The sequence below is a fragment of the Aedes albopictus genome, chromosome 2 (genome assembly GCF_035046485.1).
Source record: "Aedes albopictus strain Foshan chromosome 2, AalbF5, whole genome shotgun sequence".
In the NCBI taxonomy this organism is placed as follows: Eukaryota; Metazoa; Arthropoda; class Insecta; order Diptera; family Culicidae; genus Aedes; species Aedes albopictus.
This window is the reverse complement of record NC_085137.1, coordinates 92,297,589-92,441,767: the sequence shown is the minus strand read 5'-3', so window position 1 is coordinate 92,441,767 and position 144,179 is coordinate 92,297,589. Positions and strand designations below refer to the sequence as shown.

At 41.0% G+C, this 144,179-nt stretch overlaps 1 protein-coding gene across 1 annotated transcript; it reads right to left on the bottom strand.

The window, feature by feature from the left end:
• Nucleotides 1-138,129: 138,129 nt before the first annotated feature.
• On the bottom strand, nucleotides 138,130-139,553 carry LOC134288984 (uncharacterized). Its single transcript, XM_062854939.1, has 2 exons — nucleotides 138,303-139,553; nucleotides 138,130-138,227 (listed from the first exon to the last, which is right to left on the bottom strand). The coding sequence occupies exon 1, from the start codon at nucleotides 139,469-139,471 to the stop codon at nucleotides 138,362-138,364; it is 1,110 nt and encodes a 369-aa protein (XP_062710923.1). The 5' UTR covers nucleotides 139,472-139,553; the 3' UTR covers nucleotides 138,130-138,227; nucleotides 138,303-138,361.
• Between the last annotated feature and the right edge of the window lie 4,626 nt (nucleotides 139,554-144,179).

Here is a 144,179-nt window from a genome sequence, read left to right as displayed (position 1 = left end):
CCAAAACTAGGCATGCGACGGCTCTATCGTCATGATTTTTCATAACCATCATCTTAGTAACCATGAAAATAACCAGTGACCTCCCTGGCTAACCCGTGGCCACCGGAATGTGTCCTGGAGGAACCTGTTTCGAGGACATTTTGACCATGACACCAAAACTAGGCATGCGACAGCTCTATCGTCATGATTTTTCATAACCATCATCTTAGTAACCATGATAATGACCAGTGACCTCCCTGGCTGTGACGGCTCTATTTTCATGATTTGCCATATCCATTATTTTAGTAACCATGAAAATGACCAGTGACCTCCCTGGCCAACCCCTGGCCACCGGAATGTGCCCTGGAGGAACCTGTTTCGAGGACATTTTGACCATGACACCAAAACTAGGCTTGCGACGGCTCTATCTTCATGATTTTCCGTATCTATTATTTTAGTAACCATGAAAATGACCAGTGACCTCCCTGGCAAACCCGTGGCCACCGGAATGTGCCCTGGAGGAACCTTTTCCGAGGACATTTTGACCATGACACCAAAACTAGGCATGCGACGACTCTATCTTCATGATTTTCCATATCCATTATTTTAGTAACCATGAAAATGACCAGTGACCTCCCTGGCCAACCCGTGGCCACCGGAATGTGCCCTGGAGGAACCTGTTTCGAGGACATTTTGACTATGACACCAAAACTAGGCTTGCGACGACTCTATCTTCATGATTTTTCATATCCATCATATTAGTAACCATGAAAATGACCAGTGACCTCCCTGACTTTTTGACCATGAAATGGCGTGCAGTATAATTATTCCTTGCCTAATTTGATGCTGTTTGAGCAAAACTATGGATAACTATGTTGTTTATGTTGCAAGAAATGGAGAAAACAACACTGTTGCCCAAATTTTTGCTCAAACAGCATCAAATTAGGCAAATATTAATAGAACCCACGCTTTTTGCACCATTTTATTGCAGAAAGGGAGAATTGAACTTCTCACCATACAAAAATTCAACTCGTTACTACAAATCTAGTACTCCACCGATCTGTCCTATTTCTCCAAAAGTTCTCGATATGATGCCTCCAGGAATTTCCCCTGTGGCTTCTCTAGGATTCCCCATGGGATTCCAGAGATTTTTGCAATGATTCATTCTGCCATTCCCTTTAAAATTTCTACTGGGATTCTCCCAGTCATACCTGCAATGCTCTAATACCTCAACTATTCCTGCTCAATAAGTATTTGCTGAGATTCACCCAGTAATTCCTGCTGGAACTTATTCTGCACATTTTGAACTCTTTTCTAATTTTTTTTTCAGGGATTTCACCGGTAGTTCTTCCGAAAGCTCATTCTAGGATATCGGCAAAATCCACCAGGAATTTCTTCAGAGATCCAATCAAAGATTGCTGGTTCCAGGAACCCTGTTGAATTACTCCAGGGATGCCTCATTTTCTTTCAACACATTTCTTTTAATGATTCCTTCAGGAATTTCCCCTTTTCCATAGATTTTCGCAGTGATTCCTCTAGAAGTTTGCTTTGAATCCCTCCAGAAATTTCTTCTGGTACTTCACGTGGCATTTCTACATAAATTCTTCATGTGATTATTCCATGAATTCCTTTAGGAATTATACTAAGAATACCTTTGGAATATTTCCACCGAAATAATTCGCCTGAAATTTATTAAGAAATTTCTCTAGAGATTTATCAGAGAATTTCTTGAGCGATTTTCTGCAGGGTTCTTCTTAGACTAGGCGGACTTGCCCCGTCGTTATAACTCGCAGTATTGCATGAAACCGAATTTGCTTCCACTGCTGTCTACTGTCATGTCTTTTGGAGTTGGAAGGTTATGTTTCAGTAGGAATGATATGTCGAGAATAAGTACGGTAGACGTTCGGTCGGTGCAAACGGTTTAACTGCAATGCTTTTTTCCTGTAAGTCCTGTAAGTTCAACAAATTTGGAGTTATCGCACCGCCAAACGTCAAAATGATGTGCCATGTTTGCCCTAATAGGCTGGAGGAATTAAATGAGTGTGGATGAATTAAACGAAGAGAAAAAGCAGGATCTTTATATAACAAAATGCAGAAGTAACTGATGCTTCATCCTCATTCACGCTAGGTGAATAAGTCCCTCTGGCCTATGAACAGTCGCATGAAGTTCACGTTCATTTTACGTTAATTGATGGCTTTATAACATCTGTCAGGCGTTGCAGTTACTCAATTTCATTCGTAAAGTGAAACGTAAACATGTTGCAGTTAGCAGCTAAACAAAATTTCTGACACTGAAAACTATCATATAACTGCGAAACGTATAACGCTAAACTGGTTAGCAGACTTGGTTCCAGGAGGAGCGTAATATCATCAAGACTAGGACTATTCCGTGAATCACGCTTATTATTCAAATAGCAAAACATTGGAACCATAAAAAAGTTACGTTATATCGAGGTAAAAGTAACCTTATACTGAGTTACGTAATATCGAGGCTACGTTATACCGAGGTATGACTGTATACAAATCAGTTGGTAACCAAAATCACAAAACAAAAAAATTTCAGCTCCGTGAAGCAAAAAAAAACTATTTTTTATTTCTTTCTATTCGAAAATTACAAAACTAGATTGGACATATTTTCATACAATACAATAAACGCTTTTGGGAGGCAAATATGTATCAAATTAACGGATTCATCATGCTATAAGCGAACATTATATGCATGACCGCCCTCATACAGAGTAGGAACCGTGAGCGCTGGTCTTTTTCACGGTTAGTTAGGGTAAATCGCCAATTATTGCACACCTTGCGAACTCGCTAATTGTTGCACACTCCATGCTCTTCTTATGAGGTGTGCAATAACTGGCGAGTTTTTAAGGTGTGTAACAATTGGCGATTTACCCTAGATGATGGATATGGAAAATCATGAAGATAGAGCCGTCGCATGCCTAGTTTTGGCGTCAAAGCCAAAATGTCCACGAAAAAAGTTCCCTCAGGGCACATTCCGGTGGCTACGGGTTTGTTATTGAGGTCACTGGTCATTTTCATGGTTACTAAAATAATGGATATGGAAAATCATGAAGATAGAGCCGTCGCATGCCTAGTTTTGGCGTCAAAGCCAAAATGTTCTCGAAACAGGTTCCTCCACGGCACATTCCGGTGGCTACGGGTTGGCCAGGGAGGTCACTGGTCATATTCATGGTTACTAAGATGATGGATATGGAAAATCATGAAGATAGAGCCGTCGCACGCCTAGTTTTGGCGTCAAAGCCGAAATGTCCACGAATCAGGTTCCTCCAGGGCATATTCTGGTGGCCACGGGTTAGTCAGGGAGGTCACTGGTCATTTTCATGGTTACTAATATGATGGATATGGAAAATCATGAAGATAGAGCCGTCGCAAGCCTAGTTTTGGTGTCATGGTCAAAATGTCCTCGAAACAGGTTCCTCCAGGGCACATTCCGGTGGCCACGGGTTGACCAGGGAGGTCACTGGTCATTTTCTTCTTCTTATGTGTCTACGTCCCCACTGGGACTTGGCCTGCCTCGCTTCAACTTAGTGTTCTTTGAGCACTTCCACAGTTATTAATTGAAGGGCTTTTTTTGCCTACCATTGCATGAATTTGTATATTGTGAGGCAAGTACAATGATACACTATGCCCAGGGAGTCGAGAAAATGGGTTACGTACAAAAGGCTGAATCACATAAGGCTGAATGATCAAAAGGCTGAAACACATAAGGCTGAATGATCAAAAGGCTGAAAGCATCAAAAGGCTGAAATATATCAAAAGGCTGAAAGATATCAACATGTTGAAAAGTTTTGAAAGTTGTAGAGAATCGAATGAAATGACATTTTGGACATTTATGGCTAATCTATTGGTCTTTGATAAACATTTGACTCGACTTGAAAATTATCATAGGAAACAAAAGAATCTTTGCTCGAAAGTACATTTGGTCAAACGGTCATTTGGTCAAAACCCATTTTACGGAAGAGGAAGTATATGACATTCAATCGATTTGACTATTCATCGAATGGACATCTGGTTACGTGAGCTAACTCTAACTGATGAAAAGAACATAATGTTATGCACTTCGGTATCATAATGTCTACGTTATTTTACTTTCTTCAGTATCATATCGGCCAATACCCCTATACCAATACTAAACTATTTTAGCTCAAATTGACAAAGGATTTCGCCAACAATTTATTTCCACTCGTTTGAAGTATTATGTGTGTCAACTCGGAAACTAGGTTGAATGAGTCTTAGATGTAAACAAATGTTCGGGTAATTCGGGTAATAAGCGGTAGTTGAAGCAAAAACTATTGTACCTAACTGTTGCTCAAAAATGTTTGAACTTTGTTCAGTTCTAAATTTATAACGCGTGCGAGCTCTAAATTGAACACTAGCGAACTCCGCGATACTGAAATGGCCATACCTCCCGCTCATTAGATTCAGAAATTCTTCTGCTATTGGAACCATATCTGAGCGTACCAGTCCGGTCAACATGGGTTTTGGAAAATCCGGATTTCCAATCATATGATTTAATACAATACAGTAACGGAGTTATTGGCATGAATTATCGAAAATCATAAAATTGCCTAAACCAATAGAGTCTGATCGTCGGTTCATCAGTTGGCCATTTTTGATTAAGTTTCTCAAGGAACTCCGGGTGACTAAACAGGTTTATTAGCATCACATATCGACAGAAACTGTTTCCCCCAATGTTGTGCGCATAAGAATTCAGAACCGAATTGCAGCACTGCAGTGTGAACGCGTTCAATTTGCATTGAAGTTCATACTCGGCACACTGCGATCAAATATATTTGAACATGCAAATTGAACGCGTCATGAACTGGAAAGGACTGAACCCGTAGCATGCTGACTAACATGTTACCCTGGTATCTGTGATACTAAAATGGTCATATTTGCGCCATTTCAATTTTGGCAATCTTGTGGGTTAATTCAATCTCCAAGTCCGACCATCGCATCGTGTGTTTCGAAAAATCTAAATTCCTGGAGCTGTATTTCAATATCCGAGAACACAATGTCGTACCAAAGGATCTATGATGCATTTCCCTGTGTCATAGCATAATAACGCCCAAACATGTAGATGCGGCACAAGGTTCTAGTCCTAGGAAAGAAGACACATAGGATTTAATGATGAAGATAAGCGCATGTGAACTCAGAGTCGAATGGGAACCGAGCGGGCGCTCTTAAGCAGCAAAAGCTCTGACAGGCAAGTTCAATGCTTTGTCGACCAAAAAATTTAAAGTGTACAGTTCATTTTTGGCTCACGTTCTGTTCGAATACAATACTGCTTGAAAGAATAGCCTATTTTATAAGAAGGAGAAACATCTGGTAAAAAGTAAGCAGATTCAACACCTGAACTTAAATTATGGTTCTTCCAATATTTTAAAAGAAGGAAAACCTTTTATAAAAAAAGATGCAGCTATAACATTCAAACACAGTAAGAACAGCCTATGTTCAAAAGAAGGGGAAATCTCCGATGAATCGTTTTTAAGGAATATGCGCACGCAGAAGCTCGCTGCATTTTACACATTGGTAAGAATGCCAACACTGAATATATGCAAATACCTCAAAAGAACAGCCTTTTTTAAAAAGAAGGAAACATCACTCACGGGTGAGTTATTAGTATGCAGATATTATCATCAAACCTTTCCGCTTGTCGTTATACTGTACTATTTGCGGCCACAATACTTACTCTTCCATTAGAGATTTTTCCCGCTTTTTTAGAAAGGCTGTTCTTTCGAGGTAAATGCATAGATCATAATTTAACCATTCTACTAGGCTGCCTAGTAAACCTCCTTTGCATTAAAATCATTATAACCCATTCGCCTTAGTGGCATTTGAGGCCTGATATCCTTCGGCATAATGACACAGCACCAACGGGAACGACATTTCGGCAAATGCCACTCTGGGGAATAGCATTCCGGAAAATATAATACCTTGTGTAATACCATCTTTTAAATCATTAAACTCTCAGCTCAGATTCTATAGAGTTCATTATTATGCATATTTCAAGTTTTGGAATTTGCCATGTTTTCAGCCTTTTGTTATTTCAGCCTTTTGTAATTTCAGCCTTTTGTAATTTCAGCCTTTTGTTACATATCCATAGTTTCAGCCTTTTGTATTCAGCCTTATGTGCATTCAGCCTTTTGAAATTCAGCCTTATGTTACCATCCCGAGAAAATTTTCCCGACTGGAAAAGGAATCCAACCCGCCGTCTCCGGATTGGCGATCCATAGCCTCAACCACTAGGCTAACTGGAGACCCCATTTACATGGTTACTAAGATGATGGTTATGAAAAATCATGACGATAGAGCCGTCGCATGCCTAGTTTTGGTGTCATGGTCAAAATGTCCTCGAAACAGGTTCCTCCAGGGCACATTCCGGTGGCCACGGGTTGGCCAGGGAGGTCACTGGTCATCTACATGGTTACTAAGATGATGGTTATGAAAAATCATGACGATAGAGCCGTCGCATGCCTAGTTTTGGTGTCATGGTCAAAATGTCCTCGAAACAGGTTCCTCCAGGGCACATTCCAGTGACCACGGGTTGGCCAGGGAGGTCACTGGTCATTTTCATGGTTACTAAAATAACGGATATGGAAAATCATGAAGATAGAGCCGTCGCATGCCTAGTTTTGGTGCCATAACTGAAATGTCCTCAAAACAGGTTCCCGCGAGGGCCATTCCGACACCCGGGACAGGACAAGATCGTGTTGACCGGTTACACATGTCCACTATCAGACGCGCATAATCCAGTTGGGCATTTTTGCTGAAGACACCAACATTGTATCTAGTAAAGCATATAAACCATAATTGAAAGCGTATGTCGTGTACTGAGTACACGACGCGACCGCTCGTGTAACTTTTTTTTATGCGACTGATGGAGGGTTAACAAGGATACTGCTTCGTTAAGAAACACCTAGCCAAAGTCTACGCTCTATACAAATTTCAAAACTTTTGTATGGATGAAAATTTTCAAGGTGGAAGGGGGAAGGGTCTGAGATGGCCCAAATTTGATCTACGTGATTTATGAACAGTCCTGATTGCATGATTTACTTCTGTAATCCCAGTCGAAATTCTTCCAGGCATTCCTGTAGAAATTCATTCAGAAATTACTTCAGGAATCCTTGCGAGCATTTCTACACACGCAGAAAAATGAATTGTAACAACAATTAAATTCTAGTTCAAATCAACCAATTTTAAAGTTTACTATAGCGGCAAACTTATTTCTGGAGTGTACGACCACCGCTCGATGTGAACAGACGCGTTCACTCGACTGCTCGCTTTCGGTGCTATTTTTCGTTGTGCGCAGTGTTTATACGCAGACGGTCGAAATGTCTGGTGAAGTAGTAGTGCGAAATACCCTGGCTTTTCAATTTCCTGATGATGCCGTTCAACCAACTCAGGTTGATATGGTCCGGTTTATTAAATCGCTGAAAAGCGATCAGCGTTCAATGGATACAGCCTACAAAGTATCCGACGAAAAGGCAGTTTTTATCCGTTTTAAAAACGAGAAGGCAATGAAATTCACGTTAGAGAACAACGAAAAGTTACTACCGTTCCATTACAACAATGGAAAAAAGGTTATGGTTAATATGTCCATAGCTGGAAACACCCGCTATGTACGGATATTCGATTTGCCTCCTGAAATACCTGATTCCGACTTGTGTTCAGTGATGACACGGTTTGGAAAAGTGAAACGCATTGTTCGTGAACGATTTCCGGCTGAATATCAGCTTGATATGTTCAACGGAATCCGAGGCCTGCACATGGAGGTGGAAAAAGAGATTCCGAAAGTTCTCTATTTTCGTAATCACAAGGGCACGATTCATTACGACGGAATAAAATTGCGGTGTTTTACGTGCAAGTCTGACACGCATCTCAAGAAGGCTTGTCCGATCGTTCGCGATCGACAATGTGAAACCAAAAAGCAACAAATGACATTGGATGACCTTGAGGACAGCATACCCGAAATCGACATAGAAGAAAAAGAAGAAGCCGTTGGAATGGCTGCTGCTGAATCCGACCGTAGCAAACAAAAGCGAATGAAATCAACACAGCCGCCGGACACGAAGCAGCGACCACCACCGGATTCTGCTGCCGAGCCATCACACAAAGAGAAAGCCATCAGCGCTCAGCCGAGCGAAAGCGGAATCGTTCCTGTTTCTCTCTCCAGCAAGGTAAGGTGCAGAGTTGCATCGTATTACTGGATCGACGATGAAAACGAGCGGCGATTACTGATAGCAGAGGATAAAGAGAGGATAGCGAAAGCGATGAATACTTCGATGGACAAAATAGATTTTTTTATGGATTCATTGTAATTTTTTATTTTTATTTTTATTTTTATTATTATTATTATTATTATTATGTACAAAACTGAAACTCGGCTCCGTAAAGTGCTAGACACGCCTTAGCCTTAAAATAAACGGTTTGAAGAAAAAAAAAACTTATTTCTTGTTTAAACTGAACTGCTCCATTGTTTGATAATACAAATATTTTAAATTGTCGAAATTCTTTGACAGTTTGTTAGAAAAAAATGGGGTTGTCAACATAAAATAATGGTTTGTTTTAAACAACTGCACTTTTGCCACTTTTAACTAAGCTGGAGTGTGATTGTATTGGTGACGGCAGCACCTCGGAAATCTATTTATAAACCTTCGGCAAGCGCATGGAAATGACAGTCAATAAAAAAAGAAATCGCGAAACCAATCATTTTTTGTGGATGCTATCTTGTGTATCTGCGCACTATCCATTACGGCCAAAACTGCACTTGAAAGTTGGGGTGATGTAGCAAACCTTTCACATTGCGGCGATGTTGGGGTAAGAACTATAAGAATGTGAGAGTGCTTTTGGACCCTGATGGTGGTCCCCATTTTGTAGAAAGTTTCAAATGCTGTATGAAATGATGGTAATTGATTGCTTTCATCGATATACTCTTAGTAAAACAAAGAAACTTTTCTATGAAATAAATATATTCTGAGTTAAAAATTCAACCATTTGTTTTATTGTCTTAAACAAGCATCATTTTTCTGTGTCTTTTCGGATTTTTTGCAGATTTTTTTTTAGAAAATTCTCCAGGAGTTTTATTGAGAGATTTATCTAAAATTTACTGTCAAAATGTCTAAAGCAGTGGTGCTCAGACTGGAGGATACCGCGGGCCAAATTTGAAATTCGGGATCGACCTGCGGGCCGCATAAAACATCGATGCACAAAAACAACAAATAGAACAATTCTAAAGCATATTTATTAAAAATCTGAACTGTTCTATTTAGATTCATAAGTTTGGTTGAGAAAAACGTTTGAGCTTCAATTGAAATTAAAACAAACAATTTAGAATTTGCCCCTAGAATTGCCTTGAAGCCACTTCAAGAACTTGTCAAGAAGCTTTTACAAGAATTTCTTTTGAATCGCTCCAAAAAGGTTGGCTGGATTTTCTCAAGAAATTTCTTGTGGAGTTGTTCCAGAAGGTTTTCGAGAAATTTCTTGAAGTTTCTTTTAGTTTTTCTAGAATTCTGTAGGAACATCTCCAAGAACTTCTCTGAGATTTGCCTTTGGAACTGCCCTGAAGTTACTTCAGAAATTCCTCATTATTCATTTCCAAGAATTTCTCCTAGAATAGCTTCCGGATTTCCCCGAAAATTTTGCAGGAGTTTTTTGAAGATTTTAGTAAATTCTTTCCATAAGTCTCTTCTAAAGTTGATGCAATACTTCATCATTTAATTTCTTCAAAAATTAGATTTTTAACAATTGTTTCAGGTAGTTTCTTCAACATTATCTTCTAAAGTTGCTGCATAAGTTGCTTCAAATTTTCCTCAGGCATTCTAACCATCTTTTGTGTCTTGATGCAGTTGGTTCTGGAATCTTGTTTGTAGTTACTCCTGAAAATTCTCTTTTTGTTGCTCGAGGAATTTATTCTTAAGTTGTTAAAGAAATTTCTGTTAGAGTGGCACCCAAGGTTGCGACCATTCATTTGCAAAGATTTACATTCATTTGCTATTTTCTCAGTTCAGAAGCATGCTATAGAAAAACAATGTATGGATGAATTTAGCCTTGTAACTTTATCTGAAAGTTTGCCGAATAACATTGGGGTCGCAAACGTATACCAAAGTCGTGAGCGCGCTGTGAAGGCAACTCTCCACGCGGTGAATGTAAATTACAGTGACCCCACAATTTATGAATCGGCAAAAATGACCACAGTTTATGGATCACTCCATTTGATCAACATGGTGATTCATAAATAGTGTACAAAATTTAAGGTGATTCATCGGTGTGGGGTCACTGTACATTCATGCTGTGGAAAGTTGCCTTCACAGTAAATGTATGAAGCCATAGTTACTTGAACTGTTCACAACGTTCACATGTAAATCAGGTTTAGAACGTTTGTGACATAATTGCCATATAGAAGTGACAGTTCAGATGAAATGCTATTTCCCAAAAACTCATTAAAACGCCACTTCCAGAAAATACTGGGTTTTGAACCCAGCACTGTATTGAGATAAAATGCAAATGCAGAGCTGGTAGCTTCCAGAAAGGTTAACCTAGTTCCATAGGTTAGTGAGTTTGTATCAGTCCGCTAACAGCAGCTTTTTACAGCAGGCTACACAAGTATTTACTTTCAGTCCTGGGCACGCATAGTGGTGCAGATGGCCGTAATAACAGATTTCCATCCTGGGCAATCGCCAGCCATTGCCTCGACCTGTAGCCAGATCAAATTTCTATCTACTTGTTTGATTTCGTTGTTGAGGCTGCGCTGCCATAAGCCTTTGAGTCTGCCACTGCTAACGCTTGTTCGCAGATTTCGTTTCCGCCCCTGCGAAGAGTGTGGCCGACCCTCCTCCACTTTCGCTCTCGAATTTCTGTCGCTATCGGCTTTTGATGACATTGACGATGGAGCTCCACGTTGGAGATCCAATTGTGAGGCCACTATTTATTTATTTATTTTTATTTATTTATTTATTGTTTCTCTTCATCTGATCTACTTGGATCTCAATGAAGTGTGGCTGGGAAAAGCCTTAATCAGGCATAAAAACCCGCATATTTTGAAGTAGTACATGACAAACCATTACAATTAATTACATATACGGCACAACTTATCTAACTAATGCTAACATTATAAAAGAACAAAAAAAAATCTAACGAAACACATCAATGAAAGTCGAACTGTTCAAATACATTGTTAAAATTTAAAATCATAAACCTAATGGGATCATGTTGTCCGTATCGACTATTACGTGGATCCAAATGCAGGAAATTGCGGCGCCGTAGTGGTCGTTCTGGAACATATATTCGGAGCTCTGACAGTAAAGAAGGAGCATCAATCTCACCGTTCAAAAGTTTCCCAATGAAATTGGATTGCATTGACGACCTCCTACTCGCTAAAGTTTCCAAGCCTAACAGCATACACCGGTGCTCATACGGCGGAAGATGAACAGCGTCACGCCAGGGTAGACTCCGAAGCGCTAATCGCACAAATTTTCGTTGCACAGCCTCGAAACGGTCGATCCAATTCTGACTATATGGGCACCAAACTACTACTGCTGATTCCAGAATGGAACGAACTAAAGCGCAGTATAGCGATTTAAGGCATAAAGGATCCCGAAAGCCATCAGCGATCTTAAACATGAAGCCCAGCTGTTTATTTGCTCTAGAAAGCACATCATCGTAGTGAGGCCTGAAAGTCATCTCCGTATCCAGAATCACTCCAAGATCCTTAATTTCATTTCTACGTTCCAGCGTTTCACCTGATAAGGAGTAGTCAAATAGAATTGGATTCCTTTTTCTGCAAAACGTTATAGCAATGCATTTTCCCACGCAGAGTTCTAAACCATTACGCCTGCTCCAGCATTCAAAAGAGCTTAACGCTGCCTGTAATGCCACACAGTCTTCAATGCAGGTGATCACGATGAAAATCTTCACGTCGTCCGCATAGAAAATGCGTTCGCCACGGGGCAGTACATATGCTACGTCGTTGATGAACAGCGAAAATAAAAGCGGTCCGAGGTTGCTCCCCTGTGGTACTCCAGAGGGAATGGTAATAGACTCCGAATGATTCAAGCCGATACGCACTTTCATAGACCGACCAGACAGATACGAGTTAAACCATCGGACAAAACCATCTGACATTCCAAGTTTTCTGAGCTTGCTGAGCAGTATGCAATGGTTCACACGATCAAACGCTGATTTGAAATCTGTATATATCACGTCCACTTGTTTTCCAGCATCCATTGAACGAATACAGAGTGAAGTGAATTCGACGAGATTAGTAGCCACTGATCGTTTCGGGAAAAAGCCATGTTGAGCCGTGGAAATGTAGTTCTTGCAAGATTCGAAAAGCAAGTTTTTCACGATAATCTCAAATACTTTCGAGCATGCAGTTAAAGATGTTATCCCTCTATAGTTGGCTATATTCCGCTTGTCGCCCTTCTTGAAGACAGGTGAAAGGAAGGAAGTCTTCCAACTGGTCGGAAAGATTCCTTGCTGTAGTGAGCGGTTGAACAACTTCATCAGCGGCGTTAAAAAGGCAGCGGAACACCTTTTCAATAAAGATGACGGGATGCCATCAGGTCCGGGTGATGTAGAGTATTTCAGCTTTCGGATAGCCCCGATAACGTGTTCGTCATTAACATCAAATACACCGAAATCGATTACGTCCGATGGAGTATCACGAATTGCTTCAGCGACCAGTGCAGAGATAACATCGACACTCGAGAAGGCAGCCTTGAAGTGTTGCGCAAAGAGGTTACATTTCTCAGCAGCAGTCTCCACAGAAGAATCCCCATAGTGCATTACAGTCGGTAGTCCATCTTCCTTGCGCTTAGACTTCACAAAGGACCAAAAACGTTTCGGGTGTAGTCGGAGATTCCTCTGAACGCGGTCAACATATCGAGCGTATGAAAGACGATTGTAGCTAGTGTACTTGTTACTGGCAACCACGAAGCAACGTTTCAGCTGTGTAGAACGGTTACGCCTATATTTCCGAAGTGCTGACCTTCTTCGCCGCTTCAACTTACGAAGATATCGGTTTGTCCAGGGTGGCTTCAACGGAGGACGCTGAAGTGGAACACGCCACTCAATAATCCGACGAACTTCATTGCTGAACAATTCCACCATGTCATCCAGGTCAAGTTCCGAGTCCAAAAAGCGCCAATCAATAGATAAGAGGTCGTTGGTGAGTATTTCATAATCAGCACGACGGAAATCGAAAGACGCACCGTCAGAAACTTGCTCGTACTCCACCGGTAGAGACATCGCAACATCAATTTCTATCGCTGGGTGCGCGGTATCGGTTACAACGAGCGATTCGACAGCTTTGGAAAGGAGACAGACTGGCAGCGCCGTGTCGTTCACCAGAACCAAATCAAGAATACCACCGTTTGCATTTTTTATCGAATTAATTTGCGTCAAGTTATGGAAGCAAAAACCATCGTACAGCACACTACCAGCGCTCGTGAGATTCGAGCTTCTGGTATCAATTTTGAGACCGCCATCCTCAGAGGGTAACCAAAGCATCTCGGAATGATTGTAGTCACCACAGAGCAGGGCGAAATCGTTTTGGCTTAATCCGGACATAACAGATTCGATTGAATCCATGTGCTGCTGAAGTAGGGATACATCGTTTTTGAGATCAGGAGGTAAATAAAGTACTCCAACACTGACAGCAAACCCACGAAGAAGGACCTTCACCCAAAGCTGCTCCAAACAACTACTAACCGGCGAAGGGTTGCACGAATTATGTAACGCAGGCATCTATTGATGAAGACCTGCAGCCGTTGAGTGTTTTTCGCTGATACACACCAAGTTTCACTGGCATACAGCAGCACACATTTCACGTTCGAGTTAAAAATTCGGATTTTGGTGCTTCGACTAATCTGATTGTTTTTCCATACATTTCTCAAACTCGCAAAAGCAACCATCGCCTTCTTGATCCGTGCACCTATGTCGATCTTAATGCCACCACCGGCCGCCATTTGGCTACCAAGATATTGCAAGCTTTCAACATTCTCCACTGCTTACCCAGCTACCGTAAAGCTGGAAGGGTTGACCGTGTTTACATCCAACGATTTGGTCTTGTTGACGTTGATGGTGAGACCTGCTCGGCAAGATAATCGAGTTTACACTGCATATCAGAGCGCCGCTGAACTAAGAGAGCAACGTCATCAGCCAGTTCGAAGTGATTGAACTGCTACATAGTATTGGGTTCCGCAGCGACCCATGATTTAGTTCATGATCAATCGCATCTACCAGGATCTCATCTATTACGATGAGGAACAGTAGCGGTGAGAGTTCCCATCCTTGCCTAACTTCAGTAAAGACGTGGATGAGATTTGACTAGACATCGTTGTGCAGTACTTTGCACGAAAATCCCTGTACTGTTCTTCAATGAGGCCGATGATTTTCTCAGGGAGACCCTTGCGCCTGAGGGCTTCCCACATTTTTTTTTGTGGTAAAGACTGTCTAAAGCTTTTTCGTAATCGATGAACACCAGGTAGAGAGATTCTTGGAATTCATTGATATGCTTCAGAATAATACGGAGCGTGACAATATGGTCCACACAGGATCGTCCGGCACGGATCCAGCTTGCTGTCGTCGGAGAATTGCGTCAATCTTCTCCTGTATCCGATTGAGGATCATTTTGCAGAGGGCTTTGAGAACGATACACAGTAACATGATGCCCCGCCAATTATCTGATACAGTCTGAATGTCTGAATGTCCTTCTTTCATCCAGTCGGCCGGAAACGTCACGGTTACTTGTTGCAGAATAGTTGATTCAGCAGTTGTGCAGACAGTACGGGGTCGGCTTTGAGCATCTCAGCTGATATGTGATCGACCCCTGGAGCCCTATTCGATTTCATGCCACGGATGGCTGTTTCTATCTTGGCGGATCATGCTGAGGTGTTGGTGGCGTGGCCGATACTTACCAGCGTTTCACCTGGTTTACTGGGTCGGTCCAGACGTGTCTTTCACGGGCATCGTACCATTAATCTTATCCTCACTAAGGTGACGTGAGACATCGTAGAGGAGACGAATGTCGCCGGTATTTGCGGCTTTCTCGCCTTCGTCAGCTAGGGAGTCCGTCCATGCTCTTTTGTCCTGCCTGAGCGCTTTACTTCCTTCTCGAGAACCGAATAGCGCTGATGGGCTACGGCTTTGGCTCCTCGTGTTTTCGCTCGCTCTATTGCGGTTTTGACATATTTCTATCGTTGTGTTGAAATTACATCATATAAACTTCTATAAAACTAAAACTTGCGCTGCTGAAACCTGCGTGCTGCTTGGGTTTCCAGTCGGCGTGTTTTAAACCGGCGCCTGATTTTCTCCTGCTGTCGATGGATCATCGCAATGCGCAGTCGGATCTCGCCGATTAGGAGATGATGGCCGGACGCAATGTCGGCGCTACGTTTGTTCCGCACTTCAAGAAGGCACATCTTTATTCCCGGATGATGCAGATGTGGTCGATTTTATTTTCCGTGATGCCACGAGAAACCCATGTCACTTTGTGCACTGGTCAATGGGGAAAGAGCGATCCTACAATCACTATGTCATTATTGCCAGAAAACTCTTTGTCCTGCAGTTCGGCAGCATCGGTTGGCGCGTAACATTGGATCATGGTATACCATACTTATAAGGTTTCGGACCCGTGTTCTGAATCTACACAAGTAGTGTAGTGATAAGATAAAAAGAGAAGATTACACATCAGATCAAATGACAACGAGTACAACTGCTACTCAAGCCACAACGTCAAGATCATCATAGGAGTTCTTATTGCTCAGGTACACCAGCAGACGGAATTCAGATCGACGGTACCAAGGAAAACTCAGCGCCAATCAACTGACAAATGAGAACGACCTACGACTCGTTGATTTATCCTAGATCGTAACACCTGGAGATCAGACGGAATCGTAAATCCACCACGACCGGATTGATGGATGGCTCTTCTACAAAAAAATATCGTAGTTAGTACATAACGTGCTAGCTTATCAACTGCGATCACTACCTGGTGATGGACAAACTACACCCAAAACCCTCACAACTGCCATGGTAAGACCTGCTGGAGTACAGTCGAAGCAATCATCAACAACGCAGCCCTGAATACCATCGTGCTCGTGAAACAACATTGACGGAATGGTTAGTGTTGCTGTTACGAGGACTGCATGGATATTATAGAGAAACAATGAAACGCGGGTGTTAATGCTGCAGCATTGAGCCCGACATAACTGGAAAACAAGATTCTACTGGGCAGTTTTGTATGATAGACGGCGATGCAGGAGAACGGTGTGAAGCGGCAATGAACAGGCTCGCTGTACTCTACGACGCACTCAGCTTTCAGAAGGTAGGATGCGGTGAGCTCTGTTGCAAGAATGCCAAAACAAAAAGGTGCGAATTTGATGATTATTCGTTATCGTGAACGTGAAATGCATCAACAAAAATGTAATGTGGAAAACCACTTTTTAAAATTGTTGCTACATAAAAGTGTAAGACAATAAAGCACAAACGAAATGGTACATGCAGCAAAATGCGATACAAACTCATCATCATATTTCATAAAAGTCATTTCGTTTGCACAAAACCAGACCAACTCGGGTGTCTTCCACATAGCAGAAAGCAGAAAAAACCTAGCACTACTTTCCTCGACGGAGTAATTGAATTCTGCTGTAAATGAAGGAAACTTGGGATAAAATAATTCCAACTTCTCCTGGAAGGCTCTCAACCCCCTCTGGCCGAGAGACGACGACGCGACGTCAACCTGCCCGGGTGCTTTCCTTCATCCTACGCGCCATGTTTCGTTGATTTTCCATTCGTTGACGTAGTAGACACACATCCCTTCTCACCCCGTTCTCCACAGTAGATGAGCCGGGCAGCGCAGCGCAGCATTTCCACCAATGGGCACATCCCGCGTTGGTTGGATGAAGCATGAGGTTCCTCCACCCCAAAAAAGGCAAGGTTCCACTGAGTCGGTAAGCATCAGGAGCATTCGTCTCCACCATTATCACCACCACCGCACCCCAGAGAGGAGCGAAAGTAGCAGCCAAGCCAGCAGCAGTGATTCACACCATTTCCGCGCGCAGAGCCAAAGAAACACACAATCATCCTCGGGACGACAGAGGTTGTCGACGAATACGACTCTACGAAGTCTGGCAAAACATTCGGCACAACCAGCATTGTAGCCCAGCAGCACTACACTACTGCTACCAGGATAGGAGATGGGATATAATTTATGTATTTTGTTATATTTTAATTTGCAAATTGAAATCGTTAATGTTGTTTCGAGCACACTGGCAGGCAGCCCCGGCTGCTTTTTTGTCAATCAAATAAAAACTCAAAACCCGGTTGGCGATGGAACAAAATGGATTGCTCACTCGGTGATGAAGAATTGCAACTGGATTATTTTTTTTCGACTTTGGAATACAACGTTTTTTCTCGTTGGTCTCTTTTTCTCACAGCTTCACTGCCTGGGTTTTGCTGCGGGCAGAGACAATCGAGCTCGATACAAATTCATTTTTCACAGCACAGAATCAACATTATGTCTCTGGCAACTCATTAGGCTAACAAGTTTTTAACTTGATTGGAAAATTATCGCTCGCACGGACCGGAGCTGTCTGGATGACGAATGGATTCGACAATTACGAGCAATTAGTCTATAAATGTAAGATCTGGACTGATGACCAGTTTTTTAATGTTGAATAATCGATGACGATGTCACTTTACCATCGAAGAATATAAGCAGATAATACCTAAATAAAATAAATGAAGACTCAGATATTCCTTTATATCATCATCTCTAAAACTCAAGAGATTCATCAAAATCGAAATTTGTAGTAAGAAGGCACAGTGTGTTGACAAGACTCGCAGAAAAACTTGAAAAAAAAATCGCGTCCTGTTGTGATTCGAATCCATGACTCTGTTTTCGCTTGACCAGCGCTTCTACCAACTAAGCCACAGTAGCCGGTAGTCTACACGCCGTATGTGAACCGAAAAAAAAAATATCTAATGCTATATTCTGATTTCTTTTACTTTTTTAAGTATTACTAGAAAATATAATGGAAGCGGTATGTATTGAAAAATGAAATCTCTTTGCGGTTCTAAATATCAAATGATTTTGAGTAATTCGACGGTGTCACAAGTTAGGTTCAACTTCAACTATCTATGCCATTACTGGGTGGCAAAGATTAACATATTCTTCCATTCAACAACAAACCAACCAGGACCATCATCCATGGTAGCTTCTGTCAAATTTCCATACAAAGTAAAAATCGTGTATGGATGAGAAGCTGTGTGTCGTCTGCTGAATAGCATTTGAATGTTTTCTGATGCGCGCTCTGGTTGCCACAGCTCGACTGTGGATAAGTCTCCTCTCTTCGTTTATTATACATGCCAGCTGAAAGAAAATTGCAAACTTTTCACATTCAACTTCCGAGCCGAGCCAGAAATCGAGTGTGTGTGTGTGTATGTGATGTGATGGCTCTTTTAGCGAGCTTCTTGATGGCACCACTTTTGGAGGGTCTACCTATTGTACCTCGTCAGGAAAGCGGTTCTCCCCCGCTGCAAGTGATTCCGCGCCGTTTTACTTATTGAAGTGTACAAATAAGGCCAGGCTGCGGCAGTCAAACGTGACAACGGCCGGCTTCAACGCTGGAGACAATCCATGAAAAACGTACGTACTATGCATATATCTTTGATTTTCTTCATGTATTTTTATGACTATTTACCACCGGTGTGATGCTGCAAAGAATGAATTTCGCTATAATACTGAGGGAGGCTAAAGCATTAGTAAAACAACACAGATCGCGGTCGGTGTCCGAATCCCATTATCCCGGCATCGACAACTGGTGACATGGAAAAGGTACTTTACAGATGTTAGAAGAAATGCAAATTGTTCTCTGATTTAGGAGGAACTCATGCTCTTTTGTACCGTATTCTGGTATCAGTAAAAATGATTAACTTAGGGTAGATTGTTTTTTCTTGGCTTGACATTCTCGCTGGGACAAACCCTGCTTCACAGCTTAATGTCTTTGAGCCATGCTACAGTTAATATCTGAGATCAGCTTCTGTCAATGACTATTTTGCTTGTGTGTCAGAACCAAAAATATTTTATGCCCAAGGAAGACTACCCAAGTAACAATTTTGATTCTATTTGGTTTTATTTGTTTTTATGACAGTTTTATCGGAACATTACATATTCTAGTTGATCTTATCGAAGTTTCAGCTGAGCATAACTATTCTTCATCAATTTGTGGTTTTAAGAACACCTCCAAGAATACTTGAGATTCAATCCATAAAACCATAAACACTACAAGAACTGTTGAACTTATTTTCAGTTTTATAAGGCTCTAGTAGTTATCTTCAATCAACCAATCTTGAGCAAGTGCAACTGTTCTCGCATAAGAACAGTTTGATACATGAAAAATATAAAAAAAACTCAAGCATCCGTTTTTTATTTTCATCGTTCCATTGGCAGCGATTATCAATCAAGAACACCTATCCGGAAATCCTCAACGCGGTGCAGTACCAAATTCCTCCGGTTGCAGCATCCGAAATAAGGTCGTTCGGTCATCCAGGACGTTGATGCCCGTGCAGTCGGGGGTCAAATTATCGACCTGCAAAATCAACAAACTACTTACCCGTTGGAAATGCTGACCAGAGGAATGAGGCGCTGCGCCGCCTTGAGGCCGGTTCTCGGAGAAGGCCTACCTGGTTAGAAATGGTACCGGGGATGATAAAATTAAACGGGCAGCTCAGAAAATCCACCGCGGTGCGATAATTTATTGTTTGTTTACAACTTGGCATACTCGATTTATAACGTTCTCGGCGGAGTTTGTATAAACCTACATCAAGAACGTTATAAACCTAAGTACTCTGGAGTAATACTTCTTACCCTGGTTTAAGTTGGAATAAATTTAAGACGTTCTTGATGGAGGCCAATCAGGCTGCATTGAGAACGTTATAAATCCAGGTATTCTTGAGTTATGCTTGTAACTCTGGCATGAGTTGAAAGAAATTTAAGACGATCTTATGGTGATGTTGATTAAAACCATCGATAATGGACCGACCACCGGCCCATATTTCAATGGAAGCCATGTTGAGAAAACTCATGAACAATGTTCTCACGACCAGGAATAATATTTTTGAATATTTTATTAGTGCATTATAATGGAAGCGCGTTGCAATTTTTGGAAGTATCTTGCAACATATATACGATGAATTTTGCTTGGCATTTGGCATCCTTGTTACACCACGGAAATATTTCCAATTTGTGTAATAAATTAATCCCGATTACAATAATGTATCATTTTCATTGTGTGTTTTTTTTTGTCAATTTAATTCACCAAACTTTTCTGTCGACATAAAAGCTGCAACAGCAACAACACTGACAAATTTATTATCGTTTTATCGTGCACTTGAAGAGTTCTACAAGGAGAGATCAATTCGCCTTGAGGACAACTTGGGAAGTACAACAAGTTTTAAGAGAAATTTAAAAACAACTCTTCAAGAGCATCTTAGGATGGGCCCCTTTGGTCTTATGGCGGGTTTATGATTGAGTTGATGTCGTTTTGCAGAGCAATTTGGTTTATGCATGGTTTTAAAGAATAGGTGTTGAAGAATACTTCAAAAGCATTATAAAAATAATTTTGTTACTTGGGTAGGAAATGTCCTCCTCGAGCATAGTCCATGTCTCGTGCGAGTAGAGAAACACAGATATGATTAGCGTTTTGTACATGGTACTTGTGGTGCGAGGGTGAATCTTTTTCGTTCGCAGGTTCTTGTGGACCCCATAGTTAGCCCGACTTTCACTGATCACGGCTAACATCGTTCCAAATGTTTCTGCAATAATATCCGTGCCTTCCGCAAATCAGAGAAATTAGCCGGATTTAGTGAAAATCGAGTCTCGGCTGTAAAGCCCGGCTCGTCGCATAGCACCTTTCCGGGTCATGTTGAGTTAAACAGCAGACATGAGAGTTCATTACGTTATTGTAGTCCCTGGTGAGATTCTAACGAACTAGACAGATAGCCCGAAAACCTTATGCAGTTTCTTACTCCGTCCATTGTCGCTTTGATAAATTTAATAAGCTTCTCGGATAAGCCGTTGTCGTCCATGATTTTCTATAGCTCTCTCCGATCGATACTGTCGTACGCCGCCTTGAATTAGATGATCAAGTGGTGCGTTGGGATCTGGTATTTGCGACATTTTTGGAGGATTTGCCGCACGGTGAAGATTTGGTCCGTTGTCGATCGGCCGTCAACGAAGCCGGCTTGATAACTTCTCACAAACTCAACAAACTTTGGGTAAAATACGACAGAAGATGATCTGGGATATCACTTTATAGGTGGCATTCAGAATTGTGATCGCTCAGCAGTTCTCACACTCCAACTTGTCGTCTTTCATGTAGATGAGGCAAATGACCCTTTCCTTCCACTCCTCCGCTATCTGTTCGGTTTCGAAGATCCGGACTACTAGCAGGTGCAGGCAGGTGGCCAACTTTACCAGGCCCATTTTAATGAGTTTAGTTGCGATACCATTCTTACCAGCTGACTTATTGTTCATGAGCAGCTAGATAGCTTCCTTAACTTCCCTCAGCGTGCAAGCTAGTTGTTGCTTCCGGCAACACTGACGTAGTCATGTCTCCCGCTGCCTTGATCCTCCATGTTTGCATTTGTCGTAGTGCTGCTTCCACCTTTCGATCACCTCACGATCGTCAACGAAGGATGCCCTCGTCTTTATCCCTGCACATTTCGGCTCGCGGCACGGTGGCCTTTGCGACACGCGTTGAGCTTCTGATAGAACTTCCGTGTTTCTTGTGAACGGCACATCATTTCCATCTTTTCACATTCCACTTCTTCCAGGCGGTGCTTTTTCTCCCGGGTGAGACGGGTCTGCTATTTCCCCGTTCTTCTATATCGCTCCACGTTCTGCTGGGTTCACTGCTGCAGCATGGCCGACCATTTTTTTTTCGTCCATACAAAATGATCATTGGCCGAACCCCCCCCCCCCCCCCCCCCCCTCATGACCACGTGGTTTATGGACAGCCCCTCTACACTCATAGTCGAATCAATCGTTCCTTCGGCTCCGTTCCACATATTCAACGTTGGTCTCAGCTGCGTTGTTGATGGCCGCTTTTATCGTACTCCAGCAGTCCTCTAGAGGGTCTTCATTGAACTCGTCCTCGTCCGGCAACGCTGCCTCGAGATTCTGCGCATATGCGGTGGCGACATCCGGTTGCTTCAGTCGCTCTAGATTATACCGAGGCGGCCGTCGGAACCGTACGTTGTTGATCACGGAGAGTTTTTGGCGCATTTCTACCACCACGAGGTAGTGGTCAGAGTCGCTGTTAGCGCCACGATAGGTCCTGACGTCGATACCCAAGTAACAAAATTAATTTTATAATGCTTTTGAAGTATTCTTCAACACCTGTTCTTTAAAACCATGCATAAACCAAATTGCTCTACAACACGACATCAACTCAACCATAAACCCGCCATAAGATCAAAGAGGCCCATCCTAAGATGCTCTTGGAGAGTTGTTTTTAAATTTCTCTTAAAACTTGTTGTACTTCCCAAGTTGTCCTCAAGGCGAATTGCTCTCTCCTTGTAGAATTCTTCAAGTGCACGATAAAACGATAATAAATTTGTCAGTGTTGTTGTTGATGCAGCTTTTATGTCGACAGAAAAGTTTGGTGAATTAAATTGAAATTAAAACACAATAAAAATGACACATTATTGTAATCGGGATTAATTTATCACACAAATTAGAAATATTTCTTGGATGTAGCAAGGATGCCAAATGCCAAGCAAAATTCATCGTATATATGTTGCAAGATACTTCCAAAAATTGTAACGCGCTTCCATTATAACGCACTAATAAAATATTTAAAAATATTATTCCTTGTCATGCGAACATTGCTCATGAGTTTTCTCAACATGGCTTCCATTGAAATCTAGGCCGGTGGCCAGTCCATCATCGATGGTTTTAATCATCATCACCATAAGATAACACAAGAATACTAGGATTTATAATGTTCTCAGTGCAGCCTGGTTGTTCTCCATCAAGAACGTCTTAAATTTATTTCATCTTATGCAAGGGTAAGAAGTATTATTCAAGAGTACTCAGGTTTATAACGTTCTTGATGTAGGTTTATGCAAACTCCGCCGAGAACGTCATTAATCATGTGCGCCAAATTGTAAACAAACAATAAATTATCGCACCGCGGTGGATTTTGTGAACTTCGTGCGATAAATTTAATCATCCCCGGTACCGTTGCCAACCAGGCAGACCTTTTTTCGGGAACCGCCCTTGATGTGGTGCAGCGCCTTATTCCTCCGGTCAGCATTTCCAACAGGTAAGTGATTTTGCAGGTCGATTATTTGACTCCCAATTACAAGGGAATCGACGTCCTGGATGACCAAATCAACCTCATTTCGGATGCTGCAACCGGAGGAACTTGGCACTGCACCGCGTCGCGGTTGGGTTTCCGGGTAAGTGTTCTTGATTGGCAGCAATAATGGAACGGTGAGAATCAAAATCTGATGCTTGAGTTTTTTCTTGCATTTTTCATGTACCAAACAGTTGCTCTTGATCAAGAACGGATGATTGAAGATAACTACAAGAACCTTATAAAACTGAAAATAAGTTCAACAGTTCTTGTTGTGTTTATGGTTTTATGAACTGAACCTCAAGTATTCTTGGAGGTGTTTTTAAAACCACATATTGATGAAGAATAGTTATGCTCAGCTGAAACTCCGATAAGATCAACTAGAATATGCAATGTTCCGATAAAACTATCATAAAAACAAATAAAACCAAATAGAATTAGGATTGTTACTTGGGTAATGTCGGAGAAGTGTCGTCCACCAATAGGACGTGGTCGATTTAGGATTCCGTCTGCTGCGGTGATCTCCAGGTGTAACGATAAGGGAGGCTGTGCTGGAAGGAGGTGCTACGTATGGCCATGTTATTTGTGACGGGGAAATCAATTAGTGGTAGGCCGTTTTCGTTTGTTAGCTGGCGGACGCTGAACTTTTCAATTGTCAGTCTAAACTCCGCCTCCTGGTCAACCTAAGCTAAGCGTTTAAGTCTCCTGAGATGATCTTGACATCGTGTTATTATGGCAGCTTTCGTACTTCGTATTGTTTCCGGAGTGTGGGCCATTCTCGGTCACACCACACGTGTTACATGCCCTGCCCACCGTGTCCTTCCGGCTTTAGCAACTCTCTGGGTGCTGGGTTCACCGTAGAATGCAGCGAGTTCGTGATTCATCCTTCCTCGCCACACACAATTCTCCCGCATATTGCCGAAGATCTCAACTCAATTATTGGGAGGAAGCAACGATGCTGGTTATGAATTGTGAGCTTCGTGGCCGCGCGGTTAGGGACGTCAATCATCTAGGCGTATCGTAAGCCTCGGAGTGTGGGTTCGATTCCCGTTCCAGTCGGTGAAAACTTTTCGTCTAACGAAAAATTCATCACTGAGCCACTGGGTGTTCTGTGTGTTGTCCGTCACGAACTGTAAATGCAACGTTTCTCATACTGTAGATGACCATTAAAAATTGTCATTTAACCATTTTTCGAACTGTCGGAGATAACAGTAAGCTAACCATACCACGTACAGATTTGCCTGTTTCACAAATGGTAATCCGCCAAATCACAGTATGTAGAATAGGCGGTTAAGATAGGTTACCATAAAAAATCGCTCGTTTTGTCGAACAAATTTTTCGCGAAACAGTAAAGGATATGGTCAATTTATTATCTATTTTTTCAGACAGTTCACTGCATGGCAAATGATTTGAAAACAGTAAAATAGTAAACCTTGAAAGAAAACGAACAATGTATATGGTATTTTTGACTTATGGTTATTAATGGCATATTAAACTCATGGTATATGATTCTGATATATTCAAACCACTAAAATAATAAGTCTGTTATGCGTTTATCGGACATTTTTTTTATTCAATTTAATCTCTAAGGAGCATTACTTTTATCACGCATCCCGAGCAGAGGAAAAAAGCTCAATAATAGCATATTTTGATATGGAGAACAAAAAGTGATATTTGTTTGTTTGAGATAAGAGGTAAAAGTACTGAAAAAAATATCTGAATTTTACTCCTGGAACATCATCATCATAGCGCATTTAGCTCTTGGTAAGATCTAACCAATAGCAGTGAGCTATTTGATTGATCTTCAAATATCATATTTTGCTATTGGTTAGATGGTTCAAGAACAAGTTTTTGCTATTATTTTCAGTACTTTTACCTCTTATCTCAAACAAACCAATATCACATTTTGATCGTCAGTACTTGAACTCTGCCCGGGATTATACTGCTGGAATTATCCGACTTTCGAGGCATGCAATTTAGGATCCGAGAGCACCTACGCCGATTCCGGGGCCTTCTTCCGGATGGGAGCGGATTCCATAACATTTTCAGCACACACCAAGAGGGGTCCTTCTAGCCTCCCTTTTGCGGAATCCTTCGCAGCCGCACAGAGTCAGGCGGAATGAGTCTCTTGTTGTTGAAGAAAGTTCACGAATTCTGCAATATAATTAATATCCGATGAGTCATACCACCAAAAAGAAAATAATCATGCAAAACTTACCTCTTCTAATCCAGCCTGCTCCAAACACTCCAACTCGCAGCAACTTTTTAGTTGGGGTTTTCACTCTCGCGAAAGGTCTCGTTTTTTTTTCTAGAAGACTGCAAACTGAAATGTTTTGTCTTCACAAATACCGATATGTGCAACCATTTGGCAGACTGTTGAATTTAAGTGGCATATCGTGATATGCACATGTATAAGTGTGTTGCGCAAATATAATCACAAACCATTTGAGAAGTGGCTATAGCATATTAACACCATGCCTCACAAGTTTTCATCGCTATAATATTTGACAATTCCTGTACTGTATAACTTACTGTTACAAATTGGTATGCGTTACTTACAACGTTTCTGATAGTTGAATGCTTCAATTTTCATAGTTTTCAACAGAATAGTACCTGATTGTGGTACAGTAACATTAAAAGAAAGAGGAGACATACTGTTTGGAGCTTATTACAAATTGTATTTCTCTATGTGGGTTGTCTAATGTATGTAATGAGTTTAGTCTGAGCAGCCTCTGGTTGAAGACGGTGTGAATTAACTTTTCTATAAGCGGTGTGGAGCAAAAACGATTTTTTGAACCACTTAATTACAAAGGTTAGGAAAAATCTAAGACCCATAACATTCACGATTGTGCCTCACTCGAGATTTCATAATAAATTATGAACATTTTGAACGTAAAACATGGCCAAGCAATCAAGAATCACATTAAAAAAAAACCCAGGTTAATCCACCTAGTGGTGATAGTGCCTTTCTCGTCGAATATGTACTCAACATTTTTTCCGGCCATAAGCCGAAGTGTTCCTGAATCCTGAGAATACTCTAGAACGGAATAAATCTCATTTTCTTCTTTTGTCACAGTGCTCGTTGACTCGTCATTGAGGGGTGGAGTTGATAAATAATAAATGTATTTGACGAAAAAATTCTTAAAAAAATAAGCAAAACCGCTTAAGGCGAAACTGGAAGCATTTCCTATTTTTTTTGGTTTTTGATATTTTTATAAAATAACGAAGCAATATTTTCAAAATCGGTTTTCGTGCACATGTTGAGGGTATATTCTGATTTGGTTACGCGGCATAAAATGTTTTTCGTTTTTGCAGAAACCATTTTTTGTGAAATTTTGTTCAAACATGGTTTCTGCAAAAACGAAAAACATTTTATACCGCGTAAAAAAATCAGAAGATACCCTGATCCACACTCTACATGTGCACGAAAACCGATTTTGAAAATATTGCCTCGTTATTTAATAGTACATCAAAAACCAAAAAATGAGGAAAGGCTTCCAGTTTCGCCTGAACTCATCGGTTTTGATTAAAAAAAACTTCTGGAAGACTCTAATTTCACTTTAAAATTTATAAATCTATTGGTTTATTTATTTGTGCACTTCTTCAAGATATTGAATTCCGACCAAAATTTCCAAGGGGGGACCCCTCTGGACTTAAGAGAAAATCAAAATTTGTGTCAGCCTTATTCAGAAAAGCAAGAATTTTATCAAAGCCATAATTGAATTTGGAAACTTATTGATGGCTCATATCCCGACGCTATGTTAAACGTATAGGCCGAGCTGAAAAATATCAAATCTCTCAGTTGACTGCTTGACCACCTTCACTAGCACTGGATGCCGATCATTATCAAGACATTTCGGCAATTTTTTTTCTGCGAACTTTAGCCTATATTTTATTATCATTAGTTATAAGATTCATGTATAATTTGACAAAAAAAAAGTGCAAGCAAGTGAAATTTCCCCAATTAAAGCCCATTCAAATTTCTACCGTGTTACAGAGCGCGAGGACTCAACCAGTTGCATCAAAATTGTTCGCAGTAATTTTAGACGCAGAAGGGGATTGGTGCTATAAAATTTAAATTTTTCCATACAACGTTGATCCATCCTACTGTAAAATGACGCCTCAGGAATCTAAAATGATGTAATTGGACAAGATCGCTTAAATTTTTATCATGATTTTGTTCTTTTACACATATTAATCACTTGCATCGATTTTGTTCACCTGCGTAATTTCAGCAATGGATCCAACCCTGATTCTGCAACACTGCCGGTAATCTTAAGTGTGGTCAGAGACTATTTTCTTGCTGCCCGTGTAACTGGTTAACGAACATTTTTGATGATTTGATGTTTCGCATGCATGGGTTTGGTTTTGTTTTTTAATTGGTCACTTCCGACGGGACACCTGGAACCGGTTCCGGAACACAACCGGTTTAGATACGGTATGAAACTGTTTTCTTGCTTACCGTTCATCTGGTTATCGAAAAACCCCGCTCTTCCATGTGTCACATGCCTGGGTTTGGTTCACTTTTTTAATTGACCACTTCCGGCAGGATATCCGGAACCGGTTCCGGAACACTACCGGTTCAAACATGGTCTGAAACTATTTTCCTGCTTACCGTTCATCTGGTTATCGAAAAAGCCGCTCTTTGATGTGTCGCATGCCTGGGTTTGGTTCACTTTTTTAATTGGCCACTTCCGACAGGACATCCGGAACCGGTTCCGGAACACAATCGGTTCAAACATGGTCTGAAACTATTTTCCTGCTTATCGTTCATCTGGTTATCGAAAAAGCCGCTCTTTGATGTGTCGCATGCCTGGGTTTGGTTCACATTTTTAATTGGCCACTTCCTGTAGGACATCCGGAACCGGTTCCGGAATACTACCGGTTCAAACATGGTCTGAAACTATTTTCCTGCTTACCATTCAACTGGTTATCGAAAAATCCGCTATTTGACGTGTCGCATGCATGGGTTATGTTCACTTTCTTATTTGGCCACTTCCGGCGGGACACCCAGCGCCGGTTCCGGAACACTACCGGTTCAGATATAGTCAGAGACTATTTTCCTTCATCCCGTTCATCAGATAATTGAAAATGCCGTGGTTTGATGGGTCGCATGAATCGGTTTGTTGCATTTTCATATCTGGCCCCTTCCTGGGGTACCGGTCCGGAACACCTAAATGGCCATAACTCCGGAACGGCTGGACCGATCTGAACCATTTTCAATAGGAAACAATGGGACAATGTACCCCGTCGAATGAACCATCGATCGTTGAAATCGGTTCATATTTACTATCTAAAAATGAGGTGACCTTTTTGTACACACACACACATACACACGCACACACATACATACACACACACACATACATACACACAGACATCATCTCAACTCGTCGAGCTGAGTCGATTGGTATATAACACTTGACCCCTCCGGGGGCTCTATCAAATTTTCGTTTTTGGAGTGAACATATAGCCTTTCGGTACACCTTGGTGTACGAGAAAGGCAAAAACGGACAACGTCTTCAGCTTTCGGCTGTACAGACTGTTTTAAACTTAACATTAGACAACGGACATCGGAGCATGCACCAGTGGAAACGGGGAAGAAACTATTCTCACGAAACGTTTCAACGCCCAATGCGGGAATCGAACCCTCACCCCATAGCATGGTGCGATTATAAGCTTGGTGACCCTAACCGCACGGCTACGAGACTCCACATTTTCAACACAGTTTCAGCAGTTCATACTGATTAGTGATTTTCCACAAGACGACATCAACCGATCTAATCAGTATGCATGAAGACATTCCTATTCAACCGGAACACCGAGTATTCCTTTCTCCAATGTAGCTAGTTACGTAAAAAAGCTATCATCGGCCAGCCATATCAGCACCAGCAGCAGCAGTAGAGGAAAAAGCATATCTTCGAACACTTCGTCCACCGCCGCCCGATACAGTGTGCACTGTGGTGCAGTTGATGTCGATACAGGAAAAGTACGTCTAAAAATCCACTCAACTGTAATACAGTGCAGAAATCCTTGCTGAAAGGGCCAAGATTGCCGTTACCTACTACCGGATAATCACATACAACTCAACTCGGTACACAAATAGTCCGTTCGTTCCGACCGAGTGAGGAATCGCAAAGAATAAGAACCACCGCACCACCAATGTACACATCCTACGGATCGGAAAGCATGGTGAAGAAAACCATCGCATCGCCGCCACAACGAAGAAGATGTAATGATGCGATGCTTTATTGAAATCAAGTCGTCAAACTCAGGTGATCGGCCGGCAAAGGTACCACTATAGGTACGCTACCACCCAAGTTTTCCATTTGCGCCCTTTTGGCCCTCCGCCCGGATGACTTTCGATTCGATTGCAGGCAGGCGAGTCTACTGGAGAGAGTGCTGGCTGGTGGACCGGAGCTGAACCATCGAAGGCAAACGATGCTGCTGCCTGGCTGGCTGCTACTGATGCTGCTTCTCCGTACGGGTGGATTTCAATTACAATAATACAAAAGGGGTTATATCTTGACTAAGTTGGATGATATCTTTCTAGTGTCGGTTGGACGAGAGTGCTCGGTGGGAACAGTACCTGGTCAAATTATTGGGATTTGAATGTGGGTTGATGTGGTCTGTCATAAATTATATGTTTTGCACTGTATTATCTCAAGTGGTAGGATGAGTTTGCTTCTTAGAACATTTCTAACGAAATTTTAAAATCATATTTACAAAAAAAACATCATATTGGGTAATTTTCCTAATGAAAGTTTAACTAATGTTTTATTTTTTCATCAAAACTCTTTTCAGTTGAGTACAAATTTTGATGTGTAACTTGTTTCACAATCAAGCACCAATACTGATTTAATAGAAACAGAGTAATTCCATGTGAAATAAATAAATTCAATAATTAGTTTTGTTCACAAGAATCAGTTATAGCCAACTTAAATCTTCAAATGTTGCAGAATCCAAATTGCAATATCACACTATTTATAGTGCCTATTTATAACTGTGATAAAAGTGCATGTTTTTCTTGGAACATCCCGACATCTTCGGAGCACTTATTTCTTGTGAACCAAGATCCCACAATAATCGAAGTGTCCTTGTGGCAATAATTTGTTCCTGCTCGGGTTATGTCAAATTTCTAAAAAGGGAAAAAGGAGGGTCACAGGATTTTTTTAGAGGAGGGAGCAAGAGCTTTTGAGCGGGTAATACAAGTGCAATTGCAAGAAGACGCTCTTTAACATTACCGTTAACGGATCTCTGTTGCATGGATAATAGTTGAATTTTGGACCCCTTAGAGAACATTTGTTTGAATTTAAGATAATATCAAACAGATTTAGAAGGCATTACACGTAATAACATAGCGCAACATTGTTTTTTGTCTCAAGAGCAAACTTTTGTGTCTTTGACAGATTTTGGGCCGCTGAATCTGAATCCGGGCTCATATTAGCTCCAGCACGTCACAGTTTTGAGCTACCTTAATTTATATGGCAAAATATGAGATATTGACATATTTTTTTTTAAGCAATGAAAGGGTAGATTAGTCAATTAACCTCTAAATTTGCGACTCATCAAAAATTTCGTTTTACCAAATCAAATTTGATCGATTTAAACATTTTATGTTAGTAAGTAAACTTGCATGCAACTTTTGAAGAGTGACTTGTATGAGAAATATCGTACCTAACATAAATCGCTTAAAACTATTAAATTCGATTTGGTAAAATGAAATATTTTGCATGAGTCGTTAATTGCAATTTTCTCTCATCAAACCTCTCTGAACCCACCTTTTGAACGCTTTAAAACCTTCTAAGTTATATTTTGCCTCCTTTCCTTTAACACTCTGAGGTTCCTTTTTACCTCCATGGGACTCCCTTTTGTCGCCACTTATCTTCCACCCTCTGATCTTTCTTCAAAATCCACACCATGAGTCCCACCATGAGACTGCTTTTTTACTTCTTTTACCGCCTCCCAACCTTCCATGAAACGCTCCTTCCTAGGAATCATCTAACACCCCTACGAGCATAACCTATGCTCTCATAAACTTGGTCTTGTCTCGATTTGTGCACTAAATATCCTTTTTTAGAAAGCTACCTAAAGTTTCAGAGCAACCAACAATGAAGGGGGCGCAAGATTCATACTGAGGGCAAGCTGTAAATTTAAAAACTGATGGAAAAATGTGTGCGATGTGACGGGATCCTTTTGTTACAGCTTATAGTATGTAACATTTTTTAACTGTGTATGAAAGTTTTAGGTGTATTTTATAGGTATTTTCTTGAGAGGGGTATTAAAGAGTTTCAGAGAGGTTCCAAGAGCTTCCACGAGTGTTTAAATAGGAGGCGAGAGATTGGATGGTCAGAGGTGTCCTCCAAAACCTTCAGAAGGTCTCTTAAGCCCTCGGAGACCTCCTGAAACCCCCAGGAATGCCCTGCAAACTCCTTGACCACAAGCCGCCTCTGAGATTCCCTGAAATCTTCTAAATGCCTTTGAAACCTTTTGAAATCTCTCGAACTTGCTTTGAAACACTCCCTGAGACCCTCTAGCTCTAGTTCATCCATTCGCCTTCAGCAACACTTGGTTCATGACTGCAGTTCTGCTTTATCGGCTGCGTTCCACATTTGCCAGATCATTCTGCACACGGTCTATCCACCTTGCACGTTGCCCTCCAGCACTTCTAATACCATTCGAAGCTCTTGCTAACACCAGCTTTGCTTCTCTGTCGATCTCTCAGCTTCATTGGGAGCACCCGTATATTCGCCGATCTACTGAAGGACGGCGGGTTCGGCATCGTAGCGCTGCAGGAGGTGTTAGAACAGGATCCGTGGTGCGAACGTTTAGAGGTAATCATACCATCTACCAGAGTTGCGGCAACACACGCGAGCTGGGAACAGCTTTCATCGTGACGGTAATATATGTACAGGGGCGCGTTGATGGTTGGTGGCCGATCGACGAAAGAATGTGCAGGTTGAGGATCAAGGGTCGATTCTTCAACTTCAGCATAAGATTCGTGCACAGCGCTCACTCCGGATCCGGAAGCACTGATGAAGACAGACACATTTTACGTGCAGCTCGAACGCAAATATGACCGCAATCCAAGCCACGACGTCAAAATCATCATAGGTGTCCTAAACGCTCAGGTAGGCCAGGAGGAGGAATTCAGACCGGCGATTGGAAAGTACAGCTTCCACCAGCAGACGAACGGAAACGGTCTACGACTCATTGATTTCGCCGCTTCCAAAAACATGGCCATACGTAGCACCTTTTTCCAACACAGCCTCCCTTATCGTTACACCTGGAGATCACCACAGCAGACGGAATCTCAAATCGACCACGTTCTGATTGACGGACGGCACTTCTCCGACATTATCGACGTCAGGACCAATCGTGGCGCCAACATCGACTCCGACCACTATCTGGTGATGGTCAAACTGCGCCCAAAACTCTCCGTGCGCATACACGCGGAATCTCGAGGCCACGTTGCCAGACGAGGGCGAGTTCGATAAGGCCCCTCTAGAGGACTGCTGGACTGGAGTACAGTGAAAGCAGCCATCAACGACGCAGCCGAGAGCACCATCGGGTACGTGGAACGGAATCGACGGAACGAATGGTTCGACGAAGAGTGCAGAACGGTTTTGGAGGAGAAGAACGCAGCGTGGGCGGTAATGCTGCAACAATGGACCTGACAGAACGTGGAACGTTACAAACAGAAGTGGAACCAACAGATTCGGGGGAAAAAGCTCAGCCTGGAAGAAGCGGAGTGCGAGGAAATGGACTGCTATGCCGTTCCCATGAAACACGGAAGTTCTACGAGAAGCTCATCGTAGCCCGCAATGGCTTCGGGCCGCGAGCCGAAATATGAAGGTGATCAAAAGGTGGAAGCAGCACTTCGACGAGCATCTGAATGACATGGAGGACGTAGGCACAGGAGATCACGGCAACTGAGGGAATGATAACGTCAATGCAGCAGAGGACGAAAATGAGTGTGAAATTCACACGCTAAGGAAAGTTAAGGATGTCATTTACCAGCTCAAAACCAACAAAGCAGCTGGTAAGGATGGTATCGCAGCTGAACTCATCAAGATGGGCCCGGAAAAATTGACCATCTGTCTGCACAGGTTGATAGTCAGGATCTGGGAAACCGAACAGCTACCGGAGGAGTGGAAGGAAGGGGTAATCTGCCACCGCACTCACAAGAAAGGCGACCATTTGGAATGTGAGAACTTCAGAGCGTTCACCATTTTGAATGCTGTCTGCAAAGTGCTATCCCAGATCATCTCCCATCGCTTGTCACCTAAAATGGATGAATTCGTGGGAAGTTATCCAGCCGGCTTCATCGACGGCCGGTCGACAACGGACCAGATTTTCACCGTACGCAAATCCTCCAGAAACGCCGCGAATACCTGATCTCAACGCATCGACTTCAAAGCGGCATGCGACAGAATCGAACGCACAGAGCTGTGGAAAATCATGGACGAAAATGGCTTTCCTGGAAAGCTGACTAGACTGATTAAAAGAACGATATCCAGTTTGTTCGAATCTCGCCGGGGCAAATGACCCCTTCGAAGAGGGATCCTTCCACTCTTCCGTTAACTGTTCGTTCTCCCAGATCAGTTCGGTCGCCAACGTTGATGAGGCTCATCTTGATGAGTTCAGCTCCCGCTGCCTTGGCCTTTCATGTCTGACCTCCCCACATCATTTAGGTAGGTGTTGGTCGTAGTGCTGCGTCCACCTTTTATCCGTCCTCACGTCCGTCCGTCAAGATGCTCCCGTTTTCATCCCTGCGCATTTCGGCTTTGTGGAATAGGTTGAGCTTGAGCCTCTGGTACAGCTTCCGTGTTTCTTGTGAACGGCACAGCAGTTCCATTTGTTTGCATTTCGCTTCTTCCAGATGGTACTTTTTCTCCGGGAAGAGGCCGCCCGTCAACCAGAACGTTGTCGATTTGCACAGCAAAAAAAATCTTGTGATTTCACATCATTTTCGCTGCACATCAGTCGCGTCGTAAAAGTGATGTAAACAATTACATCATTTTCATGCAACAAATTAGCCGCCGCAGCTTGAAAGTGGATCTAGCAATCGCTAGAACCGGATCTATAGTTGAATCATATATAAGTAAAATATTGACATGGATTCGTACACTGATCCGTTGATTGTGAGACATATCCCTTACCTCTCGGCTATTTCACCGAGTTAGTAGGATGGTGATTAATATGATACTGCTTCTAGGTATCTGCTGGAATGGGTTTGTTGATACTTTCCGGTGCCAACCAGGGTGTGCATGGTGAGTGTGATAATTGTTGGAAAACGATGTAACCGAGTGAAATTACGTTCGAAATTGGATACGTCGCCAGAAATCACGCGCCTGGATATTACAAAATTATTTGCTGTGTGGGATTCCGTAGTTCAAGCGCTTTCGAAGTTTGGAAACACACAGCACGAGCGACGTCAATGTATGATCAGGTCGATTGTCGACAAAAAAATATCGATGTTTGTTAAAAATCGTTTACTTTGTCATCCATTGTAAATTTACAGATAATTGTTGTGTTCATTTGAATATGTTTTTATAATAATTTTCTTACTGCTTATAAAGCAATGTTGCGACATTACCAACGAAAATTACCCTACATTGAGTTTTTCGAAGACCTAAGAAAAGTCGACTTCTTTGGTCGCTTCTACTTGGAATGACCCATCTGCTTCTGCCACCAATAGACCGGCCACTCACATGTTGTTCGATGAACGGTGAAGAATGAATAAAAGAAATGGAAACCCTTTTTCCAGCAACGCGTCTTAGCCAGCAGATCTTTCATAAAGTGGAGTGTGGTGTGTGGCATATGCATGCAGTGCTAACCAGCACTAGGGTGACTGTACCAATTATGGCACTACCTAAGGAAAACTATTTGTACAAAAATAACAAGAAGACCAACGAATGCCACCAATATGTTAAAAGATAGTTTAGTGTCCATACTTTGCAGGAAAAATATAAAAACGGAGCCAAAACTACTTTTAGTATTTATTACAGCGTGTGCCAATGATAGGAACCCTGTACCAGTTATGGCTACATTTTTTAACTTCGGTTCCTTTTCGCACTATTAGCCGAAATTTTAAGGAAAATGATTTATTTCTACCATAATTTGAGCAAAATGTGTACTTCAAATGAGTGCAACCATGTTTTGTGAACGTGATCTGTTGTTCACATTTTTTTTATTGTTGATATATATCGTTAAAGGGTGAAAATCAACTATGGCGAAGAATTGGTACTATAGCCATAATTGGTACACTTACCCTACTCACCTACCTACCAGTGCAGTCAGTGGGGGTAAGTAGCAATCGGTTCGATTTCGATAAATTGCATCCTTTCTGCTGTCGATAGATTTCCGAACACAGAAGCCAGGCGGTCGGTCTGAAGACACGATGCAAGAATGAGAGCGAGCAGAATACGGGTCGGATCGGTTTGCTTCCGTCGTCGTCGGGTTGATTGTGGAAAATCGAAAACATTCTGATTATAATAAACATTCTTGACCGGTCTTATCAAACCGGTGAAGCGTGAGTAAAGCATTCACTTCTGCTGCTGCCGGGGTGATATCTTTTCCGAGCAATAAGCAGCAGCTTGCTGTAAGGTGGGTGTAGGTGGGAACGAGATTGCATTGAAGCGGTGCGATGGCGGCAATGCATTGGGAAAATGCTACCAACTGCAGGTCGTACAAGGAAACGGTATTACGACGACGATGAGGATTCCGTTTGATTTGGACCGCTTTCATGCACGTACTCGCACAGACGTGAGAGGAGATAATGAATTGAAGATTGAACTCTGTTTCGAATGTGTGGGATGTACTGTCATTTATTATTTTGTTGGAGCTTGAACTGAAAATTATTGGTTTTATTGTTTGATTTACATCTTATAATTAACGAAGTTTACTTCTGTACTCCAATATTTGATACTTTTTAGGCTTACCCGCACACGAATTTTAAACAATATATACTAAAATAGTATTAGCTTGAAACATATCTTTTTGGATAGACTTCTATGGAATGGATATCCCATGGAAGCACACAATCTGCTCAAAGACGTTCTAGGAACGGGTGATTCGACTAGGAGTTACGGACGGGAGCCCGATGCTGTTGTCGGGGACCCGGCTGAGCAGGGAGCGATATAGGGAAGCAAGAGTATGTAACCGAAAATGAATCCACTGTAAAAAGAAAAGATAGTATGGTTACTCAGGCGAAAAAGAGTATGGAACAGAATGATATGAGCAGATTTTACGAAACCGTCAATGGCGTGCGGAGGAAAACACGCCTTCTTTCATGATGTGCTACTTGCTGACAGATAAAACAATGGTGGCTGCCAGGAGGAGAGAGCACTGCGAGGTATTGCTGAGGAACAGGCTGTGCCACTTCCAACCAGTAGTGTTTGGAATTTTATCGCGAATTACAGTGTCGATTCGTTCGTTGGAGGCTCGTTAGCGAACGTACATAAATTACGTTACGCAAAAATTCGTCATTTTCGAAACCGCCACCCCCCCCCCCTATGTCGCACTTTTTGTATGAGACCTCTGCAATTTTTGTATGGATCATCATACTCTGCTGAAACCCCCCCCTCCCCCCTCTAAGCGTGACGTAATTTATGGACGTTCCTTAGATGGATTGTTTCGATGGTTGAATGTTCACTAGTTGGGGCAAAACCCAACTAAAAAGCACTGATGATGATTAACCTGGGCTTGTGAGGGGAATATCTGTAAGGAAAAAAAATCGGGTTAAGTACTGTTCCTTTGAATTCCACTAAGAATTTGCATCCTTTGACAGATACGTATTTCGACCTCAACTCCCAAGTAACATTTTCAGTTTTATGAAACTCTAGAAGATTATCATAAACCTTCCTCAATAAAACTCTTGTCAAGGCAACATTATCCGCATTGCTTCTATCATAACCTCAGGAAGATTAAAATCTTGCTAGTTGGCCCATCCTTGTGAAGGTTTTGAAGTGTATTCAGCAAAAGTAATCCAGCATTTGTAGTAACTATCTCTAGAGTACTCTACCTAGGTAAATGCTATCCCCACTAATAATGACATTCATCGTAACTATTCTGAATTAATAAATTATATTTCGTCTTGATAAATTCATCATGGAAGAAAAAACAAAATTGGCAGAGAAATAATGCAAATAATACGTTTAAAATTTGCAAATTTTGCACGGTGATTATTTATAGTATAAAGCCACCAAACCAATTGCCAGATGAAATTTCATGTGGAATATGCTATTAAAGATGCGAAAAAATAAGCGCCCCCTTCGAAACTGTTAATATAATATACAAATGTCACCTGAAAATTTGATTGAAAATCATCATCGAGGAAGAATAATTCAACAATCCAATATGTCGGCGCTGAAAATATCTATTTTTCTATCATTCCCACTTTGCTTTCATAAAAGCATCATTTAACGCATAATGCCTTGTAATTGCATTTGTAATGACAACCTGCATGCTAAATGGTTACGATAAAAGCTGATCTAAAGCCGTTTCGTTATTTTTTACTTATATGAAGACCAAACAGCAACCTGTTAAAAATTTGACAGCTGGAATGTGATGTTTACATTTGACCCATCCATTCGAGTGAAAGTATTTCATTGCAACTATTTTAAAAGATTTTATGAATTCTTATCAAAGTGATTATAAAGTTCAGCAGTTACCTTCGAACGATGGCTTTTCCCCATCGGCAGCTGAGTGGTAAGTAATCGAGTATTTAGACACAAGCGTGAGAGATGCTGGATGTGATCCTCCTGATGTGGCACAGGTGAGTGCTTCGTAAAGTGTTCCGTGTGTTATTCCGTCCGTGGTTCTGCTGTACTCCCATGGCCTGGAGTATGCTGTGATGAACTTCCATCCGTAGTTATTGTTTGTGCAGTTGAAAATCGAAGTTCTTGACAGGAGAAAATCGATTTTTCTCTCAAACCGTGCGTCGGGCAAAGTGCACTAGATAGAGGGCCAGATCCGCTACCCAGCGCAATACGTCCAACGTTAGGTTTCACGTATTGATTTGAAGAAAACTTGATTGTCGCGTGTGGGGAAACTTCGGGTTTCAACCGCGACTACAATTTTTTGGTTCGATACATTGATTATTGCTGGCCACGACAAGATTGCCTATACGGAATGTGAATTATGGGGCTAAAAGCAAAGATGGCGCTCGGTCAGCAGGCAGCCGCTGATCAGCTGGTTAAATGCCGTTTGATCTCATATAAAACCATTTGGCTTACTCGCGTCTTTTATAATAACAAAGTACATTTATAGAATAATATATCACAACATTCATAAGTTCATGTGTATAGTTTTAAATGAACGGTTATCTAGAGGAACAGAATGCTATAATAAACCTATTTTGAAAACCAAGTCATATTTGGTTTTAAATTTTGGCTACAGAAGGTTGTGAAAACAATTAAAAGTTTTTTTTTATCTGTGGTTATTTTGTATATTTAAATGCTTTCTGTAGATAACGCGGCATGTTTGCTGCTATAATAAAACCTTTATAAATTACCACGAAAGCTGAAAGGTTGTCAATTTGTTACTTGGGCTGTAAGGTCATCTTCAGTGTCTTATACTTGCTCGAGTCAAGCAGCTGCGTAACGTAGAAGTGGCTCAAGACTACGCGCAGCAGTTAGCAGTGGTTCTACCAACGGAAGAGCAGCTTGGCGCAGCTACACTTGAAGATGGCTGGAGGGACATCCGATCCGCCATAGGTAGTACCTCGGCTACAGCACTAGGCTTCGCGACTCCGAATCACAGAAACGACTGGTACGACGGCGAATGTGAACAGTTGAAAAACGAGAAGAATGCAGCATGGGCGAGAATGCTTCAACACCGTACGAGAGCGAATGAGGCACGCTGCAAACAGGCGCGAAACAGGCAGAACTCAGTCTTCCGGATGAAGATGCGCCAGCAGGAAGAACGAGATCGCGAAGCGATGGAAGAGCTGTACCCATTGGCGTTTCTAGGATTTTTTTCTAGGGGGTGCCTGGGGGTGCCAGTTTAGGTGGCTTCCAGGTTTTGTTTTTTTTTTTGTAAAGGGAAAAAGCGATCCACCCTCAATTTGTTAGTATTATGATATACTGCGTCGCGGAAAAAATTAGCCCGTAAATTTAAACGCGCTGTATTTTAAAGGACAGTTTTTTTTTTGGAAAATCCGAACCGTTGTACTGCTTTAACACTTTCTCCGCCATGTGAGGTTTGAAAACTTGATAACTTGATTGCGTATAACACATGGAGTTTGCATTTTCAGTTTGAACTTAACAATCATCGCGACAACCTCTTTATTTTGTGGATTGAAAACAATCAGGTTCGTAAGAATACATTTTCAGAGCAATTATTAGAAGTGTAAATCTCGGAAACTATAAAATACCCACAAATTTGCGTATAACTTGCATGCATCGTGACATCCTCTTTGTTTTATTGCATAATAACAACCCTTATAAAAATTGTTTTCATTAACAATTGTAAGAGTTATAAATACTTAAAATTGCAATATCAGAATGCATACAGTACTTTTTCGATTATATCACGAATGAAAAAAATAATCACGTGATATACTGGAGCGTGATAAAATTGAAACAATTTTTTTGAGAGTGTTTTTATTACTCAAAATACACCTAAATACAGAAAAGGAAAAAAAAATTGAACGGAACATCAAACCACGTAATGGAAATTGCAAATTTCAGGCAGCATTTTGAAAAATAAATTTAGCCAACCGTCAATAAAGATCAAGAGGTCATCTTAGACTGTATTTATGCTGCATTGTAGAGCAGTGTGAAGATATCCCCTCAACGCCTCAAGTCACTAGTGAAGACGAAATGGAGCCACATGAAATGGAAAGCATGAAGTCTGAAATGGCACCCAATAGTTTGACATAATTAAATTAATTAATTATCGATTTTTGCGGCTTAACCAGCCGAATGGAAGTTTTACTTTATTCCAAAAGCTAGACTTTACATATACTGGCGTGAGTGAGAAATGGACAAATTGAGGTGAAATTTGCGAAAAAGTTACTCGTCCTCTCGGTGAGACTCGAACTCACGACTCCTACTCACTAGACAGGCGCGTTGCCGCTACGCCACGAGAAGACTCGAAGACGTAGCTGCTAACCTGAATTCAAGTTCAACACAAAATTCCGAGGTTATCTTTTCCACAGATTGCACCCCTTTCGGATGGAATGAGATGTACATCCACACTACGCATATATTGTATATGTAAAGCCTAGGCGAGAGCGCATTGTTTTTGTGTGTTGGAAGTCCACACACCTCTCATCGACGACTGTGTCGAAGAGATCGCGCGGTGAGCGGAAAGCTTCCAATGGGTCGCGACGTTCTCAAACGACCGGTTACGGAACATGAGTCCGTTGCTCGATGACATAATTAAATTAATTAATTATCGATTTTTGCGGCTTAACCAGCCGAATGGAAGTTTTACTTTATTCCAAAAGCTAGACTTTACATATACTGGCGTGAGTGAGAAATGGACAAATTGAGGTGAAATTTGCGAAAAAGTTACGGAAAAGATAACCTCGGAATTTTGTGTTGAACTTGAATTCAGGTTAGCAGCTACGTCTTCGAGTCTTCTCGTGGCGTAGCGGCAACGCGCCTGTCTAGTGAGTAGGAGTCGTGAGTTCGAGTCTCACCGAGAGGACGAGTAACTTTTTCGCAAATTTCACCTCAATTTGTCCATTTCTCACTCACGCCAGTATATGTAAAGTCTAGCTTTTGGAATAACCCAATAGTTTGCTCGACTGAGCATGCAATGAGTAGCATTTTCACTCTTGAGTATTATTTAAGTATAAGTTATGACATCCATGCTATCGGTATTTGCATGGTAGCAATTGGTAAGGGTATGCGGTATACCGAAAAATTTCGCCAAATACACCTCGAAACGAAATTCCGCGGAATTCCACGGAATTCACCTAGGCGAAATTTATGATTTTGAATTTCGTTTCGTTTCGCCCAATTCTAAAAATTTCGCCTTCAAAAAATAGATTTTGACGAAATCAAACGGAATTCCGCGGAATGTCTAAAAAGTTTCGAAAACAAATAAATAGTGTCAATGTTCACATCATCTATCGAAGATCTTGATAATCTCAAGTTACTGAAAAGTGTTAAAAAAAATATCTCGAATAGCGAGAGACAATACACTTCTTCTTCTTCTTTTTTGTGGCTCAACATCCGCACTGGGACTTGGCATGCCTCGCTTCAACTTAGTGTTCTTTGAAGCACTTCCACAGTTATTAATTAAAGGGCTGCCATTGCATGATTTTGCACATTGTGAGGCAAGTACAATGATACACTATGCCGAGAAAATTTTCCTGACTGGAACGGGAATCGAACCCGCCGTCTCCAGATTGGCGACTCATAGCCTTAACCACTAAGCAAACTGGAGGCAATACACTCTCAGTTTCTATAATAAAAACACAAAAAATCTCGAATATATTTCTTATCTTGAACCTACCATCAAGATCTTGCTCGATAGGTATGCTTTCTACATTTGCGGTATGCTGGTTAAATTTTCTGATGGATCCAAATGCAGAAAAACTCGGGTTTTTTTAGCAGAATAATGGAGAATATTGGGGTAGAATGATTTAGAGCATGGTTTCCCAAACTGTGCGTCGCGACCCCCCAGGGGGGTCGCCAGCTTTCATCCAGGGGGTCGCGAGAGACAGTAAAATATTTTACTGTAACAGACAACAAATGAGGGAATTTTTATGGGGGGTCGCGAAAACTACGTCTGCTGGCAAAAGGGGGTCGCGCGACCTGAAAGTTTGGGAACCTATGATCTAGAGTGTAGCAAAAGTTCTAAGAAAACATGGAAGCTCTCCCAGGATATGTCCCTAGAATATAAATAATGAAAATCCCAGAAGAAATTGATTAAGACAAATTCGGTAGAAGGTTTAGAACGTGCAAATGTTTCTGGAGAAACCCTTTTCCAGGAAATTTCCAGTGGATGTCTTGAAAGAGTTTTTCCATCTGTATGACGAAGCGTTTTACACGGTTAAACAAACTCTTATTTATTTTGCTGATAAGAAATTTCATAAAATTCCATGTTCCTCCTTTTGTTTTTCATAAAGTTCTTCTTAAATGAGAAAGTTTGCAGACGCTAAAAGGAGTACTTTAGCGATATTTCGATGAATTTAAGAAAATACTGAATAATAATTTTTGGGGGAATCCTAAATCATGTTTTTTTAAATTGTTAATTCTAAAATATGTTCAGATGAAGACATCGATGTAGGAGTTTGTAGTGGAATTCTTCAAGTATGTCAAGTGGAAAGTAGGAATGCATACCAATATTTTTTGAAAATGTCAAAAGGTTTTTGCCCTGGGCTGAAAATCTCGTTAATAAAGATAATAATAATAAATGTCAAAAGGTTATATGAGCACTACAAACTCTAACATCGCTGTGTGCACATCCTACTTTTAAACTAAATTTCGGTAGAAAAGACGTTTGTTAGCTGCAGCATGCATTTCATCAGATTATTCATCAACATACTCTGGGCTGGTGGTATTACGTGGGACTTTGTTTTTCTTCAACTGCTGTAACAGAATGTTCAGCCCTAGGTTAGTTGATTTCGGAACCCATAGTCTCAAATCGAAAGACCTGAAGGTAAAATTCACATTTTACAAGTCTTTTGGGAGTGGTATTTGATCCCTGGTCCTCGGTGAAAAGGGCATGCACTTTAACCATCAAACCAGGTCCATTATAGTCCAGATCTATCTGGTAGAATTCTTGTCCATACCTGTACCTAGAGATGATTGTGTTATATTTTTCGAATTTCAAGTTTGCAGATGCCTTCATATTTGATGAGTATGCATACATTTCTTAAGTGTTAAATCATCTATCAATTTTGGGTTAAGATTTAAGGCTTTCTCCAGAAGGTACGCCATTCAACAAAACTTGAATGGTTAACATCGGGCTGACGTTTCCTTATCATTGCTACAGGTTTCTGATAAACAATCGGCATGAGAGCATCTTATAGCATAGTCACATTATTGATGTGCTCTTTTTAAGTCATTGGAGCAATCTTATTGGGTTAGGCCGTTACAAATATTTATTTCACTTTTTGTCCCACCACTCTTTGACTGGTCGAGGGGGGGGGGATAAAAATAATAAAGCATTTAATTTGAAACATATTTAAAAATCATCGAATTTGTTAAAGAGTTTTGAGCAAGACCCCAAATTTTGATAAATATTTTTTTACCTGCCCCCTCAAAATGCAAAATCCAGCCAAAAATTTTTGAAGGGGGGGGAGACAAAAAGTCAAAATAAAATTTGTATCGGCCTTATTGGTGTAATTATTCGAATTTTCAATATATGTCGCGAAAAATTGTTGAACAATGAATGACACTGTAGCAAAAGAAGCAAGGGGATGACAATATTTATGGAACTGCAATTCGCGCCACCGCAAACACGCAGTATCAATTCGCACAAAATTGATGCATCTGTAAAATTCCGCGGAATTTTTTCGAAAATTTCGCTTCGTTTCGAAAAATACCGAGTAAATTCGGATTTCGTATCGATCTCACGAAAAATTTTTGAATTTCGTTTCGTTCCGTACCGCATCGTATCAGAAATTTTATTTTTCGTTTCGTTTCGCTTCGCCTTAAAAAAATCCCATACCGCATACTCTTAGCAATTGGCGCACACTTATATGAAAAACAAAAATTTCGAAAAATGCCATGTCTTACCTCCTAATTCAGTTGTTTTGGACTCCCAGAAGCTACGTTTAAAATATGAGCAAAATCGATTGAGAAGGGGGCGCTCAAAACACTTCAAGTTTGTATGGGAAAACTTGGCCAAATGTATGCAGAAATTTTAAGTTTTCGAATTTTGTCGCTAGGTGGCGGTGTAAGCGTTCAATGATCAAATCCTTTGGTATAATTGTAGGCTATATTCCAAACAACTTTGTCGAAGAGCGCGAAGTGATCCGACGGCTGTGAAAAAAGTTATACCCTAGGCAAAGTGAGGCAAAGTATTAAGATTTCATTATTGATATTTCCTTTACATGTATTGGAAAAACAACAATAAAGTTTTTCCTCACTTTACCTAGGGTATAACTTTTTCACAGACGTTGGATCACTTTGCGGTCTTCGACAAAGTTGTTTGGCATATAGTCACCTACAATAATACCAAAGGGTTTGATTATTGAACGCTTACAGCGCCACCTAGCGGCAAAATTCGAAAACTTAAAATTTCTGCATACATTTGGCCAAGTTTTCCCACACAAACTTCAAGTGTTTTGAGCGTCTGCTTAGGCTCAATCGATTTTGCTCATACTTTAAACGTAGCTTCTGGGAGTCCAAAGCAAGTGATTTAGGAGGTAAGACTTGGCATTTTTCGAAATTTTTGTTTTTCATATAAGTGTGGGCCGGGTCTCCAGTTAGTCTAGTGGTTAAGGCTATGGATCGCCAATCCGGAGACGGCGGGTTCGATTCCCGTTCCGGTCGGGAAAATTTCTCGACTCCCTGGGCATAGAGTATCATTGTACTTGCCTCACAATGTACAAATTCATGCAATGGCAGGCAAAGAAAGCCCTTCAATTAATAACTGTGGAAGTGCTCAAAGAACACTAAGTTGAAGCGAGGCAGGCCAAATTCCAGTGGGGACGTAGAGCCAGAAAGAAGAAGAAGAAGAAGATAAGTGTGGGCCACCTTATTGATAATTGATAATTTCTTAACAGTCGTTTTAGTGATTTTAATGGTCTATTGTGATGAACAATTGCGAACGCAATTCCATTTTTAGCTTGAATTTTGACATTTTGTCAAATTAGCTTTGATTGAAATTAGTTAAAATTGCAGTTTTACACAGCTTTTCGTTTGTTAGGTAAATATTTGAGATGTGGTAGAATGCGATTCTAGATAATCGAGTTCAGTACCCGGTCTGTAATTCCTTATCACCTTTGTCACTGAAACCATTTGGGGTAGAAGCATCAGTTTTGGCCATAATCCAGATTGAAACCTTTTACATTGGCATATTGGTAGTTTTAATAGGTTAATTTGTATTTTTTTTAATGGTTTCCCTTAGATTGACCAAAACAGGTGCCCGAACCCTACTAATGTGCAAAAGTAACAATTCATTTGTCCTATTTAATGTGGAATATATACTTGAAAATATTTCTATCAATTATCATAGCGTGATTGAATTGAAAAAAATACCGTGCTAGAATCGAGAGTGATATAATGGAGCGTGATTAAATAGAACCGTGACAAAATCGAAAAACCACTGTATTTGCATTTTTGGTTTGACCACAACATTTATGGCAACGTTTTTGTTTAATTAGTTGAACACTACCACGTGGACGTGGACATGAACATACACACTATTTTTATTTCGCTGGAAACCAGCAATATTTTGCAGGTTTTTGACATGCTGTAAAACCAGTAATCCAACCAGCAAAAAATTCTTGCTGAGTTTTCGGAAATGCGTTTTGACAGCTTGTTTTGCTGATCATTCAGCAATTTTGTCCGAGGTGGAGTCCGGCCGGATTTTTTTTTTCTTTTTTCTTATCAATTGAAACAAACATTGATCAAATTTTTTTTTGTTTTAGCAATATTTATGGGTTTCTAGTGGTAGATAAACAGAAAGAAGGCTCATCGAAGAAGTGGCGCATTGAATTTTAATGGTAAATACGATGAAAATTATAATATTATTGGAGGAATTTTCAGGTCTTTCTGTTTGGCCAAGTGTTTCGGACAGAGGCGCGCAAAAAGTGTCCAGGAATATGTTAAGTGTTTGACAGCACTTTTGCTGGTGTTTCAGCAATGTCTAGTTTTGCTGGCTGTTCAGTTATCATTGCTGCATTTTCGGCAAACTATAGTTTGCTGATACCCTTCCAGCAATTTATTTTGCTGGATGGAAAAATCGAAATTTGGTGTGTACACAACAATTTTTTTTGAAATGCTTCCAGCACAAAAAAAAATCAGCAAAATAAATTGTTGAATTTCAGCAATTTTTTTGCTGAATTTCAGCACAACGTTGCTGATCAACTGTCAAAATTGCTGGATGGTTCAGCAAGTTGGAAAATTGTTGCTGATACTCAGTAAATTCTTATTGCTGAATGCAATCAGCACAAAAAAAATCAGCAAAGTTTGCTGAATAACAGCAAACAAGATTTGCAGTGTACTTTTACAGAGAAATTGTGAGTATGATTCTTAAAACTAAAAAATTTGGACTCGATTACCCTGAGTTCTGTTCTGAAGCTTCACGAACATATTGAATAGTTGAAACCTGGAATTTGGAGCGAGCGAACTTCGATTTTTCTCTTCGTGGTGAACGGAATGGTGTTTAAAGCTGAAATTTTGACTAACGTAAAACCAACATTGTAGTAATCAGTCAAATTTTCAGCTTCGTACATTTAGAATAATCGATTCTGGTTTATACGTATAATACAAGAAATTTGTGGTCTCGGCAAAACATTCTTTTGGTAATTCCTCAAGGAATATTCCCGGCAATTTATTTGGAAATTGTCTTGCAGTTAATTTTAATTGAGACTTCTTTTGGAAATCTTTCAGTAATTTCTTTGGATTTGGCAAATTTCTTCGGATTCCCTTTGGCATTTTCTTTGAGATTTTTTTTGGTAATCTGTTTGGAATTTGGTACTAAGCACCTTTCACGCATCCTTTGAAAATTTCATTGGCAATTCTGTTAGGAGTTTATTTGGCTTTTTTATTTCATTGGAAATGTTTTCTCGGGAGTTCCTCCGCCAATTTTTCAGTAGTGTTTCAAGCATTGTTTTGTGAATGTCAGCAATTCAATTGATATTTGCTTTTTAAAATTCTCCAATTACTCTTCAGACAATTCCTTTGGGAATACTTTTAGTGAAGCCTTTGGTAATTCATTCGACAATGACTCGGGGAACTCCCTCGCATTTTTTTTGGAATTGTCTTCGGCAAGTCATTCTACTTTGTTTTATGGATTTTCGTCGATTTTCATTATCTACTTTCATTATCTATGTTATTCAGTATTCTTTCGCCAATTCCTTCGAAAACTCCTTCGGAAATTATTTATAAATCGCTTCTATAATTTTAATGATAAATCTTTAGACAATTTCTTCAGTAATTATGTAATAAATTCCTGCAGTAGATCATTTCGGAAAATCTTCGACAATTTCGATGTTACTTGCATTGAAAAATTTATTTGAGAATTTCATCAGCAATTCCTATGGAAATTTTGGAAACTTCGATTATTACTTTGGAAACAGTTTCGGTAATTCCTTTGGAAATCGATTCGCCGAATTTCTTAGAGATTTCCTTCGGATTAAAAAAAAAATCTTTGGAGATTCTTTAAAAATTCTGTCACGGTGATTCTATGGCAATTACTTTTGAAGTTCTTCTAAATTTTCTTCGGAAAATTCTTTGAAAATTTTTTCAATTTTTTTGTGAATGTTTGTGGAAATTTTCATAGAATATATTTCGGTAATTTATTTTGAGATTGGATTTGGTCAATTTCTTTAAAAAGCCTTAATATTTTCTTCCGGAATTCCTCTGGTAATTCATACATGAATTCTTTTGGCAACTACTTAGAAAGTTCTAAGGTAATTTTGATGGATTTTTCCGGCAATTGCTTTGGGAATTTGTCAGGAAGGTTTTCGTGAATTTCATAGGATTTTCTTTGAGCAAGTCCAGTTGACTTTCTTCAGCAATTTTCGGAAGCAATATTTATAAATACAATTAAATTAAAGAGAATAACAAAAGTAATCACGATAAAATTGCCTGAGATAATTGCAAAATAACTGAAAAAGAAATTGCTTGAATAATTACAGAGGAATGAAATTATAGAAAAAATCCAAGGAAATTGCTGATTAAAAACTTCCACAGAAATTTTCAATAAAAAAAAACAACCATGCCGAAGGAATCCTCAAAGAAATGGCCATACTGTGGTCTAGCGAATATGGAGTCGTGGGTTCAAATCCAACCAGAAAGTCAAGAGGAGTTCCTGGAGGAATCCAATGAGAAATACTTGGAGAAATCCCAGGAAAAAACTCTTTGGGATTTCCAGGAGGAAACACCGAAGGTATTACGGGATGAATGACCCATAAAAGGTTAAAATCCCTGGTAATAAACAAACAAACAACCGAAGGTACTTCTGCAAGGCTTTCCTTGAAAAATCCCAGCAAGTTTTTAAAGGAAACCCTGGATAAATTCTTAGAAGAATCCCTAGAAGAATTCCGGGATGTATTATAGTAAGAATTTCTGGAGAAGTCCTAGCAGGAATTGCTGGAAGAATTACAGGAGAAATAGATGGAGAAATCCAGCTGAAATTCCTAGAGGTAGACAAGAGGAGTTCCTGGAGAAAATCCATGAAAAAATTATGAGGAAATTCCTGGAGGAATCAAAGGGGAGCTTCTGAAGAAATCACAGAAAAACCTCAGGAGGTATTCTGGGATGTATCATTGAAGAAATCTCAGCAAAAATCCTAGGCATCTGGAATGCCTGGGGGAATCTAAAGAAAACAAACCTTGGAATACATAGAGAAGTCCGTGCAATAACCGGTAGAGGTGTTCTGGAAAAATATATAAAGTTGGCCCTGAATTAATCACAAGGGGAATTTCTGAAGGAATCTCAGGAAGGTTTCCCGGAAGAATTCCAGCCATAATGCTAGGATAAATTCATATAGGAATCACTAGATGAATTTCTGGACATATCATAATAAGAACTTCTGGAGGAATTGCTGGTAGAACCGCAGGAGGAGTTGATTGAGGAATTCTTGGAGAAAGACCAAAGAAAGTGTCTGAAGGAATTCCATGAGGAATTTCTGGAGGAATCTTTGGATAAAATCTCTAGAAGAATTCCTGGATGAGTCCTTGGAGAAATTCCTGGTAGAATAACCAAAAGAATTTCTGCAAGAATTCCAGGAAGATTACCTGGTAAGATCCCAGCAAAAAAAAAAACAGGAGAAATCTTCAGAAGAATCCGTAGCATAATTTCTGAAGTACCAGTTAGAATTTCTGGAGAAAGAAAAGCTGGAAGAACCCCAGGAATTTCTTGAGGAATCCCAGCTGGAATATCTGAAGGAATACCTAGAATTTCGGGAGGTATCATTCCATTTCTAGAGAAATCCTTGAATCAGGAATGTCGGGAGTATCCTAAGAGAAGTTCCTCTAACAAATGCCTGGGGGAAAACCCACAGTTCTCCTTGAAATAATCAGTAGAAGTATACTGGAGGAATCCCTTATGGAATCGCAGGTGGAATTTCTGGAGGAATGCCAGGAGAAATCCCTAGAAGTATTTCTGAAGGAGTTCTAAAGGGAATTGCTTGAAGAATTCCAGTTGGAATTTATGGAGGAAGGTCAATAGAAGTTCTTGGAGGAATCCCCTGTATTCAACAGGGAGGATAAATCCTTGAAGAAATGTCTGGAAAAATCACCGAATGGATTTATAGATAAATCCCGGGAAGATTTTCCGGATGAATTTGCAGGAGAACTTCCCCAGGTGAATTCCTGTAGGTACCAGAGTGAGAATTTTTTAGAGGAGTTCTAAGAAAAATTGCTGGAAGAATCTCAGCAGGAGTTGCTTGAGGAATCGTAGCCACAATTCCTTGAAAATTTTCTGGAAGAATCTCTGAATAAAATCTCTGAAGGAATTCCAGGAAGAATCACCGGAGGAATTGCTGGATCAATCTCTGCAGATTCAGGAAGCAGAATCCTCAGGGAAGCTTATTGAAGATATATCGGAAGAAATCCATAAAGGAAGCCTAGATAAATCACTGTATAAATAGATAGAGGTATTTCTGCAGGAATCCATGGAGAAGTCTGTTCATTTTTCTTACCAATATCTAAAACGCCAAAACATACAACAGATTTATAAAGCCTGTCCACGTTAAATTTCGGACACCAAATCGTTGGTATCACAAGCAATCCAGTGGCAAAGTATGCAAATGTCGGTGCTTCCTGCTTAATTGAATCCTTAATCTTGAAGAAAAGCTTTAGTTCATTCATATCGGTTGATGTGCGGCAAAGTTATGACGTTTTGAAAAAATGTGATGAAAATGGATTTTGTAAATATGTGATAAAAACATAAGAAAGTGTGGTTCTGTATCATCAAACATAAATTGTATTGTGGCACCAACGATTCCTGAAGTGGGTTTATTTTGAAGTACTAGTCCTGTCGCTTTACTTACGAGCTGAAAGGTGTTAATTTTTACAACCAGAATCAAGATTGTCATTTTTGTTTGCACGTTAAGGATGATAAAGAAAGCGATTTTTCGTATGCCTCTTAAACCAGAGATGGTATGGCAAGAATATGAATCTCTAGTACCAAAAATTGCCACTTTGAAGAAGCACCAGCCTTCCTGTACCGAAACATGTTCATGTTTTGATTTATCGCTGTGAGTTTTCAAAAATCTATCGAATCACGTCAATCTATTGTATATTGAGTGAAAAAGTTCAAACTTCATGAATTTTGAATTTTGCATAATTATACTTTATTTATGACTATATGAACTCTTTCTATTGGAATCAAAAGTATAAGCTATGAGAAACATTCAAGAACAAAAAACATGCCAGAAAACGCATATCTGTGAGAATAAGCATTTACTTGCTGGAAAATAGGGCCCTTAAATTTGAGATTTTGATCAAATCACTATAATGCCTCTACTGATGCCATAAACTAAAGATATATCTAATGTACATTTTTCAATTTACCTACGACCATAACTGCATGTAACAATGGTATTGGATATGAAGTTTGTTACACCGTTTTCGAGATTCTGCAGTTTTTAGGTGTCCGAAATTTAACGTGGACAGGCTTTAAGTAATTCCAGGCGTGCTTAAGTTTTGTTCAAATGTGCCATTAATAAATATTGGAATTATTGTGTGAAGTTTTAAATTTTAGGTGCCTGTCAAGGAAAAATTCTAGGGGGTGCCAAATTTGTTCTAGGGGGTGCCAGGCACCTCTAGAACCCCCCCTAGCTACGCCAATGGCTGTACCGCGCAAAGGACACACGAAAGTTCTACGAGAAGCTGAACCGCTCGCGCAGAGGCTTTGTGCCACAAGCCGACATGTGCCAAGATAATCACGGGAATATTCTCACGAGCGAGCGTGAGGTGGTCGAGAGGTGGCGGCAGCATTACGATGAGCACCTCAATGGCGATGTTGCAAGTACCGAAGGTGGCGTGGTAACCGATCTAGTTGTATGTGCACAGGACGAAAGACTTCCGGCCCCTGACCTCCAAGATATTGAGGAGGAGGTTGGCCGGTTAAAAAACAACAAAGCCGCTGGAGCAGATCAACTACCAAGCGAGCTTCTAAAATACGGTGAAGAAGAACTGGTGAGAGCACTACACTGGGTTATTATCAAGATTTGGGAGGAGGAAGTATTACCGGAGGAATGGATGGAAGGTATCGTGTGTCCCATCTGCAAAAAGGGCAACAAGTTGGATTGCGGGAACTACCGTGCGATCACACTACTGAGCGCTGCCTACAAGATACTCTCTCAAATTTTATGCCACCGTTTATCACCGATTTCAAGAGAGTTCGTGGGGCAATATCAGGCTGGATTTTTGGGCGAACGCGCTACAACGGAACAGATGCTCGCCATCCGCCAGGTGTTGCAGAAATGTCGCGAATACAACGTGCCCACACATCACTTGTTCATCGATTTCAAATCGGCGTACGATACAATCGATCGAGAACAGCTATGGCAGATTATGCACGAATACGGATTCCTGAATAAACTGATACGGTTGATCAAGGCGACGATGGATCAAGTGATGTGCGTAGTTCGAGTATCAGGGACACTCTCGAGTCCCTTCGAATTTCGCAAAGGGTTACGGCAAGGTGATGGTCTTTCGTGCTTGCTGTTCAACATTACTGTAGAGGTTGTAATTAGGAGAGCGGGGATAAACACGAATGGAACGATTTTCACGAAGTCCGTTCAGCTGCTTGGTTTCGCTGATGATATTGATATTATTGCTCGTAAATTTGAGACGATGGCGGAAACGTACATCCGACTAAAGAGTGAGGCCAGAAGAATCGGACTAGTTATTAATGTGTCGAAGACAAAGTACATGATGGCAAAGGGCTCCAAGGAGGAATCAGCGCGTCTGCCACCCCGAATTTATATCGACGGTGATGAAATCGAGGCGGTTGAAGAATTCGTGTACTTGGGCTCACTGGTGACCGCCGACAACGACACCAGCAGAGAAATTCAGAGGCGCATTGTGGCAGGAAATCGTGCTTACTTTGGACTCCGCAGAACTCTACGATCGAATAAAGTTCGCCGTAACACAAAGTAAACTATCTTCAAAATGCTGATTAGACCGGTCGTCCCCTATGGGCACGAAACATGAACCCTACGTGCAGAGGACCAACGCGCCCTTGGAATTTTCGAACGGAAGCTGTTGCGTACCATCTACGGCGGAGTGCAGATGGAAGACGGGACTTGGAGAAGGCGAATGAATCACGAGATGCATCAGCTGCTGAGAAAACCAACCATCGTCCATACTGCGAAAATCGGGAGGCTACGGTGGACGGGTCACGTCATCAGGATGTCGGATAGTAATCCGACTAAAATGGTCCTCGAGAATCATCCAACCGGTACAAGAAGACGTGGAGCGCTGCGTCCAAGTGGAGGACGATCTGCGGGCCCTACGCAGAGTGCGGAACTGGGGACAGACAGCCATGGACCGAGTGGAATGGAGACGGCTACTATGTACAGCAGAGGCCACTCCGGCCTTAGCCTGATCGGTAAGGTAAGGTAAGGTGGCAAACTGTTAATTCAGTGTTATCGTGAGTTTGATGTTGAACTAAATAAATGAATGAGGTCTTTTTGTTAACAACAGTAATGAACACATGAACTACATTGGTTGTACATATAATAGGGAAGCTGATAGAATGATACAAAGTAGGAGGAAAGGAACGAGTCACGGATTGAAGCCTGAGCTTTCTGCTTACAAATTAGAAGCAGTAGGTAGGGGGGGTGGGGGTAAGACGGACCGGGTGGGTAAGACGGACCACTGACTAGTTCTGTCACTTATAAGCTGAAATTTGACTTTCTTTTACGATTAACTCTATCTTCTTATCAGTTGATGATTATTCAACCACTCCTTGAGAGAATACATATGTCAAAAGTGCAAAAAATAATCAATCATTTACCAGGCTACACGCTTTTGTGCTGGGATCTAATTTTGAGGCGGCAATAAATAAGCTTTTTATCATTAAATTGCTAAGTTTTTGCATTTTATTTTGCGTCTCCCAGTAATTTTAAACTGTTTCGTCCTATACACAACGAAATTCAGGTAAATTTCATGGATTATGAATAACGGTGGTGGAGTGAATATTTTGCGTTGTATGGGGGTAAGACGGTCCATCTTGAGGGTGGGTAAGACGGACAGTGTTGGGGTTACTTTGATAGTGCCATGAGAAACACATTAAAACCCACACATTGTTCACAGATTCAAATCTATGGAGTACAAAAATGATTGTGGAAGCCGTATAAAGCATTTCATATTGATTTTTTGTTCAAAAATTCATTATATTAGAATTTTTGTTGTTGGAGCAGTTTGAACTTTGTAAAATTACCAGAGCATTGCATACTGTTAGGCGTTTATCAGTCTATGAAGGTTTCCAATTTACGAAATAGATTTTAATTTGCAAAATCACGTTTCGCTAAGAGATTTAAGGCCAAATTTAGATTCAACTATGATTGATCTACCGAATACAAACGGCCACAAACATCATTTAACACAATTAGAGGCGTATTAGCTGTATTTCCAAACGTGTCCATCTTACCCACCCTACCGGTCCGTCTTACCCACACTGTTAAAAAACATACATTTGGAGATCACTTTTTAATTATCTCAAAAGTCATGGAAAATCAAATTTTATTGCAAAATCGGCTTGCAGACTGTAAAGTACCTTAGTTGAAGTAGATAGTATGGAGAAAAAACTTTAATTATCGCATTGTTTACACTGTCAAAATAGAGTGTTTCCTAAACATGTCCGTCTTACCCCCACCCCCCCTACACCGCTAAGCTTGTCTCGTCACGTAACCGAGCCGAAGATATGCATTGATTACGCGCCGTCTGGACCCAAAAATTCCCGTATTTCTTTACTTTCAACAATATCCCATCACATCCATCCCCTCGTACTCAAAACTCCGACAAAAAGAACTCAGAGTAGCATTATTTATGCACGGGAGCTGATTTACGCTCTGAAGGTAATAAATATTAAATTTTTGTCTTGACTTGGCATCCATTCAACAGAGCAATAACGCTTTGTACTATAGTTCTGCCCAGTAGTGCTCAGCATTACCCGGAAAGGAAAATGAGAAAGGAAACTATGAGTAAGGTAACAGTTCATCTTGAAACGTGCTGGCTGGCAACAGAACTATACCGCTCATCAGCCACCCTGCTACTCTAATGGCCGTGGCCAAGGGCCACCATTACCGGAAAATGTTTTGAAAGAGGCGGCAGGAGAGCATCCAAAATGGTCACACAATCAAACAGAATGATAGTTTCGTCCTTCACCGTCATCCACCACGACGAGGCAAAACCCCCGTTCAAACCCACTGGAGCGGATTCTATGTATAGTTCGGGAAAACCCCGGCGAAAGTGGACGCCAACAGCCGAGTGAAACTTATGATTAATGAAAATAAGTGATAATAAAATATGGTTTCCTCCAATCCGTGATTTATCGGGCCAGCAGTGCTGTAGAGGATCACGGCTAGTAGTGCGCGCTGCGCTGGTTTATAGCTAACTTCCAATTTTGGATGGGCTGAGGCGGATGATGGTGCTAAAAACTGCTGCCGTTGGTTGTCCTGGCGCACAAGCGAGGGGCAATGGTTCCGTCTGACACTATGGCCATGGCCATTATAGGAACTGTTGCACAGTGGTACCGCCATAGGCCAAAAATCGAAAAATTGATTGTCTAATTTATGGGTTTGTATAATTTTTATAAATCAATAATGTTCCCAAGAATGCAGAAAATCCATTTTTATGTAAGTTTCTGTTGAATATTTTGCGTGAGAGCGTGACTATTGTTATGCAATTTCACATTCTTTAAATTTGTCGAAAAATCACATGACTTTTGAGTTGTACTCCGCGTCTTCGTATAACAAAAGCAAGTCGATTTCCAATTGGTTTTCAACGCAGAGAATCAGAATAGATGTTAATCTTCCAATTCGAAGCGCTGAAAATCGGATCTGGATGTTTTTGGACCAATGGGGATGTGAGTAATAGGCACATAATTTTACCAATAGAATATATACATAATAAAAATTCATGTAACATTTCAAACATGATCTTAACCACATTTAATCAATCGTCCGCCAGCAAATGATCAGATTTGAGTAGGAGAATCAATCTGTGAAGGTTGTAGCTGCAAATATCTGCATATAAGCTTGCAGGATGTATTGGAAGTTACCCGTTATTTTTATAAAAAATATGTATTAAAATAACTACAAAATTATATATATACTAGTTTTTCTGTAATTGTCTGGAATGCGTACCAAAATGACTGAAATTTTTACAGGAGATGTTTCAAAGCTTTTACAATAACTGAGGGATATTTTATTTGAAAACAATCTCTGTTTTTTTTTTTAATTATGAACAAAAAATACACTTCTGGAGGGGTTCAGGTATTCATACCTCAATAGTTGCATAACAACCATTCTTATGTGGCCTCGTCAAAACTTACCTCTGTAATTGTCGAATTTGATAAGAAGTTTTGCATTTGCTGCCAACATTTAAAAAATTTCCTCAAAATCCATTCAGTACCTAATACTGTAGTGCTGGAAGAAGAAGGAGTAAATACGCTCTTTTAGTAATATTTGCTAAAAGAGCGTATTTACTCCTCAAATTCCCTTCCCAAATCGGAATATTTGATAAATCCATTAACGTTAAATCTTAGTGTACAAATTGATTTCTTTTAAAATAACAGGCACTGATTAAATTGCAATGGCGAGGGGTATTCGTATATATTTATTTTATTGGGTTAGAGCTATACGTGATTAAAAATCTATGTACTATATTACTGGATAGCAGTTGCAATGCAATTGTAAGAAACAAATACGACTGGACAGATACTTGAATCTTTTTTGTTGTGCAAAACGCAGGCCCATGACATATAACAGTGTAAAGCAATATTTGTATGGTTGAAAAAATTCCTTTTACGTACGTTTTGTGAATTAATATTTGTTTGAAATAATTCCAGAAATAATTGATTCTGTAATTGCACTATTGTTACTATTGTTACACAATTATCGCTTTTGGGCATTAGGTACTGTAGTTATACATACTAATTCGGTATGTGATGATTTTTTCGACAATGCAAACTATCTTATTTCTGAAAAAAATATTCAGTTTCATATATTTATTTTATTGCAGTAGAAATAGAACCTACTAATAAAATCACAATTATAATGCTAACACTGATTCTATTCACAAGAATCTATTATGATACAGTCGTGCTATACATGTTTTAACGTGCAATACTTAGCAGAAATTCCTCAGAATTCGACCCACTCTTCATAATAATTAAAAATATTTGATTACTGATTTCTGTGCAAAATAAAGGTTTTTTATGATATTTTCATTTATCTTAAATAAAAATGTTCAAAGTTCATGTTTTTCAAGTGATGATCATGAAAATGCACTGGAATATCCTTTTTCAGTCATAATATGCTATTTCTGGTCACTTATAATGATTCTGCCCTTCAAAAAACGAAGAAAATTATTTATGACCGCTTCCCTGAACAAATGGAACCACTGTGTGTTGGCATGCTGTTGTATGGACGCGATGATTTGTGCAATGGCAGCTATTCCGAACGCGCCGCTCTCTGCCCATGGCAGTTGCAGTGTAGAGTGGCAGACAACCGACGACGACAGCGGGCTAATGGGTGAGCTTGAGCTCCTGCACCGTCCCAAAGGAACATAAATTTCCGAAGGAAAATCTGTTTCCCGTTTAATTAAATTAGCGTGCCATTAAAAATAAAAATTGATAAGCGAAAAATTTTAACGATCAAATTACCTCATCGAATGAGTGCCGATTGAAGCCATGGGATAGGCCCACGAAACACGAAGACTGTACTGTCTTCCGCAGAGGTGAAAGCAGTGCTGCCGGTGAATTGCTTTTTTTTTACCCCGTGTTGGATTTTCGTTTTACTTCTCCAACCAACATTGGCGCTTTAGTTAGACATTTTCCTGGCAAGTTCATCATCTTCTTCTATCTGGTGGTGTTACGTTCTTACTGGGACAGAGCCTGATTCTTAGCTTATCGTTTTATCTAGCATTTCCACAGTTAACCACTGAGAGTTTTCTGTCAATTGACTTTTAAAATTCGGTGTGTTTACATTATGAAGAAATCCTGGACTGACCGGGACGAGATCATGAATACCTGCGTGTTTACCGTTTTGCCTGCGTGCGCCTTCTGGGAAGTAATAAAGTAATGAAATACTAAAGAAGGCTCACTTTACTAAACGACAACAGTAATGATATTGATATTTACGTGTTAGGATGTCACCTCCTTTCTAACTCTCATTCATTGAATCGGCTCGTAAAATGGACAATTGTGCACCGCTCCCTAGAAAAAAAAAAAAAGATTGCCGATTACAGAATGGGTTTCAATGTTGTGCCCGATGGCAACACTGACTCGTAAGCTACTCTCTTAATCGTTGCTAATTCCCGTTCTACATCCTCCCAAACAAAATTTACGACCTCGAGAGTAGCGCTTTTTGCTTCGCTACTGTGCAGTGTACACACTTACCGTCTCGTACAAGCGTAGGCTCGCTACATTTTTTGTTCTATCGAAATTTCAATAAACTGGCACTTCCTGAAACGACAACCAGATCATCGTTAGCACCGTGTCGCACAATCTCTTTCACACAGTAATTAAAATCTCACCCTCCCCGGTTGGGTAACCACTCCAAAGTTGAGGGGGCCTAGGTTTTGCCGTTTAGGCTTGCTGCTGCAGTTAGTCCGGGGATCCTTCTGCTTCATTCTAGTAGGTGAGCAGCGCAAGTGGTACGGTTCCCCGCGTGTCAATACACATCGAGCCTTCTGCAACGAGCTATATTGGCAGTTAGTTTCTCACCAAGTGGGGACATTCATGTACGAATAATAAACAATCAAACATGGTGCTGCGCTAATTCCGATGATTTTTTTCCTCCAGGGCCATACGGGGTAGAGTCATACCACAATAATGGATGATGTCTCTTCATATTGTCGCACAATATGTGGCTCCTTGCGCGCGTTGTTGTATCACCATCGATTGAGCGGGTCTATCCCGATGTCACGCCGAACTGATGGCGAAAGGCCACACACTCTAGGAAAGTGTGAGCTACACAGTGGTTTTAGTTCAAGAATTTTAGATTAAATGGCAAAACTTTGCACTAGCGTGGGTCATCGGAACCGATTTCCCAGATCAAAGCTTTTTTTCGTTTCGTTTCGGATTTTGTATGTGAAAACATACTTTTTGGCATTTTAATCATAAGTTGTAAAATAGTAGCCTGGGATGTTCTGAAAATTTTTGTCGAAGACCACAAAGCAATCCGATGCTTGTAAATAAAGTTATATTAAACAAACCGCATGCATGTGTTTAAGTTTTAACATGTAAAGGAATAACAATAGTAACTCCAAGTAACAATCACTCATTTGTTGTTAAATCGTTTAACAACTACATAGTTAAGCTGTTGTTCAGCTTTAGCAAAAATAATTAAAAATTAATAAATTTAATTTTTTTTCAATTTCTACGAGAGTTTATGATTAGCACTTATGCTGTGAACAACTATTATGAAATTATAGCTACACATAAATATACCTAAATCAAGATTCGAACTCGAGACCCGTCGATTGCCAGCCGCTTGCCTTCATATCTTCGCCACCCTAGAGATGAGGAATTGAAACGCCTCAATCAAAACATAAACTTCTTGTGGTTTAACAATGATCGCGCTTCGACTCCTATTCCTAATACTGGCGGTGTGGTTTGCATGGTAGCATTGAAATACGATCCATATATGTGAAAGAGGAGTTTGTTTCAAAATGCAGTGCACCCTATTGAAATGTTGGCTCCAAATTGCTCCGGGGATTCTCATATGAGTACCTTCAGAAATAAAGTGATCGAAACTTTGGGCCAAAATCAAATAATATCGTTGGATTTCCAGGAGACTGATTAGCCGTTTCCGTAGCATAACTATCCCAGTCAGTCGAAACCTCCCAATCTATTCAGGAATTCTTTCCGAAATTTCAGAAGAAACTCCTCTCGAGACTTTTTTTTCAGAAAATAATACAGGGATTTTTTCAGTAATTGCTCCCAAGTTTATTTAGGCTTTTATCTCCACTTGGCTTGACTTATATATCAATGTGTTTTAAAGGAAAGTAACAACATAGCCGCCATTAAATTGAAAACGCAATGGGATGCATATTAAAAAATAGACCTTTACTAAAAATACATGAAATAAATTAAATCGCTATAACTTTTTCTCTTGTTAAAAATTTCAAGTTAAGTCAAATGTTTTTCAGAGTTCATTATATAAGTCGTGAATGGTCGAAATTTCGTTGCAATCGGTTCATTGAATCTGGAGATATAACAGCTCGAAGTTGGCTATCGGAAAATTATGTATTTTTCAAGAATCTTTATAACCTCATGTAGAATAGCACGATCTTTTCCAATTTTGGACCAATGATAGACAATAGGTTGCCCAACTTTCAGTAAAAATTTGAGAATATTTGATGCTATTTCCAAAAAGTTACAGCTAGTTGACCATTTTTTAGGAAGCGAATTTTTTGCCTGTCCCGATCATTTTGTCTATCCCAAGCAATTACTGAAGAAATCCCATATGATATTGTTTGAAAAATTCCAGCAAGAATTCCTGAAGATCTTGATAGGAACATCAGAAGGAATCCTACCAATAATTTCAGCTGGTTTTCCAAAAAAAAAATCCTAAAGGAATCCCTGAAGAATCTCCAGAGAAATCATAAAGGTAATTTCTATAGAAATCTTTGGAAAAGTGACGGTAAGGATTTGTATAGGAATTCTTGGAGAAACCTTTGGGGCAATCTCAGTAAGAATTCCAAGAGAAACTCCATCAGGAATTTGCGGAGGAATTCCAAGAGGATTTCTCTAAAGGCTTTCGCTTGGCTTCCTCCAAGATTTCCTCTAAGCATTTCTTTGTCAATTTCTATAAGATTTCCACTGGGAATCCAGCAGAAGTGCCCTCTCTGATTTGTACAAAATATTCCTCCACAAATTTCACTGCAAATTTAACCAAAAATGCGTTCTGGGTTTCGTCCAGGAATTCCTCATGTTATTACTCCAGTAATACCTCTTATAATTCATCCAAAAATTCCTCAGGGATTACCTCTAAAGATTCTTTCTGAGATTTCCCGAATTACTCATCCAGTAACCACTGCTATAGCTTCTGTATGGGTTCCTCCAGAAATTCAACCAGAGTTTTTTTTTTCAGAAAATCCTTAAGAATTTCTCTATGGATTTTTCCAAGAATGCCTCCAAGGATTTTTTCCAGAAATTCCTCCTCGTTACTAGAAATGCTCTTTAGATTCTTTTGAGGATTTACATTGAATTTTTTCCTGCAATGCTGATGGAATTTCCCAGGAGGCCTCTAAGAAGTCTTGCTGGAATTTCTTAAGCAATTCCTGCTGGAAATTCTCCAGCAATTCCTAGACGATTCCTTCTTTGCTCATAGGAATCCTCTAGGAATTGCTGAACTGTAAAAATATTACCTAGACATACTTTTGAAATCTCACCCAGAACGCTTGGAGATATCCTGGTCATCCCAGCAAGAATTACTGGAGGAATCCTTTGATAAGTTAATGAAAGAATCCCAGCATAAATTTGTAGCAGAATCCCATCAGGCAATCTTTGAGGAATTCCAAGAGCATTTCTCAAAAGATTTTTCCAACAATTCCTCTAGGGATTCCTGGTGGGATTCCTCCGAAAATTCCTCTTTGGACTCCTCCAGGATTTTTTTCTAAGAATCTTCAAAGCTAAATCTTGAAGTTCTTGTAGGAATTTCTGCTGTGATTCCTTCAGAGATTTTTCCAAGGATTCTTCCAGCAATTCCTCAGCAATACAACCAGTAATCACAGCAAGGTCTTCATCAAAAACTCCTTTAAGAATTTCTTCGGGAATTATTGCTGCGATTTCTCAGCATTTTCAGCAGTAATATCTCTAATTTTTGCGCACCTTTATAGTCTTGAGGAATTCTTGGAGCGTTTCCTGCTGGTATTGTATGGGAAACTCATAAAAAAGTCCCGGAAGACTCGTATCTGAAATGTCTAGCTATTATTGCTGAAATGTCTAAAAAAGTCCCTAGAAGAATTCATGAAGAAATATCTGCAGTGGATTCCCAAGAGAAATTCATGAAGGAAGCCTTGACGGTATTTCTTTAGCAATCCCTGCAGTAATCCCCCAGAGAAGCCCGTCAGGTATTCCTGGAGGCATTTATAAAGAAATCACTGGATAAATCCTCTTGGAATTCCTACTGGCGTAGCTAGCTTTTTCTTTTTTCTCACACACTCTCCTCAACAAACACGAGAAAGGAAAGGATGGAAGAGGGGACACGGACCCCCTGTTTCATTCAGATCTTTCTCGTGTTTATCAAGAGAATGAGTGAGAAAAATGAAAAGCTTCGCCAATGGGGATTGCTCCACAAATATCTGATGGGATCCTTTTTGATTTGATTTAGAGGTTTTTCCATGGAATCCTATACATATTCTTATACATATTCCTTCTGTGATGCCTTCAAGGATTCCTCCAGAAATTTCCTCAATGTATTCTATAGCAATTTCTCTTGCGATTCATACAGAGATTTTTTCAAGGATTCTCTTATAAATTTTCCTTAGAGTACCAGAAAAATCATACTAGAATTTCTCCAGGAATTCTTGATGGGATCTCTTAAACATTTTCAACTGGAATTTCTCTGGAAATCGCTCTTGAGAGTCCTCCTAGAACTCATGGAGGATTCCCAGAAGAAATTGTCTGAGAAATTTGTACAAAACTTCCTGGTGGATTCTACCAGAATTTCTAAATGCTTCCCAGCATCATTCCTAGAGCAATCCCAATTGCTCTCAAGTTGATTCCCTGCTGGAAAATTTGTAAGAAAATTCCTAAATAATCCTCGTATAAGTCCCCTGCAGGTTTTTTTGGGGGGTCTCAGCAGTAATCACTAGCGTAGATAGCATTTTTTTTTACTAATTCTTCTGAACAAACACAAGGAAAAAAAAAGATGAAATAGGGGGTACTTGACCTCTCTTACATTACGCTTTTTCTCATGTTTATAAAGGCGAATGAGTGAGAATAAAAATCAGTGGAAGCTTGTGGCTGTAATTGCATGAGACATTTCAGCAATTATTTCTGCAAAAATCCTAAGTTTCCTCCAGGAACCCTGCAGTAAGTCTTTTTGGAATTTCTCCAGTTGAGATGCAGGCTCTGTTCCACTTGGAGCGTTATCCCAGTAAGAAGAACAATGCAGAAGGAGGTGTATTTCATTACAAAGAAAAAACTTTGTTGAACACACGAACGTTCCGAAAGATCCATACAAAAAGTTATATTGAAAAACCTATTCCAAGGGGTCGTCCACAAAAAAAAATGACACATAATTCTTAAAATTAAGCAAATAAGGTAATAGTTTGTTCGGAAAACTTTCCAACAATTCATTTTTCTTCAACTTTGCAGAAGACACCAATACTGTATCTTCATTTATGATAAAAGTGAATTCCTATCGCACTTTTAGGTGGATTAATCACAAAGGTTAAAATTCCAAAATAAAGAGGTAAGTATATGGAACAAATTATTCTAAGACACCATACCTCTATAGTTCAAATTTTGAAAAGATCGGTCCATTCTACACGAAGTTATAAAGATTCTAGAAAAAGGTATAATTATTCGATAGCCAACTTTGAGCGGTTATATCTCCGGATTCAATAAACCGAATGCAATGAAATTTTGATCATTTATGACTTATACAATGAACTTTGAAAAACAGTTGACGTTAATTTGAAATTATTAATAAGAAAAAAAGTTATGGCGATTTCATTTATTCCATGTTTTATCAGTAAATTTATCTATTTTTCATTTGCATTCCATTACTTTTTCAATTTAATGCCGGCTATTTGGTTACTTTCCTTTGAAACATAAATATATTCAATTCAGTTAGAGGGAATTTGAATGAACTATAATTACTACTATACGAATTTTGAAACGATGATGAAGTTTTGGATAAATTGTTGATATAATAGAAAAATGAACTAATCGAAATAATTTTCTTTCGTGTGAAGAATTTTAAGTTTAGTCAAATGTGAACGAACCCTTTCGGGCCGCCGAGCATATAATGTCTACCCATCTATAGAAGTGCGATTTACCCTATTGTTATGTGCGTATTGTCCGCTTGCTTACGTTCCACCATATTGATAAGGAGCATTCTGAATGCTGTCTAGCGCTACCTAGCTGAAATTTTCCGATCTAAATTGTTCACCATTAGATAGGGCTTGACTTGCCTAACATATTTGCTGAGAACATCACCCTTTTAAATGGTAAGGACCACGAGATACGCGAGAATATCTGTTGGGGTCCATTCTCTGAATTCGTGTAAATATTGTTCCTGGCGTTCCCAAAGGGAGTCCTCCCAAAATTCTTTCAAGAATTGCTTCGTGAGCAATTTCCCTCAGTATTCCTTCGAGTGTTCTTTCCGGAATTCATTCTTATTTAGAACTTATTCTTACAGGACTTCTCCAGGATTTTTTCCTGGAATTCCATAAGGAATTCCTCCCAGGTTACTCAATTAATTCTTACCAGGATTTATTTAAGGATTGCTGCTAGGATTCTTTCCAGGATTTATCACGCATGTTCTAGATATTTCATCAGGGATTCCTCCCGGGATTTTTTCAATGATTTCTTGCGATTTCTCCCAGTATTCGTTCAGGGATATTTTCCGACATTCTTTCAAAAATTTCTTCCAGGATTCCTTCATCGATTCCTCGTCTGATTTGTTTTATTGATTTACCCAGAAATCCTTGGGGGATTTCGGCTAATTTCATTAACAGAATCTGTCAAGGATTATTTCTTTTAGATTTCTCGAGGGATTCCTTTTTAAATTTCTTCAGGGATTTCTTTCGGAATACTTTCCGACATTCTTTCAGGAATTTCTCCAGGATGTTTTTTTTTTCTATCCTGGATGCCTAAACGAAGACTTCGTTCAGGACCATCATCCTTCACTTTCCTTGTAACGGGGAAGATGGACGTAGCCGGCAATGTAGGTCCATTTCATTGCAGAAACGTATGTTTGTTGTTGTTTTCCCATCTAAATTTTGACTGCAATTTTAACATTCGAGACCACTCTAGCTTGTCCCGGCTTTGATGCTGCTGGAATTAACTGACGCGAAAAGGCACCAACTTCTATCACCTCTAATATCGGCTGCTGGATGGGAATCTACGCAAGCAGCAGCAGGCAGCAACATAGTTCCGAACAACAAGTTTTGTCCCAACCTATCATCACGGTCGTCGGTTACTCTTCTCTGTCCCGGTTCTCGCTCGTGATGTTGTTGTTGCTGATGCTGCTGGGGGGACACGCGGGATTTTCCGAGCAACAACGGCGCAAATGAACACATTCCGTACACGTGGTGTCCTTTTATATATGATCGAAGCGGGAAGCAGTTAAGTACATTTGCTTTTGACCACATCCGAAAAGTATATTATGTTTTCTCGCTTAGATGGCTGAGGGTGTCAATGTTGGTAGCGAAAAAAAATGCGATCATAGTGGATGAGTTGCTCTCCGTAGCATCCATGATGAAATTAATAAACATTGCACAGGGTGCATGGGAGATGATAGTTTTGTGTGTGATCAAACTATCGTGGCGTCATCTGGAAGATACAAGTTTCACGAATTATGACGTAATTAGTTACATTTATGTTAACAGTAGGTTTTGCTCTAACGATGAATAATCCATCCAATGTTCAAATTATTAATTCATTAGCCATTAAGACTACACACCAGGACATTTTATTTGATACCTTGGCGAACAACATCAACAACAAGGAAGTAAGGCAACGCAATGTAAAGCTAGCATTGACACTTGAGACCGACGACAACTCTACATCTCCACAATAAATAATCATCTTAAACTAAAGTGAGAAGTACATGAAAGTAGTGGTATAGAATGTTTTCTTATACATATCTCATTTTTGATAAGGAGCGCAACGTAAGGAGGGGAAGCAGAAATTCTATTGAAAATATACAAGCAAAATCAAATAACATCTCACTGATTCCAAACACAACAAATTTCATCTCAAAGGAGGGGACCCATCAGCAGATAGAACTAATAAACGGAATCAGCTAAAATTTTACTGAGCATAAAATTAGAATCAATATAATTTTTCACAATTAACAACTAATTGAATATTTAGTTTTCTCTGACTTCCCATCTAACCCAAAACTCAGTGAATTGCCGTGGCCATTCGGTGGCTGGCATGCCATCACCACCATTCGCTCGAAACGTTTCGCCGCTCATCTACGATCGGCGCGACCTCTCGGCAATTGGTGACAATTTCGTAGAGATAGAAATTACACAATGCGAGCAATGGCTTTCGGCATGGAAAACACCATCATCAACAGCTCCTCACAGCAGCAGTAAGCAGAAATGGGCAAGACCGTGGTTTTCCCTTTGGTAATTTCCCTATTTGCCAATGAAAGCTAAAGGAAAAGTCAAACCATTCCGAAATAAGCGACGACACTTTCACACCCCGCTCGGTTTTCCGTGGCATGGATCTCAGGGCAGCAGCAGCAGCAGCAGCAGCAGCAGCAGCAGCAGCAGCAGCAGCAGCAGCAGCAGCAGCTTCTACGCTCCGTAATGACCAGCAAATGTAATTCGAAATTTTTAGGAATATTGCAATCGGGTATTTTCACACAGGGTTTGCAAATGGCAACCAATGATGTTCTGTCCGTTTGCAGCGCTTCTTCTCGATGGTCACCCCACAAACCTCCGGAGAGGACGTACCGCGCACGAGTGCTATGGAAATTACGAAGGGTGGAAGGAAATATTTTGACAATAATTAAAGTCTTCAGCCAATTACACGACAAATTATTTTTATTTTCCCCCGGAATTAACGCTTGTGCTGTTGGCGTATGCAATAACAGTTCAGACAGGATAAGTGTTCGGTATTTTCTGGGTTTTTACCTCGAGGTGGTCATCTGGTTGTACCGGGTTATCGTATGGAGCTTGTATGCACAAAATTGAAACAATTTTACTCAAATGGCTCGGATAATGATCGCTTGTTTAATCGGTAATTTCCTGGAGGATGGTCATTCTGTTTTTTTTTCGGCACTGAATTTGGTTAGGTAATGAAAGCTATTTGAAAACTCACTGGTTACTATATCAACTATCTACCACCTTGTCCAAAAGATGCCTAAAGTTTTTATGGTAAAATTATCTCTGGGAGTGTTAAAATGTTAGAAAACCAAGATGGCGGCCAAAATCAATATGGCCGACCCAACTTTTTTATAATTGAAAATAGTAGCTCTATCTTCTCTCTTTTCAACAACAATCCGTTTTGGGGTGGTTTTTGGAGAAATTTTTGAGTTATAACGGTTTAAATGAGTCACCATTTGACCAAAATCGAGGGGTCTGCTAAAAAATTTATGGCTCGAACTAACGGGGGTTCATCAATTTGAGTAACCAAATGCATTTTCCTTACAAGGAGACAAATTTTGTTCGTTTGAAACAAAAATATTCATTTTTATTCGGTAAACTGATAAACAAACAAAACCACAAGTTCCAGCTGCAACATCAAACAAGATTTCCTCCTGCAAAAAAGCAAGGTTCACCGAAAGTCTCTTTTGACTTTTGACTAAACTTAAAATTCTTTACACGAAAGAAAATTATTTTGATTGGATTATTTTTCTAATATACCACCAATTTATCCAAAACTTCATCATCGTTTCAAAATTCGAGATAGTAGTTATAGTTCATTTAAATTATCTATAATTAACTTCAATATGAATATGTTTTGAAAGGAAGTAATAAAATAACTAGCATTTAATTGAAAAAGTAATGGGATGCATATGAAAAATAGATAAATTTACTTAAAAAACATACATTTATCCTAATCGCCATAACTTTTTTTCTTATTGATAATTTCAAATTAAGTAAACTGTTTTTCAAAGTTCATTATATTAGTCATAAACGATCAAAATTTCATTGCATTCGGTTCATTGAATCCGGAGATATAACAGCTCAAAGTTGGCTATCTGATAATTATACCATTTTCTAGAATCTTTATAACTTCGTGTAGAATGCCCCGATCTTTTCCAAATTTTGACCATTGATACACAACTAGTTGATGAACTTACAGTCAAAATTTGAGCATATTTGATGCCCTTTTCGAAAAGTTACAGCGAGTTGAACATTTTTTGAAAAGTGAAAATTTTACCTGTCCCAGTTATTTTGAGTATCCCCTGTATGTAGGGGAGACTGGGGAGACTTGACCCCTTTTTCTTAATTTACCTGAAACTTTAAGAAAAACACAAAACTAGATCCGATTTCCGTACAAAATGGCAGGTAAACATCTATTGCAAGTTAGTACACAACAGAAGGCCTTTAAGTTATCGTTAAAGTTTTCAAAACTGTGTTTTTATGAAAGCATGTCTTATGATGTATTTTTCAAAAATGGGTGACACTTGATCCCCCTTTGAGCACATGGTTTACTTAAAGGGAAAATAATTCCAGAGTCTTCCTCTTCATTTTCTTTTCGAGTTTTCTTGTATTTTCGATGAATATGGAGTGTTTGAAATTGTAAGATTTCCTTAAATTTTTAAGGATATGGCGTATTTTTAAAATGGGGAGACTTGATCCCCCTTTTCTTGGTTTGTACTAAAGTTATAATTATCTGACACATTTTATCGTTGAATAGACTAGGATTCCAAGTAAATAGAGGCTTCCGAATAGAATTTTATTTTTCACATGTATAATGTTTGTGGAATCCTCGAGGGATCAAGTCTCCCCATGTCACTGTTGTGAATAATAAGCTGAATTAATTAAAATATGTTAACAACAGCCTTATTTGGATATATAAGTTTGAAAGTATTTTATTCAAACTATGTGCTGTGAAATTTTGACACGATTTGGTTCAATTTTCACAAAGTTACTGAGATTTTTCAGAATCGCCTAAAAGATTTTTGAAAGACTGAAAACAAACCATCAGCCGTTAATAAATAATGCAATGTACAATCGAAATCACTTATAGCCAAAACATAGTCGTTTGTCCAAGAGTAGTTTTGGAAAAAATATGCTAGAAGAAAAATGTTTTTGATTCCGAGCAAATATGGGGGGAACAATTCTCCCCAGGGATCAAGTCTCCTAAGTCTCCCCTATATCAAAATGTTGTGAAAAAAAATCATTCAATTTGATCCAGCCGTTACAAAGTTATATTTGCTTAAGTGGCACCCGGTCAGCAAAGCAAAGCAAAGCAAAGCAAAGCAAAGCAAAGCAAAGCAAAGCAAAGCAAAGCAAAGCAAAGCAAAGCAAAGCAAAGCAAAGCAAAGCAAAGCAAAGCAAAGCAAAGCAAAGCAAAGCAAAGCAAAGCAAAGCAAAGCAAAGCAAAGCAAAGCAAAGCAAAGCAAAGCAAAGCAAAGCAAAGCAAAGCAAAGCAAAGCAAAGCAAAGCAAAGCAAAGCAAAGCAAAGCAAAGCAAAGCAAAGCAAAGCAAAGCAAAGCAAAGCAAAGCAAAGCAAAGCAAAGCAAAGCAAAGCAAAGCAAAGCAAAGCAAAGCAAAGCAAAGCAAAGCAAAGCAAAGCAAAGCAAAGCAAAGCAAAGCAAAGCAAAGCAAAGCAAAGCAAAGCAAAGCAAAGCAAAGCAAAGCAAAGCAAAGCAAAGCAAAGCAAAGCAAAGCAAAGCAAAGCAAAGCAAAGCAAAGCAAAGCAAAGCAAAGCAAAGCAAAGCAAAGCAAAGCAAAGCAAAGCAAAGCAAAGCAAAGCAAAGCAAAGCAAAGCAAAGCAAAGCAAAGCAAAGCAAAGCAAAGCAAAGCAAAGCAAAGCAAAGCAAAGCAAAGCAAAGCAAAGCAAAGCAAAGCAAAGCAAAGCAAAGCAAAGCAAAGCAAAGCAAAGCAAAGCAAAGCAAAGCAAAGCAAAGCAAAGCAAAGCAAAGCAAAGCAAAGCAAAGCAAAGCAAAGCAAAGCAAAGCAAAGCAAAGCAAAGCAAAGCAAAGCAAAGCAAAGCAAAGCAAAGCAAAGCAAAGCAAAGCAAAGCAAAGCAAAGCAAAGCAAAGCAAAGCAAAGCAAAGCAAAGCAAAGCAAAGCAAAGCAAAGCAAAGCAAAGCAAAGCAAAGCAAAGCAAAGCAAAGCAAAGCAAAGCAAAGCAAAGCAAAGCAAAGCAAAGCAAAGCAAAGCAAAGCAAAGCAAAGCAAAGCAAAGCAAAGCAAAGCAAAGCAAAGCAAAGCAAAGCAAAGCAAAGCAAAGCAAAGCAAAGCAAAGCAAAGCAAAGCAAAGCAAAGCAAAGCAAAGCAAAGCAAAGCAAAGCAAAGCAAAGCAAAGCAAAGCAAAGCAAAGCAAAGCAAAGCAAAGCAAAGCAAAGCAAAGCAAAGCAAAGCAAAGCAAAGCAAAGCAAAGCAAAGCAAAGCAAAGCAAAGCAAAGCAAAGCAAAGCAAAGCAAAGCAAAGCAAAGCAAAGCAAAGCAAAGCAAAGCAAAGCAAAGCAAAGCAAAGCAAAGCAAAGCAAAGCAAAGCAAAGCAAAGCAAAGCAAAGCAAAGCAAAGCAAAGCAAAGCAAAGCAAAGCAAAGCAAAGCAAAGCAAAGCAAAGCAAAGCAAAGCAAAGCAAAGCAAAGCAACAAACAAGAGAATGTGAAGTCGCATAAAAAACTTCCAAAAAATTTTTTAAACTGCCCTATTTTACTGCCTTATTTTATACAAATTTATCCTGCTAAGCAACCTCATTTTACAGTACCATAAAGCATCTGAAGTATAATAGAACTGATGAACGATGTTCCATATTAATTAAACCAAAACTCAACAAGACTTACCAATCAGAGCTCTGATTAATGATGTCAAGACTGTCGGTAAATCTATTTCTCTGCGGCACAGGAAACATTTAGACCAGGGAAGCAGCAGTCGAAAGGTCACGTGCAAAGCTTGTTTCTATTTTCCGAAACATTTACATCTCCATGCAGTCAGCTCTCTTCCATCTTGGGGACAGAAGTGTACACCAGTGTCCTTTTAGGCTTGTCCCCCTATCCAATATGTAGGATCGTGCCCAGTGCACTTACATCATTTCAGCCCACTCTCTCGCAGTGCCCGAGAGGCTATGACTATCGACAACTGGCAAGATTTATTGGGTTGTACTCCTGAGATGGGTTCCTTGTTAGTCCTTTTAAGTTTCAGGAGTCGAAGATACCGGCAGTGCAGCCTGTTCTCCACCAGAGTGACATTGAGAAATAGTTTCCTATCCGGGAGGAAATTCCGTGGAACTTTATTCCATTCGGTGAGCACCGATTATGGGTACACATTTCGGGAAAAATCCCAAAGACGACAAACAACTTCACTAGCGAGAGCGGTCAAAAGTCAAATCAAGTGTAGTAAATTATTATTATCAAAGAATTATAACATTCTCTTCATGCCTTTCTGCAATTTCCTCCCCACCCTTGTCCTGTCTTCAGAAGGATCTCACGTGGGCTTATATGCACATTTCAGGAGACAATCCTTCCAGAGTCTTGCCACACACGCCGTACCGCACCGGATGGGCATGGATAAGAAGATGCGCTCATACTCTCATGCACAGCTCACACAGTCGCCGCAAAAGTCAAGGAGGCGAAACCGTAAGAAATATGTAGTGAGAGTCACACACGGTGCAAGGACATGCATTGCATAGTACACCCGGTCGGGGGGATATGCTGTTGGCTGGCTACCATTTCACATCGATGATATGCAGTGGTCGAAAAGGATAAACTAAAGATCTCGGCAAACATGCATATATCTCTGCTCGTCGACTGGTACCGTCGTGGTGGTCCAGGCCTGTGAGAATGTGTCCACAGATCTTTGTCGTTTGCTAAGGATGAGCACTGAACAGCTATAATGTCCAACATTCTGCCGAAGTTGGTTCCACTCCACTGCAGGTTTGTTTGTTGCTTTCTTGGAAGACTTTCCTAGGAGCCTATCTAGGTGGTAGCGTTCATGAATGTAGTCGACAACGAATATCAGCAGTATATTAACTTTATAAATGAGTCATTCAAGTGAGAATATTTTATGAGGTGTCCATGATGGGAAGAAGAGCTTGTATGTTATAAATTACGGTATAACTTTCATTCGATATATTATCAAATAATATATTTTGACAGGAGAGCATTGCCTTTTAAGTTTGGCCCAAGGAAGAAGTTTCAAAAAGAGTGACTCAAATGACAATTAAATTTCGTGTCGAATCATATATAGGTTCTAATGTACCGTTCATATGTATCACACTTAGAAAATAAAACCGAATTTGGTTCAATTTTCAACCGAGTGTTATCGGTTTGCATTATGAAACCGAAGAATTCAGCTTAACGGCTTATTTAACTAAATGAACTTCATCAATTCTATATCGTATACGTACATTTTTGTATTTCCTGAGAATGAACTGCTAATTGGAAACATAATCACTATAGTGCTCAAGAAACCAAAAATAATAGGGGTACTACTAAACAGATTAAATTGCTGCGTAAGCCATGATTTTCTGCTTATTTGAAATGTTTCATGATTTTGCGAACGAAATAATCAAAGATTGCCTTGGTGATCGCAACGTTTAATCAGTTTAATCAGTTCACGCTGTTAAGTGAATCTCCCTAATAACTGCGTAAGCCATGATTATCTGATTATTGAAATGTTTCATGAAATTGTGAGTAGACGTGTGCGCCGAAGCAGTTTTCGTCGGCGGCGGCGGTTATAGTAATTTGAAGCAGCGACGGTGGTGACGCCGGCACCACGCCGTATGTCCTATTCGGTGACGGCGGCGGCGGCGTAGTCGGTGTGACCTTATTTTTTATTGTTTTAACCCTTTGGAGCCGGAGGGGTCATACATGACCCCGGCGATAAAACCGAGCATAACAAACGTGTTCGTCACCAGCTAGGTTGCGCCCAAGCAACACACATGTTATATAAAAGTTACGACAGCGCAAGTTTTGGTTGTATAGAAGTTTATTCTACGTTATTTAAACACAATGGTCAAATTACGTCAAATAAACTTCTATACAACCAAAACTTACGCTGCCGAAACTCTATTATAACATGTGTGTTGCTTGGGCGTCGACAGCGGCAAAAAAAAAATCGGCTCCAAAAGGTTAAGGTGGGGTACTACATCCAGTCATTAAAAAACGTCAATACAGAATAATTTGTTTCCTAGTCTAGTCTAGTCTAGTCTAGTCTACACATACACAGCCATTCATTGAAAGAATCCTGGAAAATGAAAGAATCGACTACTTTTACCATTTTTCTTGTCATTATCAATACTTGCAAGGCATCGAGGATGTATTACAAGAATTGAAGCGACTGTGCAGCGTTATTAAATACAATTGAACAGAACTATGGAACGGCGACATCTCGTCAACCACTCCGTATCGTATGTGTAATAAATGTGAAGCAAAAACGTTCGGAGTGACGTTGCTAAGAAAGTTAATGTCACTCCGTAAGGGCTCCTCTTCTTCCAGGGATGGGACAAAGGTATTTATGGTATTAACCCCTTATGTCCTGGCTCGAAAGCCTAGGTTTAAGCGCCATTGCTCGCTCTCTGAAACGAGAAGAAAATATAACGATCCCTTCCCCGACTGGAATAAATACCCTGTGTTATGAACCAACAAACTACTTAGAACCATAACTGCAAGTATATTATGGAATCGGTAAAAGTTCCCACAATTTTATCTGGAATTTAGACAGTATTTTGTTATATATAAAAATGCAATGGCATACGTGGGGCCGCGCATAACTCACGAACGGAACGTCCAATCCAGGTCGTCATTGTTTTGCCCTGTTAATTTTCACCCAAGGAAGGTTTTCATTTCATCCGAATTATTTGTTTCCTAGTCTTGTCTAGTCTAGTCTACACATACACAGCCATTCATTGAAAGAATCCTAGAAAATAATAGAATCGACTACTTCTATCATTTTTCTTGTCATTATCAATGCTTTTAGCACATCGGAGATGTAATACAAGAATTGAAGCGGCCAGGCCTACTGTGCAGCGTTATTTGTATAAATACGCTAAAGAACGGGGACATCTCGTACCAACCGCTCAGTACAGTATGTAGTATAAATATAAACAGCATATACGTTGGGGGTGACTTTGCTAAGAAAGTTAATGTCACCCCGTCGACGCTCTTCTTCCTGGGATGGGACTAAGGAATTTAACCCTCATGTCCAGGCTCGAAAGCCTAGGCTTAAGCGCCATTACTCGCTCTCATCCGAATTATTTGTTTCCTGTACCTAAAGTACAGTTTTCATTTATATTGTAAAAAAGGCTTAATCGCATGTAAGTCAGAGGTTACAATACAAACTATCCTCATAAAAACTAAGCTATACATTTTAGAGATGAGGACGTTTACTAGGAAATTTATAAAGGATTTCCTAAGATAGAAATTCACAACATCTCACATGTCTTCAAAGGATAATATTTTCTAAAACTCATTTTAGACCAGCGCTATCATGGTAAAATCTGAAATTGTTGTTGGAATTCTGTTAGGGTTCTTTTCAGGAATTCATCCAGGGATTCTTTTAGGTGTTTTACAGAAATTTCTCCAGAAAACTCAATAGATTCTTCGGGAAGTTCTTTTTTTTTTATCTATTTCGTTTATTTCAAGGCTCACTCGCCGATTTCAGCTTTGCAGAGCCAATATTCGTTACACTTATTTTGTATTATAAATAGGTAAAGTTACTCCTTTCCGATTTTTATTTTTCGGCACAATATTCTTTTCCTCCGACGGAGTGTCGATTACAGCAGCATTGTGGCCCGTGTTGGAGGACCCCTGTTCCGTACAAACTTTTTTGGTTGCGTTGTCTTTTTGTTTGTTTGATCGCCGGCGCTTGTGAGTCACAACGTTGAAATCACCAGATGATGTGCTCGCATTGTCTTCGACATCAGTCCACTCCTCATTGTTCTGCGTTTTTGGTTCTTCAGACGTAGGTTCATTTACAGCGGGTGATGGCTCTTCGTTGGTGTTGTTGATTGGGGGAAAATCGATGTGATGAAACAACTCTTCGGAGTGCGGTGAAGTTGTTTTTTTGCTTGTAGAAGAACTGTAGTTCGGACACTTCTCCTTCGGGTGGGCCGGTTGGCCGCATTGATAGCATAATTTAGGCTGAGAAAGATAAGAGACCATTGTTCTCTCATTTTCGATGGTGATATATGATGGAATATCGCGAAGCAATCGCATCCTCAAAACGCGCACGCCATTCGGAAGTCCGGCGAAATAGTGCTTCCACGTATCGTTCCGTATGGAAATCACCTCTCCGTACTTTAGCATATGGTCGCTGATAGTGGAATTGTCGATTGATAGTGGAAGATCGTGTATTCGCACGGTGACGGCGTCGCTGTCCACGTAAACGGGGATACGAAACATTTTACCCGCGCAAAGCATTGTTCGTTTACAATTGTTGTCCAATTGATAACGTGATGCAATATTGAAGTCCTTCATTTCGATAAGCACACAGTTGCGGGCGTGATGCAACTGTATACTCTCAACATGCGAATATTGGAGATTAATCTCCTTCTCCAAAAACTGCTGCACTGTTTTTATATCCGGACGAACCGGCAGAACAGTGAAATCAATCACAAGTGTGTTTTTTCGTACACTACACATGGTTGTGATCGAGAGCAAAGCGAAGCAAGAAAACACGACCGACGTACGCGAGAATTGGCAGTCAACTTCGGGAAGTTCTTCAAAGGGGCTTCCTAGAAGATCCTCAGATATTCCTCCACGGGTGGGATTGTAAACTTCTCTAGGTAATCATAGAATTCTTTCTTCATGGATTCTTTCAGAATTTTGTTCGGTGACCCTTAAAAATCCCTTCAAAGATTATTTCAGGAGATCTTTTAGATCACTTCAGGATTATTATTATCATTATTATTATTATTATTATTATTATTATTATTCAAGAATATCTCGAGAAATTCTTTTTGGAATTACTACACAGCATTATCCAGTTGTTCAGGAATTGCCTTAGAGATTCATCGAAAAAAAATATTTTTTAAAGTTTCTTTTGGCGATTCCTTCAAGAATACTTCACAAGTTATGTTTGGGATACCGAACCGAATTGAATGAAATTTTGAACGTACACTAACAATAAGTAAATGCTTCACCAACTATTAAAACATAGGTACTTTTTAAACGTAGAAAAAAGTTACATTTTAAAACGTCGTATTAAGTACCTATCAATATATTGTTGATAAATGTTTAAAAATTCATTCAATTCGGTTCACTGGTTTCCGAGATATGACAGCTCAAAAATTAGTTGTCTAAAAAAATAGTGTTTTACCCGAACGGTTCTAACTTCGCGAAATATTAATCAATCGAGCCCAAATTTGTACCAATGATACACATATGTATAATTTGAGATTTTTTATGCACTCTATGAAAAGTTACAGCATGTTGAATTTTTTTGTGGGAGAAAAAAAGTTGCCTATCCCAAACCTTTTGGCCATCCCCTGTATTTGAAAATTTCATCCACTAATACCATTCTAACATTGTGTGAGAAATTTTTTCAAGAACCCAGAAGTATCTCCAGCAGTTCTTCTAGGGTTTGCTCCAAATCGTCCTTCAAAAATTCATTTGGAGGTTTATACAAGAATTCCTCTAGTACCTTTGTCTGCAATTTCCCGGATAATTTCTTTCAAGGATTCCTTCAAAAACTTCTTCATGATTTTATTCAGAAATTATACAAGGATGTCTATCAGAAATACCATCAGAGATTTTCATAGAAACTTCTCCAAGATTTTCTACCCAAAATTTTCCAAAACCTTCTGATAAAATTCTTCCTCAAGTTCCTCCAATGCCATTTCAGGAGTTTTTTTCCTCTGTTATTGAAATTAAGCCACTGTGTGCAATAAACTGAACTTTTGTGGCGAATTTCAGGAGTTGCTTCCAGGTATTCCCCACGAGCTTCTGCATGAGTTCCTCCAATTGTTTCAATAAAATTAAATCTCGACCGGGATTTTTTTAAAATTTCTATAGAAATTGCTTCAGGTAACCCTCGAAGAATATCTTCAACATATATTATAAAATTTCATAAAATACTTCTGTAAATATCTGTGGATACATACCTCAAAGAAATTCCGGACGAATCTCAAAGGATTCCTGAAGGACCCGTGGCAAAATTTCCAAAGCAATCGCTAAAATTCTCTGTAAGTTCTGAAAATAAAAAAAAAATGAATGAAACATGTTTGAGGTAATCTCTTACAGACATTCATTAAAAATCCTTAAACTACTGAAGGAGTTTTAAGTGATATTTCAGAAGGAATTCCTTAGTAAGTTTTAGATGGAATCCATGGAGGAACTTCTGAAAGATTACTCGGAGAAATTATTGAATAAAATGTCTATCAAATTCCTGAAGAAATCTCGGAAGATATTTTTGAATGAATCCCTGCAGGGTTATGTGAAAAAATCCCAAGGAATTTTCTGAAACAACTGAAGAAAGAGTTGCTTAAAAAATTTCTGGAAACTCTCTCTCAGAAACCCTTGGTAGAATTCCTACAAGGATTTATTGACACATATTTAGAAAAAATACAAGAGAAATCTCTTATCAAAATTCATAAATGATGTTCTGAAAGGATCTCCAGAGGAATTCATGAAGATATTTTTGAAGGAATCCCTGAAACAATGTCTGGGAAAATACCTTAACTTCTGTTAAGGTTTCTGGAAGTTTCCAAAGGAATATATGCAAGACTTTCTAGAAATTGTTACTGAAGATATTTCTAAACTTCCTGAAGAAACCGAGAAAAAATTCCTAATTGTATGCTTGGAAGAATTTCAGGAGGAGCTTCTGGTAACATACATGGAGGAATACTCGGAGGAACTAATGAAGGAATCTCTATATGATTTTTTGCAGAAATCACTAAAAGAACACTCCGTGAAGAAATTTATAGAAGAAGCATTGGAAGATTTTTCGAAGCAACCGATGGAGGAATTCTTGGAAGAACCCTGGGATTAAGAATCCTTGGAGCAATTCCTGAAATAATTCTGGAGTCTTAATTTTCTAGAAATAAAACGCTGTTAGAACGTGTGGAATCCATGGATGGTAATCTTAATGATTCACCAGAAAAAAATCTGAAATAATCTATGGAGGAGTTTCTTAAACATGGGAATTTTTCTAGAAGAATTCTTGGTAAAATATCTGGAGGGTCCTCTATAGGAACTTCTGAAGATTTCATGGAATTTATGCATCCAAGAATGCCATTCGTGAATTGCCATGAGATAAACAAAGAATATGTAGGAGAATGTGATTGTGGACCTAATGAGAATACCGCCAAGAATTGTGTTGGTAATCCGTTATGGCTTACTCGCTTAGTACTTAAAAAGAACAAGTGAGGATCTTCAAAGTATTGCTAAATCATTAAATGAAGCCATAAAAAATGTTATAAATGATTCACTAGAGAACTTTAGAAAAATACGCCTAAGTATAAGCATAAGAAAAAAAAATAGAAACTGTTTAAAAGTTACCACTTTTATTGCTATCACGTTCATAAGGTGGTTCGTAAAGTGTTGACGAGATTTTTGTTGTTTTCTCATCGGCATGGGAAATTATGTTCGGCGGCGTGGAAAAATATGAACAGCGGCGCGCCGAGTCAATATAACTGGCGGTGGCGGCGCACACGTCTAATTGTGAGTGAAACAATCAAAGATTGCCTTGGTGATCGTGACCTCTAATAAGTTTCATCGATTTACGCTGTTTAGTGAATCCCCAGACAACCAGGAATCGCATAAGGATGCACGCTGTACATCGTATAAAGTACTATTTTAAGGCGAAACTGGAAGCATTTCCTCACTTTTTGGTTTTTGATTTTTTGCCTTTCTCGTACACTAAGTGTACTGGAAAGGCTATATGTTCACTCCAAAAACGACTTTTTGATAGAAAGCTCGGAGGGTCGAATCACATATACCAATCAACTCAGTTCGACGAATTGAGCAAATGTCTGTATGTGTGTATGTATGTGTATGTGTGTATGTGTGTGTGTATGTGTGTGTATGTCTGTGTACAAAAAAGGTCACATCACTTTTTTGAACTAAACCTCAACCGATTTTAATGACCGATGGTTCATTCAACGCGGAATGTGGTCCCATTGTTTCCTATTGAAAATGGTTCGGACCGGTCCAGCCGTTCCGGAGTTATGGCCATTTAGGTGTTCCGGACCGGTACCCCAGGAAGGGGCCAGATATGAAAACGCTACAAACCCATGCATGCGACACATCAAACTACGGCATTTTCGATAATTTGATGAACGGTAAGCAGAAAAATGGTCTCAGACCATATCTGAACCGGTAGTGTCCCGGAGCCGGTTCCGGGTGTCCCACCGGAAGTGGCCAAACATAAAAGTGCACTAAACCCATGCATGCGGCATATCAAACCGCAGCTTTTTCGATACCCTGATGAACAGTAAGAAGGAATACATTCTCAGACCATATCGGAACCGGTAGTATTCCGGAACCGGTTCCAGATGTCCCGCTGGAGGTGGCCAAGTATAAAAGTTAACCAAACCCATGCATGTGACATATCAAATAGTGGCATTTTTGACATCCTGATGAAAGGTAAGCAGGAAAATATTCTCAGACCCTTTTTTAACCGATTGTGTTCCGGAACCGGTTCAGGGTGTCCCGCCGGAAGTGGCCAAATATAAAATTGAACTAAAACCATGCATGTGACATATCAAACCGCGGCTTTTTCGATAACCTGATGAACAATATGCAGGAAAGCATTCTCAGAACACATCGGAACCAGTAGTGTTCCGAAACCGGTTCCAGATGTCCTGCCAGAGGTGGCCAAGTTTCAAAGTTAACCAAACCCATACCTGCGACATATCAAATAGTGGCTTTTTTGATATCCTGATGAACAGTCAGCAGGAAAATATTCTCAGACCATATGTATCTGAACCGGTAGTGATCCGGAACCGGTTCCGGGTGTCCCGCCAGAAATAGCCAAACAAAAAAGTGAACCAAACCCATGCGACAAATCAAATCGCGGATTTTTAGGTATCTTGATTTGGCAAAAAAAAGTTTCCGGCCATATTTGGAACAACCGGTAGTATTCCTCACCGATTAAGGGTGCCCCATCGGAAGTGGTCAAATGTAAAGGAGAACCAACCCCATAAATAGCTGTTTTGGTAACCTGATGAACGGTTAACAAGAGATACAATCATATACCACACTTTGCAAAACCAATACTGTGCCGAAACCGGTTCCAGGTGCTCCGCCGGAAGTGGTCAAATGTAGAACGGAACCAAACGCATGCACACCGCGCATTAAATATCGGCTTTTTAGATGACGCGCAGAACGGCCAGCAAGAAAAGTCTCAGGCCACTTTAAGACTACCGGTAGTGTACCGGAACAACTTTCGAGTGTCTCGCCGGAACTGGCGAAATGCACAAATAAGTGTTTGACAGTACATCAAATAGCAGCTTTTTTGAATACACGATGATCGATTCGTAAGAACATAGCCTCAGACCATATTTTAGACAACCGGTAGTGTCCCGAAACCAGTTCTGGGTGTCCCACTGGAAGTGGTCAAATGTAAAAGTGATCTATACCGACCCATGCATGAGATAAATCAAATCGTGTTTTTTTGGGTAACCTAATGAACGTTAGCAATGAAATAGTCTCAGACTATATTTGGGAGACTCGGTGTGTTCCGGAACCTGTTCCGGTACCGCATCGAAAGCAACCAAATGTACCATGCAACATATTACATCACGGCTTTTTGAATAACCCGAGGAACGGTTAACTAGAAAATAGGCTCACACCACATTACAGACTATCGGTAGGGTTGCACAACCAGCGTTTGTTGCTTCGCCGGAACTAAGAAAGTAAATAAAACCAATGCAAGCAATAAATATGTGTAAGAGAACAAAATCTTACAAATTAAACCTACATACAAACAGACGTCGCACTATACTCACTACCTATCGCTCTTGTTTTCAACGGTCAATAAGATACAGCCCAAATGTTCAGAAAAAAAATGTTATCTGTGATTGTGTAAAGAGTTATAGCTTAGCTTGTTAGCATCAGCCTCCAGTGTTAGTGAAGGTGCTCAACAAAGTGCTCAAGCAGTCAACTGAGAAGTCTGATATTTTTCAGCTCTGCTTATACGTTGAACATAATGTCGGACTATGTGCAATTAATAAGTTTTAAGTCAATTCAAAGATGTCTGATAAAATGCTTGTTTTTCTATAAAAATATTCGGATTCAGAAACACTTTGACTTACGTTGCCGAAAGATTGTTAGAACATGTTCGACGAGAAAGGCACTATCACCACTAGGTGAATTAATTTGGGTTTTATTAAATAACTAAGCAATATTTTCAAAATCGGTTTTCGTACACATGTAGAGGATGGATCAAGGTATCTTCTGATTTTTTTTCGCAGTGGAAAATGTTTTTCGTTTTTGCAGAAACCATTTTTGAACGAAATTTCACAAAAGAATGGTTTTAGAATAAATGGAAAATTTTTTCAACACCAAAAAAAATCAGAAGATACATTGATCAATACTCTACATGTGTACGAAAACCGATTTTGAAAATATTACTTCGTTATTTAAAAAAAATCAAAAACTGAAAAAATGAGGAAATGCTTCCAGTTTCGCCTTAAGTCACTATCGCATATATGAACGGCTGAGGGACAATTTTCATCGCATATGATGTTATTTTTTGAACTTACTGCGATGTATCTGGTAAAATCATATAAGAGTGCAAATTAACTTTTATAATGCGTGACTACATCGTAGTAGACGACATTCCGATGTTTTGTTGCGACGAAATTTGTTTATTCGCAAAAGCATTCGAGTGAACTCGCAAAGTGTCAATTGAATTCGCATAATTGCGTACTGCGATGATTATACGACTTCGCTTGGTGCTTTTCTAATTATGTCAGTTTAACTCGCATTGGTGTACAAACTAAATCGCATAAAAGTGAAAATAAACTCGTTCAAATGTACATACAAACTCGCATAAGCTAAAATCGTTAACGTTGGCATATTGCGATGTGATATGTGATAACAATGAAAGAGGTGCTGTTGGAGTGCCAAAAAGCTAAAAGAAAGTGAAAAGTCATCATTATGGTTACAAAACAAGTTACAAAGTCATCATTTTTGTTTTGTTAACCTTATAATTAACCATGCGTGGTGCTAGCAAGAGAGGAATAGTGGTAACTGTGCGGGAAATCATGGTACATCATTTTGATTTCCAAAGAGCCTGCTGAACACGTACAGCGCACGGAAACCAAGTGTATTCCAACAAGCAGTGAGGTGAGTTAGAATGTCATGACATTTAATCAATGTGTTTCATAAGTAGTGTTTGGTGCTAAGTGTGAAGTGCGGCTCGATAATCCAAAGGTTATTAGTTCGATACTTAGGTGACAAGGATTTTTTTTATTTTGAATATTTTAAGTCGCATAAGGTGCTTACGTCGCAATAGTGCATACGGTACATCGCATAAGATATCGCTTCAAGTCATATAGCGTAATTATTTTCCCGTCAATGCACGTATAGCGCCTCCACTTTTGTACGCATAAGGCACTTTTACTGCATCTTATGCGATGTAACTTTACCGTATAAAAGTACGTATAACATGAACATAAACTTCATTATACGTGCAAATTGGTTGTCTGGGTCCTCCTATTTGGAAATAACGGAACGGGTTGAAATTTTTACACATATAGAGGAAAGTAAATCAAATTTACAATACCACACAAAAATTACTAGATGTGTTCTTCCTTCAATTTAAATAGGCTCTATTATATATTTGATTAGAGATAACTTGAGAACAGAAGTGGAAAATCTTTGGATATCAACACTAAAATTTATTGACATTGATGTAAAAAAAAATACATTTTTTCGAGAAAAATCCAAAAAGTGTCAGTCCATGATAAGTTTTTTCAACGTTTAAAAAGCATCTATGTTTAAATAGTTTGTGAAGCATTTACATATTGTTAGAGTACGTTCAAAATTTCATTCAATTCGGTTCACTGGTTTCCGAGACCTCTCTCTCTCTCTTCTTGGCGTAACGTCCTCATTGGGACAAAGCCTGCTTCTCAGCTTAGTGTTCTATGAGCACTTCCACAGTTATTAACTGAGAGCTTCCTCTGCCAATGACCATTTTGCATGCGTATATCGTGTGGCAGCCACGAAGATACTCTATGCCCAAGGAAGTCAAGGAAATTTCCTTTACGAAAAGATCCTGGACCGACCGGGAATCGAACCCGTCACCCTCAGCATGGTCATGCTGAATACCCGTGCGTTTACCGCCTCGGCTATATGGGCCCTTCGGTTTCCGAGATATGACAGCTCAAAAATGTGTTGTCTAAAAAACAGTGTTTTACCCAAACGGTTCTTACTTTGCGAAACATTGATCAATCGAGCCCAAATTTGTACCAATGATGCACATATAATAGGTTGACAAACAGTCAAAATTTGAAATTTTTTGATGCACTCTATGAAAAGTTATAGTATGTTGTACTTTTTTGTGAGTTGCCTATACCAAACATTTTGGCCATCCCCTGTACATTCTCTCCCAGGTTGCAGTATCTTGCTTTTAGCGAATTCGAACTAGTGAGATGGGCATAGTAAGCTTACAATTCATACCATTTTATTCGTATTTTTCCCGATATCATGATTATTTTGGCATGAGTATTCATTTGCTAAAGTAACTTCATCAGACGTCGATTATGTCGAATACGTCTATGCGGACCGTGACGATAAGACAGAAATAAAAATAACAGAAAGAGTTCTTCAAACTTAGCAGGGACACATTTATTTTCTGGCAGTTTTGTTGCGTTGCGTTGCGTTGCGTTGCGTTGCGTGGTAACGGAGTAATTCGTAGATTGCATACTGGAAGTTTCCATGTTAAAAACTTAAATACTCTTATTCCAATTACTTATGGATAGATGTTTGGGAACGAACAGCTATCCAATCGGAGTTTGACGTAGAAAAGTCATGAAAACTTCCATTGCCGGCCACGCCCATCTTCTCCGTTACAGGGATAGGAAAGGATGTGATGATATGACACCTACTTTACAAAAGGTCAGCGACTCACTGACACTCCCATAGGTGTCAAGGAGTTGGATATTTGGAATGGGTTGATTTGGGAATCACTATAAGCGAGTGATACAACAAGATTCAGATTGTGTATGTGTATTAGAGTAGATCAAGTGGATAAGTTAGTGTGAGTGTAAGTGTAGTGAATTTAAACAGCTACGTTGGGAGTGACATAGCTAAAAGATTTTGTCACTCCATGGGCCTTCTTACATCAGGGATGGGGCACAGGCATTTTCACTATGTCCTGGCTAATAAGCCTTGGCTTAAGCGCCATTGATCGCTCTCTGAAACGAAAAGAAACACGGTTTTTCTTACGCGGATGGGAAGGAATAGAGAGGAAAGGGTGATATCTATTTAAAGAGAGGCCAGCGACTCACCGACGCCCCCGTAAATAGCAAGGAGTTGGAATTTTTGCAAGGATTCACTATAAGTATGTAATGTGACAGAGTTATTATTGTTATTATTATGATCTCAATCAATGCACTCAAGTGCCTATTAGAATATATACATATTTCTAAACATCACTGCTATGGAGAGATCTCACCCAATTCGCTGGATCCGCTGGCAGCTGGTGAACTATTTTCCTTCTTCAGTGACTTCGGTAGCATTGTTTTAGTTTCGAAACTCTTTGGTTGAACCAACAACGCGTCGTAGATCCGCCGAATGCTGCTGGAACCTACTGAGGATGCTGCTCTATTGAAGAAGCAATCGCCCCACACCGAGAAGTGTTTGCTGGTCCGGGGATGACGAGATCCACTATAATAGTCGCACGTAGGTCTGCACAGTTCACTTCACTATTAAACATGTGTTAAATAATATAGCTTTACATCAAATCACAAGCGAAAATAAAAAGTTATCAGCTGAATTCAAAGACAACAAAAATCGTGACAGAAAATTTCAAACGTCCGTCCGCGCGCACAGCTTACTGCGATCCATCAACATTAATTTTCTGGCAGTTTTGTGGCGACAAAATGGCATTCGGGATGCTTAAAACCCAAAACAAATTGTGCATTTGATATGCTACATAACAGCTAATGGTTTTTGAATAGCATTATGTATACTGATTTAAAGCGTCTAAGCAGTTGAGCTGCTATGCTAGGGCAGCAAGCACAATAAATGCAAATATAAAATTTATATACTACTTATTCAAATGCTTATTGGTTACCTGGTTAAAATGTTATTTTGTTGGATACTTTTCACGAGAATACATGTGCTTTGATGAAGATTAGTAAAAGAATAATTTATTATTGTTGTTCCGTTTAAAATAGAAGTGATCCCAAATTGTAGTGTATTTATCCCACATCGTTTAGCTGCTGGATAAAGCCGATATCCGGTCACTACAATACCTTCACTGGTACAAGTGCACGCACAAGCACACTGATACCTCCTTTACCAGCTCCACTAATTTACCACCAGTGCAAATCATCTCTCACTCCCCATGCGGGCGCCATCACTAATTGAGAGAAGAAACCTGCCGAAAACAAATGGACCTGATCTTCTCTCGCTGCTGCCCCGCTAAAAAGAAAATCAACAAAATTAATTGAATTTATTTTTATGAGCACTCACAAAACATTGTAATGATTTCGTGGGTCTGTCGTCTCTTGGCCACATCATCATCGTCGTCAATATCAGCCGCGCACCGCAGCAGAGCGATCGCTGGACCGTGTGGTTTTAGGATTCAATACCGGCTTCGGTATACTGGCTGCCCGTTCTCACTGCACCCAATGACAAGCAGAGAAAGGAGCAGAGTTTATTAGTGTGATAATTTTTAATAAGACTTTACGGCGAAAGTACGTGTTTGTTTGATGATTTTTCGAGCGGCTTTCGGGGACGCCGCGGAAATTCGTCGAGCACGGCGCGGTGAGCCCATCTCGATATGACATAAATAAAAATTATAAATAGGACAATTATCGGGTTTGCGATAAAAATCATATTTATTTGATTGCCGAACGAAACCGGGAACGACGGCCTTTCCGAGGTTTGATTAATTGCATTTACGTGCCTCGATAGGAGGTGGCAGCTCATTAAACGTGGGGCCCGCGCGCACCGAAACCGTCCAGCAACGCAACGGTCGATAATGACTAAGACGACAAGTTTACGGTAATGGACATAATCCAAAGTAACGATAATTTTCGAAAACGTTTTGCAAAACGCGGAAATTATGAACATGCTGGTAAGTTGGACAAATTGAACTGATTTGTTTGTGGTGCTTCCTCAAGGTGAACTTTTATAATTCAAATATGACTGAAACTTGAACGTTTAAAATAATGATAAATAATAATGTTTTTAAAATCTGAAAATTTACATGAATACGAATGATTTGTGAATGAATTGTGAAGTAGGAAGACGAAGATTTATCAATATGGGACCTAACATATTCAATCAGCTTCCAGAATATATAAAAAACTCAAACTCAATCCTAGAATTCAAGAGATGTTTGAAAAGCTATATTAAAGATAATGTTAATAATTATATCATACCATAATGTATAAGAGCACACTAGATTTAGCTTAGGTCAACCTAACGACCCTTTAAAAGAATGTAATTCATTAGGGATCGTAAGCAGGTACACTTAGGATATATGCTTTTTTCCAATAAATTGAATTGAATTGAATTGAATTGATTTTGATACCTATACATGTACAAAATAAATTTCCTAAAAATGGTTTTTCTTATGTCGATAATTTTATATCACTGCCTTTTTGCGTGCACACCTAATTTAGAATGCCGAATCTCGGCTTACGAATGCCGAGATTTGTACAGCCGAGTAGTCAGTTTAATATTTTAATGAGATCTCAGCTTATAAATGCCGAGAATCAGTATAGCACGTCTTGTTGCTAGGCAACAACTCTATCATCTTATTCGCTGAGTCTCGGTATAAATTCAGAAACCGAGATTTTCACAGCCGAGGTCGGCAGATAAAATTGAGTGTGTGTATTGTTTTTAAATTATACAAAGTTTAAAAATATATTACAATATTATAATACAGAGTCTCAAAAACATCCAGAATTACAAGGATCTAGAAAGAATGCCAACCTCTGAGGTTTTCAGATCGTGCACCGCGATGCACCTAATGCACTGGGCATGCATTATGAAGCACATCACAATTCTTCAAACAATTCTGTCAACTGCCTGCAGTACTAAAGTTCCTGATTATATCGAGTCAAAAATATTCAGAAAGATCCAAGGCAAATTTTAATAAACCTTTGGCTAGCCCAGAGCATTTGCAAAACTAATTTACTACGTGATTAGGGGGCACTACAATGAGGGTGCAATATATGATCATGGTGCAAAATAAAATAATGGTGTTACACGGTTATGAATTCCCAAGAAGGGATTTCAAACATGCTGTGGTGCTAACATCGCCAAGTACTTTATATTGGAATTCTGGAGAAGGCTTCGGATGATAATGATTTCATGCGTGGCAAGTAATTGCAATTTGATATATAGATAGGTTGCTAAGATCAAGCAGGGGATTTGAAGATTAAAATTAGTTGCTGCATAAAATTGTGGTGTATAGGATCCAAATCCAAATAGGATGCCTAGATTACACTGAGATCATTAGGATAAGGCATGGAATGCTGATATGTATCATGGCATTCAAAGATGGTGCATGATGTCAGTATGACGCATTGGAGTTGACATGGGTCATGGTACATGAAATCCCAGCAAACACAAAGTCTTATATGATGTTGCATATGATGCTAAAGTGGAGGCCATATGCGTACATGCTTCCATTTATCTGTGTGTAAAGTGTACAGTAGACGTTCGATAACTGCAACATGTTAACGTTTCACTTAACGAATCTAATTCGATAACTGCAACAATTGACAGATGTGACATAACTGTCAGTTGCTTCAGAATGCAACAAATGTGCATTCGAAAAACATTGCATTGCAACAAAAGTGCAAAAACATCGTATCGCTGTTGACATTTCATTTTGACGGATAGCGGTACGATAACTGCAAAATTGTTGCACTTAGCGAACTTGCAGTCAAAATGAATTGCAGTTAAAGCTTTTGCACCGAGCGAACGTCTGCTGTACGTATACCGCCTCCACTTTAGCATCCTATGAAACATCTTATACGATCGTGTGTTTGCGGGGAGGCTATTTTGAAGTATAAAACAATATTAATGGTGCAATAGAAGCCTACATGATATAGTGAATGCCACAATTACGCTCTAATAGCTTTAATAGTGCATGAAATTTAACGATGGTGCATGATTTTGCATTAGACACATATATGATTCATAAATGGTGCGTAAGATGGTGCCTAGATGATACTGTGAGCATCATGGTGGTGCATGGAATACAAAGAAGCTGCATGATGTCAGTATCAGGTATTAGTAGGTCAGCTCCAGAGGCACGTTCTCCTCCATTTGGGAAATTTGTGCCAGTATGTCAGTATGGTGCATTAGTTTCACCATAATTCTGTCATACTCAGCATGTTTCAGGTGCACTTGCAATTCGTGCCATGATGCAGGAAACTCAATGTGGCACAGAAATCAATATGGTCCAGGTACATGGAATGCTATTTTGTATGCGAAATGCCAAAATGGTGCATCGAATTAAAATGTATACCACACCATAATGATGCATAAGATATCTAGATGATATAGTGAATGCCAAAATGGAGCATGGAAAGATTTGCTGAGGGCGCTTGATGCTAGTGGGCTGCATTTGTTGTCACCGTTATTCTAAAATTATCAACATGTTGCATAGTTAGGTGTACGGATTGCATAAGTGGTGCATAGAATTCAAAAAAAGTATTTTATGTGATGCTCACACTATAATTTTCCATCAGATGCCTAGATGAAATAATAAACGCTGAAATGCTGCTTGGAAATCTTTGATGGTGCATGAGCTTTAATGATGGTGCATATCAGTATGATGCATTCGATTCCTAATTGATTAAAATACAGTTATTATAATAATTTTATTAAAGACACTTTACCACTAGAGTGGCATTCGTGTCGAGATTAAAAGTCAGTGCATGAGATCAGCATAATACGTGAATAACTAGATGATTCTGTGGACATCATGATGGTGCATGAAGAGCTTCGAAGAAGGTGCATGAAGTTCGTGTGCTGTATTAGTTATCACCGTTATTCTGCAATACTCGAAATTTTGTATGATAAGGTGCACAAATTGCAAAAATGCTGCTTGGAATTAAATGTGGTGCTGAAGTCAGCAAAGTTCACGTACATTGAATACAGTTTTGAATTAACGAAATGCCGAAATGGTGCATGTCATTCAAATATGGTGCTGGGATCACTAATAAGTTAAAAAATGGTGCGTGAAATCAGCATGGATGCCTTGATGATTCTGTGAACATCATGGTTGTGCCAGGAATACTGATAAAGTGCATGTGTCAGTGGTACCATAGCTTCCACCATGATTCAGCGATTCTCAACACAGCATGGATAGATGCAAGGTACATAAATTGCAAAAATGGTGCATAGAATTGCATGTGGTATAAAAGCCAACATGAATCAAGTGCCTAGAATACAATTTGGAGCACGATATGCCAAAATGGAACCTGTAAAATTCAAATGTAAATTAAATGGTTAGATGATATATGAGATGTTCAGATGGTGCATGGAGCATGCAGATGTTGCATGATGTCGGTATACTGCATTTGATGGCAATATAATTCAATTACTCTCAATATGGCGCATGATATACTATTAACCCTCGAGCAGTCTAGTGCACGCTAGTGTTCATTGACCGCATTTATCTATAATGACGCGGTTTGCCGTTGGTTTGGCAACTGTATGGATTATCACTTCCACCTCCTTACCAGGGATGCCATATATACAGATTTATCTGTATTATACATTTTTTGAGCATCTATATTTCGTTTATATGAAATACACATTTTTGAGCTGGAGGGGCTATTCAATTTTGGTATGGGATACAGATTTTTCACCCAATTTTTGTATGGGATACTGATTTATGAAAAGAGTCATACAGATTTTTCAAAAAATCATTTGGCAACCCTACTCCTTATTCACATTTACCTGTAAGGGGCCGTCCATATACCACGTGGACAGCTTGGAGGGGGGAGGGGGTTAGCGAAAAGTCCATGCTTGTCCACGGTAAGGGGGGTGGGGGTTCGTCAAATGTCCACGTGGACAACATTGACATATATATTAGGAAACAAGAATCTACAAACAAAACAAATTATGTCGCATTATTGATGAGATTCTCTTCAACAGTTCTTTCATACATTTTATTTTATTATACATTGTCTTTTAGTTGTAAGTTACTTCAAGGAAAAAAAAATGATGGTATTGATTCACAGACTAATTTGTTTTGAACTATCAGAATTTTTAATAACTTATTTTTCTTGGATTATTCTGGAGATTTAAAATAGAGTGTAGATCATGCAAATGTTGGTGTTTCAGTCAGATAGTTTTCATTGAAGTTCAGTATGGATTTTTCGAAGTTTTATATCAAATTTTTAAACTACTTCAAACTTTCAAAATACATGTAGGGATTTGCAGGCTTATCTTTTTTTGTAGGTTCCTTTAAAATCTAAGATGGTTGTAATGGATATTCAAGTCTAAATCTCACCAATACAATTTAGTTGCTGTAAATCTTGTTTTTTGTAAGAATCTAAAAATATATAATCTTATCTCAACAGAAATCTAAGATTTCTGACCTTATCTCAACAAAACAATCAGACAATCATAGATTGAACAAACATTCTGAAAAACATCGTCTTCAACCAGAGGTTGTACAGGCTAAGCATTGAACAATCACTAACATTAGGCGAAAGCACCCAATGAAGAATTTTCCGTTTGACGAAAATTTTTCACCAAGTGGAGCAAAAATCGAACCCACACTCTCACAAACATTAAGCTGAATTAAAAACAATTTTAAAAACGTGTAGGTACCTAGTTTGTGCTACTTGTTTGTATTCTATGTAAAGCTATAAATTATTTGTATTTTATAAAGTTTTCAATTATATTTAAGACATGGTTTACGAAAAAAAAAATATTTAAAAAAACTTTTGAAAATCACTTTTTTTATTTATTTTAGAAATATGAAAAAAAAAACTTTTTTCTGATGTCCACGTGGACATTAGGGGAGGGGGGTAGGGGTAAATGAGAAGTCCACGCTTGTCCACGGGGAGGGGGGAGGGGGTCAAAAACCATGAATTTTGTGTCCACGTGGAATATGGACGGCCCCTAATCTGATGTGGTAGGCATCGTTCAACACTTACATTCTGAAGATGGCAATGTTATCTAATTTATGTGTATCGAAGTGTTAAAAAGTTAAAGCGTTTATGTAAGTGTTAAGGTGCTACAGTGAAGTTAGATTATTTGTAATTTTCGCATGAACGGTCAAAAGGATCTTTATGTTATCCCGTGTTTAGGAATTGAAAACACACAACTTCAATATCCACAATAAAAACCTAACCCTGCGTTTGAACAAAATCATTTTTTACTATGTCCATCAAAAACATCCAAAAATCAATAGCATATTGCAAAGCTATAATCCTGTCTGGAAAAGTCAAACAAACTTCGATAAACTTTCACCCTAATCTACATCCTGTCGCTTCTGCTTCCTCAGCTTGATAGACTGAAGAAATTTTCTACCCAGAGCAAGCCGACAGAGTTTAGCGACCTGTAAGCTTCAACACAGCAAAGGCAGGGCCTCGAACGTGACGGACTGAATCTGTCTCGTCTCCCGGAGAATATAGGTTTCTTTTTGTTTTATACATATCCTGGACGGGCGGCTCTTATCTTTTGTTACGTTGTCCTTTCTCTCGGTCCACCCGGGGAGACATTGGGAATAGATCACTCTGCTGCTTGCTAGCCGACCGTCTCGTGTCGAGTTGCTGGTTGCTTGCTGCCGGCTGAGCTGACTGCATGTATAAATCCAGCCGTGTTGTACCAACCAGCAGAAGAAAAGAATAAATTTGTCATAAATCCTTCAGAAAGCTGACACATGTCCTAATTTATAGCGAAACTGGAAGAAAAGACAACAATACATCCACTTTCTTGAAATATGTCCTTCTACGCTAGATTAAAATATGAACCTAGGCACACAGACCAGAACGGCTGATGCGGAGAAGCAGCTGAGCAGCTTTCTTTCAATCTCCTGAATATCTTGAGGATGTGCCAAGTGAGTGAGTGAGCGAGCGAGACGACTTGGCCACTTTTTCCCATTTCATCGACGACAATAACAGGAAGAGGAGAAAAACAGTCATTCAATGGCGTCGACGACGAAGACGACGGCGGCGGCGAAGATAGAAATGACATACCGGGGACTGGATGGCTAGCAGCTAGTCACAGCGACGAAACCGAGACCTCGCGCGCTCGCTTGACGGAGTGAAGGATCTCTTTCCTGTCGGCGTCGTCGTCGCCGTCGCTGTTGGGTACCACGCCGTGCCTTTGCCTCTATGTAAGGATAATAAAATCTGTCACTTGGTGATGATATATTTCTTTACGGATATAAATTTCATATTTTTCTGAATGGCATCAGCGATAGATGGGTCTCGACTCTGCGGTGAGGATGTTTTTGTTGCCGTTGTTGATTCGTTCCTTTTCAGGGGGCCCCCATTCGAACAACGCAGCAACGGCAAAACATCAGAGCTCGACAAAGTGCGCGTTTGTTCCTCATCTAGAACATAAATATTTATCTAAATGATTTAATGCTAACGAGTGTCTCGCTGTGAATGATGTGAGAGCAGCAGTTAGCGAGTCCATATTTCGACATTAAATTAGTGAAAAGGGACCCGCACGCTTGACGCAGAGATGGAACGTAAATTTTTGGTGGGCAGAAAACATTTTAAAATTGAGAAACGTAACTAGGATCACAGTGTCGTTATAATCTACGCTCACAAATTTCGATACAAATTTTTTGTGTCACTTTTGTTTTCATACTTGATTATTCTTTTTAACAAAAAAGAACTTAAGTGCAAAGTCTTTGGCATACCAACCATATGGTCAATCAATGATTTATCAATTAATATCATGAACATGCTTACTGATGGATGATTTTTTTTTAGTAAAATTACGAAAACAAAAATCCATAGCTCTGGCAAGATTTGAACTCACGACCCTCATACGCTAAACAAGTGCATTTCCATATAAGCTTACCAACCGACTTAAAACACTAGTTAAAATTAAAAAAAATAAAACACTCCACTATTACTTCACTTTTGCAAAAGAAAAATTAAAAATAAAACTTTCGAAGAAAAACTAAAAAGTACGAGCAAAAGCCTATTAATTCCACTACTGTGATTATTTATCCTCGGAGAGAAAGGTCTATTTCGTCTGCGACTTACAGACTTCTTCAATGTCGAGCAAGAACTTTTTTTATATCTCTGCTAACATATTTTTAGACTCGTTATACAGTGCAAGAAGTGAACCGATTTTGCCGAAGTTTTGAAAGTCGCCATGGAATTACGTGTGGTTTGTATTAAGTTGATTGAGTTGTGTTTCTGTCTTCCAATTATTCTTCAGAAATTATTTGAGAGTAGGAATAATTCAGAAATTTATTCCTGTAAAAATCCTCCTGTGGCTCCTTCAGAAAATCTTCCATGAAATTTTAAAGAAATTTGGCAAGGAATGCCTTCGGTGATTTCTCTGAGATTTTTTTCAGAAATTATTCCAATAATTTTTTTTAGAAAGTTCAAAGTTCCCTTGATATTTTGTAATTTTTTTTTTAGAGATTACTCTAGAAATGACATTAGGCACTCCTAAAACCTTCTTTTGGATTCCTCATAAATTTAATCACAAATTTCAGGATTTTTTTTCCCAGAATGTCTTCAATAACTGAGTTTGCTCAGAAATTCTTCCACAGATACTTTCAGATTTTTTTTGTTAGGTTTTTTGCTGCACTTTAAGGACAGACTAGTTAGAATCCCAAAATGGCCGCCACAATGGCCGCCACAATTGCCGACTTTGGCACCTACTCACGATTTTGAGGGCACCAATTCTTTCGTCAACAAATTAACTAATTACAAATATGCATTGTTGTTTGAAGCTTGCTTCTTGAGATTTGTGCGTCTGAAGTTTTGATGCACTGTTGAAGCGGAATTTCACGACGTTTGTCCTTAAAAAGAGTTGAAACGTGAGGATAGGAATTTACCAGACGTACGCGAAAAATGACATCCAAAATGTTGCCAACTGACTCAGAAAGTTATGGTAGTAGATTCAAAAAATTTTAATTGGTCAGTCAGTCAGCATTTGCATATGTAGTGCTATGGTCACACGGTTTGCATTTGTCTTCTTGTTTGGTTTTGTGGTATGGTTCAACATGTTTTTCTGCTCGTTAAGTCAGTTGTCATTCTTCTTTTTTATGGCTCGACGTCCCCACTGCACTGGGATTTTGGCCTGCCTCGCTTCAACTTAGTGTTCTTTGAGTACTCCCACAGTTATTAATTGAAGGGCTTTCTTTGCTTGCCATTGCATGAATTTGTATATTGTGAGGCAAGGACAATGATACACTATGCCCAGAGAGTCGAGAAAATTTTCCCGATCGGAACGGGAATCGATCCCGACGTCTCCGGATTGGCGATCCATAGCCTTAAGGACAAACGTCTTGAGATCCCGCTTTAACAGAGCATCAAAACTTCAAACGCACAAATCTCAAGAAGCAAGCTTCTAACAATGGTGTATTTTGTTATTCTTGCTCACTTGTAATAAGCTTAAAATTAGAAGCTCAGGTGCACTGGTTTTGTTTACGAAGAGATTTGTGCGGTCGAAATCGTGAGTAGGCACCAAAATCGGCCATTGTGGCGGCCATTTTGGGATTCTAACAAGTCTGTCCTTAACCACTAGGCTAACTAGAGACCCCCGTTGTCGCATGTTTGTTTTTTTTCATCGAATCAGTCGAACCCCGTGCCGTATGTTAAAATATAGTCGGTACTGTGTCAAATTGCCGGCCTTCTGAAACCCTACAAAAACTATGAAAAATATTCAAATTCGTTCAATTGTCCTATCAGTCCTACCTACAGTGTATCAAACAATTGTCCGTACAGCAATTTTTTGGTCAAAATAATTTTCCATTCAAATGATCATAACTTTTTTATACGTCAATAAAAGACGTTGGAGTTCTGATCAATCATAAACCATATATTAAAGCTCCATTTTTAAAATTTTGAGCGATATCGAATAAGTTTTCTAGAAGTTATTGAACTTTTAGTAAAACTTATTAGATTTTTGAACTCATTTTAAAAACATTATATCTCAATATGTACTCGATGTAACTTTTTCCATTTTTTTTGGGATGCATCTTATACCTAAGGCTTTCATAAGCAGCTTCGTTTGAGGTTTTATATTCGCTACAAAAAATATGAAAAATCTGTATATGACCAGAGTGTCATTTGGAAATTTATCATATTTTGATCAATAAAAGAGTCAAGTGTTTTCAACATTTTTAAACCCTCTTAATGTAATATTTTTATACAGGACCTACCAAACTACATATGAGGAGTAGGTCCTATGTATTTTTCGTTCAGTTAATGCACTTTTACTGGTGGTAAACTTTTGGCAGATTATATGTGCAAAATAAGGTAAATTTTTAAGCATCGTCAACTACATAAGCACATTTTTCATATTTTTTGTAGTGAATATAAAACCTCAAAAGTAGCTACATATGAAAACCTTAGGTATCAACTGTAACACACAAAAAATTAAAAAAGTTTCATCGAGTACATACTGAGATATAATGTTTTAAAAATGTGTTAAAAAATCTTATAAGTTTTTCTAAAAGTTCTATAACTTTCAGAAAACTTATTCGATCTCGCTCAAAATTTTTTTTTTTTAAGTTTTCAAATCCCGTTTATTGAAGCAATTTTATCCTAGTTACAGGTTATGATTAAGGCTAAACTATAACTAAATTATTATACCTCCAGTGAGCTAAATAGTGCTCTTTAAAGGAGGCAACAAAAACGTATATAACGCTGAAGTTAAACTTAACTAACTAAACAAGATAAATAAGGTAAGGTAATATTGATTAGACTGAATGGTGGACACTTCTGGTTTTCACAAATTTGAGTTGAGTTGATATGCTTGACGAATATTGACTCCTATTTGGTGTCGACTGAGGTTGTGATTCGAAGGAATGCGGACCTGAAAACCCAAAAATACTTCAGGGACGGAAATACAGTTCGACATACACGCATACTTGCCTGAGAAGGCGGTCTGAGAGACCCCTGCCCAAACTCTAACCACACAACCGAGACGACGATGATGGCAGCAAATTCGACGGATAGCGGTGTTGATACGATGTCGAGGTGTGTTAGCCGGGCCAGAGTGAGCAGGGGCTCTCGAAGTGCCTTGTTGCGTGCGTCTCGGTTGATCCGTTGGGAACTCTACGACATGTTGCATCGTTGCGTAGCGTAATTGTATCGGTGCGGTGCAGAATCGATGAATTTGACGGAGAGTGCGGTATTGGTGCTGAGTGGCAAATCCACTGACGTGACATGAGGCGTAGCTGCAAACGCGGAGAACTTCAGGGACGGAAAACAGTTCGACATACACGCAATACTTGCCTGAGAAGGCGGTCTGAGAGACCCCTGCCCAAACTCTAACCACACAACCGAGACGACGATGATGGCAGCAAATTCGACGGATAGCGGTGTTGATACGATGTCGAGGTGTGTTGGCCGGGCCAGAGTGAGCAGGGGCTCTCGAAGTGCCTTGTTGCGTGCGTCTCGGTTGATGCGTCGTATTATTCCGGGGTTTCGCAGCATTTTTAAGTAGTTGCGTTGTGCGATAACTTATCGATTAAACAATTTATCGCAGTAAGAATCTACTAATGTTAGCCTTAAACTGTATTTGTAACTTTTTTTTGAATCGCATTGAGTTTTCTCCACTTTCAAGTCAGGGGAAAGATCATTGAAAAGCTTTTTGCCATAATAGCCAAATTTTTTCTTGCCTGTCTCAGTATTTTGTCTGCGAAGGGACAATGCAGACTGATTCCTAGTCAAGTATCGGTGTTGAGCTCGTTCAAAGATAAAATTGTGGTGGACGTTTTCGTTATGCAACAAGTTCTGAATCTGTTTGAGACACTGTAGGTCGCGTAGTGCTTTCAATGGAAGAATAGACAACGCAGAGTCTTTGTAGAGGTCAGCTGTTGAGTGAAGTCGCGGCTTTTTGTACACGGCCTTAAGACATCTATTTTGCATAGATTGAATTCTTTGCAAGTTGCTTTGATTTGCGGCACCCCAGATCGATACCATGTAGGAAAGTTTTGAATGCACGAAAGCGTAATACATGCTAAGCCGTTGTTGTAATGGTAATATTTTGGACAGTTTCCATATAATGCCGCATGTTGAGCTAATTTCCTTGTGCAGTCGAGAGATGTGGTCATTCCAGTTCAAATTTGAGTCGAATGTGAGTCCCAGGTATTTGAAACATTCTACTTTATCTATCTTAGTAGAATTGACGATAAGGTCGACATGGGGCGATGTTTTCATCCAGCGAGAGTGAAATATCATGTATTTCGTTTTATTGAGGTTCAAGGAAAGCAGGTTTTCATCGAAGAACGCTTTCAGCATCTTCATGTCTTGTTCCATGTGGTGGATAGCTTCTGATGTAGTCAGAACTCTATACGACAACGAAGTGTCGTCTGCGAACAGCCGTGGCTTTCCGTGCAGTCGAAGGTTAGGAAGGTCATTTATGTATATCAGGAACAGCAACGGGCCTAAATTACTGCCTTGAGGAACACCGACGGTTGTGGGAGAAAGGGAGCTTTTTGTGCTGTTAACGAGTACATACTGCGTACATGTCTCAGAACAAACCACATGATCCAATATGTTATCACTTACTAATCTTGTAGCAAAAGTGTTTGTAACAGCAAAATTGTAACAATTCAATAAATTTCTATAATCCTGCACTATTGAGATATCTGGTATATTAACTGGTATGTTCATATCACCTACTAGGGCACACAAACCAGGTGAGCGAGCAAGCACTGTTTCAATTCTTGAGAAAAAATCGTGGAGATTATATGATGGAGGTCGATAAAAAGCATGTAGGTCAAAAAGTGAGCCAGGAATGTCCAGTCTGACATGAATGTGATGGAGGCCATCAACGTGTTCATTCAGTATTTCCCTATGAACGATTGTATTTCTAACGAAAACTGCTAATCCACCACCTTGGGAATCTGGGCGGCATGAACCCATTGATTGAGTATAAACTTTTATGATTTTCTTTAATCCAGGTTTCGCCAATCACTACCACATCAATATTCCCATTAATGGACGCCAATGATGCTTTTAATTTATCTAGCTTATCTAAACTACTCATACTCCTGATATTTAGTTGTAAGATTCTCAAATTGAAACGACGGTTTACATTAATTTGGTTTTTGTTTAATTCAACAATATCGTTATGAAAATAATTGTCCATTATAATGAATGTTGTCTACTTTACAAAAATGCCACACTTAGGCAAATTACTTTTCTACAACCTTATACTGATTGATCATAGTGACAAAAAGCCTTGCCGGACTGGAATACTGCAATCAGCTCGTGCAACTGCTGCTTGTTGGTAATCCGATCTACCTTTGCTCGATCGGCTCTTTTCACCAGTATTTGTCCGTTTCTTCCGGGCCATACGTATTTGATGCCAAAGGTACTTTGATGCTGTCTTACTTCCCTCAGTAGTTCTTGACCAACCGGTGTCAACGCATCACGGATAGTGATTTTCCGCGCAGAGTTGTCTAGACAGTCGGCAATGTTCGTTAAAGGCAAAGGACCATGAACACGCTTGCACTCCAAGAACTTGTTCTTGACCTCTTCGGACTTGAAAACGACGACAATCGGTGGTGAACAGCTGGCTGCAGTGTTAGTATGTAGTCGTTTGACCGAAACGAGAGACTCGTTGTTGATAGGGTAGCGAATGGATCTGCATATTTTATTCATGATCACCCCAAGGTCTTCATTTTCTCGTAGTGGTACTCCCAAGATAACTGCGTGTGTTGCAATCAGCAATCGATGTTTCCTGTCCGAATCCATTTCGAGGAGCTCAACTCTGGAAACCAAGGCCTCATGCTTGGTACGCCACTCAGCGACGTCGCCAACTACGGTGTCAGTCTTCCGTTTAAGGACTCCAATCTCCTTTCTCGTCACGTCGAGTTCAGCTTTAATGGAATCAAATTGTTCACTGAGAAACATTTGTGATTTTTCGATTTGCTTACTTGTTTCTAGCAGAGTGTTAAGCTGCAGCTGTACTTGTTGGAAAACGCCTCGCATATCAACCGATTCCTGTCTTGCTTCACGTATTGCGTTACCTAGCTTGCGGAGTTCATCGAAAATGTTTGCATAATTTATTTTGGGATGCGTGGCTTTTGAGGAGACGTTCAAGCACTCGTCTGAGCAGAAAAAAGGCTTCTTCCTAGCTTTGGCCACCGCATTACCAAATATTTTTCTGCAGCTGAAGTGAACACATCTAGAACAATGTAAACACTCGATGACTCGTGACGGATTGTTTTCGATAATGTTACAAACAATGCACACACTTGCATTATCGTCGTTAGACATTTGTACACAATGATGTACGATAGCACCAGCTATGGTAAAATTTGTTATATACCGTTACAGAACTCTGATAACGTCTGCGAAAGACTTCATTAGCAGATTGACGGAGCGATGGCGTCACAGATTTTTGTTGTGGAATCTCTATGTGAAATATTGATATACCTCAAAATGATCGTTTTTGGGATTCGGTCCCACGACGAACGGTGCGGAACCCCAGCTGCCTTGATAATCCTTATGGTCGCCGAAGAACTGCGGATTTACGATGATGCATTCCACAGAAAATAGATGATATTTCGGAGCACTGTTTGATAGTCGTTAAGCACAACCTAGCGTTACGTAACGTTTTGAATTTCACCAATGGAGCTTTAATATATGCTTCATAATTGGTCAAAATTTCAGCGATTTTGATTGACGTTTAAAAAAGTTATGAACATTTGAATGAAAAGTTAAAATTACTGTACGGACAATTGTTTGATACACTGTAGATAAACCATGTCATTTTCTCCCGCGTTACCTAGAAATGTCAACCTAGTTATACACAAGTAACGATGTTAAGCTAATAAAAAAAATCAGTTTTTGTCCAAAGTGTCACGTTAAACGCATTGACGTCTACAACGCGTTTAAGTATTGTTCGCACGTTAGCTTCGAAGCGATCAGCACTATTGAGTGCTGCAGCTTTCCATCCCACTATTAGTTTTACGATTCATTTTACTAGCTTTATTTAAAGAAAAAAAAATCGAAAAATCAACCGAAAAACGTGGAAAAGAAGGTCCAAACAACATGTTGAAGTCTGCTGGCTGTAGAAGGTTCTAAAACCTGTCACAGATTCAATAATACTTTTACAGGTATGTTCCGTTTTTGTCACTATCCGTTGTTGTCACTAGGGGCTGTCCATAAACCACGTGGTCATTTTTTTGGGACTTTTCAACCCCCCCCCCCCCCCCGCGTGGTCATTAGTCCATACAAATTTTTTTATATGTCCACACAAAATGGTCATTGGCCGAACACCCCCCCCCCCTGCATGACCACGTGGTTTATGGACAGCCCCTATCCGATTTCGTCAACATTTCATTCCGTTTTTGTCAACACTAAAGTTTTTGTCAAATTTGTTGCCTCAAACACGAGTTATTTATAGTTTAGCATTAATCTTGAGGCAAGCCTTCTTGATACCCTGTCCAAATTTTCCCGTCTGAAACTGCTATATTCACTAGGCAAACTGGAGATTCCTATAGAATTTTATCCGGGATTTGATCTTTCGATTGCTCTAAAAATGCAATCTTGGCTTCCTTCAGTCATTTCTACTAGCGATTCTACCTTGTATTCCTCCAGATTATTTAATGGATTTCTTCTGAGATATCGTTAGGAAACAATTCAGAAGTTTCTTTACGTGAATTAGGAGTTAAGTCTTCCAGAAATAAGTTTCTAGGAACTTGACAAACGATCTAGGGATTTCTCCAGCAACAGGGTCCCAGAAGATTCTAAGGAATCCCAAAAAATCCTAAAGAAATCCCATCAATTCTGAACTTATACTGGATTCCTAGAAGTAATTTCTCCAGGTTTCTCACTAGGAAATTCTGGAGGATTCTCAGTTTTAACTCCCCGGAGATTTCTACACAGAACATCAGGAGGGGTCCCTGAAGAATTTCTGGAGGGTTTGAGGAAAGAATTCCTGGAAGATTACTGGACTAAACTACTGGAATATACCAAGGAAACGCAGTAAGAATTCGGGGAGAATTATTATTATGTTACCTTTTTAACGAGATTGTTAGCCCAAGGCTGGTTCATCTACTAATCATGGAGAAATTACAAAGATGAAAGATAGAATCCTCTTGGAAGTATTCATAATGAAAGTTCCAGTAGGTGTAGGTGTTTCTACTGCGCATACATTCCAAAACAAAGTCCTGTAGGAATCCTTATAAGAAATTTTTATATGAAGGACATTCCAGTGAAAAATATCGCAAGAAACTCTTTAAAGAATCCAAGAAAGAACTTCTGATGAAATTCTAGAAAAAATGTTGAAGGAATCTCAGAAATAAATTTTGGAGGAACCCCAGAATGAACCTCTGGAGAAATATCAGAAAAATGTTCTGGGGGGATTTCAAAAAGTAATTTGGAAGAATTCCCGCAGGAAATTCTGAAGAAACGGAGATACTCCTATATTTCAAAAGTAGAGTTAGATTAATTTCAACAGGATGTCTAGGTTAGATCCCAAAATGATTTTCCTAGCCCACCTTGTGCAATAGGGCCATTCTAGACCCAAACTGTACACTACGTCAGCATGCTGCTCCCATCATAATGCATAAGTAAGGTTAATAAATGCCATTTCCTGTTGGAATATTTGAAGGGATCCCCAAAGAAACTCCAGGAGAAATAAAAAAAAAGACATCTAGGTTGATCCGACAAGGAATTTCTGAAGAAATCATAAGGGACAAAACATCTTTTCTCTAAATTTTTTTTATCGAATTCCAAAAGATAAACAAGCGGCATGGTACAAGGTAACCTAGAAGAATTCTGGAGGAACTTCTTGTGGAATCCAATATTCTGGAGAAGTTACAAGTGCTTGCTTAGAAAAAATCCTGGAGATTTTCCTAAAAGTATCCTAAACGAAACTTTTATAGGAATCGGTGAAGATGATACTCGTGGAGAAATGCCTTCCGGAAGGAAGTAAACATATTCTTTTTTGTAAGGATATCGAAATTATGTACCGGAAGATTAATAATTCTTGGAGAAGCGAACCTGGTGTGATGGTTAGAACACTTGACTATGACGCCGAGGACCTGGGATCGAATCCCACTCCCGACAAACTCGCAAAATGTGAGTTCTTCCTTCGGAAGGGAAGTAAAGCGTGAGTCCCGAGATGAACTAGCCCAGGGCTAAAAATCTTGTTAATACAGATAAAAAAATAATTCCTGGAAGTATGTCATATTTTAAAACGTCGATCTGGGTACTGGAACTGAAATATGCGTCATTCTTGCGTTCAACGAAAATAAATTTCACAGTTAGAAAACTGTAATTTGAACTGGTTGCAGATGTGCTAAAATTAATGTCTGTAACAATTAAATTTCATAGTAAACAGAATATTTTTTACTTTTGGAATGTGTTCTACAGTAAAACTTCCAATTCATATTAAAATGTTGCAAAATATTTTGTCAAAGAAAATTATTCCGTTTTTATCACTATTCCGTTTTTGTCAACTGAAAATCGCGGACCGTGTTGATAAAAACGGAACATACCTGTATTAGGATTTGTAACGGACATCAAAACCTTCTCAAATCCGACTTCGAACTATTGCTTGGGAATAGACTCTACTAAGCCCCGGCGGTTGTCCATTGTCCATACTGTGTCTCTGCAGTGAGTTTCATGTTATGCCTGTTTCCAGTTATGTTTAACCCAATAGTTTCGTTTATTTCCAGATGTGCCGTTATTGGATTGATAATAACAAAACTTATTGAAAACCATTTTTCCACCTCCCACAGGAGGCCGATTCAGTTGAGATATCTAAATAAATTACTCATTTAGGGGGGCAGATATCTACGGATCACGATTACTGGGTATGGCAGTCAGTGCTTACATACGAACGCGATGAAATATATTTTATAATTGATAGTTTCCAAATGGAAGTCCCCAAGCGGTGCATTTTTCACGATTAGAAGCCATAAATTGCGAGCGAAAAGGTAGCCAGTGCAAAATGCAGTAGAATTCTAATAAGTTAACCCAATAAATTACCCAATCACTTGTCCTTATCACGCAATCGGAACAATTCCGAATCCCTGCCAAAGAGCCCGACCAGTCAGTCCTGCAGCAATTCTTCTCGGTTCGTTATGTACGCGACCGGATAATTTATATCCACATTCCGCAGTTCCATTTTGCTTCAAGTTCATCAGATTTTGAGCCCACCTCCCCCGGGCGGGCGTCCGGCGTGCTGGCCAGCAGTGCCAACTTCAACTTGAACTGACTCGAAGAAGAGGGTCTTCCGCCCCGGCCTGGGCGAAATAATTCATTTTGAAAAGTCAGTCTGTTTCTGTGTTTCTCGCAGTCGTCATTTCGTGGTCGGGTTTTTTGCCATTATTCGTTTTCAAAGCAGCACACCACACTGACTGCCAGCCAAACCATCCATATCGATAGATATGCACGTGAAGGGTGTAATTACAAATCGCGCCCTCCCCTCCTGGGCTGGCTGGTTGCGGTTAGGTTGGCCACACTCGGTGGCAGGGTGATTGTGAAGAGGTCTACTCAATCCGAGAGGGCCCAACGGCTCTAGAGACAGAAAGCCGTGAAGCTCGCGAGCGCTGATTGATGGCGTAGAGGCGTTTCTTTTTTATTAATTTATGTGCAATTCTTCAAGAATTTATTTCATTTCATTTATCCGAAAGCCAGCACCTCACGGCTATGGGGTGCCGCCGAGGTCTGCAATGAGGTGGAAAGGGCACTGACAATGTTGGTGAAGAGATGTTTGAAATACCGACGAGAATTGTAATCGAACGAAAGACGTTCTTGGACGATCGACAAAGAAAACACTGTCTGTTGCCCAGGGAAGCTTTTTTAAATGTATGCATTTTAGTTGCTATTTAATAATCGACTCCAAAACACTAATCAAGCTGGAAAGAAACACGGTATGTTCCATTTTAGGATATTTGTGCTATCGCCACTAAATCAAACTGCAACCATCGCACAACGACAACGACAATGTCACAACCTAATTGTATTACAACAATCCACCCAATGCGACCCACCTTGAAAAGAATAATGTACACTGAGCCGTCCCTCATTTTGCAGAAGTTGGAAATGTTAAAAGTTCAATATTGCAAAACGATCATTCATTTCATTTATTTAGTTAACATCAAATTCATGATAATACTGAATCAACAATTTGCCGCCATAATACTCGATTTGCAGCTGCAGCTCTCCAACGTCGATCACGCCTGAAACTCGCCAGATCGCGCTCCACCTGGTCCGCCCATCGTGCTCTCTGCGCTTCTTGTACCAACCGGATAGTTAGCAAACACCAGCTTTGCAGGGTTGTTGTCCGGCATTCTTGCAACATGCCCTGCCCATCGTATCCTTCCGGCTTTGGCCACTTTCTGGAAAACGATCGTTTTAGCTAAAAAAACTGACATGCCAAATTTTGAAGTCTGTATCTCAAGGTAAGGTGGTCCTCCACAGGGCCTAACGTTCTCCAAAATTGTATGGCGTCACCAAAAACATGAAGTTTTTTTTTTGACAAATTATACCATATTCGACTAAAATCGGTGAATGTGCTCAAAATTGCGATATTTCTTTTCGTTTTTGAATTATTGACGAAAAACTACCTCAAAATGATCATTTTACCATATTATTGAGATCCCTGAGGAAACCTGCCATATTTTGTCCGATAACTTTAGGATCCTTAAGGGTCCCAAAATCACCGATTTTAGTGGAAAAGGGTCGAATTTTTTTTTGTCACGCCATACAATTTTTGACAACTTTAAGCCCTATGGGGAACCACTTAGCCTTGAGATACGGATGTCAAATTTTGACAAAGTACGCAACAAACTTCGTCTATTTTTTTATAGTCAATCATTTAGTAGTGATTTTAATGAGTTAGATTGTCAGTTTTTTATTGCGTTTTTCAATAAACTGTAAAGTAAAAAAAAAACAATATCGAAGATTTTGATGTTTACCGTCAGAATCCGTCTATGGATCCCGCCAAATATACTCGAAATTGTTCTTGTAGATTCAGCCAGGAATTCCCTCTGGTGATTGCGCTACGGATTCCCTCTGAAGATTCCACAAGGAGTTTCCTCTGAAGATTCTATCAGGAGCTCCATCTGCGCATTTCTTCGTGGATTTTTTTCAGAAGTTTCTTCTGGGGATTCCCCCAGGAGTTTCATCTGAGGATTTCGTCAAGAACTTCCTATGAACATTCCACCGGGAATTTGCTTTTGGCATCCCATCAGGAATCTCGTTTGAGGGTTTATCCGGGAATTCCGTATGTGGATTGAGACCAAAATCGTTTGTAGTTTCCATCGTACAATTTCCTTCAAAAACTCAGAACGTCAGAAGTTGCCTTTCACAAGGGGTTTCTTCTAGAAGATTCTTCTAGAAGTTTCTTTTGGGGTTCCCATAAAAGTTACATTTGATGATTCCTTTAAGATTTCCCTTTGTGGAATTCTGCAAAAAGTCTTTTCAAGGTTATAAGATTCGGCTGGATGACTGTTGATTATTCCTATAGAATTTCGGCTTGCAGTCTGATAAATTGCGTTGATTAATTATTTATCATCGCCGACGTTTCGGTCCGGCTATTGGACCATCTTCAGGGCCTAAGTATTTTATTAAAATTGACACAAATTAACATTAAATTACTGTTACGTTTGAGTTTCAACAATCTGTATAAATCGCTTTGCAACCGAAAATAAAAGTAAATTTAGCTAAGGTATTAAAACAAAAAAATAAAATGTTCCGCACACTACCTCTTGAGAACCTCTGTTCCAACGCCGCGCTCTCATCACTCAGTCTATCTTCAAGCATTTCATCATCATCCGATCATACGGAGCACGCCGGTATCGCCATTGTAAACTATGCGCTCGTTTGCGAGTATTCTCTCCGCAGATCATTACCTGAAATTGAGAAGCTGATACCGTGTGTGCTACCAGCTCCACAATTTAAACAAGTCATGCACTACCACGCTCACATTAATCATATGAGATAGGAGAACATGTATAAACGCCGACTTCTCTGAGGATTGGGAGCTAGCAAGCCGAGTGAAAGTAGGGAGTTCTAACCGACCCACCGTCCGAGCAGGACGTTCAGAATGGTGAACCTTCTGTCCGGTCATAGTGTTAAACGTGATCGCTATTCAGTAACTGACAAAAATCAAGGATCGAGGAGCACGAAACGCTCTATCGATAGAGTGGGAAGCATCCAGATGTCTCGGAGGCGAAAGCGGTTTCGTGTAGACCAGTGTTCCCCAAACTTTTAGGAGGTATCGCCCCCTTGGAGCTTGAGAAAAACTTTTTCGCCCCCCTAAATGAGATTTATTTTTTTTATGAAAAAAGGCTGAAACTTTGTTGAGCTGAGCTCTCAAAAAACCCACTATTTGACACTACTGTGGCAAAACTGATTTTTAATGTATCTAATTTGTGGGCTTCGTGGCCGTGCGGTTAGCGGCGGCAGTCGTCTAGGCGTTTCGTAAGCCTCGGAGTGTGGGTTCGATTCCCGCTCCAGTCGGTGGAAACTTTTCGTCAAACGAAAAATTCATCACTGGGCCACTGGGTGTTCTGTGTCGTGTCCGTTGTCTAGTGTAAGTAATGTGTTCAGTCTGTGCAGCCTCTGGCTGAAGACGGTGTAAATTGTCTTTTTAAATTAGTATCTCTCTAATTAAAAAAACGCATCATTGCATGTATAATAATCATTTTGAAATCATGTTTGTGCTATACGTATTGTTGAACAAAAACGAGCAAACAGAACGGACTGTAAACATTTACGAAAACTCGTTATCTTACACCAGATATTTTACTAGTGTTTTTGAAAAGGGTTCTCCTACTGGTGGGATATTGAAATACAATTTCAAAAATATTTTTTATACAGAAAGAACAAATCAGGAATATATCTGTGTATTTTCAAATGTAGTCAGCTTTTCAAAGTAAATACAAATAATGAAAAGCCAGTATGAATTGGAGAAACTTCTATTGTCAAATAAGTAAATATGTACCAGTCATTACTCGGTTTTGAGGGAAATCAACGTTGAATTCGTGGAAAAAATCAAAATAGTTACTAGTAATAAGTTTGAAATTTTCAAACAATGTGTGATAGCTCCCATCCAAAACGTGTTCTTAAATTCGTCTGAAACATCATGATTTTGATTGAAAATTCCATTAAAAAAACGCCCATGAATTAAAAACAAAACTTTCTCAGCAAGTAAAAAACGGGTTTTCTCATAATCTCTTATAAAAGTTTCTTCATAGTTTCTTAACATGTACAATATTAGATCTCCATAATTCCTAGGAATTATTTAGGAAATTCATATAGCAGTCTTATTTGTGTTTTTTTTCTTGGAATTTTGACGAAAAGTCCTCATAAACATAAAAAAAATCTGTAAAATGTAGTCGATCTCAAAACAGACATTTTTCAATAATCCTAGAAACAACAAAATTGAAAATGTTAGGGATTTTTAATGATTCAGTTGACATTCTGGACTAGTATTTCAATACTTTTAATTTTTTTCAATTATTCAAAAAATCGCCCCTTTTTTAGTATTTTCGCCCCCCATAATTGATTTTTCACATTTTCGCCCCCTTCGGCCTGATTTTCGCCCCCTGCGGGGCGATTTCGCCCACTTTGGGAATCACCGGTGTAGACGATCTTCAGAGAGAAAACAGACGTACAGATAGATCGAGCAACCAATGCGAGGAACACAACACATGATCACACCGTCGGCTAATACCAGTACACACGGATAAACAGCTGACCAGTAGAGGAGACCATCTGCACCGGCTACTCTAAGTGAAATCTCCAGAAGAACTCTTGGAAAGTCTCTAGGAGGCATCCCCTGGAAGAACTTCAATGAGAGATCAAGGAAAATCCCTAATGGGCATACCTGGATCAACCCACAGCGAGAGCTACTGGATACATTACCTTTGGAGAAACTCCTGAAGGCGTCTTCAGACAGAACTCCTTAAGAATTCCCCAGGAGATCACGATTTCCTCTCTATGAATTTTCCAGAAATTACTTGTTGAGAAACCTCCAGCATTATCTTCCGGGGAATCCTGTAGCAGTTCGAAGTTTCGCTGGCTGTTTTTTTTTTCATTACCAATAACTTCCTAGTAATCCTAGCCTCATAATTCCGTCGGAGAATCCTCCAACTTCCCATTCCAAGGAGACCTTCAGTATTACTGACCTGAGTGGGTACAGCAATCCTTACTGGAAAAGCTTCCAGCAGGTCCATTCGAGAGTATGCAGTCAATTCCTACTGCCACCGATTGTTCCTCCTGCAATATGTCTGGAAATCTTCAAGCATATTGTCTGAGGAGTTTTTCAGGAATTCCTTCTGAGTAATGAAGCTACCCCTCAGGGGAATTCTCCGAAGAATCCTTTCGAGGAAAATTTGTTGTTGTTTGCACCTGGAATGAACACATCCAATTTAAAACAAACCAACATACTCAGGTGTCAAGGAAAGTTTGGAATCAAGCATAACTCCCACGCATTTTGCCTATTCAGTCATATCTATTTCAGAATTAGAAAGCCGCAAAGGTGGTTTTCGCAAAACCATAAGATGAAAAACCGCTATTATTGAGCTGCTTCAATAGTGTATCTGTTGAGAGATTTCACAAAATAGATAACAAGAAACCCCTGCCACTCAGTTTCCTAATTGCTGATTGACGTAATGTCAAAAAGATATGTCGGTTTCAAGTCAATTGATAATATTTGGAGATGTACATTAGGGAACGTCACGCAAAAGTTTACCATTTCCACCAAGTTTCACCAAGGATTCCTTCACAAATCCCTGTAGATGGATTGCTTTAAATATTGCGTCATGGATTACTTTGGAAAATCCGTCAGCAATTCCTTTAAAAAAATTGACAAACTTCCTTGAAAAAATCTTAATTTACCCTCCGACATTTTATTGGAGGTTCTTCCGGGGATTTCTCCGAGTATTGCTCTAAAAATACTTCCATGGACTTCCCCAGAAATTCTTTCATGGATTCTTTCAGGTACTCTTCTTGGGGTTTTATTGGATAATCTTTCACTTTTTCACGAATTCCTGCAGACCATTTCACAGAAGGCTTCCTTCAGAAATTCTACACGGAATCACTGTAAAAATCATGCAAGGATTAATTGTAATTATAAGACTGCCGTTTTCTTAAACGAATTTTCTTTAACATGTTAAAGAAAATGCGTTTAAGAAACGGCAGTCTTGTCTTCATGATATCTTCCAACTTCCACAAAATTCGAAATGAATATGCTCGTTCCGTAGCTTTTTTGAATTTTAACCTAGACTAATAATTTAGGAATATGTACATCACCGCAAAAGGATTAATATGAATTCTTATTTCCGGCCAAATCAAACTCTATGGCCATGCCCACACCATCAATGAAGATTATTTCGCCCCGTCTCTTCTAGACTGTAGCACCTTGGACACGTTACCAGCAGGCGCACAATTCACCATAACTTCCAATGACAGTCCGCGCGATGTCAGCAGAGAGCAGGCCACCGTTCTACTTGCCAATTCCCATCCCCTCCCACAGTCAGTCGATTTCCGTCAAAATCACCCAAGAAAAAGGCAACTCATTGTCATCATCATTAGCATTATATAATCACCATTGGAGATCTTTCCGCTGGGGACCATAAACGTCAACTGGAAATTATAATTATAATTTGTAGTCATCTTTCCAGCATCAAATGATGCTTTTCGCTACTACTGGCACTGGCACTGGCACCACAAACTCAGCCAACCAGTAGTGACATTGATGATGGTGACGACGAACTTGGTGGTAGTCACTGTGCGCGATAGCAGGATGTCGTAGCAAGAGGTAGGGGCGAAAAAATGGGTCCACCTACTACCAGCGAAGGATCTTCCATCCGTCCGGTTGTGTCACAGAGCGATAGGCGTCCATCCCGAAGGCAACGACTGAGGTGGATGGTAATAAGAATTATAGGTAGGACGATTCGTAACCGTTGTTGGTTGGATGGCGGTTGGTACCTTTTCCGCAGTAATTGCCATATTCAGGATGATGGTTTTGATGGGACGGTACATCAAGGAAAAATGCCTCCGCTTGGCAAAGTGGTAGGCAAAAGGTCCACAATGTTGGAAGGTTCCACTAACTTATGAATATTTACAGTAATTGTGGGAAGGATAGTGTACGTTTATCTATGATATAAATATGATAACAAATGGGAATGTGACAGAAGGTGATAAAGAGGGAATACCATTTCACAAAAATATGTAATCGGAGACAGTACACGGATTATAACGCATTCGCTTCATCCTAAGTCTATTGAGTAAGTGCCAGATCCAATCCCACCTACCTCAATGATTCATTGGCAGGCAGACAGACACACACAACCTGCGTCCCATTGTTAATTGTTTTTGTCTCCTTTCATTTTTCTACCTCAATAAATAAAAATAAAATATAGCGGATTATAAGCACCCCTTGCCAGCATCCGGTTCCGAATCACCGAAAAGCGAAAAAATATAATGGCGGAACATAGCAAATAATTTATTAGATTTTTAATTCTTTCCTGCAAAAATTCTAATAGAAATAAAATTGCTCACTGTCTGCGGCAGACCTGTCCCACTCTCTCTCTAGCTCGAGCGTGCAAGTGGATAGGGTTGAAAAGGACTCCTTTTTCTCGGCTCACCGTTCGTGTTTGTCTCCGCTCCACTTGTAAGCAAGCATCCGACCTAGAAGAGTGCAAATCTCTCCACTGGAGGCGGTGTGTGTGCTGTTGATGGTGATCATCATCACGATTCCATTTGTTTGCGGAACCTGAAACGGTCAAATCGGTGAGCAGTTATTTTATTAGAATATATGCGAAGTGTAGAATTAGCCAAGTCTTAAAATATACACTAATAAAAAAAAAAGAAAATACATGCGATTGGGTTGTAAATCACAAAAGTTATTGGTACGATGCGTAGACGTTCACTTTTTCTGAAATCTCGAACTTTTAGTATGACACATGCGTAACTGCAATGATTGATTTCTCTTCATCGATTCCTCTTCCGGGAAATATGTCTAATGTTGGGATGATTCTTCGGTACCGTAAAACGTGGTATCATTGATCAGAGGATTTTAAACCTACAATAACTAAAAAAAGTACATAACTTGTAAGAATTTGGGCAACATATTTGAAATCAGAGACTCCAAATTTAGTAAGTAAGGGTATTTTCAACACAAACGAACATTGATAACTGACATGATCAATGTTACCCTAAATCACCAAATTCAAAAATTAGATTAAAAAGCTTATTTATCATGTTAAAAAGTTTTACAATATTTTTGGAGTAGCTTAATACATGCTCAGAGGACCAGTACTTGTTTTAAAAATATAAAACATATAAAGTTTGCTTTAACAAGAGAATTATTCAAAAAAGATCGAAAATTTTGATCAATTTTACCCCGGATTACGGTACGCGCACTCACTCTAATCACTAATTTTCCACCAGAACGCTCCCCAGCCAACACACGATCGCATATGATGTTGAATAGGATGCAAAAGTGGAGGCGATATGCGTACACTGAACGAAACCCCCCGTCCTAGATCGACTGAGAGGCGATACGATCACGCCCCTTAACGACATTCGGTCGGAAACCGTATGGTCTACCGACCGAATGATGTCATCCTAAAACTGGATGACAGTGATTTGAAAATAGAATGTCGACCATATCGGCGACCATATCGGTGATATTGTCACCGCTATCTTTCTTTAAAAAAATATGTGCATAGTGGCTAGGATACCCTCGCGGGTACCCTTTTCCAAAAAGATGACATGTCCACGATAGAACATGCGACGTCAAATCATCAACATCCCGAGTGTCACGATCAAGGAACTTGTTACGCTATCGATTAATAAATTCGGTGCACCTGTGTGGCCTTCGCTCTGCAACTAAAATTCATTCACATAGCGCGCGTCGACTCATACGCGAATAAGATGATCGTCATCCGCTTTTTCGGATGATTGCCGTATGACTGATTCGTCATTCGAAAACACGATTTTGGTAATTTGGACTGGACGGTCGGACAAATCAGACGATTTCGGGATGGGATTTTCGTTCTTTACACGCAGGTAAATGGAAGCATGTACGCATATGGCCTCCACATTAGCATCCTATTCTACATCATATGCGACTTCGTGTTGGCTGGGGCCCGCAGCAACATCAGCCGAACCAACTGCAAGCATCAACCAAGAAAAGTTTTAACCTGGGAATTGCACCTGATTTGGTTTTTCCATAGCAGCACAACACAAAAATAACTTGCTAGATCGAGTTTAAATAAGGGCGAAAGTAACATGATCGATTTCTGTTCATCAATTCTCTTTTCTTCAAATCAAAGTGACGAGATCCAAGTAAAGTTTGTTTTTATTTTTTTACGCGCGGACACAAAATTGCATCGCTACCTAGCGTTTATGGTCAAAGGTATCAATCATGTTACTTCCACCCTTAGTGAAAAATTTTAAATGGTGGAAGAATTTGTGTGGAACTGTCATGACGCGCGATAGTGAAGTTATCTGCGAGGCGCATTAGGCTAACACAAAATTCGATTTTCTCTAATGTGACCACCCCCCCCCCCCTCGGAAATTTTTGTCGTAATTCGACATTTTGAGGGGGGACACAAAAAAATTATTTGGAAAATAAAAAAAAAAAAGTGAAATTAGAGTCGTCGAGAAAATTTTTAATAAATCCGATGAGTTTGACGATTTTGCCTAATTGTTTGAGTAATTTTTCATCAAATACTTTTATTATTTATCATCCCCCCCCCTTGACGAGTCAACGAGCAAAGTGACAAAAGAAGAAAATGAGATCTGTTCCGGCCTTATGGACTGCAAAATGGTGAGTTGATATGGAGAGCGTCCAAAATAGCTCTGGTCCTCACAAGTTCCTACCTCATGCTTCCACGGGTCAAGCGGTGAAAGAGACCACAGCTAAGATTTCAGGCCAAACATGTCTAAAGGTCCTATCTGCATAAGAGAGGCTCTCTTTGGTTTCCCTCTCTTTCGTTAATATCTCAGCTGTTTATTTGTATTATTATTGTCTCCTTGCATTGAACGATGGTCAGAACAATCGTCTTTTAATTTGTACAGCAAAAATAGTTGAAAAGTGTATCATTACATTGCAATAATTGAAAGAGAAAGTGAACAAAGAGAGCCTCTCAAATGCAGATAGGACCTATTGAAATGTTTGGCCTGATTTGTGTGCTTACACTGAACGAAACCCCCCGCCCAAGATCGACAGAGAGGCGATACGATCACGCCCCTTAACGACATTCGGTCGGAAACCGTATGGTCCACCGACCGAATGATGTCATCTTAAAACCGGATGACAGCGATATGAAAATAGAATGTCGACCATATGATCGGGCAACTTTGTTTTTTAGCGATTGATAACAACAATGTCACCGCTATCTTTTAAAAAAAAATATGTGCTTAGTGGCCAGGGTACCCTTGCGGGCATCCATTTCAAAAATATGACATATCCAGGATAAGACATGCGAAGCAAAGTCGTCAATGTCCCGGGTGTCACGATCAAGGAACTTGTTAGGCTATCGATGAATAAATTCGGTGCATCTGTGTGGCCTTCGCTCTGCAACTAATATTCATTCTCATAGCGTGCATCGACTCATACGCGAATAAGATGATCGTCATCCGCTGTTTGGGATGATTGCCGTATGACTGATTCGTCATTCGAAAACACGATTTTGGTAATTTGGACTGGATGGTCGGACAAATCAGTCGATTTCGGGATGGGGTTTTCGTTCAGTGTAGCTGGTAGTGTAGCCTGGGCACTGTTGTCCTTCTGACTTCAGCTAGATTGAGGAGGTATGATTCGAGCGTCTGTTCACCAAGGAGGTGCGGTTCAAACAGCGTCTGTTCTGGCATCCAGTGGCTGAGTAAGTGTAGGGTCTAAGCAACCCTTGATTTATATTGTATCTAGAGTACCAGAATAAAACATTCATTATAAGTTGTTCCTCAGACCAGAGCAGACGTTTCTACAATTTGGCTACGAGTGATAAAACCGAAGACTATAAGCAGATCCGAAAGCAGTTTTGCATCCGATTTTCTTGGAAATGGCCTGGCCTATGGTGAGTTTATTTTTACAAACGAAAAGTTTCCGAGAAATCCCTTAGGGATGAAAAGTACAATTCACTGATGGCGAACTTATGTTCATAGATTGGAAGTTCTTAGGGATGATTTCATGATTGTATGTTTAACAAAACCTCAAACATGAACCCGGAATTTTCAGGAAAATCGGATGAATATGATCACATCAGTGGAAGTAATGTACGACCCGGGGAAGGAAAGAATCACTTAGGGATGATTCTTGCAAAACTATTAATGTTTACGCAAGACCCGGTGATTTGTGGAAAAAGCCTAACAAAATCGCGGAAACCATAGTAACGGTATGAAGTACACAGTGAGATGGGCTACCCACGACGGAAGACAAATCACTCAGGGATGATTCTCGTGGAAAAAGTTTTACTTTTGACAAGACCCAGTGATTTGTGAGAAATTCCTAACAAAGTCGCGGAAACCATAGTAACGGTATGAAGTACGCAGTGAAAGCACCAAGCGGAACCCAACGATTTTGGGATGCAGTACGCAGATCTATTTTTCGGAGGAACTTAGTGTATAGAATGAAGTACGCAGGAAAATGTTAGACATTTTAAAGCGGAATCTAGCACTAAACTCCTTAGAGTAGAAAAATGTTAATCAAAGCGGAACCCAAATGTTCGGGATGCAGTACGCAGAAAGTACTTTCATTGTGGAATGAATATGCTAGTTAACTAATAATAAATAAAAATAAAATAGTGAATTTCAGAATTCACAGAATTTTAACACACTTGTTTACAGGTTAACCCGTTGATTCCACCGTTCACCGAAGACGCCGAAGGGCCAGTAGCCGCTCGCTGGGAAAAATGGCGTGAACATTTCGAGGCATACTTGGCGTGGAAGGACGTGGACGATCACGATGAGAAATACAAAACGTTAGTGATGTTCGGGGGACCAGATGTTCGGAGAATAGTCCAGCAGGTCCGTGTTGATGAAAACCACGCTGTTGACAATCGTTACCACGTTGCTATGACGATGCTGGACGATTACTTCATCCCGAAGCTGTCGAAAACGTACGAGCGCCAAAAATTCCGTGAGATGAGACCGGCGGCGAATGAAAAGTTCGAAACTTTCGTCATCCGGTTGAAGCGGCAAGCAGCCTATTGCGATTACGGTGACCAGGTGGACAGTATGGTGGTCGACCAAATCATCACAACCACGGAGGACAAGCATCTCAAGAGAAAATACCTGGAGAAAGATTACAGTTTCGATGAAATTCTGAAAATCGGCCGTACCCACGAGTCAGTTCAAATGCAAATTGGTGAACTGGACAAAGCGAATGGAAATGTACAAGCAGTCAATGTCAGCGAGCCAGAGGAAAACCCCGGTGAGTCGATTTTAAAATTACGCTCCAGTAATGGTGGACCCAAGCGATTCAGGTGTTTCCGTTGCAACGGAAGACACGATTCGAAAGACCCATCGTGTCCGGCCAAATCACTTGAATGCAGAAGTTGTGGACAGATTGGACATTTCTCGCGGTGCTGTTTCCTGAAAAGGAAGAAGTTCAACAAACCGAAGTTCCAACCAAGACATGCTGAAGTAGGACGAAAGCCTAAACGGTTCGTTCGAAAAGTATCTTCTGGCAGTAGAACCCTGGAACAAGATGCTGTGGAACTTTTCCATCTCGGTGCCGGTAAACGACTGGTACCAATATCCGTCGGAGGAGTTTTGTTGAACTTCGTGATCGATACTGGAGCGGACGAGGATGTTCTAAGTGAAACAGACTGGATCAAACTCAAGCGTACCGGATTTGAAGCATATTCCATTAGAAAAGGAAGCAGCAAGATATTCAATGCGTATGGATCAAGTGTACCGTTGAAAGTGCTAGGCGAAGTGGATGCAGCCGCCTCCGTTGGCAAACGGAGCATCGATACTACATTCTACGTTATCCAGAACGGAAAGTGCTCACTACTTTCTGGTGGAACGGCGATTAAACTTGGACTCGTCAAATTTCTGCAAGCAGTGGACGATGAGAAGTTTCCGCACATTACCGGTAAGCGCTAATTTTACATTATTTTAATTTGAATAAATTGATTTAAAAACAACATTACGCAGGCATTGTGGCAAACATTAAAATTGACAAAAATGTTCCCCCTGTCCGCCAAAGTTTGCGGCGCATACCATTTCCGCTAGAGGAAATGACTCTGAACAAACTCAGAGAGCTTGAGAAGCAGGATATCATTGAACGCGTCAATGAAGCTTCAGAGTGGGTTTCACCAATGTTAGTGAAGCGGAAAAGTTTCAATGAGGTCAGAATTATTGTGGACCTCAGGGAAGCAAACAAAGCTATATTAAGAGAAGTTCATCCGCTACCAACATTGGAGCAGATGACTAAGAAAATTGGGGGAAATCAAATCTTCACTAAGCTGGATATACGACAAGCTTTCCATCAAGTTCTTCTTAGAGAAGAATGTCGGTATATCACAACCTTTATTTCTCCACTTGGGCTTTTTCGTTATAAAAGGCTTATGTTTGGACTTTCTGCCGCCCCGGAGCTGTCCCAAAAAGTCATGGAGACAATATTTGCGGATCTTCCTTGGCTCATTGTGTTCATTGACGATGTGTTGATCCCGGCCAAAGACGATTTAGAACTTCATGAACAAACAAAGATGGTGTATGACAAGTTGAATCAGTATAACATTCTGCTTAATACCGAAAAGATTGTCTCGCATGTACGAGAAATTGATTTCTTGGGATATCATATTTCTGGACAAGGCATTTCTATTTCGCGAGAGAAATTGGAAGCTATTGAAAAACTACAACCGCCAAGGTCTGCAGAAGCCGTCCGGAGCCTGCTCGGTTTAGTTAATTTCGTTCATAGACACATTCCAAATATGGCAACCATCACTTATCCTCTAAATCAGCTCACTAGAAAAGGAGTAGATTTCGAATGGAAACCAATCCACCAACAGGCGTTTGACCAACTCAAGATGTCGTTATTGAATAGAAACACTCTTGGATTTTATGACGTAAACGATGAAACGTTCGTGATTGCCGATGGAAGCCCTGTGGGTCTGGGAGCCGTGTTGATACAAAAAGGGAAAAATGATCAATACCGCCTAATCAGCTATGCATCAAAGACATTAACATCAACTGAACAAAAATATGCACAAACTGAACGAGAAGCATTGGCATTAGTGTGGGCTTGCGAGAAATTTCATTATTACCTATACGGGAAATTTTTTCATCTGGTCACGGATCACAAGCTATTGGTTGTGATTTTTGGGGATCGTCTGAAGCCGTCTCCAAGGATAGAACGCTGGAAGTTGCGCCTAATGTCCTACGACTTCAAAATAATGTATAAACCAGGAAAAAACAATATCGCTGATCCTCTATCGCGGCTTTGCCAGTCAGTACCGGATAATGGTCCTAGTTTCGATGAGGAATCCGAAAGGATTATACGGTTGGTGGCTAGCGATGCTTGTCCAATAGCAATTACTCTACAAGAAATTACAACTGCAACCAATTCCGACGAAGAGCTACAAGAGCTCATGAAGTGGTTGCCATATCCTCCGCGGCGATGGCCTAAGACATTGTCACGATACACAAAACTGGCTAATTGTTTTACAACCGATGGTAACATATTGCTTAAAGAACAACGAATCGTCATTCCTCGAATTCTTCAAAATCGAATACTACAATTGGCTCACGAACCTCACATTGGAATTTCGGCCATGAAGCGCCGATTAAGATCCAAAGTTTGGTGGACTAGGATGGATTCTATGGTGGAAAGCTACGTACAATCTTGTACGGGATGTACGTTAGTATCCATTCCAGATACACTCCCGTTGACAAGGATTGAGATGCCGAGTGGGCCGTGGCAAAAGATAGCAGCTGATTTCATGGAGATCCCTGGTGGTTTTCATCTACTTGTAATCACGGACTACTATTCTCGATATGTTGAAGTTGCAATTGAAACGACTACAACCGCAAAAACAACGATCACCAAAATGAGGGAAATATTCGCTAGATTTGGATATCCTTCAGAAATTGTTTGTGACAATGGTCAGCCATTTTCTTCCGAGGAATTTTCCAACTTCTGCAAGACAAATGCAATCGACATCAACCACACAGTTCCATACGCTGCTTTTCAAAACGGCCTGGTTGAAAGGCAAAACAGGACTTTGCTGAAAACATTGAAAATTAGCTGCACTATGGGAAGAAATTGGCGCGACGACCTCCAAGACTTCCTTCATTCCTATCGAGCGACACCTCACAGTACCACCAAATTTTCTCCATCTGAGTTATTGTTCGGCTGGAACATCCGGGACAAATTGCCAGGAAATTCAAGAAAAGTGAACAATAATGAAGCAAAAGAAAATGATAGAAAATCGAAAGAAAAGGGTAAAGTGTATGCAGATTCGAAGCGAAAAGCAAAACCTCTCAACATTGATGTAGGAGATTACGTCGTGGTGAAAAACTTCATAAGGAAAAACAAGCTGACTACAACATTCAATCCAGACCCACATCTGGTAATACAGCGTGAAGGTTCAAGATTACATCTGAAGAATACGAAAAGCGGAGTAGTTTATAATCGGCACGTAAATCACACGAAACGTATATTGAACGCAAACCCCATGCTAACGACTGGAAAATGCATAGGTAAATTATAAACATATATATGATGAGAACAGTTTTCGTTTCAGGATCCTTTTCAGAGGAAAACATCGTACAATCCGGAGACACGAGACCAACTATTTCACATGCAGAGAATCAACTGAATACGGGGGAAAACTTCATCACGGAACAAGCTATCTCGGCAACTGGAACCACGGCTGGAACGTTTCGACCCTCGCCAGGAGAAAAACGGAAACGCCCTATGGAACCCCTCCGTAGTCTTTCGAAGAGATCCAGACATCCGCCGAAATATCTATTGGAATATAAACTATAATAAAATAGACTTAAATATTATTAAACGTTGGGAGGGAATGTAGGGTCTAAGCAACCCTTGATTTATATTGTATCTAGAGTACCAGAATAAAACATTCATTATAAGTTGTTCCTCAGACCAGAGCAGACGTTTCTACAGTAAGAAACGCCCAGCTAGCCCCATCAGCGTGATCGTCCTAGTGTTGGTTGGGACGTTAAACAGAACTGGCACGATGGCCCTCCGGCGAGGCAAGAGTATTGGCGTAGGCCCAATAAGCCACCCTTAAAAATGCCCATTGCGAATAACATAGGAGAAAATACGACCCGATACAATTGGCAAGGACCCACGCCACAAAAAGAAAACTACAATTGGAAACTTAGAACATGGAATTGCAAGTCACTTGGATTTGCAGGAAGTGACATAATAATCTACGTTGAACTGGACAGGAAGTGTGGAAAAGCGGGCATCGAACGGCTACCTTCTACCAAAGCAGTGGCCCCACCAATGAACTGGGAACAGGAATTATAGTTTTGGGCAAGTTGCGCCAACGTGTGATCGGGCGGCAACCGACCCTGTCTGCACACGATCGCATAAGATGTTGAATAGAATGCTAAAGTGGAGGCGAAATACATACACTTTACACACGATTAAATGGAAGCAGGTACCTACGCATATGGCTTCCACTTTAGCATCCTATTTAACATCATATATGACTTTGTGTTAGCTGGGGATCAGCGCAAGGATGTGCATGTTGTGAGTTAAGGGTCGTTTCTTCAACTACAGTATCATCAGCGTACACTGCCCACACGAAGAGAGACCTGATGACGAGAAAAAAGCGTTCTATGCGCAGTTAGAGCAAACATACGATGGTTGCTCGCCGTGTGACGTGAAAATCGTTATCGGCGACATGAAAGAGCAGGTAGGAAGGAAGGAAATGTACAGACCGGTCTGCCCATAATCGCATGGTTGACGTAAGCGCCACTGTAGTTTTCAACAAACTTTTAAAACTTTAGCAATGATTATTGAAAAATTTATGATTTTTTTTCACGTTGATATCTAGCTAGTGATTAGATCTTGTGCTCTATTGAATAAAACTGGTTACAATTATGCACATTTGATAGATATTAGCTTGTGAATGCTGACACTGTCAATGGTGGTTACGTCAACTATGCGATCATGGGCAGCGGTAATTGGGTGAAACAGCCTGCACGCCGTATCGAATGATAACGGCCAGCGATGCGTAAGCATTGCAGCCTCCCGTGGTATGGTAGTCCGAAGCACTTTCAGAAGACAGAACTCAGTCTTCCGGAGGAAGAAGTGCCAGCAGGAAGAACAAGATCGCCAAATGACCGAAGAGCCGCACCGCGCTAAGGACACACGGAAGTTCTACGTGGAGCTGAACCACTCGCGCAGAGGATTTGTGTCACAAGCCGACATGTGCAGAGACAATCACGGGAATCTTCTCACGAGCGAGCGTGAGGTGGTCGACAGGTGGCGGCAGCATAACGATGAGCACCTCTATGACGATGTTGCAAGTACCGAAAGTGGCGTGGTAACAGATTTAGGAGTATGTGCACAGGACGAAAGACTTCCGGCCCCTGACCTTCAAGAGATTGAGGAGGAGGTTGGCCGGTTGAAAAACAACAAAACCGCTGGAGCAGATGAACTACCAAGCGATCTTCTAAAATACGGTGGAGAAGCACTGGTGAGAGCACTACACTGGGTCATTACCAAGATTTGGGAGGAGGAAATATTACCGGAGGAATGGATGGAAAGTATCGTGTGTCCCATTTACAAAAAGGGTGACAAGTTGGATTGCGGGAACTACCGCGCGATCACACTACTGAGCGCTGACTACAAGGTACTCTCCCAAATTTTATGCCGCCGTCTATCACCGATTGCAAGAGAGTTCGTGGGACAATATCAGGCTGGATTCATGGGTGAGCGCGCTACAACGGACCAAATGTTCGCCATCCGTCAGGTGTTGCAGAAATGCCGCGAATACAACGTGCCCACACTTGTTCATCGAGTTCAAATCCGCGTATAATACAATCGATCGAGAACAGCTATGCTATGGCAGATTATGCACGAATACGGATTCCCGGATAAACTGATACGATTGATCAAGGCGACGATGGATCGAGTGATGTGCGTAGTTCGAGTATCAGGGACACTCTCGAGTCCCTTCGAATCTCGCAGAGGGTTACGGCAAGGTGATGGTCATTCGTGCTTGCAGTTCAACATTGCGTTAGAAGGTGTAATAAGGAGAGCGCGGATAAACACGAGTGGTACGATTTTCACGAAGTCCGTTCAGCTGCTTGGTTTCGCTGATGATATTGATATTATTGCTCGTAAATTTGAGACGATGGCGGAAACGTACATCCGACTAAAGAGTGAACCCAGGCGAATCGGATTAGTCATTAATGTGTCGAAGACAAAGTACAAGATGGCAAAGGACTCCAGGGAGGAATTACCGCGCCCGCCACCCTGAATTTATATCGACAGTGATGAAAGCGAGGTGGTTGAAGAATTCGTGTACTTGGGCTCACTGGTGATTGCCGACAATTCAGCAGAGAAATTCAGAGGCACATTGTGGCAGGAAATCATGCTGACTTTGAACTCCGCAGAATTCTACGATCGAATAAAGTTCGCCGTAACACGAACTATCTACAAAACGCTGAATAATCCGGTCGTCCTCTATGGGCACGAAACATGGACCCTACGTGCAGAGGATCAACGTGCCCTTGGAGTTTTCGAACGGAAGGTGTTGCGTACTATCTACGGCGGAGTGCAGATGGAAGACGGGACTTTGAGAAGGCGAATGAACTACAAGCCGCATCAGCAGCTGAGAGAAACAACCATCGTCCATACCGCGAATTTCGGGAGGCTACGGTGGGCGGCTCACGTCATCAGGATGTCGGATAGCAACCCGACCCAAGTTCTCGAGAGTCATTCGACCGGTTCAAGAAGACGTGGTACGCTGCGAGCTAGGTGGGTCGATCAAGAAAGAACGATCTGCGGACCCTTCGCGGAACTGGAGACACGCAGCCATGGATCGAGCAGAATGGAGACGACTCCTATGTGCAGCAGAGGTCACTCAGGCCTTAGTCTGACCGGTTAGTAAGGTAATTTAGAGCTATGGAAAATCATGGACGAGAACGGCTTCTCCTGGAAGCTTACTAGACTGATAAAAGCGACTGTTCGGTTCCGAACGTTTATTTTTTTTTATTGTTTGTTTTTGACCATTTTTTTTTTGTTATGTTTGACCCACTATGTATGTAAATGCCCAAATAGCCATTTTTCCCTTCATTCCCTTTCCCATTTGACCCATGTTCCCCCTTCATTGTAATTTGCCTTGTAAAATAGTTTGTTACCAATACCTTTCCCCAATTAGCATTAAGAAAAGTAACGAAAGTTCTAGAAGCTTCTCCCGATTTCCAGACCACCCATTTTTTGTTGTTTTTGTTAGACCTTTGCATTCCAACCGAAAGGGGAGGAGCCTATTTTGTAACAGTCACACTCTCACAACATTGTATTTGGTAGTATATAAGTAACACACATCGCACGAAGCGAATCAGTTTTATTTTACACGTCGCGGAATAAACATCGTTTAGAAAGTGAAGCAACCCGGAGTTTTCCTTTCCCACCGAGAAGCCAACAGTCCTGCCTCCACTGACGAAGCGAAGCGACCGCTCGCTGCTGTTGCCTACGAGATACAGTCCACCGCTCAACCGAGCAAATTCCGAGCATTAGCGCTGTTCCTTCAGACCGCTCCACAACTCGACCCCACCAGTGGTAATCGATTGTGGATACCGGTTTGACTGCACACGGACAGACTAATACTCCAGAAGGTGCCAACCGAACAGTCGTTGCTGGAGCACCAACAAGGAATTTTCAGTGCCCCATCGGTCCGCTCCACGATCAGAGCTTTCCGGTAACCTGTTGTGGATACCGGACCGACTTGCACACGGGTTCAACTGAACTTTCCTGGCCTGTTGGTGTTAGCCAGTGGCAAATTTCGGGTGCCCTTCTTTGGTTCCGTTCCCCGTCCGGATCTGCCCACATTGTGCACCGCATAGCGACGATGGACGTAAGAGTTTCAGACGATCTGTCTAGTTCGTTCGAATCTCACAGGAGACTGCGACAAGGTGACGGACTCTCATGCATGCTGGTCAATATCGCCCTGGAAGGTGTTATGTGAAGAGCCGGGCTGAACAGTCGGCTGATTTTTTCTGATGACATGCACAATATTGGTAGAACATTTGGAACGGTGGTAAAACTGTACACCCGTCTGAAACGTGAAGCAGCAATGGTTAGATTGCTGGTGAACACGTCAAACACGAAGTGGAACGACAAGGCAAGCCAAGGCAGAAGTCTTACGGTTTATGGGGACACGTACGAGGTGGTGGATGATTCCGTCTACCTTGGATCCTTAATAATGGCAGACAACAACGTTAACCATGAAATACGAAGGTGCATCATCAGTGGAAGTCGGGCCTACTATGGACTTCACAAGAACCTTCGGTCGAAAAAGATTCACTCTCGTACCAAATGTACGCAGATAAGACCGGCGGTTATCTTCGGGCACGAGGCCTGGACTTGCAGGAGAATGGTGTTTTTTTTTTCTTTTTTTTTTTCCTTCTAAACCATAGGGGGATAAATCTGCTCATCAGACACCCTAACAGGAAGGTTAGGGTAGTGTGGGGATGAGGCCGTCTTCTACAATGTCGGTAGAAGCCAGGACTACTCTCTCCTCGACCCACTAAAACACATTCCTATGGTCGCCAAACCCTACGTCTCTCCGGAACCACCAAGAAGGTATTGCTTCAGAGAGGGGCTAGTGCATATCGCACCCTCAAGGTTAGCTGCCGTAGCCTAGCAGCAACGAACATCGATGACTCGCTCTGGAGAGTCCATCACGATAGCATGCTGGCGCTTAGCCAGTTTCCCGAGTGGTCCTCGCCACTCCCTTTGTCCTCGGAAGGCGGGCAGGGTCAACCCCGCCCGCGCCCTACTGCTGAGCGGACATCAAGAACTGATGCCCACATGCAACCCGATCTGACCTGCTGAAGGCAAGGGTATCACTACCCTTCAGGCCTTATCAGCTGCATCCGTAGGTTGCAGACAGCAGGGTCTCACCTACCCCGACCCTTGCCGGGGACCCCTTTCCAACCGCGGGCTCAGATCCAACCCAGTAGACTGACGCCACGACAGCACCGCTACCGGGACTTCCTCTCCGCGGCCACTTAATCGCTGTAAGGGTCGATCTCGACCGCAGGGCACCGGTATGACCTACGAAGCCGACTTCGAACCCCTGGACCACCTCTTGTACTGCATCTGGACTAGCCATTCTCCGAGTCCACGCGCCACCTCCTTTGTAGCTCCCAGACGATATGGGTTATAGCCGTTGAAACGGCATTCCAGCTAATCTCATCCCTACACATTCTCTGGACCAAATTGTCCGGAGTTGTGTCCTCCCCGCATGTGGCAAGCATGCGGTCACGCATTGTGCGAAAACGCGGGCACACGAACAAAACGTGTTCCGCCGTTTCCTCTAAACCATTGCACACTGGGCATTCGGGAGAATCCGCATGCCCGAAACGGTGTAGATACTGTCGGAAGCAACCATGACCTGTAAGGACCTGTGTCAGGTGGAATGAAACTTCCCCATGGCGCCTATTAATCCAACTATCTACCCTCGGTATCAACCTATGGGTCCACCTTCCTTTGGTGGAACTGTCCCACGCGCGCTGCCATTTGACCATAGAGGCCATCCTGACAGTCTTGCGTATGCCTCTTGTGCCGCGCATTTCGAAGCACTCCATATCCTCACTGATAAGAATGCTGATGGGCACCATACCAGTAATGACACAGAGAGCGTCGTGTGACACGGTACGGTACGCGCTTGCAACCCTCAGACACATAAGCCTGTAAGTACTTTCCAGCTTCCGTCGGTAGCATTCAGTACTTAGCGCGGTACCCCACGCCGGGCCGCCATACCTAAGTATGGACGTAGCAACACTAGCCAGAAGCTTGCGCTTACTGGCGTACACCGCTGAGCTATTGGACATCATCCGGGACAGTGCCGCAATAGCTGTGGAGGCTCTTTTACAGGCATAATCGACGTGGCTACCGAAGGTAAGCTTATCGTCGATCATCACGCCCAAGTGCTTGACAGAGCGCTTCGACAGGATAGTGCACTCTCCTACACTGATCTCCGTCTGCTGCGCCGACTGCATGTTGTTAACAACCGTCACCTCTGTCTTGTGGTGAGCCAGCTCCAGTTTTCTGGACCGCATCCACGCCTCCACAACCTTGATCGAGTGGTCGGTAGTCAACTTCACCTCCTCGATCGTTTCACCGTAGACTTCGAGCGTAATATCGTCGGCAAATCCGACAATCACCACTCCCACTGGGTACTCTAACCTCAACACCTCGTCGTACATGACATTCCATAACACCGGACCCAGGATGGAACCTTGCGGGACTCCTGAGGTTATGTGAAAGCACTTCCGACCCACCTCCGTGTCGTATACTAGTACGCGATTCTGGAAGTAGCTTCCGAGAATCTTGTACAAGTACTCCGGTATCCCCAGACGCAAGAGCGCATCAGCAATAGCAGCCCAACTGGCGCTATTAAATGCATTCCTTACATCCAGAGTCACTACCCCGCAAAAGCGAATTCCCCTCCTCTTAGGCTCAAGTGCTTTCTCGGCGGTTTTTGTAACCGACAAGATAGCGTCTACGGTGGACTTCCCCTTCCGGAAGCCATACTGGTTGCTCGAGAGACCATTTACGCCCTCAGTGAACTTCAACATTCTATTGAGGATGATCTTTTCGAGCACCTTCCCCGCCGTGTCAATCAAGCATATTGGTCTATATGCCGACGGGTCTCCGGGTGGTTTCCCCGCCTTTGGCAATAGTACCAGGCTCTGCCTCTTCCAAGCTTCTGGGAAAACTCCCTCGTCCAGGCATTTCTGCATAGCAGACCTGAACATCTCGGGAGCTTCTGCAATAGCTACTTTTAAGGCCAGGTTCGGAACTCCGTCCGGACCTGGGGCCTTACCTACGCTAAGGGACTTAGCTATCCCCGCAAGTTCCACATCGGTGACCCTTTCCTCATCGCCAGCCCCAGTCCGCGGCTGTCCTACGAAAGGAGGCCAAGGACTAGGATCATGATGCGGAAAAAGTCCTCCAATGATCCCCTCCAACATCTCTGGAGATTGCTCTGTAGGAGCCATCACACCTCTCGTCTTGGCCATAACGATCCTGTAGGCATCACCCCACGGGGTCGTATTGGCACTCTGACAGAGACCCTCAAAGCAGGCCTTCTTGCTTGCTCTTATCTCGGTCTTGAGCGCGGCTTTTGCAGCGGCGAACACCACCCGCCGTTCGTTTCGCTCTTCCTCTGATCGTGCTCGCTGCATCCGCCGCCTAGCCCGTAGGCAGGCGCGGCGCAGGTCCGCAATCGCGTCGGTCCACCAGTAAGCCGGTGGCCTCCCATTTCTAGGGTGGACTCTCCTAGGCATGGTCGCATCACACGCACGTGAGAGCACCGCTACCAGCTCGTCGCCGTCTAAACCGAGTAAGTTTCGCTCACGGCGGAGCGCTTCCCTAAATACCTCTTCGTCGAAGTATGATGTCTTCCACCTACGAGGGCTTGGCCTTGGCCTAGCCGCCTCTTCTTCTATCCGCTGTCTGCTGTTGTTGTAGTCGATACTGTAGCGAACCGCCAGGTGGTCGCTGTGAGTGTAGCCATCATCTACTCTCCAGTTCGAACTACTTGTTAGGCCAGGACTACAAAAGGTCACGTCAATAATTGACTCCGCTCCGTTTCGACTATAGGTACTCTTGGTACCGACGTTAGCCAAGTCGACATCTAAGATGGCCAGTGTTTCTAGCAGGATCTGACCCCGCTGGTTCGTGAAACGGCTTCCCCATTCCACAGCCCAGGCATTAAAGTCACCCGCTATTACCACCGGCCTTCGCCCTGTTAGCACGGTCGTTAAGCGGTCCAGCATTTGCGTGAACCGCTCGATCGGCCACCGCGGAGGCGCATAACAGCTACAGAAGAAGACCCCGTTTACTTTGGCGACCACGAAGCCCTCGTAGGTAGTAGACACCAACTCCTGCACGGGGTATTTACCCGTCGTCCATATCGCCGCCATTTTCCTGGTCCCATCCGAGGCCCAGTTGCCGTTGCCGGCGGGTACTCGGTATGGGTCCGAAATGATGGCGATATCCGTCTCCCACTCAGAAACCGCCTGACAAAGCAGTTGCTGAGCCGCATCACAGTGGTTCAGGTTCAGCTGCGTTACCTGCACTGTGATTTGTTGCTCACTGCGGCTTTCTTAAAGGCCGGGCACCCTGGACCACCCATCGCATGTCTGTTTTTCGAGGTTTTCCCGGTACAGATCATGCAGATGGGCGGACTCGTGCAGCTTTGGGCCTTATGACCTTCAGCGCCGCATCGCCTACACAGTTTGCGCCTGTCGGGGCCTTTGCAGTCCCACGACTTGTGTCCTGGTTCCAGACACCTGAAGCAAACCTCAGGTGGCTCGTGGAATGTCAGGTGACAAACACACCAGCCCACCTTAATACTCCCTACTTTAACGGACTTTTTAACATCCGCCACAGGTAGCTGAACCAGAGCTATCTGTGTCCCTGCTGGCCCCTTCCGCAGCCTAACGGCTGTGGCGGCCACCTGAACATCGCACTGTTGCCGCAGTGCCGTGACGAGCTCTTCCGCTTCAGTGATCTCGTCTAGGTCTTTGACCTTCAGAGTCGCCTCATGCGTAAGAGCCCTCACCTCCACTCCATCTCCAAGGACCTCTTCTGCCAGCCTCTTGTAGGCGGCGCCCTTGTGATCCTTCTGGCGCTTAAGCTCCAGGATCATTTCGCCCGTACGAGTACGTCTGATACTGCGTACGTCGGCTCCAAGACCCTCGAGCTTGGCGTCGCACCTCATCGCCTTCAAGACGTCCGAGTATTTCGACTGTTCGGTCTTGATGACGATAGCGTCACCTTTTTCGCGCCTGGCACCTGCCTTCCTACGCCTTGGCTTGGCGACCTGCGCTTCTACCTGCGGATTCCCCTTCTTCTTCCTCTTCCGCTCCACCTTTGTCCAAGGAGGGTCTTCTCCTTGGACCGCCCTGCTCTGTGGCTGCTGAGGGCCCACCATTGGTCGCAACCCCTTGTTCCCATCAATCCGAGACGGGCCGGCCTTTTCAGGCCCACCCTTCCCAGTTTTCCGGGAACCCTGGCTGGGGTCCGACTTTCCGGCATAACCACCGGCTTTCGGGGTTATTATACGCCTGGCCTTGCGGGCACCGCCAGACAGCTCCTCACCTGACGGCTGCCTCGCCCGCTTCTGCGAATGCTTGTCACGTTTGTCACGAGCATTCGCTTCCACACTCTTCGGACTACCCGCGAAAGAGAAGGCCTCCGTTTGCGTAAACTTAGACGCTTTCTCCTTTGCGGGTTCCGCCGCTGCCACAGCCAGCACCGCGACCGCGTGCTCCTGCTTGGCCTCATCGACTGACGCTCTAAGCCGAAGCAAGGCCGTTTTCAGGTCCTTACTTATATTCGACTTAGTTGTCGCGAAGTCAATAATTTTGCCAAGCTGCTGCTCAGCTACCTCCAATGCGGGCCGTCCTTTTCCTGTTACTTGGCTGATGGCCCTCAGCAACCACGCTCCGTCCATAACCTCCGCCGGCTGGCTTGCCGTGGAGTGGACAGGAGCTCCCACGCTTGAGCTGCGTAAGCAGCTTCCAGCACCTGACTCCTCGCTTCTCCTTGTTGGAGACCGCATCAACCCGCTTCTTGCGAAGGGGTTGATCGCACCACTACTACCTGTTGCACTTGTTTTAGAAATTTGTTTACTCATATTTGATTCCCACGAGTCGCACGAGAAATAATGTCCACCACGCCAGAGCTCTGCATTAACGCGGTAAGGGACAGCTTACTGTGGGGGGTGCCCAGGTGCCCCACAGGCTCCGTTAAAGATCGAGCATCTTTTTCACCCCCTCGATCACTCATTCCTCGGCACGGGTCGCTTGACACCTTGAATTGGGGTTAGTAGTCCTATTCTTAGCCGGCAACTACGCGGCTGACTCGCAAGCGGGGGGGTGCGTCAGGCCCCAGGAGAATGGTGTTTGGCGGCGAAGAATGAACCATATGCTCGCTGCACTTTACGGTAAACCTAGCAGCCGGAAGCTCGCAAAAGTTTATGTGATGGGCAAGGCATGCTGTGGGAATGCCAGCAACAACCCTGCAAAGCTGGTGTTCGCAAGAGATCCGGATAGTAAACGAAGACCTGAAAAGCACCGTACAAGATCGGCGGACCAGGTGCAGAACGATCTGGCAAAAGTGGAACACGGCCAAGGATGGAGGACTGCTGCCACGAATCGAGTGATGAGCTTTTGGGAAACGAGGAATTGTCTAATAACGATGTAACACTAAGTAAATGAATGAATGAATGTAATGCAGACGAGAATGAAAATTTTCCACGACGGTTTTCAGCGCCACCACGGTGCAGGATTAAAAGAAAGCAATATTTAAGTATTTGCATGTACTCTTCCCCTTTGTCCCCATTGAAAAAATAAGTCTTCCAATATCTGAGTAGTTCAGAACAAAATCATTTTTGTAACTCCTTGCGAACGTTTCTTTTTATTGCTCTGTTGCAAACACTGCAGTCGTTGATGTTTGCAATCATCTTGGTCTTCACTTTTCGCTAGTTGACTTCCACTCCACGCCGAGCCATTGCCGTCTTTCAAATTGGCAGAACGTGGTGATGGTTTGCTATTGTTGTTGTCACAACAGCAATCACACCAAAGCCGAGATTGGCAGGGAAAGCAATTCCCAGGAATCAACCAAGACGGTCGTTTTGACGATTCGATCACGAACACGCTTTCATCGCTCAAATAACTGCACCCTGTTTGACGACCATCAACCCCCACGCCTCGTGAAATATTTACGCAAAATTTACTATCGATACCTTATCAAACAAACACATTTACGGTGTGTCGGTTGGATTTGGCGCAGCATTCGCATCACATCACAACGCGTTCTCCTGCAGCCATCAACGAGCTTAACTGGCTGAGCGAAGCTGTCGTGCCATGCTGATTGAAGCCCAGAAACGTGAAACGTGAAACTCGCATCTCGGATGGCAATCAAAGCACGCGCAAATGTTAGTGGCAATCGTTATCGTAAATAAGGCGATTTTTGTCGGATGGAGCCAAAAAGTTCACTTAACTCCCCACACTGGAGCTGGCTGGCGCTGGTGGTGCAGTCGAGTCGATGGGGTTGCCATCATCATCCTGCTGCCATGCCAACCCGGGAGATCGAATCAAATCAAAGCGTTGCACACAGAGCACGACGCGACGATGATGCGGAGGCGGCAGGGGAGGAATTATATTTCTTCTGTCGTAAAATCATTTTCATTAACAACTCAATCAGCCAGCGCGCGCGTTTGCAAACCCAAGTGGGGAATAATTCTACCCCCTCACACCGCTCGGATTGGTTTGTGCTTGCACCACGCCGCCATTGTCGTGCCCGGTTGTGGGTGGCTCGTATTTTGCAGAGGGAGTTTTAAATTGTTGCCGAGTGCGCGCGCGGGTTCCATTGAAGTTTTTGCGCGATTCATTCGGTTTTATGGTAAATGAAAGTCGTAGCCGTTTCTCATGTCCCCCCGGAGTGTGCTGTGGGGGTGAAGCAATTATTGTGTGGAAAGCCTTGTGTTTTGTCATAATCTCGGTGTGATGGATATCGACGACCGAGGAGAAAGATGGCAATTGGTTCACTGAAATCAACTTTTTCTTCTTTTGGCTGTTTCTGATTATATTTTTCATTGGAGCTCAGTCTACAGTACTTAATTAAGTTGAGCGAAGGCGTGTTAAATTTTGATCTTTGCAGAGCAGCTAGAACAATGTTGCTTTACGTGACCAGATATCTCAACGTAGAACCCGTAGCTTCCGGGAAGGTAAGCCCAGCTCCCTGGGTTAGTGGGTTGGTATCAGGCCCTGCGAGCCAGCCGTAAAAAAGACTAGCATCGGAAAATCAACAAGAGAAGAATGCGAACCGATACCAATGGCGACGACCACAGCGACGAAAAGGGACTTGCGATGGGAAGCTCGGTACGTGGAACTGCAGATCTCTCAACTTCATCGGGAGCACCCGCATACTCGCCGATATACTGAAGGACCGCGAGTTCGGAATCGTAGCGCTGCAGGAGGTGTGTTGGACAGGATCTATGGTGCGAACGTTTAGAGGTAATCATACCATCTACCAGAGTTGCGGCAACACACGTGAGCTGGGAACAGCTTTTATAGTGATGGGCGACATGCAGAGGCGCGTGATTGGTTGGTGGCCGATCGACGAAAGAATCTGCAGGTTGATGATCAAGGGCCGATTCTTCAACATTAGCATAATAAACGTGCACAGCCCTCACTCCGGAAGCACTAATGATGACAAAGACACATTTTACGCGCATCTCGAACGCGAGTACGACCGCTGCCCAAACCACGACGTCAAGATCATCATAGGGGATCTAAACGCTCAGGTAGGCCAGGAGGAGGAATTCAGACCGACGATTGGAAAGTTCAGCGCCCACCAGCTGACGAACGAAAATGGCCTACGCCTCATCGATTTCGCCGCCTCCAAGAACATGGCCATTCGTAGCACCTTCTTCCAGCACAGCCTCCCGTATCGTTACACCTGGAGATCACCACAACAAACGGAATCGCAAATCGTCCACGTTCTGATTGATGGACGGCACTTCTCCGACATTATCGACGTCAGGACCTATCGTGGCGCTAATATCGACTCTGATCACTACCTGGTGATGGTTAAACTGCGCCCAAAACTCTCCGTTATTAACAATGTACAGTACCGGCGGCCGCCCCGGTACGATCTAGAGCGACTGAAGCAACCGGATGTCGCCACCGCATACGCGCAGAACCTCGAGGCAACGTTGCCGGACGAGGGTGTGCTCGATGTGGCCCCTCTAGAGGACTGCTGGAGTACAATCAAAGCAGCCAACAACAACGCAGCTGAGAGCACTATCGGGTACGTAGAACGGAGTCGACGAAACGATTGGTTCGACGAGGAGTGCAGAGCGGTTCTGGAGGAGAAGGATGCAGCGCGGGTGGTAATGCTGCAGCATGGAACCCGACAGAATGTGGAGCGATATAGACAGAAGTGGAAGCAGCAGACCCGACTCTTCCGGGAGAAAAAGCGCCGCCTGGAAGAAGCGGAGTGCGAGGAAATGGAACTGCTGTGCCGTTCACAGGAAACACGCAAGTTCTACCAGAAGCTCAACGCATCCCGCAAAGGCTACGTGCCGCAAGCCGAAATCTGCAGGGATAAGGACGGGAGCCTCCTGACGGACAAACGTGAGGTGATCGAAAGGTGGAAGCAGCACTTCGACGAGCACCTGAATGGCGAAGAGAATGTAGGCACGGAGGACCAAGGCAGCGGAGGAAATGACTATGTTGGTGCAGCAGAGGACGGGAACGAACCAACTCCCACGCTGAGGGAAGTTAAGGATGTCATCCACCAGCTCAAAAACAACAAAGCGGCTGGTAAGGACGGTATCGCAGCGGAACTCATCAAGATGGGCCCAGAAAAGTTGGCCACCTGTCTGCACCAGTTAGTAGTCAAGATCTGGGAAACCGAACAGCTACCGGAGGAGTGGAAGGAAGGGATAATCTGTCCCATCCACAAGAAAGGCGACAAGTTAATGTGTGAGAACTTTCGAGCGATCACCATTTTGAATGCCGCCTACAAAGTGCTATCCCAGATCATCTTCCGTCGTCTTTCACCTAAAGTAAATGAGTTCGTGGGAAGTTACCAAGCCGGTTTCATCGACGGCCGGTCGACGACGGACCAGATCTTCACCGTACGGCAAATCCTCCAGAAATGCCGTGAATACCAGGTCCCAACGCATCACCTGTTCATCGACTTCAAAGCGGCATACGACAGTATCGACCGCACAGAGCTATGGAAAATTATGGACGAGAACAGCTTTCCCGGGAAGCTGACTAGACTGATAAGAGCAACGATGGACGGTGTGCAGAACAGCGTAAGGATTTCGGCTGAACTATCCAGTTCATTTAAATCTCGATGGGGACTACGACAAGGTGATGGACTTTCCTGCCTACTATTCAATATCGCCCTGGAAGGTGTTATGCGACGAGCCGGGCTCAACAGCCGGGGTACGATCTTCACGAAATCCAGCCAACTTGTCTGTTTTGCGGATGACATGGATATTATTGCTAGAACATTTGGAACGGTAGCAGAACAGTACACCCGCCTGAAACGTGAAGCAGCAAAGGTCGGACTGGTGGTGAATGCGGCTAAGACAAAGTACATGCTGGTAGGTGGGACTGAGCGAGACAGGACAAGCCTTGGCAACAATGTTACGATAGACGGAGATACTTTCGAGGTGGTAGAAGAATTCGTCTAGCTCGGTTCCTTGCTAACGGCTGACAATAACGTGAGCCGTGAAATACGAAGGCGCATCATCAGTGGAAGTCGTGCCCACTATGGGCTCCAGAAGAAACTGCGGTCAAAAAAGATTCACCCCCGCACCAAATGTACCATGTACAAGACGTTAATAAGACCGGTGGTTCTCTACGGGCACGAGGCGTGGACGATGCTCGAGTAGGACATGCAAGCACTCGGAGTTTTCGAGCGACGGGTGCTAAGGACGATCTTCGGCGGCGTGCAGGAGAACGGTATGTGGCGGAGAAGGATGAACCACGAGCTCGCTGCACTTTATGGCGAACCCAGCATCCAGAAGGTAGCCAAAGCCGGAAGGATGCGGTGGGCAGGGCATGTTGCAAGAATGCCGGACAACAACCCTGCAAAGTTGGTGTTTGCTAACCATCCGGTTGGTACAAGAAGGCGTGGAGCGCAGAGAGCACGATGGGCGGACCAGGTGGAGCGTGATCTGGCGAGTGTTGGGCGTGACCGACGTTGGACAGCTGCAGCTGCAAATCGAATATTATGGCGGCAAATTGTTGATTCAGTATTATCATGAATTTGATGTTAACTAAATAAATGAAATGAAATATCTCAACGACTTTGTCCGAAACGTTATTGTCCGAATCACTTAAACTCCTGAAGACATTGTCCAGGTATGAAAGTACTATTCTGAAAACTTTTTTTTTAATATGACTGAAAGGAATAGGAAGCAATCAGTGAAGTACTAGATTGAAAGTAGTGAGCTGGATTTTTGTATGGTGAGATGATCAATTCTCCATTTCTGCAATGAAATGGCGCAAACAGCGTGGGTTATATGATTTATTGACTAATTCGATGCTGTTTTAGCAAAAGTTTGGGTACTGTGTTGTTGAAGTTGCAAGAAATAAATAATACAACAATGCAGTTACATATTCATATGTTTAACGCTATATTTACAAAGATATATGCATGAAATCAGATTGTGTAACATTGTCAATTGCCAATGTCAGATTAGTCAGTTTACTATTTTCTTCAAAGATTTTTTTTTTTGAAGATATGCTTGGAAATCGATTCATCAGTCGTTCTGTAATTACTCTGAGGATTTCTGCCGAACTTCTATCCAGGATTATTCCCTGAATACCATGGATTCTTTACACAATTCGTGTATTGAATTCTTACGTAGTTTCTTACTGACTTCCTCCTGCGATTTCTTTCGCAGTTTTCCCTCGAACTCCTGTAGTTCCTGTAGGTCATCCTGTAGGTCATCCTAAATTTGATGAGTAGTTTCTCCCAAGACTCCAGCCAGGGGGATTGATTTGCTCCCAGAATTCTTTCCAGGATTCCTGAGACTTATTTATGGGATTTGTGCCAGAGTTCCTTTAAGAGTTTCTAAAAGAGTTTTTAACAGGGTTTCTTCAAGAGCACTTCCCGGGATCAAGGATGGGAACACTCACTTGCAGAGAGTTACACTTACTTGCTGTTTTCTCAGTTCAGAAGCGTGCAATCAAGAAACGATGTATGGACGACTTTTACCTAGTGGTTTTGTCTAAAAGTTTGCCGAATAAAGTAGGGGTCGCACACGCATACCGAAGTCGTGAGGGAGCTGAGAAGGCAACTCTCCACGAGGTGAATGTAACATATGTAGTCGCTTTCACATCTCTGTCACGACTTTGCGACTTTGGTATGCGTGTGCGACTCCTACTCTCTTCGGCAAACTTTTAAACAAAACCAGAAGGCAAAAGTCGTCCATACATTGTTTTTTTATTGCACGCTTCTGAGCTGAGAAAATAGCAAGTGAGTGTAAATCTTTGCGAGTGAGTGTTCTCATCCCTGCCCGGGATATCTTCCAAAGTTCCTCGGCAGATTTCTAGATTTCCTAGGAAACTTGCAGGAAGTTTGCAGACTTCTAAGAGTCTTAAAAAAGAGCAATAGAGGGTCGCGGAAAGGATTTTACATGGGTTCCGGGTTGATTTCAGGGGGCTTCAGAGGATTTAAAAAGGTTTTTTGGGGGTTCCATGCAATTACACTGCTCGACAAAATTTTACAAAATTTGGTGTTATGGGATGAGAAAAAAATAACAGGGTTTGGGACTTTAGAAGTGTTATAGTGAAAGAATTTTTGAAAAAAAAATTGAACCGAGCCTTCACAGTTTAAAACCGAAGTTTGTATGGAGAACTTGGGGTGTTCAATGATATGTGCATTAGAACGTGCCGTGCATATTTTTAGGCGTTTTCGGTATTTGGGTTAGTTTCGTTATTGTCTAACGCAAAGAATAAAAATAGAAAGAATGCCCTCTCTTGCCTTGTTCTATGTGAACGTCAAGCGACAAGACAAGTAGCGCTCTCTGAGCGTTTCAAGGTGGATGCTCTACGTAACAGTGTTCGTGATTTGTCATAAGGGAAGGTGGTGTGCGTATGTTTTGGTATCCGCATACTATCAGTAACGCACACTATCGCATGAAGGTTGATCTTTCATCCGCAAATAGCGCTGCGGTAGTGTCCCCCCCAAGCATCAGCGGTGTGGGCATTCTTGATATTCTTATTCTTTGGTCTAACGCCTAAATATATGCATAGCGCGTTCTAATGTACATATCAATTGAAAACCCCAAGTTCTCCATACTAACTTCGGTTTTGAACTGTGAAGGCCCGGTCCAATATTTTTCAAAAATTCTTTCACTATGACACTTCTAGGGTCCCAAACCCCTGTTATTTTTTTTTCTCATCCCATAGCAAAATTTAGTGTTGAACGGTGTTGGAATATGCCTATTAGTATGGGACAAACATCAAATTCTCGCTCCAGTCGACTTTTTTGATTCAATTTAGGTCCCATATGAACTGTGAAAAATTTCAGCGCAATCGGTGAAACTATAATTTAGCGCAAGCGGTTCAAAGTTTTCATAGGATTTACTATGGGAAAAGTTACACTTTCAGATAAAAAATCCCAGAGGTCGCCCCTTGTTCCCCTAATTCAAATCGATCAACGTTTCTTGTAGAAAAACCATTTATAAAACTTTCCTTCGAAGACCGCAAAGCGATTGGAAGCTTGTGGAAAAAGTTATTGATTTATTACACTAGTTTACAAAATAAAACGAAAGTAGTGAACTCCTGTCAACGACCAAAATTTTTGAAGCATAATTTAGCACTGATTTCGAAACCGTGCTTCAAAAAATTTAAAGAAGAACAGTTTTTGAGTTTTAGCTCAATATCGAGTTTTACAACTTTTTAAAATATGAAATTTAATAAAATTCAAATATCTTGCGTTTTTTTTAACCAATTTTAAATCTTTTTCCATAAATTTAAAGCTGAATATAATACCATTCGATCATCTGAATGCAGGTTTTGCGTCAGATTGATAAAATTCAAGATGTTGGCGAGTTTTGGTAACGATCTCCCTTAATTTTAGCAAAATTTTCCAAAATATTTGAAGAAATGTATTTTTTCAATAAGAAAAAAACAAGTTAAAAATTCTTTCTCAACGTTTTTTTCACATATCATATGTAGGCGAGATACAGTAAAAAAATCAGATCAATCGGAGCATTGATTACGGAGAATGAGGTGTGTGAAGTTAGCGACTTTGCTTGAAAATAGAACAAAAATCGATCTCAAATTATCAACTTTGTATGGAAAGTCGAAAAAATTTCCGCTCTACTGTATTTTTTTTCCTTCGCGTTTCCGAACTCAGGGTATGATTCTACACCAAAAACGATCATCAGCTTACCGAGTTCAAAAATGCTGTAAACTAGTGTTACCGATTAGTGATTCTATGAACGGCTTTTTGTTTTGTTTTATTAGCAGCACTGTAGCTGCTGCCTTGGCTGCTGCTGTTTCTGAGGGTGGTGATGCCTCCCGCCACCCCATGCAATAACGGCAGCAGCAGTGCTGCTAATAAAACAAAACAATAAGCCGTTCGTTGGATCACTAATCGGTAATAAATCAATAACTTTTTCCACAAGCATCCAATCGTTTTGCGGTCTTCGAAGAAAAGTTTCATAAATGATTTTCCTACAAGAAGCGTTGATCGATTTGAATTAAGGAGACAAAGGGTGACCTCTGGCATTTTTTGTTTGAAAGTGTAACTTTTCCCATAGTAAATCATATGCAAACTTTGAACCGCTTGCGCTAAATTTCACCGATTGCGCTGAAATTTTGTACTGTTCATATGGGACCTAAATGGGATCGAAAAAGTCGACTGGAGCGAGGATTTATTTTTTCCATACAAGCGTGTCCCATACTAATGCCTATAAGGCGAAACTGGAAGCATTTCCTCAATTTTCGGTTTTTGATTATTTTATTAAATAACGAAGCATTATTTTCAAAATCGGTTTTCGTACGCAGTTAGTGGAAGGATCAAGGTATCTCCTGATTTTTTTTTTTCAAGTGGAAAATGTTTTTCAGTTTTAAGGAAACCATTTTTGAATGAAAATATGGTTTATGAAAAATTGGGAAAGGTTTTACACCTGAAAAAAGTCCAGAAGATAACTCGATCCTTCCTTTTACTGTAATATTGCTAAAAATAGGAATTTTCACTCCCCTCCTCCCTTCGTACGGGTTTTTCCTATACTTAGCACATTGCTTGTCACATTTTTCAGAAAACAACCTCCCCCCTCTAAGCGTGACGTACTATATGGATGCCCCCTAAGCTTTTATAGGGTTCAGGGAATTCCAGAGGACTTTCAAAATACTCTCTAGGAGAGTTTCAATGAGGTTATGGGTTTTATGGGTTTCGCGTGATTTGAAGAAATTTTAAGGGTCCAGTTTAAAGGCGTTGAGGGAATTTATGGCGTTTTGAGAGGATTTCAGAGGATATCAGGGTGGTTTTAAGGGATCTCAGAAGCATCTCGGACGCAAAAAAAGCATTCCAAGCGGTTCCAGAGAGATTTGGGAGTATCGAGAGTATCAAGCTAGCTCAGAGATTATATATTACGATTGTTGACTATTTTCGGTGAAAACACACACTAAAACTCGATTATACATAACGTTTCGGCCTACTCAACTTCAGCCATCATCAGATCTGAAAAATTTTATTGCGGTTTAATTAGTACTTTTACAAACATTTTTCACATTCACAATTTTCTTTGATACCCACATTTTATGCATGAATCGATCACCACCAGTGTGGTTGCAATACTAACCCCCCTTTCGCTGCTATGTGTTGTGTTCTGCTGTTTCGTGTTGATCGTTTTCGGGGTCGGTCGTTTGTTGTTGGTGTGTGCGTGTGGTTCGGCTCCGAAGTTTGCACACTAGGCCGTTGTAAGCCGAGTCGATCCCTCCACATTCGCGCTGCATGTTCACTGTTCGTGCTTCGCCTAGCAGCTTGATGTGGAAGGCCTCTGCTATCGTTCTGCTCGCCTGGTTTTCGATTTTTTCCAAAATCTCCGTTTTGTCAAAGTTGAAATTGTGTCCTTCGTCGATATGGTGTTGAGTTAATCCCGTCTTGGCTTCCTTTTTTCTTATGTTCGTCCTATGTTCGTTGATTCGGGTTTCGAGCATTCTTCCGGTTTGTCCCACGTAGACTTTTCCGTCATCTGTGCCGCAAGGGACGGCATACACAACATTTTTAGTTTTTTGTTTCGGGATGGGATCCTTTAGCCGGCTGAATACCGTGTTTTTTATTTTGTCTCGGGTCTGGTATGCCAGACTTATGCCGTGTTTGTTGAGAAGTTTTGACAACTTCTCGCTTAGACCCTGGATATACGGCGTTGACACGTACTTTGTCTCCTTCTTCTCCTCCCTTTCTTGTAGGCTGTTGTAGTGTCGGTCTGTTCTGTATTTTAGCAACTTTGCAACAAACCAAGTTGGGTAGTTGTTCTTCCGGAGAATTTGCTTTACTGTGTTAATTGTGTTGTGTCTCTCATCTGCATCCGTTAATTTGATTGCTCTGTCTATTAGCGCTATTGCCGTGTTGCGCTTATGTTGGAAAGGGCTTTCCGAGTTGAAGTCCAAATACCTTCCATTGGCTTGTTTCGGCGTCCACACTTTCACGATTTTTCCATTCTGCTTGTGCAGTGTCATGTCCAGAAATTTGAGTTTCCGGTTTTCCTCCCTTTCAACCGTGAATTGCAATTTTTCATGAAATTCATTGAAAGTTTCCACTATTGTTTCAATGTGTTCGTGTTTGGCGATACAGAAGCAATCATCTACGTAGCGTCGGTATACTTTCATCGTTATTTGTTTGTTGTCCAGCTTCCTCATGCTTTCCTGTTCTAGGCGCTCCATAACCAGGTTTGCAACGACTGGTGAAAGTGGGGAACCCATCGGGACACCGAAGTTCTGTTTGTAGAATGTTCCTCTGTATACGAAGAAAGTGGATTCCAACACCAGCTTAATCGCCGCGACGAAGCTGCTCTTGTCGATTGGTGTGTGATCTCTTCTAGCTCAGAGATTGTCAGGGGTTTTAAATGGCTTGTTGAGGTATTCCAGGGTTATTTTACGGGATCTCAGGGGGTTTTATGTGTTCTCATGAGGATTCAAAAGGAATCAAAGGGCTTTCAGAGTGTTTCAGGGATGTTTCAGGTGGACTTTAGGATTGAGGGAGTACTCACGGGCGGGTCAGTGGATCTCAAAGTGGGCTCAGGGGGAATTCAGTGGGTCTCAGGGACGCTCCAGGGTATCCTAGAGGGTTTCAGGGGGTTCCATCGAGTGCCAGCGTTTCAGGGAGCCTCAGGTGGATACAGTAGTTTCTTGGGATTGCAGGAGGATTTAGAATGATTTAGAGAGTTTCAGGTGTATTTTAGCATTTTAGGGGGCTTCGGGTGTCACGTTAAAGGTCCTTAATCGCTTGTAAAATGCCATTTGAATTTATTCAAACGCCTATGAAAAGGTTTTAAACCCTATCAAAAACAAATCTCAAACCCTAAAATCCCATAAAATCTTCCTGTAATGCCCCTGAAGCGCATCTAAAACTCCTAAACACCTTAACCTAAACATTTTAACCCCTGAAACCTCCTTCTTTCAGGCTCCTCGGAAATCAAGTGAGTACTAATAAAAACTCGTGGAAAATCCGGACAAGAATTCGAAAATCCGAATGAAATCTCATAAGGAGCTTTAAGAGAAACCCCGCAAGAACCTTAAAGAAATATTCCAGGAGAAACATTAGACAAAAGCTTCCTACAATTCTTCTAAGAAATTGCAGGAGGTACTCCTGGAGTAATCCTGTGAGGATTCCTAGGAACGGTTTCGCAAAACAAAACCTCTGGAAGAAATTTCATTGTGAACTGCCGTTGAAAACCCATGTAAAACTTCTGAAAACCCTGGGAGGAACTTTAGTGGAGATCTCCTGTGGAAATTCTGGCAGAAATTCCGAGAACAACTTTTGAGAGAAGAATTGCGGGAAAGTATTCAAGAAGAATCCCGGAAAAAACTCGTGTAGAAATCCTAGGATTTTTTTTAGAGAAAACGCTTGAGGAACTGTAAAAGAAATCGCGTGAGGGACTATACTGCCGTTTGCAGTATAGTTGCCTCATGTTCTAAGGGAATCGCATTCTGCCATTGATGGGATTTTCTCAGATTTTTTGTCGTTCAACCTCCTTTCATCATCCCCAGACATTTCCGGATATGAATCACAGGCCTTTCCCAAACAAATGCGAATAGCCGAGCCGGTGATGCAGTGTGCAGTGAGCAGCGCAAGTGCATAGACCGATTCTCGCTGCTGTCAGCACATTCGGTGCCAAAAATTGAACGTGAAGAAATGTGAAGAATTTTTGATTTATCACTTCTTTTCCAGAACCAGGGCGCACCGACACGTACCTACCCACCTCTATCTCCATCACTAGCCGAGATTTGATGTCGTGTAAATTTGGGCTGTACCCACTAGGACTTTCCCAGTGAACGCGCAGAGAGGAACGGCAGAACAGCATCATTTGTAGCGCTGTAAGTGATCGCTTCCAAAAAGCTCTCCCCGGTAGGATAGAGCCAAAAGTAAATACTCCACTCCAGCGAACAGCACTTCTCTTATTTATGACCGTCTCGTTGTCCTTTTTCTCGTCAGAATCGAGCAGAGCGAAAAAAGGCAACAAAGATGAAGTTGCTTCCATTCCGGTTTGGGGGACACCGGCCGCCACCGACCGTCGTCAGCCATGATGTGCTTTTCCAGATGCTGCCCTGCTGATGATGGTGTTCCATGGCTGGCTCTGCTGCTGCTGCTGCTGGATGGGAGGTCCTTGAGTAATATGGCGCAGCGCTCAAATGTCCGTGACCGATGTTGATGTGTCGTTTCAATTCCGTAGCAGTCGTCTCCAAGTTTCTCGCATAGTTTTTCCCTATTTTCCATCCACTCAGTGCACACACACACACATTCTGAGGCGGGCGCTTGCTTTCACCCCGTTTTTGTTCTCGTTGCTGTTACCGCTGCCAGTCATAACAATGAAATACAATCGACAATTTAATTTTCTTGTAACTGTTATTGCTTTTCATGTTATTTTTCCTGCCACACACTATGACGGGAGTTTCTCAGTCAGTTTTCTGTGTGACAGAGTTGGGTGCCAGAAGAGCTTTTTTTTCTGTCTGAATTTGTGTGTTTGCTCACTTTCTTTACGGGTGAGACGTTGCGAGATTTGATGCTGGAAATGCAGCACGTTCCATAATTCTTGTCAAATTTCTTGTGTTTAGTTTTGAAGCTGATAAATTGGATGCTTGACAAACTTTCATAAATTTCTACCACAGAGATACACACGTAACGAACGTAACAAAAAAAGTACATTGACCACGCTTTCAACGATCATTTTGAACTATCTAAGTTATGAACTTTGTAATCAAGTCATTATAGTCAAAAGTTTTGGGGAACCCAGTATGGAGTAACTGGATAATGGATTTGTTTTGTTCATTATTACTTTCAATGTTTCAGGCTGGAGTTGCTCCACAGATTCTTGCAGTAGTTCATTAAGAGATACCTTCAGGATTTCCTCAGAAATTTTCCCGGGAAACTTTAAAAAAGAATCCTCGAACTTTTAAAGTAGTTTATTCAGAATTTCTACATGATTTTTTTTTATCTCAACAGTTTTTACTAAGGATCTTTACAAACGATTATATAGACGTTTCTCCAGATAAACCAACAGCAATTCCCTCAGATAAAAATCTACAGATTGCTCCAAATCTAAGAATTTCTCTAGGAATTTCCCCAGAGTGCAGATGGAAAACGGGAAATGGAGAAGGCGAATGAACCACGAACTGCATCAGCTGCTGAGAGAACCAACTATCGTCTACACCGTGAAAATCAGGAGGCTACGGTGGGCGGGTCACGTCATCAGGACGTCGGATAGCAACCCGACTAAAATGGTTCACGAGAGTCATCCGACCGGTACAAGAAGACGTGATGCGCAGCGAGCTTAGTGGGTCGATCACGTGGCGCACGATCTGCGGACCCTTTGCAGAGTGCAGAACTGGAGACACACAGCCATGGACCAAGTAGAATGGAGCCGACTCCTATGCACAGCAGAGGTCACTCAGGCCTTAGTCTGACCGACAAGGTAAGTAAGGAATTTCCCACAACATTCCTCAATAAACTTTCCTAGGAATTCCCCCAAGCGTTTAACGATTGTTTTTTTAATGTTTCCCCGTGAAGCTGTACAGAAATTACTTCAGAGATTTCTCCAAGTTTTCTGTAGAAATTCTATAGTACTCCCAGAAGTACTTTTTGAAAATTCTCAGAGATTTCATCACAAACTCCTTCAGGGATTCTATCAGAAATTTGCGCACGGATTCCATTTGAAATTTGGGGAGTTTAGGGATTTCTTCAAGGAATTTAGCAAACAATTTCTACAAAAACTCTTCCAAACAGTTTTTGAAAAATTTCTCAAATTTTTTTTTAATATTTTATAGAGATTCCTACGGAAGTTCTTTTGAGGTGAATATATAACGAAGCCACACCTCAAATTTTCAAGAGCACAAATCTGAGGAACCAAAAGACGGATTGCGCTGAAAAGTTGATCGATTGGTGACCCGCTGGTGGTGACCAATCGATCAACTTTTCAGCGCAAAGCAATTTTCGGTTCTTCAGATTTGTGCTTTTGAAATTTCATAGTGTTTTACGGATATCTCAAATTGTTTTAGCTATTACTGCTGCGGTGCTGTCAGATTTTTTCCTGGGATTCCTTCAGAAATTCCTGCAGGCATTGTTTCAGGTTTTCTTCCAGGGTTTGATTTCAGAAATTTCTTTCAGGAGTTGCTCTTAAATACTGGAAAAATTACCCTAAAAAATCTCTATAGGAATTTGAAAGAAATACCTAGATGATTTTCTCCTGGATATTCTCAATGGAAATTTTTGAAATTTTCTGAAGTTAATTTTAGAAGTATGCATTCATGTGAGAATACCTGAAGAAACTTCTTTATATGTTTCTTGATTTCATATAAAAATATGAACTTTTGCTCCATAACTATTTGCTATAAAAAATTGATTAATTGATTGATGTGTCTTTATATAAGAGACTTTCAGCCCTTGGCTGGTTCGTCTCTATAAAAAAGGCTTTACACAGGAATCCTTGAAAGAATAAGTGAAATAACTGGAGAACCCTCTGCAGGTAAATAACTTGAATAATTACTAGAAAAATGCCAATGCATAGATTCTAAGGGAAATTACTGAAAGAATCTATGGACAGATTCCTGAACTGGAACACTGGAAAAGTTTCCAAAAGAATACCTGAAACAAGTTCTGAATAAATCCAAAGCAATCTCTGGAGATACCCCTGAAGCATCTTTCAGAAGAATCTGTTGAGAATTTTCTAGAGGAATTTCTATATAAATACCTAAGATAATCCCTGAATATAAAAAATATCAGAGAAAAAAATAGGAAACTCTGATAATATTTCTGCAGGAATTCGTGCAGAAGAGTTTAAAGAAATACATACCGTCATTTTGGGTGACAATGGGTCAGAGGGGTGGGATTGGGTCAAAACACTTGCTGCAATATCCCATCAAATATTTCGAATATCGAATCAAAAATTTAACGGTATGATCTTCGTAGTTGCCA

Excerpts from the sequence above, each read along its gene's own strand:
- LOC134288984 (XM_062854939.1), bottom strand. The coding sequence starts at position 139,471 with ATGGGTTCCCCACTTTCACCAGTCGTTGCAAACCTGGTTATGGAGCGC.